We start from the raw sequence: 108,287 nt of genomic DNA, 5'->3' as shown, positions 1-108,287 counted from the left end.
AGATTTCCTGCCTGAGATAACTACTTGTTCCTGATGCAAATGCATATTCTTCGATATATGAAGAATATATATTGGTGGACGAGAAGCTCAATATGAGCCGGCAATGTGCTCTTGTGGCCCAGAAGGCCAACCGCATCCTGGGCTGCATCAAGAGGAGCGTGGCCAGCAGGTCGAGAACGGTGATTTTCCCCCTCTACTCTGCCCTCGTGAGACCTCACCTGGAGTACTGCGTCCAGTTCTGGAGCCCCCAACATAAGAAGGACATGGACCAGTTGGAGAGGGTCCAGAGGAGGGCCATGAAGATGATAAGAGGGCTGGAGCACCTTTCCTATGAGGACAGGCTGAAAGAGTTGGGGCTGTTCAGCCTGGAGAAGAGGAGGCTCCGGGGTGACCTTATAGCGGTCTTCCAGTACCTCAAGGGGGCCTACAAGAAAGATGGGGAGAGGCTGTTCAGGAGGGTCTGTTGTGATAGGACAAGGGGTAATGGTTTTAAAATAGAGGGAGGTAGATTCACATTGGATATTAGGAAAAAATTTTTTACCATGAGAGTTGTAGAACACTAGAACAGGTTGCCCAGAGAGGTGGTGGATGCTCCATCCCTGGAGACGTTCAAGGCCCGGCTGGATGAGGCCCTGAGCAACCTGATCTAGTTGGAGATATCCCTGTTCCTTGCAGGGGGGTTGGACTAGATGACCTTTGAAGGTCCCTTCCAGCCCTAACCATTCTATGATTCTATGATTCTATATTGTAAAATTACATTCAAGCTACTAAACTGGAATTTCAAACCATTTGTAGATATACCAAAAATAAGATAAGGACAACATTTGGTGCTGTTTTTTTAACATTATAGATAACTAATTCTATCCTCAACTTCTTTACTCATAAGAATCATTTGACTGCAACTTTTCAGGACAATCATTTACAGTTTTAGTATTTTTAACCTCTCTTCGTTATTATGTATTTCTAATATGTTATCAGGACAAAAGTATAAGTGTGCATTGTCACTGTCTTCTTATTTTCTGGGTGGAGAACCACAAGCAGAAGCCTTGGAAATCACACATTAGCACAATGTTCAAGTTAAACCATGTCCAAATAACTTTGACTGCCATGCACTTCAAAGCCCTGGCAAGTCATCACGCAGTATTATTCCAAGGTTTGCTTGATTTCCATAGTGGTGAATCACGACCATAAAAGAAGCTGTGTGAATGTTGGCGTTTTTTTTCTCCACACAGGAAACAATAAAACATTAATAAAATATAAGGTCAAGAGAGAACTATAGAACTGTTCTTCAGTGAGATCTAAGTGGCCAATTGTTTCCACCTGGGACACCCAGTCAAAACATTTGTTAGTAGAGGCACTCACTGTGACTCACATGCTAAAATTCTAGGTACAGATTTAACCCACTCCTAACTCTCCGACAAATTCTAACAAGCAAGAGAAACCCTTTATGTCACCAACTCTGCTGAGGTTTGGTATAACTCATTCCACAGTGTTCTGTCTTCTCTTGGGCTGATTATTTAGGGGGAAAAAAAAAAAAAAGTATGGCAAAATCCTTGTCACTTTGCTCACAGAAAACTCAATATTTTGTAAAATTAGACATCGAAGCTAATGAAGGAAGTATTAATATCTATAATGAATTTGCATTACCACAAATTCTGACATAGAGATTATGAAATCTTGGTCTTTTCTTTTGAAAGGTGTTTCAAGGACTGTCACCAGATTCATACCAGAAGATAAGATCTGCATCTCCTCAAACAAAATTACTCATCTGTCCAAATTTTTTCTTTAAACTGCATGGAAAAAAAGACAACTGCTTGCAAAATCTAGTTTTGTAGAATACTTTTCCAGAAATATTTCCTCTACAGCATTTCACTTTTTTACTTACAGATATAAAACCAATTTTTGTTCCAACTATATAAAGGAAAGCCTTGATTTCAGTGTCAGATAGCTTAGTCGTGTTACTAATGCTCAGAATAGTACAGGATGTATTTAATTTTTTTTCTTTATGAATATCTATTTGAGAATACATTTGAATTAAAGGCTTGAATCTTAAGGGAGAAAAATGAGGAAAAACAAAGTGGAGTGAAATATCTTTAGTTTAGATATCTTTTGGAAGTCATGCTCATTTACAAAACACACCTTCCCTTCAGGATGGCAAAGTCAACATCTGAGATCTTTCACTGAATTACCACTTTTGTATACCAAAAGGATGGAGCAACAGTAGTCACTGTGTACTAACTTAAAAAGAAAAAAAAAATCTCTTAAAGGACAGTCAGATATGAAAACTTAAGGAAATTTAAGATTTTTGTGCAACCTTAATATCACCTTCTTTATTCAGTCTATTCAGTAATCTAACGAAAGAATAATTCATCTCAAGGCTGCATTGAAGTTTATAACAATAAAACAAAACCTTTCCTTTGGAATACTTGTATCTGTTTCTTAATATTTTAATTAGCAAGTATTTATGAAGGACATTAAAGCTTCCTTATGCCAGTCACAAACTCTATAACATAAGTCTCACAATGCAATGGTAAAAACACCACCAGCAATTTAATTATATGCATGAAATCTTTTGGTATTTTGTTAGATAGTGTAGCAGAATGCCTGTAATTCCACACCGCAAAATGCTTGAAATTAACCAAAAAACCCTGTAAGATGGGTTTTTTCAATTAGTTATGAAAATTATTAAAAGAAAATCATAAGCAACAACTGCGAACAATTACTATGTAGTTCCAAAACAATCTACATAAATTACAGCAACAAATGAGTTGATTTTAAAAAGTTATATAACCTAAGGTTTATTTTCAGGAATTACATTTCTTAGATCAGTATCTTTCTAATCTGTTGACGTTAACTGTAAATTATCACTTATCTAAACTTAATGGTAAGACACAAGAATTATAATTCTTTCAGAATACTATTTAGTTATCAGAAATAAGAATGCTAGGTAGATGCAAGCTGAACTGGGCTTACATGTTAGCTGTTTTCACATCTGGGGAAATGTCTTTTAGCCTGACAAAAGTACCTGCAATGGCGGTAATACAAATACAGGTACATTTGGCTTTCTTTAGCCTCACTGCCCACACATCAGGAACTCCTTCCAACAAACCTGGCACTTTCAGGCCGCCAGTGCTGCAATCTGCAGCTGTGAGCCCACCGCTGTGCAGATCACCACCTTTTCTACTCTTTCTGCACAGTGGGACAAGGCTTAACTCAGCAATGCTTCCGGGACTGCTGCAGACAGGCTTGTGTCGTACCTGCGGCTAACCTGGGGTTTCAGAACCTCACATTTATTCTGAAAAAACCCTGCAGCAATCTAGACTATTCAATTATTTCTTCCTGCCACTCATGGCCCACCGATTTTGCGTCTTGGCTCAGGAGAGATCACATGGACTTCTGTCAGAACTGAACTGAAGAGATCAGTTTATTTTTTTAAAGGATCAATATCATTGCTGTCAAGCTCTGGAATAATTCAGGAAATTTCACTAGCAGAGGCATAAAAGAATAAGAACAAGTTATGAAAACCAAGTGACAGAATAAACAAGAAGCTTTTCTGTTAGGAAAAAAAATCCATTCACAAAATAGTTACAAGCGAAAAAGCATCGAGAAAGCACGTGTGTTAATGTGTTTCATAAACACACTAGAGTCTCATTCTCCTGTGTCGCACATCAAGTGTTGCTGACACAATCATTTCAGAATTTGGTTTTATTTTGTTTTGTTTTAAAGTGACGGCAACAATTATGGTATTCCTCTTGTTTCTGAAGCATGTCTATGCTGTTTTTTTAAGTGACAGATGCTTTCCTATTCCAAGAGGCTCAGAATCACTTATTTCCTTTAAATTACTTCATCTATTTTAATATACATTAGGACTCAGACATCCTGTGGGTGACGGATTACTCAACCTCCTTATCTGAAAGGATTTAATATTTCTTCCCCTTTAGTTACACCTTATTTCTTCAGAGACAGTTCTGGTTTTTGATATCTGCAAACCACCAGTCAGCTATCAAATTTATCCAAAAGATAATACAGCAGTAACGCAGAGTTAGACAAAATGGAAAAGGTTACTGTTTTTCATTTTTTTCAATTATATAAAGTATTTCAAAACTGTACATTACATATAGGACAAGAATCTGCTCTCAGTGGACAAAGCTTTACGTGAATTTTCCTTCCATGCAAACCTACTAATCCCATTCTAATTTCTAGGAGAGCATTAAGCAAGCCTTGAATTAAAACTCTTAGTCAATACTGATAATTGTATGAATACAGATATTGCCTCGCAGATTTTAGCACCTGTATTACCTTACTTTCTTGTTATTCTTCATATCTTAAGCTGATAATATGTTAGCATCACTCATTAATTGGTAAGAATTTAGGCATGGAAAACTAGTTTTAAACCCAAGATCTGAGTTCTAACAAAGAATATTATTATTCCCTCTCTTCTTGGGAAGGAATCTGAGGAGGTGATAGCAATTCAGAGACACTAGATTGTCCTAAGTATAGACTGTCTCTGAAAAGAAAGATCTGAAAAGATTAAGATGTCCACCTTAGGGTATCAATTCCTATTCTATGCAGCCAGTGTATATCACTTGACCTACATGTGCAGCTGTACACCATCTACCGGTAACTACAATTCACGTTGCAGATGAACATGCATTTGGTTCCCTGGAGAAAACCATTATTTGATGACTTTAAATTATTATGCTGCAAAAACACCAGGAAATAGATTTTCTGAAATATCAGTTACATACATGAAAATACTGTAATTTGGTTTTAAGTACAGTCTTACAGCTTGTGCAAAGAATAAGGCCTGGATGGTCAAAAAAAATTTAGTGTAGTTGGATACTGAAGTCTAAAGCTCTGCTGATCCTTTTAATCACCTGACATCTGTAGGAACCTAAAGTTATCACCAGGAGAAAAATCCTTCTGCATTTAAACATTTTTCAACAGAACTCAAGCTGAACACCTATGGATCAAAGGCAAATAAATAAATAAAAATCGACCCAAGCTTTATGAATCATGTCCCCGGAGGGACAAGATGGTATCTCCAACACATAAGGTCAGCAACCTGGATGAATTCTAGATTGCTCTTTCCCTATGCCTTGTCAGCATACGATGCTTAGAAGTCTGTGTCACAGAGAGATGAGAATAACCACGCTGATAGCTCTGACCAGCGCAGAAAGACAGCTGTCAGAGGCCTCCTTTGGAAAATCCTAAGCTTTTATTCTGAATTAGCAATAGCTAATGACAGCTTTCAAGATACTTTTCATAGTGACTAATGGAACAACAATGCCTCCGTTGACCTCTGTGGAACCATGAGTGATTACTAAAAGGTAATTTTTTTGGAGAAAGACAGATGGGGGTGGGGGGGCGTGTAGAGAAAAAGAGAAATAATTAAATCATAGATATAATTTACTCATTCAACTGTCGGTCTATTCAATAGACTGGAGTTTTACAGTTTCAGCTCTTGTCTAGATTAATAATATTGATATTTAAAGATCATAAAAATGTAAAAGTAAAGCTGTAACATTTCAAATAAAAGATTTCCCATTTCCAGTGGACATATATCTGTATGAAGTGTGTTTGCTGTTGACAGGAGCTGATGAGAGCCAAATGGATTCAGCATTAATTTACAATTGTTTCAAACATACATAATACAGAATATTATGTTCTCAGATGAGAACAGAAAAGCTCCTGAGAAAATACAGCTATGCTCAACAATTTCCACTAAGTTGTTTTTTGGCACCAAAAAGATTCCTATGACCCAATTTCCACCTGCTTATTTGCTTTATATACCATCCAAACTAAAGTACCGAATGGGAAACTGCTAAGCAAAAGGCAACAAAACATGAGTTTTTTAACAGTTTGCCATGTGTATGACATTATTTCTCCACTTAACTTACGGAAAAAAACCCAACAAACTTACAGGTTAGGAAAGTGATGGAGACTGCGTACATTACTGTTCTTAAGGGAACTGCAAGCTAGGACACTGACCTGATTCTTGTTTTGACAATTTGTAGCAGCAAACAAATGATCACAAAAATTTATTATAGTTAGTATATAAATCCCAAGATTTATATATCCCTGCTTGTGGGTTTCACTTAATTAGGAATACAAGAGTCAACAATCCAATAACAGGTAACGTAGACATAAATATTGAATTCAGAGTCCTAGATAAACAAACAGATGGCTTCCTAATGGTTTGACTTATTGAAATAAAACTTTGCTTAAGCTTGTCAGGGGAAGATTGTTTAACTGAAATCCTATTTAATAATTTCTAAGTGTATATGTGCGAAATAGTTCAAGCTAATGCACGGTAACTTAGTAAATCTCATGCTGCAGATGGGACACGATATTGGCAAGCGAACAACGGCAAAGTCGTAACATTTCAAACCGAAAAATTTCCCCAGGAGGTAAAACTCATGTCTTTAAATTCTGCTGAGAAACACACTCAGCAGCACACACTTGTGTATGGCCTTTCAAAAGCTTTACCTCAGTCTCTCACCCTCCTAAGAAATGTCAGTAATTAAATCCATTCAAGCCACTTAAATTGCACCTGTTTGCACAGGGCTTGAACTCAAACTTGTTGTCTGAAGTTGATGTAGTTTCCAAATATCTCACTAAATACCGTTATTAACCCCATCATTTTGAAGATCTTTTGGTTTACATAGGCCTTTGCAAAAGTAAAATTAACCTCAACTCTAAATACATTTCATTTGTATGTTTTGTATACTGTCTTTTCATTAAAATGCATTTAATAAAAAGCATTTATTTACTTAGTATGTGGGAACTCCACAAAGATGCAATTCAGAATTTTCAAATGGAAGTCAAAGAAATTAAAGTATGTTTTGGGGACATAAGTATCATAACCAGCATTCACTTGTAGTAAAAATTTGCATGAAGGTCAAACCAATGAATCTTTGGAAACCTTGGACTTAATGTCCTCATTAGGTCATCCTAAAATAAAAAGTAACTTTTTACATCATTTGGTTCCTCTGCAAGTGAAGATGATATTTTCTTAATGTCTGTTTATTGATTACATATTTTGATGCTTTAATAATTGTTAAGAATCAGACTGACAAGGAAAATTTACTTTGTACTTAAAAATTACTTAAAAGAGATGGTTTACATACACTCTTCCCGCTTGCTACCTTAAATCAAAGTGACAGTTCGCTATTTAAAATCACTCCAATGTTTTAACTGCACTTAATATTTTGATGTATAGCTTTATCATAAGGGACTTCATGTATAACATTCTGAATTCACAGCAGTAAATTATCAATCAAAAGGTAAACCTCTGTTGCATATGTCCACCCATAAAATCAAAATAATTTAGTGTTTTCATGGGTCAAAGGTTAGTCTGATAGTTTTTATTGCAATGAGAATAGCTCACCTGAGATGTAGCTTTTCCTTTACAGAAGATGAACAATTCCTACAATACAGTTTGCAGCATTTTCTTATTCCCTGATCTTGGAAAGCATCTCAATCCCATTTATGTGACATACACTAAAGAAACTAACTAAAGATTACTTTTTAAAAAAAAAAAAAAAGTATTTCTAGGTGTTTTTACTTTATATTAACAAATCTCCTCTTTGTATATTTAAGCAGAAATAGCTTCAAACTGAAGCAAGCGTGTTAGGTGGTGGTTCAGTACTAAATTCTATTCGTCTTCCTTGATCACACTTGTCTTTTCTATCCCCCCACCCCTTTCTTTATCTCCAAGGCTTCACAAAGTGTTAAAGTTTCTTCCCATCCACACTCCATTTCTGGCAATGTCTTTTGTCCCATTCATAGAATCATAAGACTGTTTGAGTTGGAAGGGATCTTAAAGATCTAGTTCCAACCCCCCTGCCATGGGCAGGGACACCTTCCTCTAGATCAGGCTGCTCAAAGCCTCATCCAACCTGGCCTTGAATTTTGTCACACAAGGATCCAACAGCACAGCCCTAGGACAAAAAATATTTCTTTAGAAGGTCCTGTGATAGTAAAGTTACATGCACGTCCAACCTCTGTCAGGTTTCAGTGAGTACAAAGAACAAAATCTGAAACTTGAAGCAACTGAGTCCCTTTGTTCACAGCAGTACAAATCGTATTTCTATACGTTCAAGAACATTCTATGCCAATACACAGCTGAGTGTAACCAGATATTGGAGCAGCTGAAGTCCTCCATGAGGGACCAGAGCCGGGAAACTTGAGGCTGTTCTTAACTGTCTGCAGACGGCCTGATCTGCTGCTTCTTCCAGGTCAAGTGGCCTATAGCAAACATCCACTATAATGTCACCTTTATCTGTCCTCTCTTTAAACCTAAACCATAAGCTCTCAGTTGGCTCCTCATCCATCCCCAGGCAGAGCTCCGTGCACTCCAGCAGCTCTCTCACATAAATCATAGAATCATAGAATGGTTTGGGTTGGAAGGGACCTCAAAGATCACCTAGTTCCAACCCCCATAAAAGGCCACTCCTCTGTCTTATCTTCCCATCCTGTCTTTCCTAAAGATCCTGTATCCCTCCACTGCAACACTCTAGTCATGGGAGCCAACCCACCACATCATCATTCCAATATTTTGTTATTCCTTCTTTAGAATGAAACAATGACATCTAGAGAAGGCAAAGATGTTCCTTGAAAAACGTAATACTAACAGTATATTATGGATAAAGCAATGCCTGGTTGACTTTCTTATTTTTCCACCTTTTTTTTTTCTGTAGCTTCACTTACGTTTATGACATTCCTGACTTCCCAGCAGTTCTTCCTTAGCAGACAGATGACTAAAGGTGCCTCTCCACTTTCATAATCTGTTACAAATTATCTTTCTATGCATTTACAGTGATTTACACTGGCTGCAAAATATAGAAGAGAAAGAACCAGCACTATCTGTTTCCTTATGTTATATTCTTCCCATGCTACCAGTGTAGAAGAGCACATACCATCTGGCTTCTCTTGTTCTTTAGCAAGAATCTATCATGGTATCTCAGAAGGTATCAAACTTTCAAGACATTCGTATTTCCCATTGACATATTAGAGATGCAGACGCACTACTTCCAAGTTAAAAAAAGTAATTAATTCAGAGATAGAATTAAAATCCTTGAATGTGACATGTCACAGACTTGAGCTTTTTACAACAGCTACCATTTCTGATTAATTCCCACTTGGGCACTTTGGGTAAGACTCCTCTCAAACAGATTGTCATCTAAAGGTAAGACCAGTTTGTTGTGACCATTGCTTTTGCTCTGCAGCTGATGGGAAAAGAGCTGGGTGGCTCCAGAAGACTATTCATTCTCATCAGACAAACCCTGTGTTAGCATGAGACAAACCATCCTCCAGAAGGTTTTGTTCCTATTGAAACCTGATGTGTAGCTTCAACTAGATGAAGATTTAGTTAGATGTTTCAGCGAAATTAGCCCTTCCCCTGTGTTTGGAATATGAGTACTTCAGCCTTTTATGGAGAAGTAGATGTTTAAGTGCTTCTCATCCTTAGAAACAGCAGACAAATCGATGCAGAAAGAAAATGTTCAGCAACTCATTTTGCCAATTTAAATGTTTGAGAGAAATACAAACTTTGCCCATCGCAAAGCTTACCCATGCCTAACACCTGCTACACTGGCTCCTGGGGAGCTGAGGGAGGGATCACAAATTTGTAACCTCTCTCTCATGGACATAAATAATAGATGTTACTTCTGCCTTCAAGACAAGAGAAATAATGTGAAAACTAACAACTGTTCACCTTTTAAATTGAGATCACTGTGTACACAAAGGTTCTACAAGCTTTTAAACAGAAGCTTTAATTATACTATGTCTGTTCATAGAGGTGATTTTCTGTTGCAGCAATTTAAGACTGCAATTTGGAAAAAAAGTCAGTTGAAAGTCAGGAAACTATAAATGCTAAAGGTAGTCGGCACAAAAATCCCTCTTTTACAATACACAGTCAACATCTATATCATAGCAAAATATTTTTAAAGTTTACATTGTAAATTGAAAAAGAAAAGTATAAGCAACTTATGTACGTTCAATTTGGCTAAATTATTTTAGACCAAATTAAGTTCAAGTAATGACTTGTTGGACGTGTTTCTATTTCAGAGTCAAATACTGCAGTTTGCAGGCAATGCCTATAATACATGAAGAATAATATCCTGTGCAAATTAAAAATATTTTTTTCGAGTTTGCTACCTTTCTTTCTGAGCCCCAGAGACTTTTTCTCCTGACTCAAAGAACTCTCTCTCTCTGCATAAATAATGTATTTTATGAGTTTCTATAACTATGTGGTTTCTAAACTCCAGACACTTTCAAGCTACTTTTACAAGCCTTCTCCTAGAGATAGCTGGTTCACCAACAATAATCTCAGTTGGTGGAATGTATGTGACCTTTAAAAAAAAAATAATCTTTACATATAAGTCCAAGTAAGTCTGAATAAAGCACAAGAGAAAACATTGTACTGGAATAAAACAGAACACAGACTTTGTTGAAACTTGAAGAAAAATTAATCTTGAAAGTGAAATTAATGTTGAAATTTTCCTTCAAAAAAACCCCACACCTATAAGCATATAAAAAAAGCCTAAATGAAATTTGAAAATAAAAAAAAAAAAAAGTTGAAGCACGGTATTTCACAGTGAAGACAGATCCTGGAATGACTTCAGAAAGACAAATGAGGTAGAATATCTTTAAGTGCATACAGTCATATCTGTCAAATGAACTTGAAAAAACATACTTGATTTTGTCAAACACTTATTAATAGATGGAAAACTAGTTAATTCCCCTTCCATTGCTTTTATGGACAAAGTTCACAACATTATGAGTAAATACTCATTAAATTCATACAAGTAATGGTTCTTTTCATATGTAATAATGCCTCACATAAAACCACAATATACTCCTGGATCTGAACCTAGTTCTGCCTCAGGGTACTATCAGATACATAACTATTACCTCCATATTAGATGGAGAAACTAGAGACACAGACAGGTTAAAGTGAGTTTCTCAATGTCACACTAAGAACTTGTGACTAAGCTGATGGTGACAAAAATTAGATTATACAGTGCTGTCCTACCAGGAAAAAAAGAATTATCTGTCTCATAAATAACAGAGCAGCTCAAAAATGTTTTTCCACTTTGCCAACATTGTGGATAAACGTTGGCAGTGTAAATGTGTGGAATTTGGCGTAGAGCCTCTTTCCTTACAATGTGTCATTCATCCTCATTTTTAGCATTTCAGTGGCTGTTCCTTTTAGGTGGCTGTCAAAGAGAAGAAAAGCAGAACAAAACAAGACAAGAGAATGCACTAAAGAGACATAAAAGTTAAGCGGAGCACCCTCTTCTAGCTTCCTACCAGTAACATCGCTCTACAAGATCAATCAGGGAAAGCGCTGGAGTCGGCCCATCCCCAGAATCTATCACAACCTTAACGTTTTTGGGTTTATTTTGTTGGGAAGACTTGAAGTTCTCTGTGATGTGTTTTATGGTAAACTGAAAGAAGAGAAGTGCCGGTAAAATTGCCAGGGCAATTACTCTTTATAGAGCTAGCAAAAGTAGGAAATACTGCACTGTTTCCCCTCATAATGCCCTAAATCTTCACGAGTTCACTAAAGAACTATCCTCAACTAAAAATTTCAGCTGCTTAAACTCTGAGACTTGCATCTGTAACTCCCAATCAGCTCAGTGCTACAAACAAAGTCTTTCAGAGCATGAAAGGTGCAAAACAGTTGCAGACACGTGAGAGTGAGCTGGATCCCAGTGAAGTGCATGAACTGGCATGTCTGAATACGATTAAGTGCCAAGTAGTTTTACAGTGATTTAAACAGGGCTCAAACTTCAGGAAATGAAGGGGGAGCGGGAGACTGTGCTTTTGAATATGGTACAATATTATTTAATCACTAAGCCATTACTTTCTTCTAATGAAATATAAGTAAAGCACTCAAGATTTTCAACTCAACTATGTAAATTCTGCAGTTATTCTTCTGTTTGGATATTTGGAATTTTATATCGGTTGTTAAGCTCCTCCTTTGGTTTTATTATTAAACAGATACCATGTATCTATGATTATGGATGTTTTAACTTATTTATATTACCCATTTTTTCCATTCCAGTTTCCAGTACTTATTTCAGTTACCTAAAAGCCAGTCAGAGCATGCTAAAAGGGATCCACCCCCTCAGAGGGATCAGTGGCATAGTTCAGATTTTCTTTTAAGATTGTTCACTCTGATTTGTATTCCACATAAAAAATTCTGGAACATGGCAGCACTCACTCAGTTTGTTATCTACAGTGATAACTCTGTTCTACCTGCACTACAGAATTTGAAAATTCAGCGTGATGGTTTTTTTCAATTCTTTTTCAATGTGGACAGATCTTAGTAAGGCTCTTCTAACCTAAGGAGCAAATATCTATGTCAGTTAGGTTCAGAATATACAGAGCAAGAGCAGCAATGGAAAAAATGTAAAAGCTAATGCAAGAGTCCAGCAAATTTTTCCCATCTACTAAAAGTCTTTGTAATTACATCTCACTAAACATTTTTACCTCTTGTTTTTCTAGGTTAGACTATATTAAACTTGGAAAACAATTCACTTCTCCTTAGACAAAACTTGAAAATCATCTGACCATTTTGCCAGACACAATTCTAAATCTATCTGAAATGCAAATACATTTTAGCACTAAAAAATAAAATAAAAAAAACCAAGTTTCCTGAACATGAGTTAGCTAGCAATTAAGTTTCTCAGAATACTAGATGAGTGTTAGCTTCCTGCTATTTTTTCCCAGAAGTTTCTACAGTTGGACTGCTAGCAAATATAACTTCAATCAGATTTATAGGCCAAAAAGATCATTTACTCTGTTCTGTTTCCCACAGTACTGAGATGCCAATGCTTGGCCTTACTCTTCCTGTTGATATCATACACCCATTTGATTGCAGTCATCAAATACTTACATCTAGAACTAGACAACAGAGTTTCCTATTTTATTTTTAGGCTGTGCCTTGCAATACAATCAAGCATCCCCCCCCCAAAAAAAAACCAACCAAAACCAGAATGGAATAGAAATTGAATATTCTCTTCTGAGATGACTGCTAAGACAAACATGTCTTGTTATAGTGATGCCTCTCTCTCCAAAATCTGGTAACATCCTCAGTAATTATCTTTAAACTAAAAATTAAACAGAAAACTGAAAAATTTAGAGTACATATAAAATCTTCCAGCTGTCTCAAAGAAACATACAGATAGTAAACCTAGCAGGAATGCTTGATAAGAAAATATTGCTGACTTTTACAAATTGAAATTAAATTATTAAGTGAGGTGCCAGGTTCTTATTAACAATGTACAAAGAAGCAAGGAAAGGAATTTGAATAATATAAACCATTTCATTCTTTCATTTTCCAATGTTTATTTGACTAAATGTTTGCATATTGTTTGTTAGCATAAAAACATGTAGATAGTTTGTAAAGATTTCTGATATAAATAGCACACTATTAGCATTAAACAAAAGAGCTATGGGAAATCACTAGTAACCACGCAGCCTCTGAGACTGGTACACACATGTAACCAGTTACAGAACATGTGAGTGACTCTGTATTAATTGCCCCTAACAAGGACAAGACACCTAAACAGAAGGTATGATTCTGTTCTGTGTGCAACATCTTTATCCTGCGATTCAACTGAGTATTCAATACTTAAAGGCAGTATTAATACAGTTGCATGTTACACAATAAAACATGAAAACACTTTTATCCTTTTTCCTTAATGTAGTGTCACATTTAAATTTCCACTCGTCATTTCTTCGTCAAAGGGCATCACTGAATGCTGCCAACACGAGGCTATTTGCACAAGTCTTTTCAGTTCTATTTAAAAAATACTAAACGTGCAGACGTACTCAAAACTCTAACAACTAATTAACTGCTCATCTTTACTGATATCCTTTGTCCATTTCTTTTAGGTTCAGGATTTTTTTCAGGTTTTGGGTTAGCCCTTCAGCCTCCAAGGAAAAAAACTCCTCTGTTTTTCTCTAGCTTTTTACAATGTTTGACAACGTACAGTTCTTCAGGCTGTTATACGAGCAGTTTGCCAGTGTCTCCAGCCGTGGCTTGCAGGAATTCCTTTGCATTCGTGGTAGCACGACTGAACAGCCACACATCGGTTCCACCGTTCTTTGCAGTCTGTTAAACAGTCACCATGCCAGATTATTAATTTTATGTTCCATTTCATGTAAATATTCTGCATGGGTAAATGGAGTGCTCTATCCATTAATACACTGAGATTTCACAGATTGCCTGAGTCATGAAACAGTCTGTGAGAGGTAGAGAGACTGCAATTTCAAAACACAGCGATAATTTCGGTTCTTGCAGGGGGAAATAGGCTGAAATCTATTTGCTAAAATGAGTAATGGAGATCTAAATACTGATTACAGTTCTCAAATCTACCTTAGACTGTATGTCTACATTTGAAATCTTACTCTATGTTCAATTGACTGGAGTATTTTTATCCTAGTAATTTACTCCTAAAAATAAAGGAAATATACACACAAGTAAAACTATACATAGTTACAACATTAAACATTTCTCAAAGAGTTCTGAATGCAATAGTACAGCTGTGCTTGTGTGTATGTTTTTCAGGAAAGTATTCAAGGAACTAGAAAGTGTTGGATTTGTTTAAATTGAGTGAGCATTTTAGTAAATAGAAATAGTTGATAATTTGGTAGCCATAGTTAAATTCAGTGTGCATTAACTTAAACTGTTGAAGTTTGCATGGGGAGGAAAGCAGGGAACTACCTTTACTTAAAAAACTGGAATTCAGAACATATCACGACTCTGTCCCATCTGAACTCCTGTAGAAGCAAAACACAGAACATTCTGAATTCCTTATTTAAACTGAGAAAATATCTACTCTAGATTGAAAAGCATCTACTGATAGAAAATCTTCTGTTCCACTAAAATACACTGGCATGAGTGCATGTTTTGGCAAGACAGAGTAAGAAAGTCTGCTTTTTAAGACACTGGAACACATATATAAAATCCTCTAGCTCTTGCTCATAACACACGTACCCTAAGATTATGTATCATATACACAAAAAGAAACCAGACAAGTTCTCCTCTAAAAACACAGACCTGAGTTTGTGCATTCATCAAGTCCTTGAAAACTGTCAGACTGTAACCAGGAATCCTCTCATAACACCGCATCCTTTTTTTGCCATGAAAAACAGTGCACTTTCCTCAGAGAAGTGCTACCTTCTACTGTTACTTATTAGACTTATTTTATATGTTGGAGTAGTAATATTAGAAGCATCTCTTTTACAGATTCTTTCCAAGGTGAAAAAATAGCTCCACCTTGCTAACCTTAGAGAGAGGCTAGTATGGAAATACATTAAATTGAACATCATTCTATTCTTTAGTCTTTTTATAAACTTAGTTTCTTCAAGTTTTTACAGTTGCTATTGTAAGTTTTTAAGACAAGCTACATCAAATTTAGATTTTAGTACGAGCTAGTACTCATACTCAATCAGCATATTACTACTGTCAGCACAAGTGTTTAAAAATATCTTTCAGAGCAGTTGTAAGGAAAATAAGTATTCGTTAATACTGTCAGCTTAAAATACTGTTTCGCATTTAGTTTATACTTAGTTTAATTCTTCTAGCACTTTCCTCCAAAGAAGAGCAAGGCATAAAAAGACTAAAGGGTACTAAACAAGTGATTCTGCCACTAAATCTCCATTTTACTTCAGGCAAATCCTTTATCAGACTATTACTCAACTAACAGTCTGCAAATGCAGTGGTCCTTTCTGTACACTCGGCTTTGAACAACTGGCCTATGTTTACATGTACATAGAGTTTACAGACTAATAGATTTCTAAGCTGAAGGCCTTTGAATGGGAGCACGATAATACCATTTGGTGTTTTGTATCTAATACCATTTGTATCTAATGTACTACACACACACCACATTAGCATAGGCTGGCTGGTTGGTTGGTTGGTTGAGGAGAGAGGAGTGGGGGAGGCTTACACTATCGTCTACAGACAAAACCTCCTGGACAGGACTGTTTTGCTGACACATGAGGAGATGATGCACAGGAAGAAAGGTTATTCTGTTCAAAACTATTGAGTACTTACCCTAAATTTCAAGTTAGACATGTATTAGATGATAAATTAGATGTTAAATTCCTATTCTTGGACACAAATCAAACCAAAGTTGTGAGTCTCAAATATTCCTCCTTGCCTAATTGCAAATAAACATTATAAATGATTATTAAGATGCTATAAGTACTTTAGAACACCTTAGAGTTGCACCCTCTAAGAGACTGAAGAATTTACTTCAATTAAGAAACCTGATTAAAGTGCTGAAAGTAGCGATCTGTTTTAGGAGAATGGAATATTAAACATTTCAAGCAACACCTCATTTACCTTCTGAAGTTTACCCATAACAAAACTTCCCATTAACTTCTTCACAGACTAATCATTTAGTACCACCATAACCATTCCTTAATCTGTTTTAGCAACAACAATTACTTAAAAAACCCAGGCTAGTATGGTACCATCTAGCAGAAAGTGTGATTAGTCTACATGCAAGGGACGCCAGTAACATTAAGGTGAAATTCTCTGGTAAATCATCTTGTTAAAACACTGCATTATTAGTTGAAAACAACATACTTATCACAGGACCAGACAATTGAGCAATTGTATTGTTACTATAATACAGTTCTACGGTATTGTAGTAAGAAATTTGTATCAATTACTGGTAGCTTCTCAGCAGAACATTAAAAATACAGTAACTGAAACTAAATCCGGCATATGAGAGAATTAAAACTGAAGGTTGAAGTGTGGACTTTTTCCAAACAAAATGGAGGGCCAATTTTAAATTATGGTGGAATTGTTAGCAAACTTATATCAGTTATTTATTGCAATTGCAGCAAGCAAATTCCCCTAACGCAAGAATTTTAAATGACAGACTTACAGACATGCATACTGCACATGCTCGGAGCAGAATTATTTTTGAAGAGTGAGCAGCAGCCCACAAAGTCATCTAGCTCCCAACTTACAAAAAAAAAAAAGAAAAAACAAAAAACAAAAAAATATAACTGACTATATGCATGAACTAAACATGTTCAGTCTTCCTTGAACACTCTAAGCTTAAAATCACATTTGAAAAAGGTTAAGATATTCAAGGTAAAAGTTAAAATATATATATACGTACACATGTATGAACACTTACACTCATTACTGAGAGAAAATTATTCACAGGCTTTAGAATCAAACAAAATAGTCATTCTTATCACGGTAACAGTGAAAAGTTTTTTAAAGCTTATATAAGGAATTGTTAACTTCAAAGGCTGAATTTGAAGTAATCAGGTTTAACACAATTGTACTTTCAGTCATTTGATGGGTTGTAAACAGATCATAAGTTAGGATGCAACTGGCTTGGCAACAGCCACCACCTCCAGGTTTTCATGTTCAACCGCATACTAATACCAACCACGTCATATTGGGGCACTCTGGTAATAAACCAGAAAATTGCTTTCAAGCACTTGCAGACTATCAACTGCTCATGTACAAATACAACTATCAGGCATTTTTAAGAAATTTACATAAAGGCACGGAAATTTAGCTTTTCACAGTTTGGCTGAATGTTTCCTGTACTGCATTTACGAATAGGTGTGTTCCATATGAGCCCGTCTTGAGCTGGGGCTGACCGGTGATCTGCTACAGTGCTCATGGAAGCACATGGCTGCCGATAATTATTCTGCTGGAAAAAAACATTTTCATGCATACCCGTCAAAGCAAAATGAACACCTTAAGTATGAGTATATTGACCCTATAAATTCCATCCTAACCCACAATCTATTGCTTCTCATTCAGTGAAACTGCAGCAGTATTTCTGTAAAGTGCATGCACAGAGAACGTTAGTTTAGTGTAAGCTTAAAGCTACAACAGTACAATACAGACAAGTAAGTGTTTATTCATTTACTAAATGTACTGTGGAGTAACTGAGGAATCTTCAACATATACATCTGGTCAGCTGGCAATAGTCTAAACACTTCGGAAGCCAAGAACTTTTGATTATCAGGAATCTTCTTGTGTGTGCTCTGAAGCTCAATTGTAGAGGACGGTTTTGTCTGCATTATGTTTGCCATGATTTAAAGACAGAGAACACATCCAGGGTACCAGACGTTTTCTGGGCACCATGACAGAACTCAAAGGTTTAAATAAAGAAAGAAAGGGTTATAAAACATAGTTGTTTTTTTCCCAGAATTGCCAGAAATTTTAGCTTTCTACCTCTTTTGGTTTCTCTACTGGATGGATAGTTAAATTTAGTCCTCCATCTAGATCACCTGAAGCCTTCAGCTTTTTGCTCCAAACCGTATGCTCAAAACTGAGACCAAGAACAGGCTGTTGCACTCCCAGCAATCTTAATTTCACTTGGGATAGCTCCTTCTCCCTTAGTCTTCATTGTCTCTTACCTGTCCCCATTCAAATCCAGGCTACACAGACACTCACTGTCTTCCCTTTTACTCTACACTACACAGTTACCTTTCTCTCCATATTTCCTGCCTACCAGCAGCTTCCTGTACTCTGTGCTGTCAATCCTGTGCATCCTGACACAAGTTAATACATCTCACCTATAAACGCTTGAGATGGATTTGAGAATTATCCCTTCAAATACAGTTTTAACTTGCTTTCAAATGCAAACAATGAAGCGCCCAATCGCTGTCAGTAAACACTCCAAGTCAAGTTTCAGTTCCAGCCAAATAAACCACTCTCACTCCTCAGGGAGGCGGGATTTCAGCACACCCACCTCACCTGCCTGCTGAGACAGCCTTCCCCCGCGTCTCCACACCATCTCTTCCTATCGCCTCATGTTCAGGCCTACACTCCCAGGCTCTCGTCTGTTCTCCTCAGTGCTGCTCACAAAATCCCCTCATTTTCTCAAGGAAACTCCTCATTTTCTTTAACCCCTACTTCCAGCACTTCCCTCTGCTGTTGCTTCCAACCAACATCCTGCTCAGCATCTCCCCTGCTCCGCTCGCAGCCCCTCTCAGCCAGCGGTGAGGCACGGGCCGCCCCCGCCCTCACCACACGGAGCTGAGGAATCCCTCCCTCCCCGCGACTGAGGGCGGGCTGACGCCCGCGGGGTTGCGGGCTTACACGGCTGGGAGGCAGAAAGAACAACCCCCAAGTGGCTGCAGCCCCCGGCCCCCCACGCCTCCGCCTCAGCCCGGCCCCGGCCCGCTCCGCTGGGGGCAGCGGCGTCGCCGCCTCCCGCCCGGCGCGGAGGGAGGGGATGGCCGCGCCGCCGCGCCCGCCCCTCTCCGCCCGCCCAGCCCCAGGGGGCACACGGGGGCCGCCGCGCCGGGGCTTGTCGGGCCCGACCGGGCGCAGTTGCGCAGGCACCGAAACAGACGCAGCCGCTGCTCCTCCGAATAAATACAAAGCAAAACCGGAACAGATCTGTGGGTTTGCCCATCGTCCCCTGGGGGGTGAAGGGAATGAAGGGGAAAAGAGGAAAAAAAAAAAAAAGTAATTCAATCAAAGTATTACACAGATGCACCTGACTTTTCAGCAGGGCAAAACATAGCCTCCCAGCAACTTCCCAGCTATCCCAGCCCCATAACGGAGCAGCTGGACTGATGCCTCTGGAGCCAGCAGTGCACAGAAGCCAGGACTCCCCATAGCCATGGCAATAGAGATGACAGCTTGGTTTTTCAAAAACAAATGCTGCAAAGATCTAAGTTCTATGCACGTATTTCAGATGTACACTAGGAAACGAATGTGGATTTAATTTAAGAAGCTACATTCTTTCCCTTCCAGCATTAATGATTTAATTTAAAACGAAGGGAAGTGTACCATCCCCACGGAATAATGAGGTCTGATGCAGTATCAATGGGGTGAGCTCCTACTTAGGACACCACCTGTCACTGACTCCCAACTGTTCTTCACCCAAACTTAGTTTTAGAAATACAGCTCTGCATCCAGTCACATTATATTAGCTTATCTAGGTGTTAACTGGTAAAATCAAACACATATAAGGACTAGAAAATGGAAGAGCACTATTTTCTTAAGAGATATTAATTACAGGTGAAGATAAATAACATCCTGCTCCTCAAAATGACAATTTCAGAGGGGAGGAGGATATCTGTTAACCTCTATAGTTTAGAGAAGGATATATATAGCCTACTCTGAAGAAAGAATATTTTAAGGGATTGTATTGTAACATAATTAAGACTTGTATTTTCCCTGCAGGTATGTAAGTGTTGCTGTTTGAGAGCGAAATCAGTACCATAAAGATCCTAATGGCCTCAGGGTAAAGACTCCAGATGGATTATCCGCAACAGCCCAGGCCTCTACAGCTCTTACGCAGACTTCCTTGACTCTTAACCTATACTTCTGACAATCTCTTTAAATGCTTTTGTGTCCTTTTCACATCGTGACTTTAAGCTCCTTCCCAAATCATGTTATGCCAGCTCTTTACAACATGTAGTTAATAACACCCCCACCACCATTTGGCTAGAACACCATGTAAGTTACCTGAATCATCTCCAGAAGAGCTGAATATTTCATTCACATTTCCTTTAAGTGTTGCATATATTCTAAGAACTAAATTTGCAGTTTCTTTGTGGGCTTGGATACTCAAGATAAAAGTGATTTAAGTATTTACTCCTAAGGTCATGAGTCTCAGAAAAGAAAAGTCTCTGGATCCTTGAGAGCAGAAGAGTTCAGTTAGTAATTTCCCCTTGCATCACTAATAACACTGTCTTCTTTCCCACACTTGAGTGTGAGAATGTGATGATATGGCTGCTATGAAAAAAGAAACAACTTAATTATATTACTTCTAGTAGTATTCCAAGGTTAGAAATAAAACATTTCACATTTAATGTCTTTAAATTACTTTCCTCTTTGGAATGCAGTTCAAGATTGTTCTCTCAATCATTTAAAAATCTCACAAATTTTGACGTACCTTCAAACACCTTATTGCATTGTTGAAATGAACAGTGGTTCTCACTCTAATGTAAATGCAATCCAATGAAGCCTTCTTAATATTCCACTCTTCCACAGCAATGGTTTTGAACTCACTGATTTGTAGAACTCTCTTCCCCCGCTCCAAGTGAAATGTATTGCCATTTAAATCTTATGACAACAGATTATGGTTGGTTACGGTTACATTTCACAAATATCTTGAAAGTAGTCCATGGACCAAAAGGATCTACTAATCATAGGCTGACAAAAAAAAAGTTACATTATGAAGAAAAAACAAGCATTCAATAAAAACATTTCAGAAGCTAATAAATAAAACCAAACCAGTTCCTAAGAAAATGTCTTTAATTTTCATTTTATGGAAATACATATTTTGTTTTTATTTCCATGATACAAAAATGTTAAATATCAAACATTTTCTGAAATCTACCAATGCAGATCTTTTTTTCAACAAATAAAGGGCCGGTGCAGTTATCGGGTTTGTCACAGATACCAAAAAACATTTTTACAAAAACCCCACAAGCTGGGGAAGGAGGAGGGAAACATCAGGAGTTAAGAGTGAAAACAGCAATAGATGTGAAAACAAAGAAAAACTAACTCCCACCAGGAAATTAGTGTTTGAGAAACTTATAAGTTACAGTTTTTTGAAAAGATAAGGTACATGTACATTTGGTATTTAGATGAATACTGGCTGCACAGGGAGTGAGGGGGGTAGAGAATTTCCAGATAAAGTACCTGGTAGAAAGCAATATGTGCAACTGCAGTTCTACCTGTTCCAAGAATGCTGACAGCATGCTGATATTGCCTGAAAAAATAGCTAAAGAAAGGAGATTTGTGGTAACTCCCCCCAAGCACAGGAAACAGCCTAGCACAAAGTCATCGAGTGCCAGTTCTTTTTGTACATTTCATAGCCAGCATGCCAAAGTAGGTGACCAAAATACATTTAGTCTTGCTTCTTAAGTCTAACATCATTTACGACAGCAAGGATTTCACATGATCAACAACGAATCGTGTACTAGTTAATATCCACACAAGTAAAATTGACAGTGATTGTTCAATGAACAGTTTAAAATAATTAAACTGATTTTCGGGACACATACTGCTTTGTTAACACCACTTTATTTAAATAAAGTATGGCTTCTGAGAGGTGTATGCTTGCAACTGCTTTCAACCAATTCCACTTGTTAAGGCAGTTGTTTCCTACCATGTTTCCGGGACTTCAAAAATTCCAGTGGAACTACTTGTGAGGCTTCCTAAAAGACAGTTATGGAACAATATGTAAGGACTTCAATATGCAAACACTGAAAGGAATAAAAATTAAATCAAGAATCTTTTGATTCTTTCGGAGCATACAAAGACGTATCTTCTCCTCTAGAGTGAGGCTCATTACTGGTAAGTCAATATTTACGAAGGGAAACCAAGAGACTGTTTATGAGTAGGCAAAAAAAAAAAGGATAAAAAGTTCATGTCAAGTTTCTTACTCAAATGGTAAATATTACATTGTGCAATTAATCAGTATTGCTAATCCAAGTAATTTTGTCTTTGCAATAACTAGGATGATAAAGACAAATAATACTATCTTCCCAAATGTACTTGCAGTTATTCTTAAGGCAGTTAAGACAGTGGAGAATATTTCCAGCTCAAATTAATTGGAGAAGAAAGATGAATTGCACTAATACTGATAATGTATATTTCCATAACGCTAGAAAGAGCATGAATTTCAGACTTGGAATTAAAGCAGACAGTCTTGTCATTTTGCAGATGATTGCACAGCCCCATTGCCCTATTGAACTACACAAAGAAAGCAATTTCCAAGCTCAGCTTTTGAATCGGCTAACAAAGATTTTACTCTACCAAACCAGAAGAAAGGATGCTTGGTATACAATACCACTTTCTGCATAAAAGTAGCTAGAGAAGATACTGAAATGAAGTTTTAACTATTAATATTCGAATATACCTCAACATAGGCAGTGCTCCAGATGACCAATAATTAAAGATGACCTAATTTTTTAAGATCGTAATTTCTTGCAGAAAAGAGTTAAGACTAACAAAAGCTGAAATAGAATCAACAACAAACAGATGAATAAAAATAAAATCTTTTGAGGTTTAAATTCATGTGACCTAAGGTTATTTAATCACCTTTTTTTTTTTTGGACAGGTTGCAATAACTCACAAAACATAGCAAAAATATTAGGTGAAACAGTCATCTAGATTGTCACCTGCCTGTGTTCAGTCAGACATACAGTTAAAAGTACTTTGGCTAAAAAATATGTATGTACTAAAGTCCACAAAATACCTCTTACATCAACCCTAGGTGAAAAGTCTTCAACCAAGTAAAGAACAGTAAAGGCTATCTAGGGTTACAAACACCACACAGAACATTGCATATACTAATGTATACATCAAAACAGTTTTTAGAAGAAAGAAAAAAGATTATTTGGGTTTATAATTTATATTAACACTATTGACTTTTCAAGAATTACACTGTGAGTTCTGAACAAGATTAAAAAAAAGAAAATTTATAAAATACATAACAGAAGAAAGAAAAAACAATTGTCATTTGGGCAAATCCACAATTTGACACTTTTACAAGAAAAAAAAAAAAGTCTTCTACTTTTCAAAATCTGCATCTCCTGAAAGTACGATTTCTCAAGCTTCAAGAACTAGCAGCCCATGAAATGTGAATGATCTGCTCACAGTTCAGTAAGCTTTTCAAATAAGCAAAGGCTTACTCAGAGCATATGGTAGACTGCAAAAACCGTTAAGGGTGACTGCGATCCACCCGTCCAAAATGTTTGGAAGGAATTTTAAATACACTCACTTTTCATCACTGTCTTGCCAAGTATTATCAGAAGAAAAAAAACCACAGTTAAGTGACTCATAAATGCAAAGCATCCAGAAAGCTAAAGGGCCTTCCTAAGTTTAAGAGCCCAGTAGATCAGCACCTGTCTGGCAGCCTACTCCTCCACTGAGTTGCCTCAGAAAGTCAACCTGTTGTCAGGAAATGTTCTAGAGAGGAAAGGGTGTCAGCAGAGTTGCACCCTAGTTATTTATACCAGGGGATATAAAACAACAGTCTGACTGAGTCAAACTGCACTCAACCTAAAACAGCATTTTGGCAAGCAGTGTGCCAGGAGTGGTGAGGGGCAGACAGGTGGACTGTCAAAGTTTTGGCGTAATTGTAGATGTACATAATATTCTGACCAGACTGAGAAATGTACTTTTCTCAACTTACAGAAATATCTTATCTCACAAGCAACTGTAAATAAGGGATGTTAGTGTGATATTATAGATTTAGATTAGACATTAGGAGAAATTTGGTGAGGCACTGGCACAGGTTGCCCAGAGAAGCTGTGGCTGCCCCATCCCTGGAAGTGTTCCAGGCCAGGTTGGATGGGGCTTTGGGCAACCTGGTGTAGTGGAGGGTGTCCCTGCCCACGGCAGGGGGGTTGGAACTAGATGATCTTTGAGGTCCCTTCCAAACCTAACCATTCCATGATTCTATGATTATTGGGATATACAGTCTTCAGGCACTGATTAGAAGGGCACATATATTAGCTTTCAGAGCAGCAGTTAGGTTTATTAAAAGGAAACTCATTTGCAAGCAAGAGGGGTTGTCTAATGGCACACATCTGGCAGGTCAAGCTATGTGCATTCAATTATGCTATAACTTCATCCAGTCAAGCTTAAGGGAAAATGTCTACATGAAGTTAACCTAACATTTCATGATAAAAGTATTGGATTAACAGGGAAATCTACTCTAGAATCCTACTTCCAGAATTCCATCATTGTAGGATGCAATCTTCAGTTTAAATAACTTAATGCAAAATTACAGACAACAGTGACTTATTGCATTACGTTCATAAAAGTTCAGAAAATTTAAGATATTCAGGTCTAGGGTAGTTCCAAACAGAACAGAAAACCACGCGTGAGAACATTGTGCTTACCTGCTGGAACTTTTTCTATCTTGATCTTTCTGAACTTTTTGGTTCTCTTCTGACCATCTGGAAGGGACTCTGCACAGGAGTCTGTCTGATATTCTGGATCTTGTCCTTCTTCCTCTTCCATATCATCAGAACCAGTTTCTTCCTGAATAGGACTCATGCTTCTCTTTCCCACTGTGCTGGTACCTGTAAAACTGAAATGTAGAAGATACATGCTTATGAACAAGTCAAGAATAAATATTACATAGGTACTATTTGTTGCACACCTATTAAATGCTTACAAAGGTAGTCAACTGTAGTAAATGGCGTACCATGAAATGACATTACCTGGAAGATATGCCTTAACTATACAGTTCCATCAATTTGGTATCTAATCCAATGTTATGTAGATGATGGTATTAATTCTTTCTATAGATGTCTCAGGTTTATCTGCTATTCTGAGGAGATCACTCAAATGTAATTAAAACTGTTCACTATCCCTGCTTAATTTTAATTTTTATTCTCCTACTTATGAAAGCTCTTGTAAAGAATTCTCAATACACACTACATTATATATGGGTGTTAAGCCCCAAATACACATCTTGATAATGAAGGATTCTACATGCTAACTTCATCCTCTCTCCTGGAACTATATGCAGGTTTAAAAGCATTTCTATTATATAAACATAGAGAAAACCATCGAGCTCCATACAATAAATTTTAAATCAGGCCTCAAAGTGAAGAGTCCTACCATCCAATGGGCTGGTAAAATAAAAAGCACAAAAAATTGCACACTCATTTCATAAGCAGTGTTTGAATGAAGGCTGACTAATACAGTATGAAGATGAACTTAGAGCTCCATTTCATTCAGCATACACTGAAATAACATTGCATAGATTTTCATTCAACTGGAATGTTGTTAATTTTCCTTGATTATCCTAATAAAATCAAATTAGCATGAGTATAGGAAAGAATGCATTAGCAAAGGGGCTCATTATAAAAATAGTTCCCATTACAAACTTCTAGGTAACTGAATATCAGCTACTGAAATGTCTATTTTAATGCTCTTTTAGAACAACCAATTAAAAAAAAAGGTAGTTTTAGACTTACAAACCTTTAGTTTCATTAAGAACTACAAAAAATGTCTGTATGCATCTAAGTCCTATTCTTTTATTTAAATAAAAATTAATATCGAGTTACAGAACAAAGCTTTACAAGCTATTTTATTTTTTGTTTCCAATTAATAATAGCAAGGAATTATGGTGTTTCAAGGAGGTTTCAGCCGAAGAACTGGTAAATTTGGCTGTATAGTTTTGCTTTGAAATGGAATTTCTTCAGCTAAACATTTTGCAATTTAAAACAGACTCTTTCTGGAATGTCCAAAAGCAATAAACAAACATGAAACATATGAAAACGCCTCATGCTCTTACTTCCACTTTAGGGGCACAAACACCATTTACTTTGATGAATATCTGGCTTTTCCTCCAGACATTCACACACAGGTGGCCTTCTTGCACAATCTCTTAAAAATCATCATTTCAAGTCACACCACAAGAAAAAGATGCAAGCCAAAATGCTGGATAGAACTGTTTATCCTACAGACACACTTAAATATTGTAAAACAGGTGAAAACTAGGTTTGGAAACAAAAAGGTCTAATGAAGAAAGAACATTTAGAAAATGAAAAACTACTATATATTTTTTTAAAACATTGTTTAGAAAAGTTTGTAAGACTTCTGCTTTTAAGAAAAATATTCTGGAAAATACATAAGAAAGAAAAACTCAGGAACCGTAAACTACGATCCCAGGATTTCTTAGACATATTACGAGTACTTGGCTCTTAGAAAGGAACTTGCACTCACTGTAGGAAGAAGTTCCCTTTTTGAAAGGTCTTATGGCTGAATTTAATTATTTAAACTTAGACTCTTGAGAAGTTATTGCAAATAAAGGGAAACAATTTCTTGACCTTCAGTGTATGTTCAGCTGTGTACCAAAGTACAAAATAAAAATTTATTTTAGGCATTATGTTGTTCCTGCAGATACCTTAAAGGGGGAAAAAAAAACCCAAGGCAGAACAAAATCCAAAATATATTTTATAAATCAAGAACTGTTGACTTCTTGCTTTCTCCCCAAATACTAATTTTATTCTACATTCATTTACTGAGTGCATGGATTCTAGATGGCAAGGGGTTGATTTTTTTGCGTCTTATTCTTCTTTGACCTAAAATAAGATTCAAGGACTACAGCAACATTATTTATTCACTTAGCAATAGCAGCAAATCAGTATGGTTGTATATACAAGTCACAACACTACTCAGAGCAAAGTTCAGCTTTCTGATTATACCAGCTATTTTGCAACATGGCCATATTTCTGTCTCAATTTCCTTACTCTGTTGAGAAACAACTAAATAAAGTTGAAGAACCAGACAAACCAATAGCTATCAGCAATTGTCCAATTCAGCTATACTTTAGGATCCTCAACTGTTTGGATACCTGAACCATTTAGAGACAGAGATTTACATAATCCATTAACAAAGGTAGCACTTAGGTTTCAAAAAATATCTTTAAATAGGTTCTGAAATTTCTTTTATATATTGCAATAGAGATTGTTCTCATTTTTAAAATAAAATTACTAGCCAAGTTTGGTGTTTTACGGTTTGTGTCTTTTTTTGTGGGTTTTTGTGGCTGTGGTTTTGGGTTGGTTTTTTTGGGTGGGAGGAGGAGGCGCAGGGTGGGAAAGCCCAAACCAAACCACCACAAGGAAAGCCTATCATACCTTGCCAGCTGGCAGATCTACTCAGTGAACACAAGACAGCTTTCACATTAGTCAGAGACGACGGTAGGTGGGGTTCCGAGGCTCTGCAGTGACGGCAGTTTCCACTAGTCTCTCTTCCCCAACCTCTCCCTTCTGTTCACCAATTTTAATGCCAGCCACAGGCAAACCTGATGAGGATTAATGCCACTGGAGGAAGGTGGTAGAAACAGAAAATCTAGATTTTATTGTCAATTTCTAATCCTGATCCACAAAGAATACCGTATTTTTGTTAGATTCCAGCATGTTAGTACTAAACACAATTTGATGAATTAACAGGATGTGGGGGACTTCTATATCACTCTACTGCCAGAAAGAGCATGGACTCCACCTGATTAAACTGCCCATGAACGTTGTAATGTCATTTCAGCTACTAAATAGCAGCAATCCAACTAGTACTGTGGTAATTGGAAGAATTAGCAAGGCAAAAGGTGGGAAAACAATTATGATGATGTAGCATTTAACATTTTCTGGTTTGAAAAAACACGTCCTACTTTTTAAAAGACCACTTCCATCACAACAGAAGATCTTGAATTGGCCTGGATATATACAGACCTTCAACTTCAAGTAAATTTCATTTAAATGAAAACATAAACCCTGTGTTCTCTTGCCACTTTGCACAACATTGAGGAGAGAAGTAGTTACTGACTCATCATAAAACCCAGTTATTTCAGTTAAGAGCAGATGAAATCTCCCAAAATGACACTAGAATACTGGAATACTCATAATTTGCTTGGAATATTTATTATCCATTTCTTTAATGACTCAGACTTTCTCAATTCTTATCCTTATTTATTAATAAACCTCTATAAACATTCATTGCTGTAAAAAAATTGAATCATCAGCAGAAATACATGAAAATTTGAAAAATGAGATAAACTATCTTCAGCACAATAAAGGCATTCAAGGAAGTGGTGCTGCAAACAGCACTCTGACTTGACAGAAGATGCAGCACTCTTGGTTTTAGCTAGAAAATTTCTAAGCCAAAATGACATTTCACTGTTCTGTACTTCATACTAGTATAAGTCTTTTGCCATTGGCCTTATTTTCTTTTACTCATTCCCAGATGATGGTTAGAAAAATTAGAATAAGTAACTACAAGTAGAGCAGGATATCTAGTTTTTACATAGAATTTTGATTTTTCGTCCTATGGTTTAACACCATTTTGCTATGGAAAGCATCTTAAATCCATGCATTTAACAGTCATGGCAGAGCTGGCAGGCAGTTATTTGCCAAGCACGACATAGCTGGTACTGTATAATCCACAAGAGACCATGACCCATCCGTTCCGAAAGTGTGTTCTGAATAGCCAACGGCTTTGGAGAAGGAGATCTTATTAACTACTTGAAGTTTTGTCAAATGCATCAGTTTTTCCTATGCTTCTCCATCTGACATCAATAATCAGGCATAATTCCATTAAAATAAATTTTGATATCTAACAGTAGTAATAAGCTATATGCATGTGATATATGTTAATTGTAAGTGATTTCACCTTGTGACTGCTTTTAATACTATTATACTATATTTTCTGAAGAGCATTTCCTCTATAATATGGGACTACAGGGTTTTTTAGTAGGATAGGAATTAAAGAACCTTTGTTACATACTTATCAACCTGTCAATTTAAGACAAAAGTTCTTTACAAGAAATACCCAACAACTTCATTACTGACTGAAAAAAGCAGCCAGGATATATTGTCATTATAGAGGGGAACAGCTATTCTGCAGCTGTGCTCCCTGGCAGAAACTGATGAAGCAAGCTTATTAAATAATAAATAAATAAAGGATGTAGTAACATGAAGCTGTTATAAGAGTTCAGCTGCTAGATACATCACAGTATGGAGTGCTCAACTATATTTGATTCAAATTAATCTGGACAAATACAGATATACATGCGCACATGTATATATATTTGTCCTGATTGCTTTACAGAAACATTTGTTACATTTGTTATAATTTGTATATTTGTTTAATAATAAATGAAACATAAATAAATATTTTTGAGATATAGTTGTCCAGAAACAAAAGGAAAACGTTCATCTCGAGTGAACTGAAAGATCACAAGGTTTGCAGTTCCATGTTATACCTAACCAGACTACCCTTAAGAGGACACATTTACAGTAGCTGACAAGAGAACACAATCTAACTAGTAACAAATAAAATTAAAATTAAGAGAGCCATTTAAAAGACCTGCATGAAAGGGAATTTGGGACAGAACCAATTAACTTTATTAATGGATTAATGAGAGAACAAAAAATTCATGTAACCGATGACAAAAGTTTTATCAACACAATAAAGGCTGCTCTCCAAGGCTATCAAAGCATTGATCATCTAAAACCAAGGCTGCTTCTTGTGGAATTTTACATCACTAGAAAAAATAGATTAAAATTTTTCAAGGAGATTAAGTGCTTAGGCACACAACTCATTGTGATATATCGTAATTTTAAAGAAAGAATTCACTGAAAATTTTATTCAGCAATTTTCCAAATTATATATTTGTGGTGGTCCTCAAACTTCCCTGCAAGACAATAACAAATCAGCTTTCCACATTTACTGTTTTCCAAAGTATATGTTAAAAGAACAAGTTGTCTATGGTTCAAACCATAAGCTGTCACTGTTATCATCTGTCTAGAATCTGAGAGATACCCAAAACCCAACATTCATTGAGGAGAAATACTTCCTCTAGTAGAAATAAAACTAGGACTTAGTATTTCTTTGCAGTAGACTCAAGATGTGGTAAGTATTTTCAGACTATTTAATACAGACTTAATTATAGACCTGAACCTTAGCCACATGTATACTAGTGCCAGGACAATCTTTAGAGCTCCTCATCTCTTCACAGCAAGTTTTCCCAAGTACAATAGCTCAATTAAAGTAAGTTCATTTGATATGGATTTTATTACCAGGTTCCTCCATATGGTTTTTAGGGATCAAACATGTCTCTAGCACATTTAGGATTCCCACCATGACAAAAGCCATGAAAATTTGAAAGCTAGCCAAAATACACACCTGCATTTAATTCTGCAAAGTAGGCAAACCATAAGCTCAAGTAAGTGAGAAGAATGGAACAAGTTTAGTTTATTTGTTAGATGACAGATAACATTACAGGAAGATACAATGAGAGCTAGAACTTAACACAGCATTCCCAAGAAAGATAAAGCAGAAAGACAACGCAGAAAGACCTCGGTGTTTGATTTATAACCATCTCACTTGGTCTAACCAGAAAAAGAAAAAAAACAAACCACAAAAAAACCCTAAGGCACCACCTTACAGAAATGTCACTTATGCACTCCACTAAAACTTATTTTTATATACAATTGATAGAATCAGGGGTGGGGGGGAGAAAGAATGGCAATAACTTGATAGGTTAATTATATATTAACACTGAAAGACCCTTCCCATTCACAGCTACACAGATGACTGAGAAAGAAGCCTCCTCTTACCATCATATCCAAAAATCTGTCATTAATACAAGAGGGTAAAAATGGAACAAGAAATACACATAGCAAGATACTGTACCAGAATCAAAATCAGCATCTCCCGTCTTAATTTTGTCCTTCAATAATGAACTAAAACCCTTTTCAAATTTTACTCCAAAAACTTAAAACCATGCAAGTATCATCATTTGCCTTCCTTTTTCCGAAGCATAAAGACAATTTCATCAAGACTGCTCAAGATGGTATACCCTTCTCTGTGGCAGTATTATCGTCATGGAAATTCATGCAGAAACCAAGACAGCTTTTACAAGGGTGCAAGACAACAGCTAGGTTTCCAGATGACACAAGCCATTCAGAGGTGTCAAACTAATAAAGAAAATAATTTTTTATTTTGGTTATAAGAAACAGTCCTGCTACATCAAGCTCAGAAGCTGTGATTTGACCTGACCTCAAGATCCCAATATTTTAAAAATGTATCTAATCACGTCTGTGACCAAATTCCCTCTGCTCCTATAGTCTTGTGACAGCTGATGTACCACTACTATTTATACTGCGAAGAAACATGTACAGGAAAATAAGTCACCTGTTGGTTAAGAACTACCTGAAAATTGCTAGACTTCTAATAAAAATGCAATAAAAGTACACAAGTTGGCAATGCAGTAGAAGTCTCACCTGTTAACACAGTAGTATCGACTCTGGGAAACGTAAGGTGTGCATTGAGTTTTTAACCGCTTTCTCTCCATCTCCTTCCAACTATCTTCTGTACATTTCCTCTTTGCCTGTTTTTCTTCGTGTTTTTTCTCAACATATTCTGCGTATGTCTGGATCCTATAACTTTCAGCATACCTGCTGGTGTTTACAGCTATGGGGAAGAAGAGTGATGTTATATACAAAACACTGTTAAATGACAGCATGCCCTCTCCTGAAATAAGTTATTTCAAAAAGCAGAAGGCAGTGAACTATTTGTTCTGTTCATATAAATGACTTCTAGTTCCATTGTTAGCGATTAAAAAGAAAAGAAAATGCCATAGTTTCCTAAATTCACATGATATGTTTGAATTGGATACTCAAAACTCTTCTCAGAGTCAGACTTCATACAAAAAGAGTTAAATCTACTTAAGACTTCTAAATTAGAAACCATCAATTCTTCAGTCATAACCCTCTTCCAGATTGCTTGTTGGCAAGAAAAGATTTCCTGGATTTTTTCCCTTTTAGTCTCATTACTTAACCCAGCAGGTTTATTTTGCAAGTCTGCCAGGAAAAGACGACATTTGCAAAGCCTTTGCCAAAACTCTGTTTGATTGCTGTGAAACATAAGCTTATTTGAGCTACATTTTTGGTTGCACAAGATATCCGTGGAAGCGGCACTATACTAATATCCAGCTGTTCCATCCTTGTATCTTTCTAATGTTTGGTCTCCATTTAACTAAAAAAGACTTTCAGTTCAAGGTAATTACATTTCTGTCAATGTAAAATTAGAATCACTTCAAAAATACAGAAAAAACTTGCACTGCCTTCACTCAGCAACCAACATTCCTTCAAGTCCCAGCATCTTCACAGCTCTCAGTCTTTAGTCTGCAAGCCAAGCTCTGGCCTAAAGCCATCACTATAACAGATGAATCAGCAAATTAAACTGACTGTCAACTGGTGTCCTCTGCTGTTTTCAGCCTAACTCACTGAAAGGAAGTATTGTAAAGCAACCAGTAAACCAGTTAAAATAAAATAAATAATAATAAAAAAAAACAAACACAAAACCCAAACCAAACAAACAAAAAAACAGATTGTTTTTCATATACTTGGCCTGTGCATTTTAAAATACAAAAATTGTAGTAGAGACCAAAATCCTGATTTTATTCTCTATTTCCAATCTTTTTGTAGAAATTTCAGATGTATGTCCAACTTTCTGATTCCAGTTGAGCATTGTCATCTTGAATACAGGTATTCTGTATTACCTCTAGCCCAAGCACTAGAAATAGCATGCTCCAACATCACAGTTCAGAAAAGGTGAGGAAGATGGGTGGATCTATTTTTTTTTTCTCTTTCAGAATAGATCGTGTATTCTGCATATTGGCTATGCCACTGTGAAATGAATTACCTATAATACCAGTCATGGAATATATATGCTGCTGCTAAGTCTTTCAAACGTACATGAAACTGGGCAACAGCTTTGTATATTTAATTTTAATCCCAAGAATAGATACCAGAAATTATGATTAATATCCTCATGAGACTGTTGCACTAAGCAAAGAGATGTTATGCATACCTCCTTTCACATCCCTCATATTTGTTTTGAACTGTGAAGTTACAGGATCTGTTTGTAAGAATTAGGAGTATATTTATTGCCCATGAAGTTATGGTGCAGGCATCATGAATGAATTAATAATGCTCACTGGAGCTGCTACATGCCAGCCGACATTCCTCAGGGTAAAATTTGTTTAGTTAAACTCAATCATGTTTTGACTTGCTAAAATCAAGCACACAGTTACCATGGATCATCTGATAGTGATTTGTTAAAACACAATAATCATTTCACATTATTTGTTTTGCTATAAACTAAGAGCCAAAGTTATGGCTCTTCCATTCAATTCCCTGACAAACCCAGCCTGTTATTTAAAGGGGGTGGAGAAATCATTCTTATGCAACCTAAAGATAATTTTAAAATAAATCTGTGTAAAAGTCAATATTTTTGAAGATAGACAACTCTGCTTTCTTGAAATAAAGCCTGTATTTTATAGCAACCCATTCATATTATACATACACACACAAATATAAGCACGTACATGCATATGTGTGCATATATATTTAATATAAAAAGTTATATGCTGAATATGTTGTTTCATGCATTGAACAACTGAAATGAAGACATATGGAGAAGTCTAAGGAGCCACACAGATAAATTAATCTTGCATGGTCTTGAACGGAAGAGCAGCTCCCTGTAAAAGTTTAAAATACCTTTTCTCTTGATGCTTTTTTCATAGATTCATAGATTTCTAGGTTGGAAAAGACCTTAGAGATCATCGAGTCCAACCATCCCTAATCCCCATTAAACCATATCCTCAAGTAGCTCATCCACCCTATTCTTAAACACATCCAGGGATGGGGACTCAACCACCTCCCTGGGCAGCTTATTCCAGTGGCTGACAACCCTTTCAGAGAAGAAATACTTCCTAACATCCAACCTGAATCTCCCCTGACTAAGCTTATGCCCATTTCCTCTTGTTCTATCACCCATCACTAATGTAAAGAGCCCTTCCCCTAACTCCCCACCATCTTTTCTCAAGTATTTATAGGCCGTAATCAGGTCTCCCCTCAGCCTCCTCTTCTCCAGGCTAAACAGCCCCAACTCCCTCAGCCGCTCCTCATAAGTTTTATTTTCCAGCCCCTTGACCAGTTTAGTTGCTTTTGATGAGTGCTGTCTATATTGCCAAACAAAGCAAATACATTACAAATATAAATATAAATAAATGAAAATACAATTGCTCTACATCAACAATAGAAGCAATGCATTGCTAGAATGCTTTGTGAATTCTAAACAAAATAGAGAATGCAGGGGGTTTATTTACTTATTTATTTAAATCAAGAGAGAAGACAAATCTTTCTGTGAGAAACCACACGGCTGCATTTCATTGCACTAGTTGCAGCCGTAAAGTTAAGTTTCTGTCTTATGGTAGAATAATAGTAGTTGTACATTATTTTAGGAAAAGCATTTCTAGAGGACGGCATCTTCCCCAGTTACTAGGCACGCTGTTAAACAGGCTGGCTGACACTGAGTGATCCAAGAGTAATGTGTACAAAGATAGTCTTTCACCAAGTCTTTGCTCTCATGCAGAGCAAAATCCTGACAGATGGCCACTAACAATATTAAGTCTCTTAATAAATAGACAAATATGTAAGTGAACTGTGTAGGTAAAAAACCCACAATATGTAAATAAAATAAATACACAGAACTACACAGATTAAGGCTGCAACACTAATCACTCAAGTTTATGAAATACTAAAAATTCACCCGTGAAGCCTCAAAGTGACCTCTGTACAGATGCTACATTAATCTGATCATGGTCTACTTAAAACATGGGACTGCTGCCTCAGTCGCATCCGTAGTGTTCAATTAGTGAGTAGCTAATTCAGTATTTTGTTTTATTCTCATTACTCATTGTATGGTTCCACAGCCTTATTTATTGACTTCTAGGGCTATTCATACTGCATTTAAAAAAATCAGAAGTTTGCATGTGCACTTTTTTCATCATGGCATTGTCCAGTGTGTCAAAGTAAAGCTCAGGAGCTGAAGCAGCAGTGCTAGGTGCAGCAGTAAAAACTCAGCATCTCAAATTTAAGGGTATCTTTTAAATTAATCTAAATGGAACTAAGTTGTCCACTATACAGGGCATTCAGTCAGGGTTGGATTCCTACACATCAAATGTATTAACATATTCCCAGAGAAGCCATAAATCCAAAAGAAACAGTACGTGATCACGTGGTCATGGACTTTTATTAATGCATAAGCATAATTCACCTACATTATGTTAAACATTAGTGAAATGGGCACTGTAATATTAATATTCTTCTTTTTTTAGCCTATATGTAATTTTCAGACCTTTAAGCATACCTGGACAATTCCTGCAGCAAGGCATCACACTGTTACACACACAACTAATTGGCTGATCAGAAATTTTAAATGCACTTCTCCAGCCTCTCACACTAGAATTATGAAAGTTACTGATATTTGCTACTGTTGACTCAATATAAAAAGCATTGGGCACACTGTCTGTTGGCTTCTCTCAGAAAGAGATGCATGAACTTGACAGAATTCTCACTAATTAGCCAACATTTCTGCTGATTTCTGCTCTTATTCTATTCTATCCAGTTTGTCCTTTTCCCAGTTCAGTTTTTTCTGGGTGTGTCTTTATGTCATATTGGTCTTGAGATCTATCATAACCGTAAGCATTCTTCAATATTAAACTCACTGTTTCCTATTTTCTCTAGCAAAGCACTACTCCTATCTCCTCTTTTAAATCTCTTTTAAATCGTTTGTCTCCGCTACCATCAGGCACCAGTTTTCCCCAACTCATTCAAGTATAGAAATACAGCGCAGATTCAATCTCGCAATCTTCGTGCTCTTTACTCTCCCAGTACCTACAGAGAATGAAGTTCAAAACTAGCTGCCTACTTTATTGTTTCTTTGGGAGGAAAGTAGTGATGCTGGGAATAACTGCCCTATGTAGTATATTACAAAAAAGTTAGCTAAACTGTGTTACTTTTGACAGTTAGCAGGCCAGTAGGATTCAAATTAATTTATATTTCAACAGAAACACTTGAATATTCGTTTCCTTAAATCCAGCTTTTAAAGTGTTGGGTTTTTATTTGTGGTGGGTTTGTTGGAGGATTGTTGTGGGTTTTTTTGTTTTGTTGTTTATTTGTCTGTTTTTTGATTGTTTTGGGGTTTTTTAATTCTTTTCATCTGGAATGCTTACACCAACTCATCACCAATCAAATGAACAGCACAGTGGAGTTTTAGGAGAGTAAAACCATTTAATACTGTTGCTGTCAAAACTGATCTAAGACCTCATTAATTTACCACAGTAAGACATCTACATATGACAGACAATTCTTTAAAGCCTTGGCCATCAACCTGCACTAGTAGCAAGACAGCTATTTTGTTGATCTGGATGTATTCAGCATACCCTTCGCTAAAGCTGTTGTTGTGATGAAACCTTACCCTGAAAATAGTTTTCTCCACTTTCAAAAGAAGTATCCTGCCCAGGTCTACTTCTAATAGTGTCAAAAAAATATTTTAATTGTGACTAAAGGAAGTCAAAAATAACTGCTAATTCAGCTACAGAAAGCCTGATTGCCTGCTTTTCATTTTCCATAATAGCTGCACTGTTGCACTGAAACCCTTTTGCACATGCCAAGGTAACTACAGCAGCCTTGCCCAGCATTGCTGAATGAAGTGACACTTCATCAGTGTGCTTCTCGAGATCCTTGTCCTCAAGGAAGGTTAAAGAGAAGAAAAATCCTCATTGCAAACTCTTTACTAAAAAGAAAAAAAAAATAATTTAAGAATTAAATAAAACAAGGTATCAAGATCTCATGAAAGACCCTCTAGGATCATCCTGCCTTGAAGCATGATGAAGGGAAAGTCTTTGTTTGCTCTGATGTCAGGAGGAAATTAAAATTTAATTAGTTTCCTTAACCGTGTGGAAGTCAGTCTAATTGTTTGAAACCTGTAATGCAGTGTGATTTTGGATCCCAGCATCATTTAGAAAATTTCAAAAGCCCTGAAGTTAAAAAAGTATTTACTTAGTCAATGTACTTCTAGAAATATACCTACAGTCAACTGTCTCAGAGATCAGCAGAATGATTTATTCCATCTTTTACTCCTTGATAAGAAAAGCAGCCTCAATATAGCTATTAGGAAGCCTCAAGTCTCTTCGTACCAGTTCTAGCATTCAGTCATAAAATATCTGTGCTTCAACAAGTTTTCAATTATTTAACATGCCTGTTTCCCCCCTTTCCCAAGGGAACTTATCGAACTTCTGCCTATGCATTGCCCCTCAGCTGCCCAAACATTAAACAGGTTGGAAGGTACTGTATTTGAAAAGTGCCAAGTCTCAACATTTTGTTAGAGAACTAAAGTTTTTATCAATTTCCCCAACACAGACCACCTGTTCAAACTACTCTAAGAAAATACAGCTCTTTGAAATCATCTGTATTGCATTTACTAAAATAAAAGAAGCAATTCTTGACTGATCATTTTCACATGCTTAGAAATTTAGATGTCTAAAAATTTTTGTTTAGGAAAAAACACCAACAGATCAACTGAGGTAAAAATATTACTTTAATCTTTGGCACCCATGAAGAAAATCTTAACTTTGTAAAATCCACTTTTGTTCAGAGACACGGACACAGAATTAAGTACAAAATGTTCAAGGGCAAATCGCTATGCTAGGAAAACATTTTTCCAAGTTACAAAATATATCCACTTTGTTAGTTAACTTCATAACTAATTTCACAAGCTGCATACTGACTGCACAGAAACACAAACTCAGCTTGGTGAAGCTGCATTTCCTTTCTCCAAGGAATCTGTGTGCTAGACACTGATGGAGATAAGTAATTTAACAATTTGAAGGATCCATATTCTCTGAATTATATTTGATAACAGCAACAATCTGCACGGTGCTGACCATCTCTGTTTTCTTCTCCTGTGTTAGCCTAAGATAGCAAAAGGTGCCAATACAGATTTTAAAATAGACTTTAAAAAAAGCCTAGTTTACAAAGATTTTTCATCTCTTTTGACATTTGAATCCAGAGCAGGAGCAGTATCAATGTGGTGACAAAGCAGCTGTTGATTTTGCAAAGGAGGATGGCAAGTTAGAGAGTAAGCCAAAATAAGTCTTTGAGTCTCCATTTTGGAGAAAATAGGAAAATGAACAGATGATCTGAAAGAAAATGGTTTTACAGAACAAAGAAAACATGCCAAGTATAAAGCACAGAGGTAGGATCCTTAGACAATGTTCTAAACTCAAAATACTTCTCTTGACAAAGAACACAGATGACAGCATAGTCCACCGAGACATTTCACACTATGCACGTGTATGCAGATTGCTACAAAGGATTTTAACTTTAAGTGCAGTTATTTAATTACTGAAAGAATTCAAGCCACTTAACCTTTGCACCCTATTTAAATACCTCAGTAATTGAAACAAAAGCTGTGAAATGCATTAACTCATTTAAACAAAAAATCCAAATCAAATGAAAAGGTAGTCAAAATTTCAAATATTATATTAAGAAAAAAACCTATTATCTTCAAACTTATAGGGTAGAGGTATTTTTCTGTTTTGCTTTTTTAACTGGTGAGAAGAAATACAGCTGCATGTGCCTGAAAGCAAGACTACAATCAGTCCTCTTAATTCTGCATTACTAATGCTGAAAGTTGTAAAATAGCTATCTATATTATGATTTATACCAGAGGTTCCACTGTAAAACCATGACTAGAATATATCAACCAGCAATTCATTTTCTAGTTATAGTCAAGATTCCTTAACTACACAAGTAGAAATTCACCACATCTCACTCCCTGCATTTGCTAGTACAGAAATGCCTTTAAATCAACACTGGAGAATTTTAATTTCCAGGAGTACTATTCAAGCGTTCAGATCTGTTAATCTACAAATTAGACGTGTAAAATGTACAGAACATTTCCATCCTAGTCAGATAGAAGGTCTCACTGTCTATTATTACTCAAAGCACAGAGAGCTCAGATCTAAAAGACTTTTCAGAAAGAAACAGAACCCAGAGTCTGGCTACACTGCTGATTTCATCTAACAGCTTGTTACCAAATGGGAGAATCCCATGCCTTGCTCCTTAGCCCCTGCTCCAAGCCACCCGGTCCCGTGCCCTCCTTTACAGCATTTCTGGTGTGTATTGACCTGCTGATGAGCCACTTCACCTCACTGAACCAGCAGGAATTTTCCTCTATTTCTTCTGGACACAGAACCAGCAAAAGAAAAGCAGTGAGAGCTCACTGTTGGAGTGGGGAAAGAGTCATCCCCATTATGTAACCAGGAAGGATTACGACCAGCACATACCATTAGCTACGTTTTAATAGCAGCAAATTAGACATTTCAGCTAAGACCGAGCAATTGCAGGAAACACACTCCTGCAAAATCTGATGACATTCCTGACACTTTTTAAGAACTTCAGAACAAGAACTAGTGAACTGAGCTTGGAGACATCCTCATGGCAGTGCTGCCCAAAGACTGTTCAAGATTAACACAGACATTTTCAATTGAAGCACCTATTAATGCTCCACATGTCCGCTGCTTCAAAAAGAGCTATCCAGATAATAAGTTCATCTATCAGATACAGTTTGCTACAGGAATGATCGCACCCCATTCCCAGAAATAACATTTTCACTACTGCATCAAACAAGTGTGTTGATGCTGTCCCCATCTAAAAAGGCAACCCCAATAAAATGAAATCTTTAACCCATTTTGATAACCCTTATTACCCATGAGTACAAAACCTACAGACTAGCTGCACAGATCTTCCTAGTGGAACCATTTCATTCAAGTCCTTACATAGCATACAGGCACATATAACAAATCATCACAATCTTTTAAAAACTATATGCAGTTTCAAGGTAATGTATGTTTTTAAAAATCCAACTTGCGTGAAAATCATGTCGAACACATCTACAAGGTGATTATATCTTACTACAATTATTACAACACTTAGTTTCTCATTTTAAATGCCATTTTGATACAGCACAAGAATTCAAGCCACTCAAAAATTAACATGAGAAATACCAAATTTTTTAATATATATCTGCACATACATACACGTCTCACATGTACGAATCACGTAAGATTCAACACTGCAAATTTAGCATCATAAGCAAAGCCACTGATGCAAAATTTAAAGCAAGCTTTCCTAAAACATCAAAACCTTGTGGATCTCAAGAATCCAAAATTTGATGGGAGGAGGAGAGAGGAAAATCACAAAAAGCTAGAGAAACTTTTTGAGACTACACATAATTCGAATAAAAAGTAAAATAAAAGTAATGGCTGAGATTAGACAGACTGCAGTACAACTCCAGCTTCCTTGGTCTAGGTTAAGGGAACTTCGTGCCTGGCGTACACATCTGGTAAGAATTTCACATTATCCTATTGGTGAGAACACAGTCATATGAAATATAATTTTTCAAAGAATCTGGGCAATACAGTAGATATTACCTGCCATTTCTCCAAATTCAGTGAGAAGAGACTGATAATGCACACAATCTCAAAACACGTGTATATTTTTAAATTTTGCTGGTAAGCATTCATGCTAAGTGCAAGGTTCTATAGTAAACCTTACAAAATGCTAATAAACCATGAAGTCCAGCCCTGTCTGAGAAACAAGTTCAGAAAGATTAATGATTTAAACAAGAATCACTGAAAGGCCGTCACAGTTTCAGCTGCTGCACCTGCTTTAGTCTACTGCTCTCCTGCTGTCTAAATACATTGGTCTACTCACTGCCTAGAGGAAGAAGATATCTTGCACACAGTAAATTCTATACGAGCTCATATATCAGGGCACCAACACATGGAACAACTTAACATTATTTCAATGCTTGCCATTTATGACAAGCAGTTGCTTTTCATACTATTTAAAATTTCTGGTTAAGTGTATTTACTGCATTTTAAAACAGCAGGAAAAACATTCTCAGGAAGATTCTCAAGAACCACCACTGGTCTCAAAATATTGTAGAAGTTGCTCATAATCAGAACACAGATGTTATTAAACTGCGCCTAAGCGTAGGTAAATAGAATTAAGGACAAGCGTTAGCTGCTAAGGGAAGATAAACCAGGTATATATTTGAAGTACGATGGATAAACTTGTCCATTATTTTCATTAACATATAGCTATGTCTAATGTCTTGGCACAGAAATCCAATTTTACTTTCGAGCACTTGAAACATCTAACATTTATAAGACTTTTCCCATGTTTTAGAAATTAACCCACCCTCAAGGAACAACATTTTTTAAGAGTACATTTTAGAAGGCCTATAAAACTCCACAAGTGCAAAAACATCTAAAGAAACCTCCCTTTAAGAGTGCATCTAGGTTCTTTTTAGAACAGCGACCTAGAAAGTCAATGGAAGCTGGCCAGCAACAAAATTCAAAGAAATCATGAATAACAAGGGGTTATCACTGATACTAACTGAGGACTCACAAACTAGTTAACTGCCCAGAATGGTTCAGATACTGACACAGTTGAAACACTGAAATACTTCAGGTTACATCAAGTTATTAAAATAAAATACTGGGTTTACTTTAAAGTTAAGACAAGCTGAAGTCTCTCCCATCTTCCCCACCATTTCCAGACTATTTGTATGATGTCTAGGTCCCTGAACGTAAAGAAGTATTGAAACAGTACTTATTTCATACTAACCTTTCCAGATGAAAAGCCAGCTTTATAAATATATAAAGCTGAACGGCATCCAAAATCAAGCTTACTTAGCAAGCCAAAAGAGCTAGAAGTTGTAGACCAAAAGTTGGTTCTGAAGTTTCTTGTCTTTATCAGTTACAAGAGTGCACACTGCTGTATCTTCTGCCACACACTTAAAAAGCATATGCTCCATGTTCGACAAATGCTGAGACCACATGAAATACAACTTGTCAACAGGAAGTTCTGTCTCCCAGAAGTTCAGCTAAAGGAGTATCAACCATTTAACAAATTCTTATTAATTACCTACCTTGAATACCAAACCTCAACAGAAAATAGACTGTTTATTGTCAACAGATGCTTGTAACTTGCAACTCAGTTTACAGCAGAGCATATTGCCAAAAGTGACAAATTAGAGCCACCTAAAACACCACTTTCATGAACTCATTATTGGCTTTAAAATGACAACATAGCAGTTCAACAGCAACAAGTGACACAGAGAACACAGCCCACCAGAACTCAAAACCAATCTTCCCCCACTAACTGTGCAGGTACAGCTGGCATACACAGACACGGCAGGCACCCGATTATGAAACAGTTCACTGACATTTGTCTCAATGCAGCTTCCACTTCAAGCTGAAGTTTATGTTCTAATTGTAAAGAGGAACACAATTTTATACAAGAACAAGACTTTTCTACTCATACTAAATTAGAGAATGCTGCCAATGCGAGTTGCATGAATAACCAAATAAAGTGAAGATTCTTGGACATTATTATAAGCAGCAGCAAAATGAGAAGGTTAAGGGATTTGCTTCTTGTTTACCGAGGTTTCTACTTTATCTGTTTTAAGCATGCTATATTCAGTTCAAAATTTACAAGCAGCTCCAAAATTGCCTTTGAAAATACTGCCCTTTCCCCTACTTATTTTTTCAGAGAGAAATAAGTGGAAGAAGGAAGAAAGAAGTTTTTTTATACTATGCAAAGATTCATAGGTCCTTCAAGGTAACACTTAAAGAATTAAAAAATTGGAACATGCATTCTCCCTGGCCACATACACACTAATGATTACCATGTGAAATTTGAAAAGCTACCCACTAGTTTAATTCAGCTAATCAGATTTATAGTTTTTAAAAAGAAAAGCATATGAAACAATCTTTTATCAATCACTTTTTGACCAAGTCTTAATGGTTACCATTCATGAAACTACATAACTCAGGAACACTGTTTTAAAGAGCACTGGGGAATGACCAGATACATTTTATTACCTACAAATTCAAAATGCATTCTTATGCATGTTAACATGAGAAATCCAACATATTCCCAGGGTGTAGATGAACAAGGTTTTAGGCCATTTAAAATACCTGAAGCCAAAAGAGTTAGAAGCAACAGAGACAGCATAGAACAGCTTGTACAAAGTGTCACATTTTAAGAGATTTGTTATTTAAAGGTTAAGCATGAGCATGAAAATTAATTATAATTAATTATCTGAAATGTGAAAAACAATTTGAAGGAAAAAAAAAATCTCCTCCAACCTCCCCCCTCCTTTTCATTTTTAGTCAGGTAAATATTCATCTCAAAAAGCAAAACTTTTCAAAGCAGCATGGAAAAAAAAACTCTGTATTTAGGACACAATACCATCACAATTTCAATACAACCCTTAGATACAGTTACACAAAACTAGTTATGTGGACAAATCACATGTCTCAAATTCTGTTTTAATACCTACAAGGCTGAACAAAATAAAAAGGCATTTCGTAAAAGTTTTTAAGAAACAATCCAGATTGATCGACTGGTTAACCTGGGTATGTACATGACGGGATGACTGCATATCAGTCTTTACATGATCTGCTGTTCAGTCCTGTAACGTTACATCAGTTCAGCCAAATATTCTGAATCGCTGCTGCAACTGAAAAAATAAAGACACCTCCCAGATCTGAACTGATTTAAAAAAACCTGGGTAGATCTACAATCAGATAACACTCCATCCAGATTATTACAAAACTGATCCTATTTATATAGCTTTTCCTACAAAGTTCCCTTATTAAAAGGATGTAAAGTAAGTCTGGCAATTTTTACCGTGCTTCTACTCATATATGATGCAAATCTGATCACCTTATGAATACAGGGAAACATCCACACGCTCTTCATGTTCTCAATTCATTTATTTTACATAAATGTTTCTGTTGCACATGTGCTTTGTTAACTACATGTATTAATACCAGCTCAAAGACAGAAACATCTTAAAGAGGTAAGCATAAACATATGTCTGCAGCAACATCTTGCATTGTATCACACTGTTTGACAGTTCTCCAAGGCTCTTTATATAGTCCAGAAGATGCAAGCATATTTATATAAACAGATTAAAAAACAGGCCACATAATCAGTTTTCCTAGGTTCTTCGCTTAAACACAGCTCACTAAATCACAAGTACAAATAGTGAATTTTATTGCTAAAGCAGTTCATTAAAGAATTTAAGATCAGGAAATAGAATAACGGAATTGATTATAAAGTATTTATTATAGGAAAAAGAAATTAAGACATTTAAGTGATTTTACAGTTAAAAAAATCGCACAGCTTTTTGGTAATTAAAGTTGCTATAGTTTATCAGCTTGGTTGGCTGAATGCTTTCAGTACATGAGATTTTACTAACCTCATTTCAAAAAAAAAAAACCTATGAAAGACTATAATCATCTGAGCTTTCAAACAAGTAACTTGTTTCTTAGCACTTAGGCCACAGAACAAGCTTCCCTGTTTGTCAACGCATAAAAAAAAGACACACGCACAGAGCAGTGCCAGGAAGATTCAGTTTAAATATTCTGCAGACATTCAGTTCTTTCCACAGTATGTAGTTGCTGTAACAAAAAATATATTTTTTTTTTTTTAAATATATATAGTGGTGGTGAACGTGTACACCAAGCATTCGGACAATAGGTAAGTAACTCAAGTGATAGCGGTGGGGAAGCTACTGTAGCAGCATTTAGGAAGCCTTTCAGCTTATGAAATGGCATAAAACACATGGGTTTTATTGAAAACAAAGTCTTGCAAGTACCACTCAGAGAAACAAGCAATCAGCTTGAAAAGAGGAAGGAGAAAAAAGCCACGGATACATAAACTTACAATGACCTATAGATATTCTGTACATCAGGACAACTGAACCAAAAAGTACAAAACACATTTTTGTTGTATTTCACAACAAAGACAAATCTTCTTGGAAAGACAAAAAAGTGGAACAATTCCAACCCTTTATTCAACTTCTTTTCAGTCTATACCTCACACATGGAGACCAAACTCTGAATAAAACTAATCGGGTCTGAAATAAAAATCTTCAGACACTTCAAATAAGTTGTTACTTCACAAACATGTCATCTATGATGGCACAGCTCAGAGCACGTTTTTACTTCAGGTAATTTAAATTACAGCTTATTCCCTCCAACCTTGTGATGTACTTGCTGCTGCATGAACAGCATTTCCCTCAGACCTTTGATGGTGTGCTGGTATCACCACTAACTCTAATACATACAGTTTATAAATCCTGAATGCTTCAGAGGTAAGAAGCTAAGATGACACATGCAAGAATTGCTAGCGATGCTTTCCTGAGTTACAGAGCTAGCTAAAATAAGAGCCACATTTATTTTGACATAATTCTTTATCTGGAACTTCTCACTAGAAGTTATATGGTCCTTATATCTATATATAGATGAAAAAAAAATGGCTCTTGCTGCTATGAAGTATTTGATGTAAGGAGGCTGCTGGTAAGCACTCAAAATCCTCTGCAGAGATATTTATGTATGAGGAACTATGATAAACACTCACAGGATGTTAATAAGGAATTAGAGAGACACACTGATTATGCATCCAGAACCTGAAAGCTTCTTTGTTTGAGCTTCACAAGATAGATGATGGTGAACTCAGTAGGGTTTTCTCACTTGTTTTTTTCTTTTTAGAACTTAATCGTGGGAATTCTGGCAGGATAGCTCTTGAGCGCAACAAAATTTCAGCCACTTAATCAAAAGTGCTCCACAGCATTTGATGCAAGCATACCAGATGCAAGCGTACCAGAAGTAAATACAGATGACACTACTATAATGTATCCCAAATAATCATGTATAATAGTCCATTTCCAGTCATTGTTCCCAGCAGTAAGTTTATGGGCCAGTCTTCAAATATATGCCCAAAAGAAATAGAGAAACCACTAAGAGCTTGTGGAACTAAGTACAATCAATCAAAAATCTTAAAAAAAAAAAAAAAAAACAAAAAAAAAACAAACAAAAAACACCCTCACCTCATCCCTCCAAACAACAACAAACAAACAACAAAAAAATAAAAAAAACCCCACCCTTCCTCATAATTGGAAGCAGTATTTTCAGTAAATTCAGAGATGTTGGTATCTTCCTTTGGTTTTTTACCTAATTCTTCACTAATTCTTGATGATTTCTCAAGAGCATTACTTATTGCGTATTTTTCTTACGGTATTAGATAATGTTTTGCTCTATGCTTTCAGTCAGCTTCCTATACTGAAAATGGTTCTTTCTAGAGTACCTTGCACAACTGTAAATACTAAAATATTGCTATCTGTCCTAGTTATGTGAATTAGGAATGTGGGTTCACTAAGAATATTTATGTAGGAACGCACAATTTTTTTTTTTTTTTAAACTAATCCCTCTCCTAAAATCCAAATCAAGAAGCAATATATTAAAAAGCCAATGAACTTTCAAGAAAAAAGTTAAAACATGCATACTTCCTGTAGAACTTATGTCCATGAACTTTTTTCAAAGCTAAGCTCAAAAGTTCAAATAAAAGCTAAAAAATTAAGGTCTGGAGAGATTGCACATTATTAGAAACTGTAGACAGACACATCAGCAGTCCAAACTGTTGGGAGACGATTATTTTGCATGTGTTCCATATTACACCGAAAGGCTTTCCACTGCATTTGTTAGTCGCAAATGTAAACCCAACCAAACGTGTATCAATCTAAAGGATATTTGAAGGCAAAGGCCATAAAAGTCTTCGATAGCTCTGTTTTGAGTAAAGTAACAGTACATAACCTTCATAAATACTGCATCAAGTGAAGAAACTAGCATTACTCTACCTACAGATTCAGGTACTTAGAAGGTCATGGAATGAAACACAAAACTCTCAACCAAGTCCAGTTTGAGCTTGTCTTTGCTGCAACACATGTGCTGGTACTGTAAAAGTTTAGTTACTCCTATAGCATCTGAATCAAGTCAGCAGTTCTGCCATTAGAATCACGGACCCTGTTGGCTCAGAGCATTTTACCGTATTTTTAGCATTTTAGCCAGTTGAAGTCAAGTCTTAATACTGAAGTAAATTCAGAAACGCTTACCTATTTGTACTTGTTCTGGCTGGCTCAATGATACAAATGCTGACGTATCATCAATCCACGAAACCTGAATGTTACCTAGAAAAGGCAAAAGAAATGATTATGACTGTTTTTCTCTTAGGCTCAGTCAGAGATTTCATCTGACATGCCATGACAGCAAATAAGTCAACTAAGAGCAACTTCTCCGGAGATCTTTGTCCAGTGTAAAGGCACAGTGCATACACAGTTGTACATGAGCCTGGAACTGTTCAGAAAACAGTGACTGTTGGGGCTGCATATGCATCCTGTGTACCCTCAGACCCACTAAAGATCAAAAGGAAAGAGACACCTAATACCTTTCTCACTCCCAGAGTACAATCGAAGCCATTTTTTCTGGGAAGTTTCAACTCCATATTAAAACAAAGAACAAATCTTTGGGTTCTAAAACCTATCCATCCTTCAGATCTGCAGCATTTTCCTAAAGATATAGCAGGGGGGGCAGGGAAGACTGTTGACACGAGTGGAGAAGTCTCATTATTGTGATACTCTAAATCTTCAAACTTTCATTAGTTTGGATCCCACTATACACTATTTCCTGGATGTGCAATGAAAACTTAATTTGAGTAAATATGAGGACAAATGTACAAAATCATGGACTTCATTTTGAAGTTGTTGCAGTGGAAGTGACTGGAAAGAAATTCTTCCATTCATCAAGCAGTTAGTCTATTTTCTATATGAATGGCTTAAAGTGTCACATTAGCACTCAAAAGGGTCATAATCAAGCAAAAGTGGAGGAAAGGATTCCCATTCCAGACACAAGGTCTTACTATAGTCTGAATTACATTCCTATCTCCTCTCCTCATCTAAGCGCTCTACTGTTAGAACAATTCAGATATTGAAAATTGGTGCATTTTTTTCAGGCAGACTAGGAAATCAAGTTATATATAACGTTACATCACCATTTAACCTTCAGACATTACAAGGTTAAAAACAAAAATGCAAAATGGCTTAAAATGCATTTTATTTTCAGATGTTTACTCTATTTAAATCTAATTTAGCCTACAGGTTACAAGGTTATAGAAGTTTCTTCTGAAATGCAGTCAGATAACAAACAGATTTTCTAATTATAAAAAAATAAAGCCTAGTTAGATTTAGTTTGCATGCTATACATTTGAGTAGCCACCTATTTAGGACTTGAAGTTATAATCATTTTGATCATTGCCAAAACCGTAATTAATTCAGTATGGTTTCTGACATTAAGAAGAGCCTACAGTGAGAAGTCAAATGTTAGAACTTCTTAAAGACTTTGTAGGGCAAATAAATTCAATTGCTAATAATTCAGTCTTTGAAGAACATCAGTCTTTGCTGCCTATGGGTAAGGGTCTACTGTAGTGAGAACACACTTTTGGCACGACACTTAACATTTCACAACACAGGAAAAACCCCAGCTGATTTATGATCGCAGCTCCAAACTGTGGTGCATTTGGTAGGACCCCAACATCGAGCTTCCTTTAAATATTAGAAATTACTGCACAATTTAACAGTGTTCCAAGTGTATTGACAAGTTATTGCTCTGAATTTCTTTCAGTATCAAGTCCTCTTTTTTTGCATTACTATTCTAAAAAAAAAAAATCATTTGAGACATCTGAGACTATATTTTTCTGTAATTCTTCAACATTAAAGGGCTGTCCAGATTCTGTCCGTTTCCTATATATTTAGTTAAGTAATTCCATATCTACCCTGAACAGACCAAAAGAAAGATCAGAAAGAAAGATTCTCCCGAAAATCTTGCAATTGTGCCCTTAGCATAAAATAACAAAGAGAATCAGTGATGGACTAAAATCTCCTCAAGGAGATTCGCTGCTACTCAAATGGACTTCAGTGCCATGTTTTCAGTAAGTATCAATTAAAAATAAATAAATAAAACCCCAACCTACTGATGGCACATCACTTCAGTATCAGATCCTTATTCATTGCAGTAGATAGGCTGCTGCACTCTAAAAGGTATTTTAGATACTTAAGATTTTCAATACCTGTCAACATACACTGATTTATAGTCAGAATTATACATTTTAAATATATAATTTTAGGAACAAATACAACTTTAAATAGTGGACACTGAACTGCAATCTGAGAAGAACGGCAACAAATGCTTTTTACACAATTCTCCATGCTTAAAAGCTATTATTTTCAGACTATGTCATGTTTCATTCTTATTAAGAAATAAGAATTTAAGAGAGACAAGACTAATAAATTAGATCATTCAGCAATATTGCTAAGCACTCAGTAAATATTGTGCATTTCGAAAGCATGGTGAAAGGGCAATAAAGATCTGAAAAGCAAATGCATCTACACTTGAATTACAATATTTAGCAATCAACAGAGCTGCATGCCAGCTTACTGCAAGGCTAATCCAAATGAGCCATATACAGTAATGTAATAGAATTCCAGCTCTAGAGAAATAAACCAGAAGATTTCTCTCTCTACATTTCTAGAATAGATCAATGTCTTCGATAGTTTGCAGACCATCATTGTTAGCCCATATGACTCCTTGTCTATTTGCTACTACATGCACTGTCTAACAATGTCTCTCGCTAAAAAAAAAAAAATTTAAAAAGTAATGTCAAGTAAAGAATTATCAAGTGAAATAAAACATCTTCACCCAAATAGGGGCAGATAAGACTCTGATCTGCTGCTTCTGAGAGGCACAAAGTAACATGTTTTTTCTATAAATAAATTTGAAAACTCTCCCTGTATAAACACAAACATGCAAACAACATGAAAATTATACTGATGAATTACGTCAGTCAAATAGAATTTCCTTCAGTTTTTATACCACCATGACCAAAGGCATAGAAAGGATTCCATAAAAAGAGACTAAGTAAACTAGGACTCAGCCTTCGAAAGAAAATTCTAGGGAACATGTCTACGGGCAAGGAGAAATTATATCAAAGACATACAAAGAGGATTCAGGATTTCATTATAAAACAATTAAGGGCCATCTAATAAAACACAAAGGAGTTTTAAAACCAAAAGAATTTTTCACATAATGCTTAGTCGCAGTTAGAGAACTGCCATCAGGTGCTGCACATGACAAGAATATGTATAGGATAAAGAATGATTTTAGGCTGACTTACAGAAAGCTGTGAAAGGCTTAACCTAAAAAGACGCAAGTGTGATCTCCAGCTCATAAGTCCCTAAGTTACAGATTGCTGGAAGGCAGGAAAGTTGTTTTACTTTGGCACTGTTCTTACACATTTCCTAAAAAACTGTTAATGGCAATTAGACATTGAATTAAAGTCCAAAGATATTCATTTAAGTAGAGGCAAAGGTTATACACAAAAGCTGTATCCCAGCACACACTATGTTAATACTTTCATATTTCACATCAGCATGACCAAATAAACAAATGCAAGAATTTAAAGAAAGTGAGTGTTTCAAGAGACTGCACAGTACTGCAAGTATTTGTACAGGGAAACTACATTCACCCATGAGACTACGAAAACCGTCTTGCATGAACAGGTGCCCACTTGGTATGCATGCAGTACTGAGACTTCAGAATCAGGAACGCTCCTTCTAGAGTAGCAAACATAAAAGAGTTCCAAGTCTGGCATTGCAGCCCCTTCAGCTGTTTCACTGCTTTCACAGAAGACTACAACTCTCTTTCAATTCATACTAGGCTAAACCAAAATAAAAATATTTTTTCTGTGAAGTCAGATTAATGTTGCTATTCCATTTAACATTCCATTTTTTTAATCCAGGTAAAAGCTTAATTTAAAAACATTTTTGTTTTACTTGTGTAACAAATTGGGATAATTCATGTCTGTCACTGCCACATTTTGGGGGCTTTTGGCAGATTGCTTAACCTCACATTGCACCACTCTCCATCTCTCTGTCCAGCTACAACTGAAAATGCAGGTGTACTCCTAGAATTTTGGAAGGAATAATCTGCAGTTTGGTTTGAGATACCATGGTAGTAAGACCTAAATCAAAATACAGATTAAGTACTACCCAAATACCAGAAGTTTGTAAATCTGGTTTGAAAACATTCAGCTCTAAAATCTGGACAAGTGAGAGAAATGGGAATTTCAAAATTGAATAGTATATTGAGATGTGTAAGTATGACCCCTGGTGGCAGCGATCTGTGCTTGCGTTTCACACCAAAGCTGACGGGGAGGAGTTGATAAAATAAGAAAAATTATATGGCTGATTCTTTAAAAGCCTTTAGAAACCATGTACAAACTGTGTTGTTTCTTACCCCACTAATAGCAACTCTAGAAGAGTCTCAGTAACGTCTTACATTCTCACATTCTAGATTTCCCAATCAGGAATATTAAATCCTATCCAGCATTATACATTATTACATCATGCTGCAGAATAGATCAAAAAGTCAGAAGGAACTGAGTGAATTTTATACAGGTCCAGAGACCCTGCACACAGCCTACCAAGTCACAATTCTAGGTGAAAAGGAGGAGAATGGTTATCATTCTGTAAACTAGCAGGGCAACCCACAGCAAGCACAGGAGTACACTGAAGCACTCCCATCCTTTTACTGGTGATTAAACGTCCTTATGGATACCACAGCAATTATGTCAATGCAGGTTAGGTTCCAGTTTGCCCTGACTCCGTTTGCCACACTACAGATTCTGACTTAAGTCATTAAATGTGGTACACCGTAAGTGACAGGGTGAGAGGAAACAGCCTCAAGTTGCACCAGGGGAGGTTTAGATTGGATACAAGGAAAAATTTCTTCACCAAAAGGGTTTCAAGCATTGGAACAGGCTGCCCAGGGAAGTGTCCGAGTCACCATCCCTGGAGGTATTTAAAACACATGTAGATGTGGTGCTTAGGGACATGGTTTGGTGGTGGCCTTGGCAGTGCTGGGTTAATAGTTTGACTCGATGATCTTAAAGGTCTTTTCCAACCTAGATGATTCTATTGCTTTGAAACATCTTCAGTAGCTGATCGAGTACTAGCTAAACAGACATCTCTTCATTTGCTTGTCTGCAAAAGGGGAAAGGTCCTTTTCACTACAGAGACCCAACTAGTCACTTATCTGCTTAAAAACGCATGTGAAAATATCCACAGTTTCTACAGTGATTATACTCCAGTGGACAAAACCAGTACTGGGCCTTTAAGTAAGACTAGCGGCAGGAAAAAGGGGAAACTATAGTGCCAGGCAGAAAACTTTTAGGAATAGGGAAATTACAAATTCAGTCATACGTGCTCTGCTTAGAGCTGGCAAGACTAATGTAATTGAAAGATTTTATTTTTTTTTTTTTAATGAGAAACTAATCTCCAATAAACACTTTGGTAAACAGCTTCCTTTTTTAAAGTAATTTTCCATTGAAATCCTCATTACAGAATTTGAGGAAGACAAGACATCCATTATACCTTCCACTTATAAGATACTTTCAATAACATATTGTAAGTATTACAAGCAAATATTTCTGGAAAATCATGCAAAAAATTATTTTAATAAGAGAGATAATTTTTGCTTTACATTAATGTTTTAAGAAACGGAAAGAAGTTTGGGGGGGGGGGGGGGGAAAGCTCCAGAAAAATAATTTAAAATTATTTGCAAGCCCAAAAGATCTCTTTTGGAGCATTACTTCACCTAGCAATAAGAAACTAGAAACCAATCTGCAATAAAAATCTTCGAAACAATATCCAACGCAGGACTGTATGAAAGACCATTCTTGTTCTGATTTAGGGAAGCAAAGAATAACCACTGTTTTCTGCTGCAAGAGTTAAGTATTGGGAGATCACTATCAACTAATTAGGTTCTACATTATGTACTAATACTTAGTAGATGAACAACAGGACTACTAGTCCCCAGTTATCTAATAACTTTTTTGTTGTTTCTTCTGACTTGGATGGTGTTCACAATCTTGAAATTAGATTGGCTATTTTCAAGCTCGCTTGCTTGCCCAGACTCACATGCCTAGCTTCTGGCTATAAGCAGACTGCAGGGATGAACCTTATTCCCAAAATCTTGATCTAGCTTTCACACCAATCCTCGTTCCCTTTACCCATCCTCATAAACTCTTACCTCCTCCCAGAAGAGGCTGTAAATAAAAGGACCAAAGATCCACCATATTCAACAAGAATCACACACAAAGATTTCTAAAGAGCAGTTCCTAAGGGAAGACAGTTTCAACACATCATTACAAAGAAAGTCCACAGGACACCATTCAAAAATTACTAAAGGTGATCCATCGTTATCTATACTAGGAGTAAGTCGGCATTCACAGATTAAAAATAACAAACAAAACCAGAGGTACATGCTCATGACAACCAGGAAAAGAAAAAACATAAGGAAGGATAGACTGTATCACTCACCAAAGGCACTGAAAAGCTGGTAAAGGTCACTAGTCTTCCACTCTTTGGGAAAAGTAACATGAAGAACATGATCTCGCTTTGGCTGCACTGTGAAACAAAAGGTATTTATTAAAATAAGAGTAACTACTGATACCTTTAGAATATCCTAAAAAAGTTACCCAATATGGTCATGTAGCTTTTTTTTTCCTTTCTTTTTTTCTAAATAAGAAAACAGACCAACATCTATGAAACTACATCAGGCATCAATAAAATATGCCTGCAATTATGCATGGAATAAACATACTAAATCCTACTAGCTCATCTGTATATAAGAAATTGAAACAGCATTACATGCAGTGGGAACTGCCCACAAATCCAGTCCTTCACATCCTTTGCGCCAAGTGCAAGGGCAGAAGAAAAAAACAACAGCCTCTTCACACTCCAGATCTAGCTTAAGAAAATTCTTAGCAATAACTCAATGTTGCCATTTTTCTGTCAATAAAAAACAACTTACTGCAGAACAACGTTCACTTCAGTTTTCATATAACATTAGGTACAAGCTAGAATATACACAGACAGACTTTTTTTTATTAACAACTACACCAAGAAAAAAACATAGCATAAGAAGGCCAACATCTAAAGAAGTGCAAAAGAAGTCTTTGGTGTACATTGAAAGTTACTGGGAACTTTGTGAATTTGGACGAGAGAATCCAAGTCAAACTGCTGGACAAGTTAAGAGTACAGCAGAAATTATCACTATACATCTGCCTTACTTTTACCCACCTCCCCTACACATCGGGTTTTGGTCATCATCAGAGGCAGGTTACTGAACAAGAGACCTTTGACCTCACCTAGTAAACATCATTTGTGCACAAGAAATAACTGCAATGTACATGCGACTGAAGTTCCTTTCACTAGACACATGAGCCTTTAGAACCTGTGAATTCCCATCATTTTTAAAAGCAGCAAGTGGAATACTATATTTTAAGGTGCAAAGAGATTGAAATATTTTCCTTTTTCATATGAAACTATTTACAAGTCATTAACTGAGCCTCTCCACAAGTATTTGCAGAGATTTACATTTTTATGCATGACACAGAGATACAGGGACTGACTTTCATCTTAGTGAACTACCCTCCTGAATTCTTTCGTGATACAAAACTTTTCCAGTTTCTGATCTCCTTAGCTTTCAACATTAAAACAGGAGAGTTTCTCCAGGTTCATGAAGCGCATGTGTCCACAATCGAACCATCAAACACTTGTTATCGCTATATTCGACTTTCATGTGTACTTGACCCCATTATACAAGGGCAAACCTGTTGGTTTTTTCTGCCACATTTGGTTAAGATGTAACTTTGCACTGTTTACTGATGAAAGCCTTGTGGATTGTTAATTTCATAAATACAGCTAAACATAGCAATTATTAGAACTTAGTTATGACTAGTAATTACAGTAAACGGTAGTGTCCTCAGCCTAGTATGTGCTTAGAGTAGAAAGCATGTATATTTCCAGGTGTATCTCTATTCCAAGTAAGGCTTCATTTTTGCACAAACTTGAGAACTGTAGTTTTCAATAGCTACGGTGTTTCCTGAATAAATAGAACAGATTTTTATGTGCTTTGGCTTTAAGCCTTCCCACCTTGCCCAAAGGGTTAACAGAATTTTCATTCCCAAATAACTTTTTAACATCCTGCGTAAACTCACTAGAACGTAACAGTTAGAGGCTTCTATAACTCAAGCTCCTAACCAAAACATGCCATGGAAATAGAATGGAGATTTCCAAAGGCATCTGTCTTCTAAGGAAGAGAGTGCAGCATGAACTCAATTATAGTATTAAAACAATAAAACAAACAAACAAAATCTTCACAGAAGCACTATTATGCATGTACCAACACTAAAAATAATACAGTCGTAACTCAGCATCTCATAACTGAAATACTGAATGCTTAATGAAGTCAGGGAAAAACAAGTTTCATAAGTTTTATTTTGACTAACTACTTGTTTCGTTCCACCAAAGAACCTAGTTTTTGAGTTGCAAAAAAAATGGAAGATGGAAACATGACCCGGCGATAAGTTGTAACACGGTGTCTAATTAGTTGGTCAGCAGAACCCATGCAGCTCAGAAAAGGGTAAATTTTTCATCTGTCTGATCATATTGGCTGAAATGAAATTGATATTGGAGACAGGTATGCAGGAATATAGCCTCTTGCAATGAAACAGTATGAACTGAAGATGTCATAGCTTCCAGCCACTTGTGATCTGTTTGTTAGTGCTGTAACCTGTTTCACAGAAAACAAGCTGGGTTATCACGAGTTTATCAGAAACTCCCTGCTAACAAATTGCAGGTTTGCATGAGCACCTGAGCATCAGATTGGATGGAGACACAAGTAGCTAAAGGAAGCAATTCCTTTATAAGCACAGAGGGAAGTCTTGTTTCTTAAATCTGCTACTTCAAAAACCAATAAGGATAAAAAATTTAAGCACCAGAATTCATGTTTTTTGGCACCATAGGAGCCAAACAGCAAAACCCCACAAGTAGTCTTAAGGAGCCAATGATGATCAATACATTGCTGTTCAGCCTATTGAACAGCCAGCAATTCAAAAGTTTAAGTATTTGCAATTCAGTAGTAGAGAATTGTAACTAGCAACTCCAGTTTCAGATGTTGTAACAGCCTTTTTGGATTGATTACAAAGTAGAAACTACTCCTTACTCTCCAGTGTTAGTTTATTCTTAAATTCACTTTGAATCCTGTTAAACCTTTACACTTTCTACCTACTCAGGGGAGAAATACTTGATTCATGTTATACTTTGCTGTCAATTTTGTGCAGCAACTTCATTATTTTTGAAGTATTTTTTAACACACAGTAACAAAAGAAGATGATGAATGTCACTTTCATATATTCAATACTATTTGACCTAGCATATGTCACGTATTATTTCTGGAAAAATTGCACAAACTAGCTATAACATTACAGGACAAACAAACTGGCAAACACAATAAAACTCATGACAGTCACCTAGCTAGCTGCACCTCACTTTTTTTTTTTTTTAAATCACAGTCTCCAAGTATATCTACCACAAAAGTGTGGCCTTACTTTTTGCACGGCCTTACTTTTCTGCAAAAATGCCCTCTACAGACAGCAACCAACCAGATAGCTTCCTCAGCTTGCAGTAGCATTCGCATCTCAGAATAGAAATACGAGTTTCTAAAGCAGCCAGCCAAACATGCCATCCTAGATGTATGTTCCGTTTTGAAGCTTGGAAAGTCTCCCTGGTTCAGATTCTGCTGTAACATCTGCATCAGTCTGTTCTACAGGAGTGGCTTTCAGATAAAAGCAACAGACTTTCAGAGGCAGACTCTTTTTTGGCAACTCCTCTTGGCAAGGTATCAAAACAATCCTGTAAGTTGGCTAGCAAGTGGAAGTAGCATCTTTACATCTTAGTAGCTTTGGCATTCTCTCAATGACCCAAAGTAGTTATCCATTCTTCCACTCAAAACCAAACAGTTGGGGAAAGAAGTATGCAACATAATTAGATAACCATTCCAACAGGTCTGCAGAGTCAGAGCTCAGTGATCTGGTCACCTAACTGCATTTAAAAATTAAATGCATTCCCTTAGAGCATACATTTTCCTCTGCAGTAGTTATTTCCATCTTTCTAGAACTTCATTCTATTACTATTAAACTAATAAATAATAATAATACTATCTATCTAGTAATATCTATCAGATATTATTCCACATAATAATAAAACATAATAATTATATCTCATTAATTATACTATTATTTATACTATAGTAAGATATATGATAAATATAATGTAATTATATTATAGGTATTATATTATAATGCACAATATATAATAATAATAGATCTATCTATCTATCTAATAAAGGGTCATCCTCCAGTTTCAGCTTTCTGATACACAGAGTGGAAAATGTCTTCACATCAATATTACTTCCAAACGGGTATAATTTTTAAGACATTCGTGTATCTGACTTCCCAGTATAAAATTAACCTTTCATCTAGTCAAGGACTAGACTGACCTCTAGGGCTTCACATTTTCGTAGGTCAAGACATCAGTGGTAACACTCATCTGAAGTTTTCTCCCTCATAGTGTAACATCCCACAACAGTGAGGACTTTTATATGAGTAAAATCTGTTTTCATTTAAATGTATTAGCAACTTATTACAGCCCCAGGTCTGTAAGCTGAAATAACTTGAAATGTAAAAACATTCAAGTTCTATTTCAAGTATATTTCAAAAACATTTCAAGTAATATTTTTCCATTTACGTAATCATAATCTCATGTGGCAAAATAATTCTGATGTTTTGATTGAAGTTAAGTAAAGGTATTGCTGCACTCAAATTGTGAAGGAAAGTGGTCAAAAGATATTCAGGACCATTTGCTATTCACTAGTTTGCATCCTGTATTTACTGCTAGGGTGAGGGGACAGGGGAAAAGTGTTAAGACCTCACTTTATATGTTACATGGTGTGTAAGAATAGTGACCCAAAATAACCATAAAGCTGTTAAACACTTTTATGTTTAGTTACAATACTTTAATCTGTTCTAGTCAATCCCCTCTATAATGCAGATCTCTGGTCAAAGTTGAAGAACTTACAGTTTTACTATTTCATTCAAAAAAAAAAATCATTTGATCAGTGGCTAATAATCTAAACACAGCTGATGTCCCATGCTTTAGATATATGGTAATTAATCTTTACACTTCCTCCAGGAAATGTGTCAGAACGGTAGTGAGTTTATAATGAAGCAAGCTACTTACAGTCTGGTCCTTCCAAATTGAGATATGGTATGTCCATTACTCTCATAAGAAATAGCCTGAAGCAAAACGGAAAAGCATCATTAGCAAATTTCTGCCTGAAGACCTTTTAATAAGCTTTCCTCTTTATGGTTTTTTAGACATTGCTTCTGAAGAAGAATTAATCATCCCAACTATATCTTAAGCTATATTAAAACAAATAGATCCTCTAATGAAGTCCAATCCATTATCTAACAAGCCAGACTCGAAAAGTTACTTGGCATCATGCAAGTGATTTTACTCATTCAACAAAACAAGAACAAAGAAGCCCCAAACTGTCAATGCTGAAAATAATTAAAGTGGGGAAATGAACATTTAGAAAGTAGCAGCTCTGTGCAGTAAGAGCCAGTTACACTGTATATAGTGCAAAAGCTATCATTCTAAGTACGTATATACTTTCTCATTTTCTGAGCACTGCATTATGCTTTAGACAGAATGGATCTTAAAACCCTAAAACTGCAAACGCCATCATGACACTTCAGTGGAGATAGCCAGGACAATTATTTTGCCCTTTAACACATAATTGAAGAGTTTCTCAAAACATTCAAGAAATGCTTTCAATAAAAGCTCATAATTTAGCTCTTAAAACTATTTCCCTCCAAAATAAGATAAGTATCCTAAAATTCTGTCATAGGTATGGATGCGACATTGCTGTTACAAAACATTTGCTATGGATAGTGTTCACTGGAGAGTTACAATAAATAACTTTTCTATCATAACTTCAAAAAGCTTCTAAAATGCTTATCAGATTACATCCCATCTAATTTCTCTTCCTGAGTCTCAGGGAAGACATGATATAATGTGCACTGTGTCCCCTGAGCACTGCAGAACTTAAAAGGAATTTTATCAATAAAAATTAGAAACATCAGCATAAATTAACTTCAGAAACTTTAACAATTCCAGCATAGCACTGAGTAACGAAGATATTTTACAAAGCAGAGTTTCTTCTCATGTTTAGCCTTAGTCCCACACTCCTATAGCCTTGGCTTCATTGTAGTGATCTGTCGAAACAGGACAGGAGTGACAGCTCGAGAACCAAGCTAGCTTCAGAACACAGCTTCCACAAGGAAACAGAGAAAAATGTCCTTACTTTGACATCTCCTAGAGATCCAGGGTAATACTGTCAGGAAATGCAGTGCTATTCCTCAAAAAACAAAAGAAAAAAGCCATCCACCCAAAAAAACAACAGGAGACACAGTGATCAGGCCATAAGGGTATCTTTTATGAGATTAAAAGGAGGGGGAATACGAAGAGAGAGAGTGGGACACATCTTCCAAGAAGGAATAGAAGGGAGGTGACTATATTCAGTCTTTGGTGGAAGATATCAGGGAGGATCATACCACCGCACAGAGCACCTAGCTGGGCAGAAAAGAACATGCAGGTCTGGGATCTGTGCTCTGCTAGTAAGCTGGACTTCACATCTGTCCAAAGATGCTCAGTGTCAATGTCACTGTTAGTAGGAGCCACAGCCGCCTTCAGACTTCAGTGCAGGGGATAAGCACAGCCTAAACACACAGTATCTCAGCTAGTCAGTAAAAGCAGTTTCATCTTCACTGGATGAAGGTTGTCTGTCATCCATTCAGGACAGCAAAAGTTTAAAATCAAAAAAAAAGGCAGATTTGATTTAAGTTGAGCTATCTGAAGAAAAAGCTTTCACAGAATTCTTGGAAACAGTTACTTTTTAAAATATAGTTGTTCAGTTTCCTAGGTAGCAGTTTTCATTAAAATAAAGATGATGTTTACTAAAAATACAACAAAACTTCTGGGAAGAATACTAGTTAAGCTGCCCTCCCTCAGGTTTTATCGTGTTGAGGAAAGCAATACAGTGGCCAACAGCAAGAGCAGACTTCGACCAAAAAACTGCATATACCTGAGATTAATTAAAGATTGGGTTTTGATCCTCCGAGACAAATCTACATTGATTTGTTTTGCCAAAGAACTATGTCTCTAAACAGCACATATACACACAAATGCATGTACTCACTAAAGAGAGAGTACAAATACTGATGTTAATATTAAGTGCACTTGAAGTATGTTACAACAGTAACTGCATGTTGTAGCACTAACTTACATCACATGGGTTACAAACACTGAGTTGCAGCATAATCCATAATTAAGTATCCAAAATTGTGGTTGTAAGATTCCTCAGCTATCTGCAGAAAATCTAAATAAGGTTGTTCTGTATGGCTACATGAACCCTACTTCTTATTAAATCAGCTGGATTCATAAAGTTGTATCTATGACATTGCTTTCCACTACATTAATTCCTAATTATTTAAAAGCTGTACTGACCAAGCTAAAAAGTGTTATTTCCCACACTGTTTAGAGGCTACAGCCAGGTCACACGGTCAGAGGTCTATTCCTCAATATACAAGAATATCCTAGGAACTTCAAGGTATGTTGAGATAGCCACTTGGAAGATAATTGTTTCTGTGTCAGCTCAAGTAAAATAAGGAGAGCAAAGCTATCATCATGCCACTTCACAGCAATGCATAAATAGTCTCAAATCAACATTCTCCCTCTGCACTCAGCTGGGATTAAAGTTTTCACAGCAGTGTGATGAACTGTGTAGAGAAACTGATCCAGCTGAAAAAAGGCATGTTTTTAAACCCTGATCAGTTTACCAACCAGCTTAGCAACTACTGCAGCACGACTGACATTCTTTTGCAAGATGCAATCAATACAGAAAAGCAGAGGGAGAAATTAACTGATTTGCAATACATGCCAAGAACCTAGCTTCCTGGTGAGACATTTTCCACAAATATAGCACAAAACCAAGCTATTTGCACAATTTTTTGTTTCTGATATCCCTTTGTAAGAAAAAAATATTCCTACAATAATTATATTTCTACAGACCATCATGCTATTCAGCTCAATAAAACACGGTGTTTTCTTTATCTACGCCTCTTTCAGCTTCTGCCACCAGCTACATCGCAAGAGAAAAAAAGACAACACTCAAACAACCCAAAGAGATTCAAAATAAAGTTGTCATTAAAAGTTTGGGAAGGGTTTGCAGGTGGGGGCAGGGAGATATGGAAGAAGAGAAGAGACGTTGCTCTAAACAAAACAGGTCAAAAAATTTCAAATCAACGTTAGAGTAAGACAATATAGCATCTGAATTATACACATAAGACTTTAGATATTACAATATAAAAAGTCCTACTATCTCAGCTCGTGGGATTACTCACAGCAGATTGTTCACATGAACATGATTTTTCAAAGATGTTGTATATAGAATGAAGCATAAAGATCACAGAAATGCATCTCCGGAATTCTTGGCTGAATTGTTTATCATGTAACTTACAGCATTATGCTTAGAAGAGCCAAACAACCCTAAGGCAAAGCCTATTTTAATCAGTTCCACTCTTACAAGAAGCTGAAACTAAAGATTTTACCTATGTTCATCATTAACCTATATGCTGGCCACTGCTCTTGAACGGCAAGCCAGGAAGTTCTGTAACTTTGCTGATATAATGAAAGAGGTCAAAGTAACTTCTGGAAAAGGTATTACCTTCCTTTGAAGGCTAAGTTTGTAAAAATCAAAGCTTGATTTTTCAGTTTTAAATTTACTCCCACTATTTACATTAGTGACAAGTCTTTTCAAACAGAAAACATTTCCAAAATCCTATCAGTTGCACCAATCATGTAGAAGTTTAATCTCTAAACTGTACTTAAATATTAACACCTAGTACTCAGAGATCTTGAAATTAAGACTTTATAAGCAACCCAAAGAATCATAAAGTGGTCTGCTTTAAAGAACATTTTCCAGGCTATCTCTCAAACTGAGAACATTGCTTCTAAATAACTGCCTTATAAGCTACTCTGTTCAGTGTCTTTCAGGAAAAACTTTTGTGACAGATAGTACAACTTTCATTTGTTTAGCTTACTGTTTGCATGTTGCAGTTTGTATTTTGCTTGAAGAACATGACTACAGCACAAAGGAAAAGGTTTCCTTGTTCTGACTGCTGCCCACAGGATCAGGTAGAACTTCTGGAGGAAGGAGGAAGATAGTTTTTTTTTTTCTCCCCAGGAGGAAGAGAGGACACTCAGCTAGGGAAAGCTTCTAGACCACAAACTAGAGAAAACTAGGTGTAGCAGGAAGCTAGCTGGCAGCCCAGAGCACACAGGCAAAAAAGCCTCAGAACCAATATACTTACTAGGGACCTTAAGACAATGATGAAAATTGCACAAGCCCTGGATGCTACTTACAGGTGCTGAACAGACTAAGTGCTGGAAATAGAGATCTGGTCTGCAAGGACACACCGAACAGAGCGAAAGACTTGTTCATTTAAATATCTAACAACTCTGGCTTCTGACACATACTTGAATCTTTTTTTGTTTAAAAACAAATAATAAATGGAGCTGTCTTATTCTGGTTTGGTTTTTTTTGCATTACAGTAAAAAAATCTAGCTTTAAAAATACAAGCCTCGGCCTGCTCGCTATAAGGAAAAGGTGAGACAGTCTCATCTCTAAGCTGTGACTAAGGTGAGGTGGCAGATGTTAGTTAGAATATGGCAAAGCCTCTAAGATCATGTGAACTTAAGACATGGCAAGTCTTCCAAGCTTCCATAATTTAAAAATAATGTATAGCTTTTCTGAAACAAGAAGCTACAAGTTCTGAATCATGACAGAATGAATGAACTTTTTTTCTTGTAAATAGTAATTTTCAGTTCTTGCTTAACAAAACAAAAAAACCCCAAGCTGTTGTTCTCCCTACAATTTTTTGTTAACTTTCGCTTTCATTACATTTACGCAGTGCTAACTCTGGAGCCAGAACAGAAACAGCAGGCTTCCTCTCAAAACTCTGAAATGTCACTGTGAGAGAAATAACACATTTGAAGTACACAATTAACTTGGAAAGCTTAAATTTCACATATTATTGTGACAGTTTTAGAAGCTTCCATTTATACTTGTTGCAGATATGTGTCTCTAGAAAGAACTGAAAGCATTTTGGTTACTGAATGAAATGAATAATCCCCTCAATTGGCATGTGTGTGCACTGGTGTTACTGAAAACAACTCTGTGATAAATACTATCTTAAAACAAAATCATGCTAATCAATTCTATCATCATCTTCACATTCAAATCAAGCGGTCCTGTGGGTCCATGTTCAGTTTACAACATGTGCTAGAATATACGGAGTTACCACCTCACAAGTCTCAGTGTCAAGAGAATCACTTAACTGCTATCACTAGTAATTTGGTTTCAGATCAACGAAAGCTGAAAGTCGTTGATCGTGATTATTCCCTCACTTGTGTGGGCCCACCTGAAGCTAAACTAATTAGTTTTGCCAACTCCTATATGATAGGGTTTGAAAGAATAGAATTTCTCCTGAATTTCAATAAACAGACTAAAGCACTAATAGCTTTTTAATTTCAACTCCTTTCTCTTTATGTGACAGGTTATACTAGCTTTAGAAGCTTCGTAAGGTAAAATCTACAGATCAAATATGCAAAGAATCAAATCTGTGCATTTCTCAAGTCTGTCTTTAATTTCTTCAAGTAATTTGCATGAAGATCCAATCCAAAAGCAAAATACTGATCATAGCATCATCCCATAAACTACTGATCGTATATGTTTATTATGCCTTCTTAAAAATGGGTTACTTGATAACATTAATAACAATAGCTTTTTGTTATTTTGATTGATATTACAGTAGGGATATTTCGTTTTTCCAGACTGTTTAGCGTACTCAGTTTTAACTATCACCAGGTTCTGACAGTGTCCTACAACATAAAGAACACCTGACCAGTTTTTCTTCAGTTCCACTACTCCTAAAGCTTACTAAATTTTCTAAATTGTAAACATATTCTAATAACACTGGCATGGACAAGGCCATTAAAGCAGTCCAGGTACTCTTCTAAGTGTCCTTTTACAGGTTAGCAGAAAGTAAACCATTCTTTTCAAAAGAAAAGGTGTTTACTATACAAATTCTGGCCTCTGCAGCACTACTAGTGTGAACAAAAAAGCCAGACAAAACAGAAGCGTAAATAAAAATGCAGTTAGCCATTGATTCTGAGTCTGGAGATATGTATTCTAAGGCTAGTGTTTTATTTCCGTGTTTTAGCAGGTCTTTTAACACAACAACTACTTACTTGTTAAAAAAAGGTTCAATGAGTTTTGATCGAGCAGACACGTGGTTTTTCGGAGGACTGAGGAATGAACCTGACGAATGAAGAAGAAATTCACCATGTAATAAGCAGCTATAGACAGCACTAAGGAGAAGGTTTGAAAAAGACTACCTAGATACCTAGGAAATTAGCCATGGAGATGAAGCACAGTCCAGTAATGTAAGCATCATATCCTGCTTCGTGAAGTTGTTCGGAAGCTGTATCATAACTTGGAAACCCTTCTGCACTTTCTGACGAGAAAAAATAAATTGTAAACATGTTATCACAGAAGTTAAAGGCAGCCCTGCATGATTACCCACACACTTAGTTTGTCAGAGCATAACATCATCTGGGTAACTATATGATTTTCAGAATTTCCGAAAATTCAGAAGTTCTGAAATTTCCAAAGTTCTGAAAAAAGTACATTTTTGTTTTGTATTTTTAAATAAGAACAGTCTCCCAGGATAGAAGCTCCTTCCTATTAAAAAGCTATTAATCCACAGAGCTACTTAGCCAAAATGGAGTATTAATTCTAACACAGTGACAGCAGGATTCCTCTCACAGCACATTTTTTTCCCCCAACTGTCTTGCATTTAAAAGAACAGACATTCAGGCTAATTGAACACTCGACTTTTAACCTGTTTGCTAACCATCCGATTGGCCTATGGTCAGATTTTTCAAGGTACTGAAATTATGAAGATAGAACTAAGAGATTAAAGGATGTCTTTATTGAGAACTTTATTGACATCATGCTTGGTGCTTTGGTGAAGACCTTGAGAAGTATCCCTTGAATCACGTCTGAAAGTGGAAACCTTAATAGGCACTTCTCTAAAGAGAAGTATCCGAAAGCGCCCAAGTCTCAGTAAGAGAGAAATATGTACACATCACACTTTCTTCTTTATCATTTAAATTTTTCCCATTCCCAACATGAAAGTTATTTCCCTCTGTAGCTAGCTTCTCAACCTCTAGAAATCTGTCTCATTTTCCTCTAGAAGTTATACTGAGAATAGGACTGGAAGAACAAAATTAACTGTTTAAAAAGCCAAAGTCATGACTCTTACATTAAGGTACAGATTGAAAAGTGAACTCTATAATTCCATTTAATTTATTGCATTCAACCCAGCAAAAGAAGGTAAAACAACGACAAAACATACCCAGGATTTAAAACAGTGATAAAGAAATAGTAGCGTAACTGATATAATGGAAATATGTAAGCATATATACTACTTGTATTTTGTAAGAAGAAACTCGAATCCAAATTTTATATGTAAAATTAGAGTAGCAAAACATCAGGCCTTTTTCCAGATGAACCCTTGTAATATTTATTTAAAGAATAAAGTTGTTTGAGATTCAGCTATATTGGCTGAGCTGAAAAGGACATTTCTTAGTGCTTAACCTAATTTTTGGTTTAATAGATATATATCCAAAAGAAAACATAAATGAATCGCTAATAAAAGTATTCTAGTATTTTTAAACACGCTTTGCTTTGGCAAAACCACATTAATCATTTCTGATTAAATATTAACACTTCTGAGTCAGTTAACTGTCATGGTCATATTTTGCTCAAGGAAAAAAAAAATTGGTAAAGTTATTATTTTATATTACATCAGCAAAAAATAGTACCTGACAACTTCCAAATTATTTTACATCCTGAGAAGTAGTTACAAAGGGTATGCCACTACAAGGCCCGCATGCAACTACTGTACACTCCATAAGCATGGTACTACTTAGGTCTAGGCACCAACAGCTCCTGCTCATTGTCCAACAAGATTGTAGATTAACCATCTTCTTATCTCTCCTGCTACTACAGCTTAAGTACATCTGCTCTGCACATTCAGCAATATAAAAAAGTGTAACTCATCTTGGTTTTGATTAAGCACTGAGACATTCCCTTTCAACATACTCTACTGTTCAGTATCAAACTCCCTTCTCTAAATCAGCAGCTTAAGAAAAATTCCAGAACCTTGAGATTAGTTTGCCTTTTAAATATCCTTTTGTCCACCTCAACGCAAAGAGAGCTCTAGAGGAACTCAACTAATTTCTAGAACACATATGACTAGTCACTACTGTGCGAGTTTTCTTGGTTTTGTTTGTCCAAGTGCTTATTAGAGTGCTCTGGCTTTGATCTGAAGAACAAGAATAACCAAATGAAACAGTTTTAAAACAATTTCAAGTTACTCTTCAAAAACCAATCTAAAAACCAAAATGCCATCATTAGAAGATGATGAAAATGCTGAATACATCCATTTTTCTACTACCTGAAATAAAGTAGAAGGATTCCTACTGACTTCCATTAACAGTTCAAGTACAACTGCACTCAACGTATATGTTGCCTGCGTTTAAAGTCTCTCTCATCAAAACACTAAGTATTAATAGAGGAATTTACAGGAACAAAAATAATCAAAATGCTTTCTTTCTGCTGAAAGAGGAAAACATTTCAGAAGCAAGACCATTTTGATATATCCTTACCAACTTTAGGAGGGCTGAATGGAACCTCTTTTAAACGCTTTTCCAGTTCTGCAAGGGATGTGTTATTAATGATCTCCTGCAAGAAAAGACACCATTAACTGTCAATGCCAAGCACATTTCTCTGGAAACTGAACTCAAATAGACTGCTGCCACCTTGTGTTCCCTAAGGATTTAGACAGAGCCTCATTTCAAACTAATGAAGTCTGTCAAAACAAGTTCTAAAAAGTTAACTTGCCTCACCTACAACACAATGAAACACAAGGATTTATTAATACTTCTCAGAATTCTTGATGATGAATTATGCCAAAGTAATATTTCTATTTGAATATGGTTCCATGCATGGTACACGTGGCAGGGGAAAAGGCAGCACAAACAGCAGGGCAAAACATACTAAATATATCCTAAATATTGATCATAATGGCTGAAGGCATTCGAGGCGAGTACTGAAGTGTGCTTGCTGACTGGACATTCTGGAATAGTTTTGGAAGTGTAAATATTGCTGATTTAAAGTAATACAAAGACAGTGAAAGAGGCCTGACAATCAGAAAGCTGCTCCTACACTTCAGCAGCCGAGTTACGTTACTGAATCTATATATGCATACATAAAATGTCACAAAAAAAGATATGTAGATTATTAATTTCTTCAAACCAAACTTCTTGAATCATCAAATATACTTTGTCAATCCATACAATGGGAAAAATGTGCAGAATCAATAGCAAGAGGAAACCAAAAATCTCACACATTTTAAAGTTGTCTGAAATTTTGGACGACCAAATTTTCTTTGGTCCTACATCAAGACAGCTGTTTACAGTTATCATCAAGTCTGCGGTCTGAAAAGTTATCAAGAACTCAGTATAATGAAAAAGCTCAAATGATGCATTATATTGGCATCCTGAAGCACCATTTCATAACAGCAGCCTAAAAGTCAAGCATTTACTGTAAAAATTACAACTGTATCAAACATAAGACTTATGCAGGATGATTAGTTTTCAGAATACAAAAGCCTCTATTCTTCCTAGTAGTATGCAAGACAAAGCTGAAAATATCTACTAAGTACATTTTAATGAGATTTTCTGTTACGCAGTGCTCTAAAGTCAGAGAGGTATGCAGAAAAATAGATGCTGCTTCATCAGAATGTTTTTTAATTCATTCATTCCAAAGGCACACAGGAAAGCAAGAGAGTACGATCACTTATCTCAATACCTCTTTGGAAGAACAAAACTCATGCTGCAAGAGGTTTTAAGAGAAACCTGTAATTTTTTTCTCCTGCTGACTATCCACTGAACAACAGGCCACAATAGAACGTAATGATCATATTCAAGCATCTTGGTCTAGACAAATCTAAGTCACCATTCACAATATTCTAAAGCCTTGAGTATACAAGCAGCTTTCAGGTACTATTGGTTCATGAATAACACTTCTTTTTTTTTCTTTTTTCCTCCTCCTGGGGAGACATACAGTATTGTCCTAATTTAAAAGACAAAAAACCAGGCTAGTCACGTTTTAAGTAGCAAAAAAGGTACATATTTTGAAATTCAAAGCTGCTAAGTTACCTTAAAACTGCAATAAACACAAAAATCACTTGTACAAAAGCAAAAGTCTGTATTCTAAAAATTTTCTAAGTTAAACAGTTAAAAAGTTTGTATTCTAAAAATTTTGTAATTTTTCTTAACCCCTTATCTAGGGGTTAAGAAAAACTTCCTTTACAAAAAAGGAACATCACGGAAAACACTGTTAGACATTTTTCTCTTAAAAAAAAAGTTTGTTTCAATACACACTTAATGCAAATTTGTGTCTTCAAATCATTTTATAATATTGTATTAATTTACCTTAAAAGGTTGTGTACTTGCCATCAGTTTAGTATCCAACAGCCTAGGAACAAAATAAGAACTAAATAAGTTGAAATGGAATAACATTCACTTTGTCAAATCCTCAAAAATGTTTTGGTGTATTGGCTGGGAAACATCAGCTTCACTTTACTAAAAAATTACTCTCAGATCTTAGAGCAGCCAAAACACTCCTTCGCTTTGTTCAGCATGAAAAAGGGCAGCAACTAAACAATAGCAAGAGATGAAAACAATATGTAGTGAATAAATCTTGATCCCGATGTAGCACAGATTCAAAACATCATGCCAAAAACAAGAGGGTAGCAAAGCTGCATCTTTTGCCAAGAAATAGAACAATAGCACTGCTCTTCTGAAAAAGAGATGCTACAGAGTACTTTAAAAACTATATTTATCTAGCTTGTTCCTAATTCCATTTCCAGTAACAGCTAGGTTACAGGGGTTGGACAAACAACAGCTTGCTAAACCAATATTAAAACAGTTGAAAGTTTCAACTAAGAACTTACCGGGGAAAGACACATGATGTTACTTCCTTGAACTCACTTAGGTCCTAATTTAACATTAAACCAGGAGATAAAATCCAAATAAGTTAACTGTTTATCAGTCTCAGGACGATAGATAGCAATAGCTACAATTATCCTATCAGCTTCTAAAATTGAGAGACAGTGACTGAATTCACATCTCCTAAGAGATGTATTTGTCAGCATTACCATAAACACCACCTGCAGTTACACAGAACTACAAACTAATTATTTCTGATTTGTCTGTGATTCTGTCATAAGAGAAGTGTTCTATCACCTCCAATACCCTATCCTATTATGTAACCTAGACTCTAATTCCAGCTGCATTAACAGTTTTACTTAAATACTCCCAGCATTTAAAGTGTCAATAGAATATAAGCAGTCCAAGTGGACAGTTGAATGCCTACAGGTTTAGATCTTCCAACTCTCAAAACTACAGGCACAACTGACAACTCCTGTGCCAACACCACCCGAACAGGTCCCAAACTTCTCTCTCCCATCTCATTAATCATGTCTTTCCTGTAACATCCACAAGCCCTCGAGGACTGCAAATAACGTAACTATCATATGGGCCATCCTTCCAATGAGACCTTTGGCTTCTTCAGACAATGTCCTCAATGGCAATACATTGGCTTAGATTAACTTAATTGTTAGGCTATTGCAGTCATGAACTGTTAGACTGTCCTACTGCAGTTGTGAAAGGATGCTCCCTCTAATGATTCAGACATTCCATCTCTTCACTCCAATGAACATCATCCTGCTACAAAATTTGTTATCATTCTATTAATTGTACTTTATGAAAAGAAAACATGTATTCCCACTTTGTAAACTACAGGGAGAAAAATGCCACACAATAATGCTAAAGCTCCAAACCAGTATCTTAACAAGTCAGTTAAATTTACCTGCCATTAACCAAGCAGTTTCTGAAGGACTAACAGATATGAGCAGAAACGACAATTAAATTCCAACATTTAATCTGAACATTTTCAAAATGCAGAGGAAAAGAATTCAATCCAACTAAGCTTTCTACATGAAGATTTAAGAAAATAAGGCAGTAGCAAGTGTTCTTTTTAAAATACTTTTCTGTTGTTCTTAATAGACTGTCATATGCTGTCATTCCCAAAAAAGTCTGGAGGTAAGACTAAAGACAAATACATTAAGGGATTTATTTCATCATCTGAATACTCAGAAGATTACTTACATCAGGGAGAGGACAATAGAACTGGTGTATGGTATGCATAACATCCAGTAGCATATTGTGCCCAATTACAAGCTTGCCCTGTGAAAAGAACATTAAATGTTACTCACACTTCCAATCATGGCCGTGGTAAGGGCAGTAAGCAAAAAGCACCCATCCCAGATGCTAGCTGAGGGCAGCTAGGAACAAACACAAATCAAATCTCCCCATCTGCTCTCTGGCTGCCCCACAAGACACCTCCATTGCCTCAGAGCAGCCATTCCTTTTTCCTCTACTCCCAACCACTTATCACAGCCTTCAGCAGCAGCTTGAAATGTTGAGAAGATGCAATAGAACAGCTACTTACAACTTGATTTCCAAATGTAATCTATTTAAGACTGAAGTCAAGTGATTTCTCAGTCCACCACCTTTTAGTTTACAACTTGTACAACAACTCACAATATATTCTTTACAGTTGTAATACATGACAGGTATTAGGGACATGATACGGCTTCTCACAGTGCAGAAATCTTTCATGCCAGATATTGTACAAGCAAGTTTCTTCTTTAAAAATGTACAAGAAGTTTTTTGAACGTTAACTTTGATTCATTTGACATGGCAACGTTTTCTGCTTCCTTGCATCCTCCATTTGCTAGAGAAAACAATATGCATATCTGTTTTTTTCTCCTACACAGCAGGCTCTAACAACTAAAGGAAAATAATTGGGCTGAAGGGGACAGATGTGAAACTATTGCCTATTTCAACTATGTAAGTAGAACAGAACCAGATGACCTTGTCTGATTAAGACTTTAACTGGCAGGAAAAAAACAAAACCTAAAAACCAACAATTTTTTCAGGACAGAGGAAAAAAGCCCTCAAAGCTTAGTTACTTAAGAGAATCTTGTTAAAAGCCCTAAGAAATTAGTATTGTTGACTTTTACAGATAACGAGGTTGTTCATGTCATTAGTTCATGGGGAAGCCACTTTAACTTGTATTTCATCTTATCTTCCAAAATCTAACAGCAAAAGAACTCTTTCTTTGAATTAATTAAATTTTTTTCTTACAACCAAAGGTACATTAAAAATCATGTTAACTTACAGAATTAGCAATGGCATGAATGACTCTGGAAAATCCTACAGCATCATTCAATTCTTCCTGTAAGCAAAGATTCTGACATTAGTGAAATATAAATATGAATATTGTCAAAACTGTACCTGCAAACTGATAGCCACATCAGTTTGGCTCAAACCCTTTCTCAGTCATAACCGAGAACAGACCACAGAGAAAATGTCAATATTTGGTAGATACACGAGGCCAAAGCAGGATGCTGCTGACAGAATTCCAGTTTTATATGTAGCTCTAGTTTACTGTAAAGTAGGATACGTCACAAGCTATTGTGGTGGGTTGACCCTGGCCAGAAGTCAAACACCCACTCTGCCTTTTGCTCATTCCCCTTTCCTGGGAGATAGGGAAGAGAGGAGAAAAAAAAACAATTAAAGGAAGGTGAAAAGATTCATGAATCAATATAATGGCAGTTCAGTAAGAAAAGTAAAAGCTGCATGCACAAGCAAAGCAAAAAGAGGAATTAGTTCACCACTTCCCATCAGCAGGCAGATGTTCAGCCACTTCCTGCAAAGCAGGGCTGCAGCGTGCTTAAAGGCTGATTGAGAAGATGAACACCGTAACCGTGAACATGCCCTCCCAACCTCCTGGGCACCCCCCAGCCTACTTGCTTTTGGGGGAGGGTGAGAGAGAGAGAGGGAGAAAGCCTTGGCACTGCAAGCACTGTTCAGCAGTAGCCAAAACACTTGCATGGTATCAACACTGCTTTAGCCAGAAATGCAAAGCACGGTAACGTATGGGCTGCTACGCTGCTACGAAGAAAGTGAACTTCATCCCAACCAGACCAATACAGCTGCAGTTAGTTCATTGTCAATACAGTATCTTCAATAGTGCTCAACGGCTATTAGACTGCAAACATCTCAAGAAAATATTAAAATTAAGTTACATAAATTCAGCCATATTTTTCACATACATTGTTATAAGATGCCACGGGTTGAATCCTGATTGTTATTTCTGTTATATCGGATTGTATTTTTATGCTAACATTGAGAATGGGGGAGAAACCTTCTTCAAGATTTATATAAACAAAAATAAGAAGAAATATTATAAAACTACAATATGATACAAATATAATATTATATAATGTGAGTTACACATTTTAAAATTACTCACATTGTTTTGGGGGGATCTGACTATAATATCTATTCTAGTTTCACTTAAAGAATTTTTTGTAATCGATTTTTCTTTTTGAGGCCTAGAAAAGTAATTTCTGCCTTGCATTATTTATCTTTTTTCAACCAGAAGTGAAATTTAATAAAAACATTCACTGTTATTTTAGTTCAGCTCTCAATGCCACTAGTCAGAGTGAGTAATACACTATAAGGACTCCTTCAGAAAAATGTACTATAGTGGTAAATTGTCCCTAACTTGCCTTTCAGAAAAAGAGAGACGTCACCTTAGTTGAGGTCTCTGTTAGATATCTCTTTCCCTCTTAAGAGGCATTCTGCATGCAAATATTATTTGCTGCACTTAAGTTGACTTTATCTTGAAACACGTAAGCACAAATCACAATAGTGTGATCAAGAATTCCCACAATTCAAGTCTTACGACTTCTTGAAACTTCCAACAGACTCAGTAAGCAAAAACATCAAGTCCCATAAACAATGATGAGAGTATCTGAATACACCAGACATGATGTTCCAGTTAACTTGTCACTACAGTAGTCAAGTGCAGCATGTTTCTATCAAGAAAAGTCAGATGACATGTTAATTGTACCGGATGTTTTAACTCAGACAACTAAGAGCATGCAAGTTTTGTAACAGAGTACTACTCCAAGGACAGATTGTGAATCCAAACAGTGCCAAGACTTGCCTAGAATTTCTGCAAAACCTTTTGCAATAACTGTTATACAGCACTAATAAATGCAATCAACTGATGTTTCCTCTTACTAGACCATGCTTCTCTGATAGATTCATATAAGGAGGAATTCAATGCTCCAGAATATCAGTTAAGTATTCTACAATTATCCCTTCTTGAAAATTTTGTAGCATGTCTTGCAACTTTTCTTGCTCTATTGCAAAGCCTAAGTTACCTGGTAGAATTTAGAGGATCAATTTCAGGTAACAGTCGCAGCCAAACAGAAGGGAAATACTACCAAACCCTATCACACAATTTTGCATAGCTGATTGAAGTCATAGATTCTCCCCCTCCTTCTTTCACGTAACAAATTAAATGGAGCTTAATTACCTGTTCTTTAGCTTGTTTCTGCTGTTCTCTTCTTTTTCTTTCTTCTTCATTTACCTTACTAACAACAATATATCTCTCCTTCTAAAATCAAAAAGGTATAGTTTGAGGCATGACACCGAGAAGTTCGTATTTAAGAAACATAAGAAACATTAAACTACAGGTTTCTGTAAATTCACATTGTAAAGAAAATTAAGTCATACCTCAGCAGCCGTTACTTGGCAACATGACTTGTTTCTATTGTAAGCACCACTTTATCACCTGCTCCCAAAAGCCTACTTTAGAAAGCTATAATAGATTCATGCACTAAACCCAACTTGTACTAAATCCATTTTTTACTTCTGAGGAAAGGTTATCAGCATTTCCTTGTAAGTAATGGATTTCAAATATATTTTGCAGCAGAGATTTGTGCTAGGAAGTGAGGATACAGCATGTGATGCCACTATTCTTCTCTAAGATCTCTACCGTTCACCAATAGACTTATTTTTCACCAATATTGAACGTCAGATCCACTATATTATTTTAAAATACTCTTTAGTATCCTTTAAAAAAAAAAATATTAAGCCACACAAATACACACTTACACTTCATATGTTGGTCAGATTCAATGTTTAGAAACTAGTTCATTATATTCCCTTTAAAATGTTTTGCATTTTGCATAACAAAGCTTAAGTTAGATCTAATAGCGAGGAGAGTTGGTAAAATTGAAAAATACAATTTCCTTTAAACAGAACAAACATTACAGGCAGTAACATGCCTAGTTACCTTATCTGACTCCAGAGTTTCAACATGGATACCTTTTGGATACCTACAACAAAACAAACAAACAATAAATGTAAGTAATTATTAATTTGACATTTAGCATATTGAAGCTGCAATAGCGATTAGGTAATTTCATTATTCATTACTACTGTAAATCTCAAGTGCAAAAGAACTACTAGAAGTTCCTTTTAAAACTAAAATAATGGAAAACTTGTAGCAATAGGCTAGTTAAATCGGCCTCCTTATGTCATCTAACAGTAACTAGCATTAAAATGTATTTTATTATGCAATTTCCATCCTATTGCTGTGGAACCCATAACTTCTTATGTCAGTAATATTAAGTAAACATCACCTAAATATTTTATCACAACCTAGAATCTCTGTTTTCAAAAACTAAAACACTGGTGAAAAAGCTCTCATTTACTTGCAGCCACAAGACAGCTGCTTTGGTGACTGCATGCCTTTATTATGTCACTTATTCTAGGATTTATAAACAACCCTGAACTTCCTGCTGACAGCAAGCTCTAATAGGAAACATAAACACAAATGTTGTTACGTCTGCTACAGCGTTGCATCACTCTGCTGCAATCACATTTGATTACCCAAGTACTACCATACAGTGCATCCAACCAATAGCAAGGTCAAAGAATATTGTCTTTCACTGCTTAACAAGTAGATATCTCTCTGATCTTCCCATTACAATAAACTAACCACAATATGTAACCACCACAGAACCAGCATGTTTCCTTTGTCCTCTGGCTACTCCTCAAACTAGTACTAGAGAACACATACTATGAGTACTATTGTGTCCTTTCCGTCCTGACTTCACGCGATTCTGAACCTACGCCTCACTTGAAAGCTGTTTCCTGTCACAGACCTTGGATGCATCAAAACACTGCTGCACAACAGAACACTTCAACAGAGAAAAAGACCTGTGAAGAGTTCAGGACACAAGGGCAATCAACCACCTCACTGTTTTCTGCTTTAATTATCTCCATGCTAACTTCACAACTTCGCTTTCTCTCACCAACGTACACACACAGTGTACACAGCTGTATGCACATACAGCAACACAGCTGAACGTTAAAAACAAACACAATTCACGAACACCCTCTTCCATCCACTGAGAGAAAAATGCAAGAATAAGTCTCAGACAAACATAACACTATGTGCTACTGGAAGCTACAGATATTCCAGCAATATATTAAAAAATCCACAAATAAAAATTCTTGAAAATACCTCTCTTTTTTTCCCTATTAGTTCTCAAGCTCACTTCTTCAGATTCCATCTTACAGAGAGCTTTATTTTATCCACCTCCAGTGTAACAGGGTGTCAGATATTGTTGCAACACTGAATTAACTAAATGTACAAAAAGATTTCCACTGTATTTTTCACGTTTTATTAGTGTGGTCAGAACAATGAAAATCTCATCTCTACAGCCTTGCGGTTTCTCCTAAGGCCTTAAAGGACATACTTGCACAAAGATGAGGGATAAAGTAAGCCAAGAAAGAAGAGAACTACTACTAGAATTAGTTTTTTAAGTCATCAGAAATGCTCAGCATCTAACAGAAAACTATAAACATACCAGTACCTACTACAGAACTAGTAGCTTTTCAAGTAAAGCCCACAATCTGTATAAGCACGTGCACTTTCTGTTCATTACAAACCTGCCAAGTCACATTCACTACATAATTCTAGGTTGTGCTGTTCTATTCATAGATTTTAGATAGGAATGATAAAATAAACACTAAGCTTTAAAATGTTCAAATGAATCATCACAAACCAGTTTAAGGCAATTTATCTTCAGAAGATTATAAAAGGCTTCTCTTAAAGGATAAAAAAGTCTAAATTAATCACCTGAGGCTAAGTACATCAGATCTTACCCAGATTTCTTATCAGAAATACTAAAAACATACAGTAAGGCAGTATTACCAGTAACTTACTTCCAGCTCAAGGTCTGATAAATTAATTTCCTCTGAAATCTAAAATCAAAAGACAGTCATGTTACTAATAATCCTCTTACATAAGTGTTTCAAAGTAATAACGTTCAGTTAAAGCCAGTTCCATGTTCACTTGTAGAAGGATTTTTTAAGCATAAGTCAATGCTACCAGAACCTATAGGCTTAGAAGAACGTTACTGAATTCTGATGTTCAGCTGCCGAGTTGTAAAGGCACTTACACCAATTTGTACAGCGATCCACACACCTTCTCATAATCAAATATTCTGTAGTCATGATTACTGACTATAGATGCAGTGATGTTAGCTTACCCGCAGCTTCACAATATTCTAGTATTTCTTTTTTTTTTTAATTATTATTTTTTAAATAACTGTACTCTCTAAACATTTGGACCTCAAAGCTAAAGACACTTTGGGAGGGAGACCCACTAAAAGTTTCAATACACAGTGTCAGCTGACAGCTCAATAGGTTTGAGAAATTTGTTTATAAAATGCATATCCGAGGCTTATGGAGCGCTTCAGCAACAGCTTAAGGAGGCTGATATATGCAAGACACTTCTTGGCTGTATTTATATATATTGTCACTACACGCAGAAGTTATGGCTCACAAAGCAGAGCACGACATCCGTACAAATTACCACATTTTCTCAACCTTCAGAGATTAGTCAAGCGTAGATTTTCCTACAGCTAACCTAAGTAAAGCTCTTCTTCCTTGACACTCCCCTAATTCTACATGGCCAAGATAAATAACTTTTTTAGAACACGTGTAACTTCAGAAACTGACCCTGTACACGGCTCCAGTTCCAAACTTTCACGTTCTTCATTCTTTAATAAGTCTTCTATCTGTTCCCTGGAAAAAACAGATTATTTGCTTCTATATCTACCATTTTCTTTATACGATGTTTACAGCTCTCCCCAAAAGACAAGAAAACATCATAACAGAAAGTTATGAAGAAAAGACAAGAAAACACTTCATAACAGAAAGTTACTTCATAATTATTTCACAACTACTGAACTAATAAAAATAGCTTCAACTTACGAACATGTCATTATTGTTCATGTTTTAGTTTCAACAATATCAGAGCATATCAAAAAAATTTTACTTACACTACTTTCTCAATGAATTTTTTCTGATCTTCAGGAACTGTTACAGGACACTTTGTGGCATTAGGAGAAATGTATGACAGAGATCCTGCACCATTGGACTGAGAACGTTTTTCGTCATACTGTTCCCTTAGCTGTCTTTCTTCTTCCTGATTTAAATATGGAATTCCTACCAAAAAAGAAAAAAATCAAAACATTTAAAAGTTCATGATAATTAGAGGCAAATTCGGGATGTACGATTTAGCCAAGACTTATTACTAACCAAGCATTTGCCAGTGTTACACCCCTGAAGGCTCAACACATCCTCCCCTCTCATTTCTAGACCCCGTTTTTATCTGTGTGTATACAGGCTTCCTTCTACCACACGCCAGACTAGCTGACACCATTGGACTGTTCAGAGCTATATGCCTCATCTGCCCAAGTATGAGTCTGAGGACTGCAGAGCTGTAGATCACAAAAGTGTTTAGCACTCCTCTTCCTTGCTATCTGCTTCGCTTCAATAATAGACTGCAGCAGCAGTCTGATCCATTACACTGCTACTAACTTGTTATTTTTATCTATTTATGTTTAGCCACCAAACAAAAATAAAGAACCAAGCACTTATCTAAACAGGAATTCTATTCTGTGGACTCTATACAATGAATTTTTGGGAAGGGAGCAACTATAAGCAAAACTGTAGATCAGAGAAGAATAATTCTAAGAACTACACGATGTGTTAAGAAAGTATCATGAATGGCTGCTATTTTTCTTTTTGCAGAAAATGAAGAAAGAGGTCATCATAAATTTTGCAGACACTGAAAGAAAGAAAAAACCTAAAAATACTCACCATTGCGAAAAACTTTATTAAAATCAAATCCTTGGTTTGCTAAAAAATCTATACTCGAACTCTGCAATAAAAGAAAATAGCTTTACAGTTGGCAAGAGTATATGTGGCATAAAAAGATCAATTCAGTCATTTTTAACTTTTTAAAAAATTATACTGAATCTAAAGTCAAGCGCAACCAAGTTTGTGACCCTAAAGAAGCCACAGTGAGTTTAGGCTATGCTACTTTTGTTAACTTCTTTTCAACTTCTATAAGGTACAAGAACAATAAATACACAAAAGAGATAAAGATGAAAGAAGCTATATAAAGAGAGGAAACTAAAGAAAGCAAAATGTGGTTAATGAGAACAAATAGATGAGACCAGAAAAATGCTGGCAATAGCTGAGGAAGCAATCAAAGTGAGATAAGCAGAAGGGAATAAAGGATCAAACAGAAAAAGCAAGGGAGTAGGAAATCAGACAAGAAAGGAACAAAACAAAAAATATAGAATTATCTTGCCAGGTTTGGAATGTTATCTCCAATTCCAGAAACTATAGTATGTCATGTGTAACAAGATTTGAAAACTGAAGTCAAAGATATTCCCTTAAAGCTCATTTTCAGAGATTGGTCTTAAATGATGCTTATTTCTTCTATAAGAAAAAAAAAAAAAAAACAAACCCTAGAAACTTATGTTTATCTGCCTTTTAAGCTGTTAAAAGAACCAACCACTTCTCCCTCTACAATGATGTAGAGTTATCCTGGAAATATTTTTTAGAAGTTTGCTGCAGGTGGACCTTAATCAAATGAATTCAAACTTGGTTTTCTACTAACCTGACAGACAAACTTGACATCTGGTGAACTTCTGTTAAAGGGTTTTGGAAAAATATAGAAATTAAATGACTTCATTATATACCTGTGAAAAAGATGAGTTGCTTATTCAATAGAGCTTACCAACATTACTTCATAAATTCCTCAATTAAGAAAACAAGGAATAAGAGAACAACATACTTTTCTTCTGTGTGATCATATTTAAAAGTGCAAAGGCCAAACTGAAAGAGCAAAAAATCCATGGAATGCTGAAAAGAAAAGGAAAACTTTGCATGAGAATAAAAATCGTACACATTTAAAGGTAACTGGGGTGCATCCACAATAAATCTGATTTCTCCCAATTTCAAAATTGAGCAAATCTAAATCTTCTTAACCATTTGTTCTGTTGGTAATTTTGAAGTAAACATATATTAGAGCTTTTCAACTAGTTTTCATCCCCATTTAGTCATCTTACTATTGCCCAAAGACGATTTGTAGCATGCACTTCCATTCCCTGCACAGACAAGAGCCGAGTGAAGTCTCATCTCTCTCCACCTGTTGCTTGCACACAAGAGATGCTGCATGTAAAGCAGCTGTCAGTCTCCTCAACAGTCATTTACATTCCACATAGCCTGGGAGCAGGCTCTGAGGGACACTGGCTGCATATAGTTTTCAAATGCACGTAATAATACATTTAATATTCTTCAAATCCATGCGGCCAACAGTGCAGAACACGACAGAAGTACTAGCACAGTCACCAGGCACTTTATCATCACTTCCTCTAGTATTTCACAATTGTTGGATCAATATTAGAAAGGTTTTTAACATCACTGCAAGTGCACGAGAAAATAAACAAGCGTTGTGGTCTCATTGAAAGACTCATTCCTCCCGAGAGCCAAATACCCGTTTTAAAACATAAAGAACACACAGGATTATTCAATTCTATCACAGGGGAAAAAAAATGGGTGGCAACAGGGGACACAGAGTTAGTCCTTTTTTCTTATTTTTGAGTAAAAAGACCAAAAATATCAGTAATAAAGTTAATTTATTAGCTGGTAAAAATTAAGTTTTAAGAAGGTGACACCAGAGAATTTAGGGCTGGGTTCTGATACACCAGACCTCTTACAACGAGCAACAGAGACTGACTGTGCCTGCAGAGCCTGAATCATCAGCTACTCTGAAGCTCTCCAAGGCTCATATTCATCCAGGTCAACAGAATAGGGCATGCTCTAGCTTCTTGGGTGCTCTTCAGAGAGCATCTACTTTTGTTGTCTCCTTTAGCATTTGGAGTTTTGGGGTTTGGTTGGGTTTTTTTGCTTTTTTTGTTTTGGTTTGTTTTTTTTTTTTTTTAAGCTATAGCCTCCTCCCCAGTTTTTGCCATGTGTTGTCCTAGTTTCTCAGTAAGAGCAGTAATCAGTAATTCTCTCATCCTGCAATGTCTCTTAACAGAATATTAGTAAACAGCATTTATTGATCCCTTGGACACTTCAGGAAACAGCATGTGCTGAGATGTTTAGTATTTCTCTTTTCTGATTCCTTTCTCTTATGGAAAAAAAAAAAAACAAAACAAAACCAAACACCAAACCCACAGCCAAAAACACCACAGTTTTGACCCTCACAACACCATATGTTGTCTCCTGTGGTCATCTGGCTATTTTTCAAGACTCTTTCAACACCCTCCAGCAACTTACTTTTTTTTTTTTTTGTGCTGCAGAGGGGCCGAGGTGGTGGTGGCAGTTGGCATTTGAGTTTTGTTAAGGACACGCTGGCAGGGGAGGTAGTTTGAGAAGGACTCTTGTCCTGATGTAGCTTCTCTGTCACTGAATTTCTGCTACCCAGTCCCCCTTTGAACTGACAAACTTTAGCACTCTCAGCATCCTTTAACAAGCTCTACACATCTACTAATTCTTGCATAAGGAATCATGTCTATCTGTCTGTTCTGACCATGACTTCTGCAAGTTTAATGCAACAGTCTCCAATTCTTGTGTTAGTAGAGGCAATGAAACAAGCAATGCCTGTCTGCTCTATGTAACTCAATCCTACAGGCGTCTGTCATATTTTCCTAATTTATCTCTATTCTGAAGTAAGTTCTAGTCTTTGTTCAGCATTTTCATTTTAGTCAAGGTAAACACTTTACCTTTTTAAGTTTCTGGTACCTTTCTTCTGGAGTGTCAAAGCCATTGGTTAATGTACTAACAGAAGGCCCATCACTGATCCCTGAAAAAGTAGAACATATTTTGCTTTGGGTAAGCTTTTCAAAATTAGCCGCAGCAAAGAAATGCAACAGCTGGGAATTTAAGAAAAACATTTTCACTTAAAGTACATGTTAAGATTGTTTCAGTTGAGAAATATTTTCTACTGCTTAAAAGTATGCATTTTAGCATAAAAGCCACTCAGTTCAACAGTAGTGTTCTAGCAGTAAAGCTCTGTTGCAAAAGCTCTGATTCCTATTGGACAGTAACATGAAAACATTGAACAGTAAAACAATGTAGATGGTAATTAACCTTAATGGGTAATTACAGAACAATTAAGGATCAAAGTCAAACTAAAAACTGGAAGAATGCTGTCTATAGATTTACTGAATGACTTAGTCACCCTAAACAAAACATAAAATTCACTGTAGTTCCATAAGTATCACATCTAATAAAACCTAATCTTGATTACATTTATGTTCCATGGTTGACTCAACCCTATCTCAAAGCTAAAGCATTTATTAAGGCATCTCTCTGATGCCCAGATCCTCTGGGTTTTACAAACATAAGAGTTCTTACTGCTGTCTTTCCCTATCCAAAACACTTGCAAGGCCTCCCTTATTTATCCCAATCTCTTGCTTTCATGACACGTATAAAATCTTCACTTTTTTTTTTTTTCCAGGGCTGCAGCTGAAAATCTAATAATATATTAAAAGATTACTGCAGGGAGGAATTCGAAACAGCACGAGCATGACATGTATCTCTCCTTGACCAAACCTTGCCGTTGCACGTACAGTAACTGGTTTAACAATTCTGAAGCAGCCTTAGCTTCAGCTTTTTCAAGTCAACACCGAGACAAACCACACGAGCGAACTCGGGCACCGGGGACCCCACACAGGTGCTGCCAACAGCTCACAACGACAAAACAGGCGCAACTGTACCTGAAAACTCCCCATCGATGGCCAGGAAGTCCGACTCCTCAATGGCTTCGTAAACTTTGTTTAGGTTATCCTTAAAATCTACGGGTAAAGGAGCAGAACACACCTGAGACCACTAACGGCTTCGCACTGCAGCCCGCCGCCCCTCATGCGGGCAGCGAGCGCGGGGCCGCTGGGGCCCGGGGCCGGTGGGGCCTGCCACCCCGGGCCCGCCCGCCCCACCCTCGGCCTCGGGGCGCGGGCGGAGGCCCGCCCGCCACACCTCCCCCCTCAGGGCTGTCCCCCGGGGGCGCGGGGAGGAGCGGGGACCCCTTCGCTCCTGAAGGAGAGGCGGAGGCCGGACCCCGCCGCCAGCCTGTGGAAGGGAAGCCGGAACACCGGGGCGTCGTCCGCGCCTCCGGCTCGCAGGCTCCTGCGGCAGCCGCGAAGCGCGCCGCGGGCCCGAGGCGCAGGACGGCTGGTCACTCACTGCTTCTGATCACCTCCATTCCGCACCAGCCCGCCCGGCGCTGGGCCCGGCTCGGCACCACCCGCTACCGCGGCGCTTCCGGAAACCGCCCCGCCCGCCCCGCCGCACGTGAGCACCCACGTGAGGGCCGCAGGCGGTGGCGGGGCGGCCGCCATCTTCCTCCTGGGGCGGTACCCGGCGGCGGGCGGGAGCGGATCGCTCAGCGCCGGTGGTTTGCGCCAGCGCGCGGTCACCGGTCCGCCCGGCCTGGGCGGGTGGCTGGGGGGCCACTGCCGGAGCGGCGGCCCGCCCGCCTACGTGTGGGCGGCAGCAGGCCTGCGGCTGCGGGCCGTTAGGCCTGAAGAGCGTCCCTCAGCTGCGGCCGCGTGGCGTAACGGCGGGGGAGGGCGGTCCTGCCCGCCTCTATGGAGCGGAGACGGAGTGCTGGATCCGCTGCTTTTCTGTGAGGTGTTTTGAAATGTCGTAGATGTTGGAAAACGTCTGCCTGTTGGACTGGAAAGGCAGAAGTAGCACCAGCAAGAAAAAAGGGAAGGGAATGTGCTGAGGAGGTGCCAGGAGGATAGTGGAGAACTACTGGTGGTTATGCCTTGATGAGCTGTCCTGAGGAGCTGTTATGCTTGAAGTTTTGTGGAAGAAGCGTTTGTCTTCCTCTTAAAATGATAAACTAACAATTAGGCGCATCGTTGTAGCATAACCGCAAAGAAAGCTCAATGCCCAGCCAGACATTCCTGCACCTGTGCTGCGAAGGAAACGGCTGCCCAAGAGATGAGGTGGTGCACAGGGGCGGAAAGCAGAAGTTGTAGGCAAGGACAACATGCAGGGTATTAGGGCAGTGCTGCGGGCTTTGAGTTCGCACAGCAGATGAAGAATCTTTTCCAGAATTCCAGCATAATCAAAACAAATGGAAAATTCTCCACAATTTGGAAGGTAATTTCTGCGTAGAGTTACACAGGACTGAGCAGAGAGAGCTTGTAAAGATTCTTCAAGATTAAGTTTTTGCCTCTTCAGTATAAGCAATTTATCCTACACACACTCCCAGCAAATCATCTATATGATTAAATGGTGGTCAGTAAGAGGTTAGCTAAAATAGTAATAGAGATTTTTCTATTTTGCAGTAAACTGACTGAAGCCTAAAATTTTCATCTTACTCCTCTATTTTTTATGAAATGCTCCTGCAGTTTCTGGTTAAAGTGCTCATAGCACTTTAAAGTGTTTGATGGCTGGTTTAGAAACCTGACATTTTTCCCCAAGCAGCTGATAAATCCAGAAACTCTTTGCGTCATTCACCTACAAAATAAAACTAAAACTGCAAGTAGAAATGTAAGGTGCTGCAATAAAGTGCAGTTACTTAATAGGAGTTGAAGTATTATGTTACAGACGAGACGTTTTCTACTTCAAAATGTATGTAGTATTATGTATTTAGAAAGAAAATTTGAAACACTTAATCTTTTAGAAGTTTAATTTTTTTTTTTTTTAAAAAAGTTGCTTTTAACTAGGAAGGAGAAAAAGTATAAAGAACTTGAATAGCAGGATTAAACCAGCACAGTGATAGTTATCATTGACTGGTGATAGTAGCTCAAAAAATATTTGTGGTGCAATAATCTACATTACAAGTTAATACAATTTTACCTTGGATATAGTATTGTACGCTCTTTTTTTTCTGCTATCATCTTGGAAGTGTGCCCTGCATATAGGATATAAAGCAAATTTGTTATGATAATAGCAAAGTGCTGTGCAGAATTAGGACAATTATCCATCTCAACCAATTTCTGTCTAGTTAATAGTAGTCAGAACTACCATTTGATACCAGACATCTTTTCTCCTTGAAGGTGTAATGTCCAAATAATGCCCTCAGATTTACTTTTGTGTTGTTTTTTGTTTTCTTTCTTTTAACTATTAGATTACTGCTGTTTGCATTTGCCACTATCACTACTAGTGTCTCAAACGGCATAACTAGAGCTTGAACAGATGGAGTACTTCGCCTTCCTTTCGCTTTCTTAGAAGGTCTGATTTGGAGAAAAATGTGATTTTTGATGGTGCAGTTGACAGCCCAGGTGCCTCATTCTCTGGCTTTGTTACTCTTTGGGAATAGTCTCCTCTTTACTGTCTTCCTGTATATAATTTATTGCAATCAAAAGGAAATCATGTTATATTTTAAGAAGAATTTAGAACTCTCATTATATTTATTCAAGTTTTAATCCCCATTATTGTGTAGTTTTCTTTAATTAGTTTTCTGCTTGGAATTGCGTATGTCAATAAATGTTTTAGAGGGCGTACATCTTCACTTTTGTTTAGTGTCAGAAGATAACCTATTTGCCTAATTAATTTAAGTACCTGCATGGTTATTTTCCATGTATATATTAAAGCAACTGCACTTAACGTAGTTTGCAATCAGAGTTCTTCAAATATCTCATTTTTTTTAAATGACACCAGAAAAGATTAGCTGCTTTCCAACTTACTGGGTAGTCTTGGGAGAAAGCAAGACAAACAGCTAGTTACAAGACTACATGGCTATTTTATACACGAAAGTTTTACAAACTAGAACAAAAAGGCTACATTTCCACAACATTGCAACTGCATAAGTCTATTATGTTCTTTATTGAAATAGGACAGAATAATTATAAAGTTAATTATCTTCAGTTTTGGTAACTCAAACGTAATTTGAACTGGACTTGCAGCTTGTATCAAACTGGAACAAGAACAAAATCTTTTAAGATAATGGCACTGTGTTGCACAATGAAATAAATACATCTCAACAGTACTTTAAAAAAATCACTCCATTTTCTCTGGACTCTACTCAAAAATACATACAGTAAGGGAACGGACTGATACAAATAATTGTAAATGTGTGCATCTCTAGTGATACTCTCGTGGTAAAAACAGTCTCTGTGAAGCAGCTTGGTGCAGTCTGTGTTACCGCTGCAGTCAAACTGCCATCTAAAAGTCTGGTTTACTTCTGAGATCGGACCTTTAAATGTTACCTGTGAAACAAACCTTGGACACGGTTTCTGGGAAGGGAGGTGACCTGGGCGCGTACGCTCAGCGAACGTAGCTCGGTTCTCGCCAACATGGAAGCGCGCGTATTGAGGAAGTGGTGAGTGTAGCCGCGCTCCTGTCCGGTGGCGTTAACCGCTCTGAAATAGGACGCTTCGAGATAAAAAAGGAACGGGCTCTGCTTGTACAGACCGTATCGATAAGCTTGGTGCTGCTGGGTGGCGCTCACCCCTTCCCGCCTCCCGGCCCGCCGCAGCCCCGGGAGCGCGGCTCTCCCCCCGCCGCCGCGGGGCGGGGCAGGCCGCCGGGAGGCAAAGCTTCGCCGCGGCGATGCCCGCCCGCGTTTCCGTGAGGCCACGGGTGAGGGGCGGCGGGAAGAGCCGCGGGAGCTGCGCGCCCCTCGCAGCCCCCGGCGGAGCAGCGGCGCTGGGGCCGGGCGCGCCCCGCGGGCGGCGGGGGGTCCGCTGCGCGCCGGGCGGGGGCGGCGGGGCAGGCCGGGCAGCCGCGGAGGGCTTCGCCTGCGCCCGCTGCCAGGGGCTGCCGGGGCGAGGGCGCTTCGCTGGGCCCCGCTCCGCTTCTGGGAGCGTGGGAAGGGGCGGGCGGGGGCGTCTCCGCCGGGGCAGGAAACGATCGTCACGGCGCTGCAGGCCCGAACCGCCGGTGCCTGGGTTTTGCGAGCAGCCGAGGGGAGAGGGAGCAGGCTGAAGGAGGAGGCAGGAGAGGAGCCAGTAACCGTTCTGCTTCTCACCCTTCTCTTGGTGCGGAGACTGAGTGGGGAAATATTTTTGCACCTACAGAAATGCTGTTGCCTGGCTCTTCAGGGAGACTAGAAGAACGTTCTTGGATGCAAATCCTTGTTTTTATTTCTCCTCTTGTAATTGATGTTTCAAGTTTGTCTTTTAGAAAGCAAACAGTCTTTGCTTTGCTGGGAAAAGTCATGTTTGTAAGAAGTCTGAGGATCCTAGTTGCACGGCTGGTTGATATTTCTGTACTGCTTGTATTTTTTCTTTTAATTTTCATTCTTTACAAACTGGCCTGCTGACCTCTTTGTCCCTGGCCTGGATGGAAAGATGGTAACTCAGTAGTAAGCAGGAGTCACGTGGTGGAGAGTGTAAGCGTGTTTTAGTTTGGTAGTGCCTGAGGAGAAAATTGTATGGGTTTTGATAGCTTCTGACATACCATGACTGATAAGTGATCTGGATCAGTGTTTTTCTTAAGAAACTAGATACAGCCATCTGAGAGAATACAGCAGGAATGTCAAGCAAATAGGTTTATAATATTTTTTGTAAGCTCGGAACATCTTAAACTCTTAAGATGTTAATACAGAGTTGAGGCCTTTATTGAGATGGCAAGCAGATCAATCCCTTATAATTTTGAAGCGTATGACTTTGTGGATTGAATTTATTATTTTTTTTAACATTGCCCAGCAATGTCTAGCATTGACCTCTGTTAGTAATGTTTTATTCCATATGGTTGGAAAGAATAGCGATTGAGTAAATTAGATCATTATGTTATACTGGTGTTTTATTTTTGTATTCTCTGATATTTTCTAATGATAATTCTTTTGCTTGGTGTCTTTTACTAAAACCTTGATTAAAGATACTGTCAAAAGTCATCTGAATCATAGTGAGGTTTTTTTTGTTTCACTTTCATGTGTTATCTAACACAGGAAAAGAAAATGTAGGGAGGTTGAGCCAGCTCTTTACATCCAGAAGCTGGTTTTGATTGTAGTTTGCAACGAATATGTTGTTGAAAAAGTAGATCATGTTTCATTTTGGAGAGAGCTAAGTTAGTTACGAAGTTTAAAACCTTCAGAGTGACAAAAGAATTACAATGATAAATTATACTGCTTGCAATTCTAAACTTCTATAGTAACTTTTTTCTTAATGAAATTTATCTTGTTACTTTGCAGAAGTAATGCCTTACCTAATTTGAAGATCTAAGAGAGCTTTCTGTTTGCACAAGGCACAAGAGAAAATGGAAGAAGATGCGATTTTACAACGTGAAACACAGAGGGCAGAAGTTGAAACACATGCTACTCCTGAGATCGGTCGGCGGATATCAGTTAGTGAGTTCCTCTGCCACTGCTGCTATGACATTCTGGTCAATCCCACCACCCTGAACTGTGGGCATAGTTTCTGTAGACATTGCCTAGCCTTGTGGTGGGTATCGTCCAAGAAGAATGAATGCCCCGAATGCAGGGAAAAATGGGAAGGCTTCCCCAAAGTCAACATTGTTCTCAGGTGAGTGTACTATGCCATTTTTTGATTTCTAAACCCACCATAATTGTTGTCTGGTTTCTTGAGTTTGCTGCATTAGTAATCTGAGCTGTCTCAAAGACGTTTAAAGCCTGAAGTCTTTCATGTTCTGCACTTGCATGTTTTTCTGCATGGAACTAAGCAGTGGGTTGGTTGGGTTTGTTTTGGTTTGGTTTTTTCCCCTTCTGAATTTTTTTGGGATGGAGAGGAGGGATTCTTTTTAGGGTTGAGACACTTGCATCTTTTAATACAGCTGGTGGTTTCCTAATAATTCTAAGTTAGAATAACTTCTGATAATTGGTGATTATTTCTATAATATGAATTATTTATAGGAAGAAATGTGATTTTATCACAGAACAAAGCTAGAAATATCAATTTGCTGTCTTGAATTACCCACAAGTTCTTGTGGTAATACTTTATCTTAGGTTAATATCATTTTAATAAATAGATGATAGGATGGATAGTAGGTTTTTGGGGTTTTTTTTTTGCTTAGCATTTTTGAATAATCAAGGCTTGCCAGTAGCACAAACAATACTAATTTTATATGTGAAATACAGATTATTTATTTTAATGTGATAATTTAACTTTCTCTATCTTTAGAAGTTAAGGAAAATTGTTTGGAAGCAATTGGTTTCAGTTTAACTTTGCTATTAATAACTAATGTTTTCTTGCTTTCAAAGATGACAGTCTTTAGTAGAGGCTGGAAAACAAAAATCTAAAACTTAGTCCCTTTTCTGAATGTTAAGCCTCAACAGTTATAGTACAATGACAAATATTTTTCCCATTAGGGATGTTATTGAAAAGCTATTTTCTGATGCCATTGAACAAAGAAAAGAAGATATTCAACAAAACAGTGATGTAACACGCAGCTTAGCAACCTTCCAAAAATATGGGAATGACCAGATTCCTACAGTTCCGAACACAGGAAGAATTAATCCTCGAGGAGGAGGGTTTTTCTCAGGCGTTCTGACAGCTTTAACTTGTGTAGCAGTAAGTTTCATCTGGTTGGTTTTCCATATTTACTTCATTAAGCATGCAATCAAATATACTTAAATTACATGCACATGAAAAAGATCATCTGCGTAGAAGAGACTTGAGCCGAGTGGAGTAAATAAGGTGGCATTCAGAATTGTCTGTCAGGAACTACAATTGCAATATACAGCAAACAGACAAATTGGGTAAAACTTAAAGATATTTTCTTACAACCTGAAGATTCTAGGGTCCATAAATGGAAAATTCTACTTGTCAAGCCTCTTAATGAGTGTTTATTTGTATCATTAATATATTTGCTTTGCATGTAAAGGATCTCTTTTCTTTTTCTTTTTTTTTTTCTTTTTATTTTAAAAATCTACCTATAGGTAGTTCTACTTGGATATCACTGGAGTAACAGAGAATTTGAAGAAGATCTTCTTGTCTACAAGCCTGTTGCTAAATGGACTGCAGAAGAAGTGAGACTTTGGCTAGAGCAGCTGGGCCCATGGGCTTCACATTATAAAGAAAGATTTTTACTGGAGAAAGTGAATGGAAGGTGAGAGGCCTAATTGTCAAGAACAGCTATCATTTGATTGGACTACTGGATAGCTTTCATTAGGGATGGTATATTGTGAAACAACTGTACTTCATTCCATAGATTGTGAGAATATTCCGTTGATGTATCAGAATAAAATGCAGGGAAAGTTTTTAAGACTTAGTAGTAGATAACTAAGCAAGCCAACTGAAAATTTTCTAATATGCTGATAATGCAGACCGAAATTATACTGAAATTAAAATTTTACTAATTTATTATCCACCCCCCCACCTTTTCCTTCTTGTGAAAACATGTGTGTGTTATGTGCATTGTTGCACTCCACCCAAGAGCTCTAGGTCCAATGTGAGGAGACCAGACCAGAAGAAATGTGACGTACTGAAAAACTGTATCCAGTGATAGCCAGCAAGCTGATAAATTTGTATGCTGAAAGCAGGCAAGAGAAAACTTGAAGGATATTTAAAACCCAGGCTCTGAAATGCAGTTGATTCAGAACGCTTGAAAAGGAAATTAATCCAGAAAGTGATACCTTCTATCAGTAGCTTATTGCTTCAGTGCGTAATTGTTAATTTGTTAGTCATATCTTTTTGGTGAAGAGGCACTGTTTACCTTCTTAATTCTTCTGCTTTTGTAGACTTCTTATAACACTGACAGAGGAGGATTTCATGAAAGAGCCTTACAGTATAGAGAACAGTAACCATAGAAAAGCTATTATGGTGGAACTGGAACGTGTGAAAACTTTAGGTGTTAAACCACCACAGAACCTTTGGGAATATAAGGTAAATTTTATAAAAAATCTGTCATGTATATTAAGTATTTTTAAAATAGTATCTTTAAAAGAAAATTCTCTTAAAGCTAGGAAGAGTGTTAAGGTAGTAGAATTACCCTTGTAAAAACAGCTCAGTTTAATGAACTGTTGTATTTGAAAAATAATCCTTTGAAAAGTGATTGTCAGAAGAATCTAAGAACTGGCATGTTGCTTTCATTTTTTTTTTCATTGTTTGGAACTTGGTAATTTGATACCTTTCAGGCAGTAAATCCGGGAAAATCACTCTTTCTTCTGTATGCACTGAAGAGTTCTCCGAGACTCAGCATGTTATACCTATATTTGTTTGATTATGCAGAAGCTTTCCTACCTTTCATCCACACAATCTGCCCTACTCAAGAAGACAAGTATGAAGATATTGTCACAAAACTACTAGTAAGTGTTCAAAACATTAAATACACTACTGCTTTAGTTCTAAGAATTTTAAGACTAGCAGCATAGAAGCACATGATGTAATTACTATTTCATCTCTTTACAACTTTTTTTTTTAAAAAAGTCCTAAAAGTAAATGGTTTCTTGATTTTTATTGTATGTGATTACTAGTGTTGTGATCATAATCTTTAATAAGATTGATATAAGGCTTTTAAGACTCTAAATCTGTGAAACTGATTTTTTTTTAAATTCCTGTGACTATAGAAGGGCTGTTTGCTCAAAATTCCTGTTTCTTAACAAATGGCATTATCGGGTCTGGTTGGCTGTGATGTTCTAATCTAATCTGATGGAAATTATTTGGTTATGGTGTTATCTACCAGAAAGTATAGTAAAGATAAATTACTGCTTTCAATGTATGAAAAAACAGTTTTTCAACAAAAGAGTAGTAGAAACAAGCCTAATATCGTGTCTGTTTAATAGGAAATTAATTAACAGTCTTTTTATCCTAATTTTACAGGACCTTAAAGATCCTACTAGGAAACAGTGGAGAGAATTCATCGTAAAGTATTTATTTTTGCCATACCAGTTGATAGCTGAATTTGCTTGGGATTGGCTGGATATGCACTACTGGACATCTAGATTTATAATTGTAAATGCCATGTTGCTCTCTGTTCTGGAATTATTCTCCTTTTGGAGGCTCTGGTCAAGAAGAGAATTGAAGTAAGTCTTCCTGATCTTGTTGAAGAGGGTAGGAAGCACATGGCCTTATAAATAGAAAGTGCCACAGTTGCTCACTGAAATGACAATGTCTGACCATGACTCTGAAGTTAGTGAGAACGTGTGAATCTGAATCCGCACATATACTAGTACTCACTCTTGAATGTCTTTATTTCTGAAAATATTTGAAAGGATTTCTTATAGCTGTTTTTTCTGATCAGATGTAGCCAATGCAGTCATGGTAATGAACGAGTTTTTGACCATTGGGTAAATAAACGCTTACCTTGACAGTTGCCTTTTGTGGTAACTGGTATTAGCTGCCAGCTGAGAACTAGATACGTAAGGATTTTGTCATGATATGCTTACAATGTAGTTACTAAAGGATGAGTCCTCTAGATTGTAAATGAGTTTAGTTACACTGATATTATTTCCGATAGGTGATCAAAATTACTTTTTCCAGTTACTGCTCTAGCTTTAAGTCAGGCATATTAATATTACTTCATAATTGGTGTGATCTTTTATTCATAGTTTTTGGAACTTGCATGGGAGAAATTCTTGCTTTGGTGTATCCTGGGTTTTCACTTTCTCTGCCAGCAGCTAGGAGGCAGAACATGTTCAAAAGAGAACAGGGGATGTGGAAATAATCTATGACAAATCTGGAATTTGACCACTGTAACTTGCTGTGCTTTGTGGTCTGAATAAATTGACTTAATGCTTCCTCATGTAAAATCTAGTATTACTGGTTTTTAAGAAAGTTTTTCTGGAGTGCAAAATGATGTTTTACAGGTACCTGAGTAAGTGTAAATAAGTTGAGGATGCAGCACACATTAGCTTTTCTTAGAGTGGGTAAAAGCAAAATGGGAAGCTCCTCTAAGCCTCTCCCTTTCCTTTTTCACAGGACTATTCCGCACAGAATGTGGAGACATTTCTGGAAAGTCTCAACCCAGGGCCTTTTTGTTGCCATTTTTTGGCCTTTTATTCCTCAGTTCATCTGCAATTGTTTGTTTTACTGGGCCTTGTACTTTAACCCAATTATAAACATTGATCTTGTGGTTAAAGAAGTAAGGCATCTGGAGACACAAGTGCAGTAACCGGCATTGGAACTTTTGAGCTGTTTAGCTTCTGAAACTGGACATTTGAAATAAATTTTGCTTTTCTTCTTTATATATGTGGCAATGAAAGTGATGGATTATGTAAATTTAAACATACAAAAAGGCCTTAAGGTAAGTTACTCTTAAACCAGCTGATTCCAACTCTGAGGATGGGCTTTATTATCCAAAAGCAATTTTCTGTTAGAAAAAAAACCCTACATTCTTAATTTAGTCATGTAAAACTTACCAGTCATGTCACTCTATTTTTGATCAAATCAAACTACTCTATTCTGTCTTCAGCATTCTGGTTATTTTTAAGCCTGCCTTAAAATCAGTGTCTTTGAATGACTACAGTAATTTTTTAATATTTTTTTCTTTTTTTTTCTTTTTTTTTTTTTAACTTAGCATTTCATACCATGTGTTCCTCAACTGAAGTTTGCCAAAGGGAAACTCCTCCTGAATAGGCTTGATATTGAAAGTTTTTCAGTGTTTTCAGTCTGCTTTACGTGTAAAGTTGTGACTGTCTTAATAGACAGTCTTATAATACAGTTTGTTCTAAAATTCCCCTTGTTGAAGGCAAAGACTTCTTGAGTTTTCTTGTCTTTTGGAAAATGTGGTGATGGCCATTCAAAAGTTTTATTCATCAGTTGGACTTCATCAATAGCTTCTTTAATGCTCTCCTCTTGAAGTCTGTTGCTAATTCTTAAATTCAGGGTTATCCCTTAAAAGGATTATTTTGGAAAAGCGACCTGACACTGTAATTACATCTTACAGCAATATAATATGTGTGTCTAGATCTGTGAGCGAATATAGACTGGAAAGTTGTTTTGTATATATAGGATTGCTATTTGTTAATGTATGTTTTTTGACTGAAGCAAAAGTTAGATTTTTCAAGAACTTTGTCCCCTTGCTTTCTACATTGTTTCGTTTTTTTTTATTTGTATAATTAGTATGAACTTTAAATTTGCCTATGAATATTTTTTAAGATTAAAGATCTCTTTTTGAAATCTTCATCCTTCCTAAAGAAGTGGTGTTTTTTTTGTGTTTTTTTTTTTTTTTATATTGAAGTACTTGTCATTAGCTTTGACAGGTGTAAATTTGTTCTGTGGCCCTGCAGCTTTATGTGAGTTGAGTGAAAGGAGACATTGAACACTCCTGGTTCTTGAACTGTTAAAATTGGCAGTTATGAAAAAGTGTATTATTCAGCAATTCATGTTATGGATTTCTCTTCCTAAAAGGTTTCAAAAAAACATGAAGTGACCCTAGCTAAAACCAGCTTTGCATCCTTATAAGGTATACGCACTTCTGTACTTTGCGAATTCATGCTGCCCAAGATCAAACACTTACGGGGAAGGCAGTTGGTCTCAGTAACTGCTACTTTTTAAATATCTCTGTCTTGGGGATAGTTTGCATATGCACTTTTAAATCTGGCTCTGAATTTTTAAGGGTAGATGCTGTGCCTACAGGAAACTCCAAGGTGTACATAGAGTAAGGAGTTCAATCCGTATCAAATGAATAACTTCTTAGAAAACTGTATCTAAAAAGTAAATACTAGGAAAAAAAGAATTATATTAGGCAATTTTTAATGTAGGTAGGACTACTTAAGGTGAATGAGATGAGAAAGTTAAAAAGGCTTCCTAGTAAGTGTTTAATATAGATGAGAGGACTCTGTGCTGACACTGTCACTTCATGTATTTCTTCCAGTCAGTTCAAAGTTAACAAATATTAAGGTACATGTTAGTGGAAAAGTTTGTATCTTATAGCTAGCGGAGGAGGGATGAAAAGTTTACAGTGAGTGATATTTATAAATCTGAAAAATCTGTGAATCTGAATATAAACTAAATTAAGTCATTTAATCCTTAAACGAATAAACTCACATTCCTAGTTAGTTCTGTGTAAGCTTTTATTGACTAATGAACTTGCTTTTAGTCCATGCACAGTAGAAGGTAAATAAGAGGATAAATGTTTACTTTGGCCATTCTGGGGAGAAGAGGCTGAGTGGCAGGAAGGAAGATCAAGAAAGGGGAGAATCATTTGTCACTACTGTGACAAAAAAAAAAAAGTAATTTTAGATTTAAATACATACAGAGTTTTCATAAAGACTGATGTTGTATATCTAGTATCTACACAAAGGCTGAATCTCGCCACACATAAAGTCTGGCCACAAAAGGTATTTTGTGTGATAGGGAGCTTTAGAAAAACATTTGGCAGCTTCACGGTCACATTCACATGCCATTTTTTGACATTTGTCTTCCAGTGATTCTGAAAGAAAACACAGTAAGTTTGATGTTAGTCTGAAGTAATGAGAAATATGAAATGTAATACCACGAATTTCTACCTTATGTTCCATATTTGCCATATAAATGGCTCTTATATTTCAATGCAATAGGAACTGTACTGAGTTTTAGTAAGACTTATTTCTTTTGTGTTCTTTAGGCAGAGCTCCATGCAAGGACATCTCAGCAACAGAGAATATACAGCATAGTTTGGTTTAGCAACAGTTAATGATTATCAGTGGAACTATCTTGGCAGGTGAAAATACAATAATTGGATAAAGATTTAAATATTCTTCTTCACCTTTTTTAATAAAGGAACGCTGATAACTGATTCCTCTCTAGAAAGTGGTATGTGACCCTCCCTGCCTGCCCTGTTGCTCTAGTGAAACTTGAGTTTGGGAAAGTATTTTCCATTTCACATATGCTTTAATGTGCTAAAGGATGTAGCATTAAAATTATATATATACAATAAGGGATGTAAAGATGTTCCATGTTCAGCTTAAATCACCCACCTTTTTTGTTAAGGCATTCAGTAAGAAGTTAGGTAAAGTGTGTTTAAGGATGATAAAATCCGTGTCTGGCCATATTTGTTTTGTAATTGTAGTGTAACTTAACAGATTTCTTGGCACGAGCATTTTCTTCTACAGCAATATATTTTGGTTTTATTGTGCCAACCCAGAACTGTGTGTGTTTTTCTTTCTGCAACTGTCTGTAAACTGAAAAATCCTGGATTATATTTTGTCTGTTTAACATTTTGAAAGCTTAGCTGAATCTCTGCTTGAGATTTGTCTACGAGCAGAATAACTGTTCAGCTTTGTGAAAAACTCAAACTGCTCTGAAATGGAAGTGTTCTTTCTGTATATGTATTGATGCTGCAACTAGCTACCCTAAGAACAACTCAGTAGCAAAAGTTGCATAAACAACATGATACGATAAAAAAAAACAAACTGGAACTATTCCTTCTTTTGTTATTGCGCCAGACTTAATCTCCATGGTATGCCGGGGACTTTGTTTCAGCTTTGTTTCTTGATTACACGCCTACTATCTTGGCCAGTATTTTGAGACATAGTCAGCTTCTGGACTGGAACAGGAGCAGAACCTTTACAGCCAAATACAGGGGGACTGTAACTTGGTAGTTAATCAGGGAGCTTGAGAGAGAAGACTTGGTGCTTTGGGAGAAGAGGAGGAAATTAGCAAGTAGAGATTCTGCATGAGGTAGACAGGCAAAGTAAAGGTTGAATGAAAGGGAGGAATGGAAATGTCAAAATCTTTCATTTGATTTCAGGTCAGGCAAATTCTAAATTGAGTTAGGAAATAAGAGGTTTTTTGTGTTTCACTGAATGGCCTATTGTGTTGCCTTTTAAACGATGGTAGTCAGAAACTGACTCATTGTAAACAAGTTTATATTAAGGTCTGTATTTTTGTGGTGCAAGTAATAACCAATTATCAAGCTGATTTGCATTCTAGGTAGTAGCATAAAATTACATGCAAAGTAACTTTGACCTAGCACCTGATTTAAGAAAAAAAAACAACCACCACCAAATAAAACCAAAACTTAACAACAGCAAGAAAAAGCCCTGTAAATTTTTGTGGCTTGTCAGAAGTTATAGTTTCAAAAAGTCTTTGAAGTGTTTTGGAAAATATTTGCTAAAACTTAGCTAGTTGTGAACAAGTAATGGAAAACAAATGCTGCTTTTTCCTCTTCAACGTGTTTTGTTTGGTTCTTTGGTATCTCTTTGTCCTTCTCTCTTACACTATAGCATGACAAGTGTATTACATTCATATTTTGGAGCAATCAAACAAAATTTATCAGGATGTGGTCAGGCATCTGTTGCAACTTGTACACTGATTATGTTTTATATTTTCAAATTAGTATTTTATGGCTTATGGACATGTTACTTCCATAAATAATAAAATATTTGATCAGTATGTTTACCTCCGTGTTTGAAATTTTAAGTTGTAATTGAATTAATTCATAAATTGCAGCCACTAGCAGTGGGTTGTGCAACCAATCAGTGGTAAATATGCCAAAAACTTATCCATCATAAACTTATAAATGGTGTGAAATATTTTCTGCTAAGTATGAAACAGATCCTTTTGAAACAGATGTAATTTTCTCAACTCCTGTTTGTAATTGGTCTCCAGTTGGAGACTTACAGGGAGCAGTATAACATGGGTTCCTTGACATACATAAATGCCGAGTAAAAAGAGGAGGGCGGGTTTGGTGATGTTTTCTGAAAGGGTAATAGAAGCTTGAAGATCAGAATTTTGTTTGCTTATATATGTCAGCAGGTGGGGATTAAGAAGAAGAAACTGCATTCAGTTGGTTGGCATAGCTGTATTTTCTGGAGGCACAGCTTACCCCGGCAAAAAAGTCATGAAAGGAAGGATGGTAAAGTTAATTAGGAAAATGTCTTTCTATGAAGGCAATGAGACAGTCAGTAGAAGTTAAAAAAACAAAACAAACAAAAAACCAACTAACCAAACAAAAAACACACCAACCAAAAACTAGAGCTATTCACTCACCACATACAGCAGCATTGTCTTCGCATTCCCAGTGGTAACTTTCTGTCTTTGGATGACAGCCTGCTTGTTCTGCCTTACCATAGCAGCAGTCATGGTTAAAGCAACACCTGAAAGTAACAGAAATGGGCTTGCCTTAATTCGTGCTGTGGTGATTTGTGGTCACGTAATCTGGACGGGTTTTATCAGCATGTTTCTACATTCTCTGAAATAGTAAAACAGTGAACATATGTGGATGTACAAACAGTTACCTGCTCAGGAACCAAAACAAGGTCATTATTTAATAGATCACCTGGAAAAAATTATTACTCTTCCATGTAATCAATGATGAGGAAAATGTCTGATACACATTGATCTAGTTGAACTTCCTCACAGATAAAAATACAAGGAATCTTGAAAGTATTCTGTTTTAAACACAATGAACTTTTATATGGGTATGCCTCTCTGCTAGCCCCTTCCAAGAAAAAGATTAAATGCCAGACTAGTCTGTCAGATAACAAATGATGTATTTTTTCTGCCAGTTATTGATGCCATTTCAACAGTTACTAATAGAGAAGGGACAAGAAGATCTGTTAGGCTGTAGCATACTATCATAAATGTTGTCTGATAGCAAAATCCTTAGATGGTGGCAGAGCAGCTTAGAGCAGGTGAAAGTTTCAGGAGTAAATAGGCACGGGTGCTACTTAATGCTGTAATATAACTAAAACTGTTTGCTCAGTATGATCAAAAAATTTGGAAAATTGCCCAAAATTATTTCAAAATTGCCTTTGTCATAACTGGGACAAGGAATATATAGACTTTCTGTCACACTGTGGAACTGCAGTACAGGTAAGCATTAATAATGGCATATTTTAATGCTCAACAAAAGAATTACTTTTCAGGTGTAGAGTCTTTGCAAGCCCAAAATAGCAAGCTGGGGAGTTAGCAAGGATCTGGAATTAAATAATTTGTAAGTTTTTGCTGCAAACTAGTAATAGTCTTTTTTTTTTTTTTTTTTTTAACTCGGTGGAAGAACATGATGTATCCACAAGCAATTTGCATTTAGTCATTCAGTTTCCTCCTGGTAGCCTAAACCCATCATATTACAGTCAACCTGTGAGGTGTAGGTGGTGTTTTGGTTGCCTGAGGAATTTGTGTCTGCAATAGAAAAAGGTAATGCTGTGAGCTCTCACTTGCAATTACTGTTTTTTCCTATGCTTATTAAATAATTACTTGGCAATTCCACACAAATCTCCATTTAAAGATCCTGCAGTATGTAACAGTTGAACAGCGCGAGCCCGTGAAGTAGCTCAACACATCCATTTCATGCATGGAAATAAATAAAAAAAATTTAAAAAATTACTTCTAGGGAGTCTTTGTAGCAGTACTAAGGCAAGTAAACCAGGAAATACCGCTTCTTTTGCCATAGTTTAGTCTATCTTTATGTGTTTACAACAATTTTTAGAATTATTTTACTCCTCTTTTAAGAATTTTAAATAGATGCTTAAGGATTTTACATTTTATCTTATGAAAGCAATATATGATTGGCTCCTTTTGAAAGTTTACAAGTGGAAGGCAAACATCTAAGTTGCAATAACTGTTTTTACTTCAGAAGTTCTTACTTCAGATTAAGTATTTCTGTATTTTCACTTAACTTGTTTTCAGGCATAATTCTGAATATAAACAGCCCACAACGTAGCTCAAAACTTTAAGAAGTCAAACTCAATAAGAATGTTTGTCTCTATATTCCATTGGTGCAATTCTTGATTCTGTTCAAATGTAGTAGAGTAAGTGTACTCACTCCTGGCTTGTTCTTAACGTTCTGTAGCTATTAAAACCCAGACCAAAAATAGCTAACCACATTTTGTGAAGCAGCAGCTTCTTGCTAGTGTGAGACTTCTGCAAAGTGGAAAAAATGGCCTACAATGAAAGATGGACAAACTGCAGATTTTCCATCATTATATTTAGGGATAAAAATGACCAGAACTAATAATAGTCCCTTCTTTTTGTATATATTCCCAGTCATTAAGGTAGCGACTACATTATACAAAATTGTCTTTAAAATAGCAGATTACATGTCCAAAAATTTGAAATGTGTAGGCAAAGATTCAAAAAGTTTTAGGTCTATTCACAACTAGAATCTTTATGGAAAAAAAAAAAAAAATCAGATTTGAACTTCCCGTATATTCTACCCTAAATGTATCAGATGCTTGTTTTCCTTTTAATTTACAATATATCTGTCTCATACATCACACCTTTAGACGTCACATACAGTGGGGAAATGTATCATTATAATGATAAACTTGAAAATATAAGACCTTCAGCTACTGTAACCAGAAAATCATCTTGCTGTCAGCTACTGTTTAGTTATACATTAAATTGATGGTAGTCAATGTGCTGAGATTTAGTAATAAATACAAAGGTCTGGTTTTAGAATTATTTTAGTAACAATTTAGAATTCCTTTTATTCAAAAGTTATTTTTTCAGCGGGTTGAATTTTGCATAATTTTCTATGTATTATTTTGAATACTAATAGGATGGATGGCAGTAGAATCAAAAGACTTTTCAATTGCAATTTTTTAATTTATTTATTTTTATACATAGCTTGAATGTTGAATTTTAAAGATTCTCCAAGAAGACTTTAGTTCTTCAACTCTTGGCCAAGCAGCAACAGCAAAGAAACTCATTTCTGCTGTGAATCCAATATTCGTGCAGTGAGAGTTCGAGTTAAAGGCAAGTAAGACTCATGTAGATCTACAGTTACACAATTTTAATGCTTCAGAGTTTCTTAGCTGTCTGAGGTGTGTTTAAACTCAGTTCCCTCACTGATGTTAAATAGGCCTAATTAATTTTTTTTTTTATTCCACTTACTCTGTCATCTGCATGCATTCAGCACTTAATTACTCAGAGAAATACTCTTACCAGTCTACTCTGTCCTTGGGCCATCCTCTTCCTCCCAGACCACAGTAGCATCCATAACGTAGGTAGGCAAAAGGAGATCGTCCTGTAGTACATCTAATGGCTCCAGCTAACTCAAGAATTCCTCTTCGATTTCTAAAATGGGCTTCACAAAAAGTGCCTCTATAAACTGTGAAAAATACACTCTTTAATTATTTTTTTTATTGAATCAAACATACAGCTATAAAACAGTTTTGTTTTTTTAAAAACTTTGATAATGAATCTCAGTACTTGAAAATAATACAGTTTTCTTTTTGACACTTCGGGACCACACTGCTTGACCCAGTCCCTTCTTGCCCCAAGTTATCGTGAGCAGAATAATGAACAACGTTCTGAATAGCTGCAGTGGTTTCCTCCTATCAAGGCAGCATACGATGGCAGACTTCACTCATTTCCAGTCTTAAAACTGGCAAGGGCTAGCGTGTGTTCCGTGGTCTAGGTCCACTAATCTGCTAAGATTAGATGCCTTGAGCATTGCAGTATTTTTCTCCTTACTGTAACAGGCAATTTTGCCTTTGTTGTTATTTTGTGGAATGTAATGCTTTACAGTTGTACAAATATGTCTATGATGGAGTTCTGTTTCTCCCCATTTTTAGACAAAGAAGCCAAATAACTGGCAGGGGTGGTAGGGTGAGTGTAGAGTAGGGAAATGGGAGGGTGCTCGGAGTAATTTTCAGGGAAATTAGAAGGGTTGTGTATTTTTTTTTTTTCTGTTTCATTTTGTTTGGGTTTCGCTGTTGTTAAAGGGATTCTTACTATTAGGTCTCCAGAACAAGATTGTATTTAGGAACTTTATTTTAACTATCCTATGTCAGTACTAAAGCAGTATGTCCAGGGCAGCAGAAAAATGTTGAGACACACCAGATGACTTTTTTTAGGGCTTCCTGTCATCCTTCAGGTTGAGCTAATGCATTAAAGACCCTGAATGGTAGTAGTTAGCATTTCCTTGCAGTGCAGGCTCCAAGCTATTTGCAGCAATTGTTAAGAAGTTGGATGAGCACAAAACAAATTAGTGGAAGGCTGCTGATGAGAGTTGTCTTAGTAATTAAACTAATGATTTATTCTGATATGAGAACAGTTTATGAACTTTAACTCCTAGTGCTGGTTACAGATTGGGAAAGACATTAACCTTTAATAACTGATAATATTTGTGAGAGAGAGAGGCAGCAGAAAAAAATATTTAGACTTTATCATTGAAGGCTTTGGTATTTATTTTCCTAATAGTAACTAGATGATTATACCGTTTATATATATAATGTGTATAATCATATAACCTATTATAATGGACTAACTAATAGACTAATCTATTCTAATAGATTATATGATTAACTATAATCAGTTAATGCAAGATCTGCCAGGAAAATATTGTCCCCAGAACAGTTGAGTAACTTGAAAGGTGTGGGATGCTGGTGACCTCTAGCACTCATATTTTCATGAAACAAAGGGATTGAAACACCTCATGAAGTCACTAAGAAATACAATTGATTTTTATGTAAGAATGGTAAAAAAAGCTTTAGAGAGAATGTTTGTAGCTAATCCTTACAAAAAGAGCTAGGCTTCGTAAAGACAATATTTAATACTTTTCTAACTGGTGACTACTCCTAGATCTTGTTCCCTCCTGTGATCTAGGGAGAGGAGAAGGTGTTGAAACAAGAGTGCTTAAACTTGTATATGCATCTATGGCCACTGATTAAAAGAAATCACATCTTGAGGAGTTAAAGCTTCCTTGGCTGTGTAGTCGCTTGCAGTTTCATTTCAAAACTGTTCCATTGGCACTAACACTTCCTCCTAAGATAGTGAATAGTATCTATTGTGTCATGGCTCCCATTCTAGGATATTATCTGCTGGTTAGCTATATAGCTTTCCTGGTAAAGAAATCCTCTCATGCTTTCCCAGAGGGTCCATAAGGTGTACTGGGTGGTCTCTTTGGAACCTGTAGTTCTAGGTGTCAAAATAACAGTCACATTGTGGAGCTGGCACATGATCATATCCCATTCCATTGCAACTCTGAATATACATTTCAGCTCTGGGTAGCAGAAGCATCCATTTGATTATAACCAGATTTTTATCTTTATGAAGTGTTGAAACTGTTGTCTTCACTGTCAGTACAGGTTCAGTAAACTCCCAGCTGAAAAGAAACTGCAATAAGGCTGCAGCGTTGCAAATGACAACTGCTGATACTCTTAAGTGTTGAGTAAGATTTGGCTAGACTCTTGTAGCTAGCCAGTAATGTCTGAAGGAACCATGTTGAAAGGAAACCAAACCCATACCAATCCTAAGGCTACTTTAGGCACCATAAAAAAGCAGATGGAGAAAGAAAAACCCCAAACAAATCTATGCAGTTGTCTTTTTGTGATTGTAATGACTAAACCAAAGAGATTGAAAGCCATGAGGTGACTTTCTGAAGATTGAAATTAAGTCAACACCAAAGACAGCCTGAGACAAACAGTAAGTAATCACATTATGTTTGTGTTGTGCTTGATTTTAAGACTGTATTTCATGTTGCCCAAATTGGACCCCTGCTATGTTTGGAGAATTTGAACTTCATCATACTGTCTTGGTTTGTTGCCTGTATAAGTTCTTCAGAGTTCCAGTTGTGCTAAATGCTGTACATGATTATGTCTTTGCAAGATGTTTTCCACTACACATTCCTACTTTCCTTTTTTCCTGGTTTTCTGAATAGCTTACAATAATATTTAAAAATCCAGTCCTTTACATTTCCATATGTGTAGAGGAAATAAAAATAATTCTAAAGCCACATGGATTTTTTGTGAAAGGTCATATTTCCCATAGCAATGGGCGCAATGCAAACATAATAATTATTTTTGCATATATATAAAATTATATTTTTATTGAGATGCACAGCTTTGCATAATTGCAATACACAACTACATTAATCGTTAGCACCTAATACAGTCTATGATGTTTAGTGGGCTTTAAAAGAAATTTTAAGCCATTCTTTCAAAGGCTGAGGCTACAGAAACATTTTTTGATGTTAAATATGTGTAAGATTTCCTATAGTGATATTTCTGTTGTACAGTCATAGTGCTCCAGTAGTTCAGAACTTGGATCTTGGGAATAAGCAGACTTTCTGATGCATCTTGCCAAAAGTGGAAAGTTTTGAACTGTATGCATTAGAGAACTTTTGGGGTTTTTTGCACTTGAGTTTTTTTTTTTCGTTCCCTAATCCTTCAGGAAGGCCTCTTCCACCTCATCTTGTTGCCCAGACTACTGATGTGCTATCTCCACAAGCTGCAGTCACATGTAAAATTTTTTGAAAGGATAAATTTGCCTGTTTGGATACTGTGGACCAAGCATTGAGAAACAGGTAAATTGCGTTTCCCTTCTTCCTCACTGCCTACAGACTGGGTGACTGTGATGCCTGACTCAGAGCTATCAGACTGAAGCCAGGCTCTCTGTAATGATTACTCTAGGCTGGCAGAAGCACTGAAACAGTCTTTCATTGCTTTCCTTAATGTTCTTGCCGAGAGTTGTGCCATGCAAAGGATGAAGTCTAGAGGATGATCAAAATGCAGAAGGAATAATAGGGGCATGCTGAGGTCAGGAAGTGGAATTGGGGCAATGAGCTTGGTGGGACCTTAAGTTGGCCCCATTATGCAAGCACCTTACCTTATGGTCTTTAATCATGTGATTGCCTTTTTTTCCCACCCCCAAACCCTGCTTCATCTGTGCACAGAACCTGTTACAAGAATGAATTGAGGCTCTTGTCCTTAGGATCCCTGTATTTGAAAGATTAGGTTTGGTGAATTTGCAAGCTGTGTAGGAAAATATTTTGAAAAGTGCAAGAAGACAAAAGAGAATCTCTAATTAAGGCAGCTGGATGCTATTCTGGAAAACTGGATTTTATTCTTGCAGCTGCCACAGAGGTTCAGCATGAGGTTAGTTTAATCACTGTAAAACAATACTTATTGATGTTTACTTATAGTATGTCCCCTGCCTGCTGAATATCCTGGGGTTGGAATACCAAACTACTGCAATAGTCCGTGAGAGCCAGGCTTTGAGTAGTTGAAGTTCAGTGTAATTTTAAGTAGTCGTAGGTAAAATAAGGTTCTAACATGTCACCAGGGGAACCTAAAATTAGTAATTCTTGTTTCAGCCCACCTACCTATCTGAAAGAGGGATGAATGTACTTATTTCTTTCACACTGAAGTTTCACGGAAGTGTGAAAGAAATAAGTACATTCAGATACTATACTGATGAATACCTTGGAAAACCTATGAGGAAATGGACTGTGAATTGTTACAACTGGTCTTTAATACTGCTTACTAAATAGGACATAGGAGACAAAAAAAAAAATACTTGCAAAGTGAGTAGTTGGCTATGCTCAGGTGTGAGGCAGAGGTCCTTTAATTACATTCTCACATCATAACTTATACATAAAGACTGACTCATTCTTTCAGAACAGCGTTTGTTAGACCATCTCAGTTGTAGCAGTTCGTAGCTTTTGAACTGCTTTGTAGCTTAAGTGCTCTGAGATAGCTCTCTCCAACACCCACAGGAGGAGTGTGGGCAAATGTATTGGCTTTGTAGAAAGCTTGTTGTTACACATGCAACCTGCGGTCTGGTTTTAAATACTGGACTGTTTAACAGACTTGCACATTATTGATGAACTTTAAGAAAGCAAAGTGAGATCCTCCAGCAAAACTCACATGCTGCACTTGTAAGTTTAGAAACAGAGGGGCTGTCCGTGCCGCTTCAGCCTACAGCTGTTATCTGGCATCTTGGTATTTTCCGTTCGCGTGAGTTACACCCACGTTGTGCCCAAGCGCCTTAAACAGCCTTTCAAAGGACTTCTCGTCAAAGGTGAAGGTATTCGCTTGCCACGATCGCTTCTCACAACGCTCTTTCCTCTCCCTCCTGCTCCTGCCTTCCCTCAGACGCAACCAAGCCCCATCCCTCAGGGTACGGAGCGCCCGGAAAAGGGCGAGCGCTTCCAGCAGGCGCAGCCCGGGGAGGCGCAGCTGGACGGGGCCGCTTCCCCCCGGGAAGCACTGGCTCCCCGTGCGCCGCTCCTCTGGCGCCGAAGTCCCGCCTGTCCGGGGCCGAGCCCCGGCACGGGGCCCGCAGCGGCTCTACTCACCGGCGGCCAGCAGCAGCAGCAGCAGGGGCAGCGCCGGGCAGCGGGGTCCCATGGGCAGCGGCGGGCGGGTCTGCGCGGCTCCCGGGGGCGGGCAGGGACGTGGGCTCCTGGCAGAAGCACCTTGCTCCGGGAGCACAGCGTGTAGGTGTGAGCCCGAGCAGCTGCGTGCCGGCTATAAAAAGCTGCTTTCCGCCCCGAGCCAGGTCCCCCGGAGCCAGAGCTGAAGACCATGCTCTGCTGTCCATCTGGCCAGAAGGGAGGAGCTGCCGCTGGAAGATCTGGCGAGAGCTGGGACCTGTCACTCGGGCAGAGAAGTGCCGTGCAGACACAGGGACCCTGTAGTCAGCTTATCTGCTGGTATCTGATGAGGGGGCCACCGCTCCGCTCCTCCAGGACTTTCCTGCTCTGGTAGCTATAATTTCTCTTTGAATTACAGCACTTCCTACGTAATTTAATCTAGATCTGAAGAGTTAAGGTGGCAGCGAACTGTGGCGTAAGTTATTCCAGTGTTTCATTATGAAGTCTGAATTTGCCAAAATTCATCTCTAGATTGCTACTTTTCTTGGAGGACTGAAGAACAACCAACTCCTACACTGGTTATGGATATTTGTAGATTGATGAAAATAACTTCCTAACCTTCCCTCAACCAAACCAGAGTCTTATACTGAGTATTTTTTGTACATTGTGTAATCTTTGCATATTTTTTCCATTCCCTTTCTAACTCTTCTATTATTTTGTGAAAGCTACAACTAGATGCTGTATTGCAATCACAGTTTCATTGACTCTCTCAACACACGGACAATACTGCTTGCTTTTATGTGATTTTTTTCTTGCTCATACGTTCCAAGTATTTAATCAGACCTTTTATCATTGCACTGAAACCAGTGCATTTCCTGTCAGTTGTTCAAGTCATCAGGACCCCTGAAATTCTGGGTATGGATTTTTGCATGTGTGTGTTTTGTTTTTTGACATTGTTGTTTTCCTGGATATGACCCCCACTGGATCCCATTGAGGCCTACACTGCTAGGATAAGGAAGGAGAAATAAAAATGAAGTTGTTTTTCACAGAACTTACCAATAATTTTTTCTTGGTCATGTCCTCTTACTATTGGAAAGCAGATGGTAGTTTTTTGTAGTGAATGGTATTTTCATCAAAGAAATAAAATGTTTTTTCATGTGCATACCGAAGGACGATTCTACTTTTGCATTAAAATGCTCTGACTTCTGCATTATATCATTCCTCTTTCATCAAAAGAGAAGTAGAAAATTATGTGGTCTGATTCCAAAAGACAAAAAGCATGCACAGACAGATTTGGTTTTGTTATGCTCTCATTAATCCACACTCTATGAAATGTTTGTGTTGGCACTGAAGTTTGGGATAAATGGGGAAGCACATCAATTTAATGTAGGATATTGATAGGCCTTTGTACACCTGATACCTCTTTGTGCAACTACAGGCAGAATGCCAGAAATGGTATGTTAGCCCAGTCAAAACTGTGCACAAGCAGAAGGGGATCATGGTATGAACTGACAAACCAGGAGCAAGCAGAGGTTCCAGCTCGAGAGCTTGTATTCTGCAAAGGGATGAAACTTGTTGGAGGTTTGCTGTGTGGGCATGACTTCCTGCTGATCGATACCAAGTAGCTTCTGATACAGTGTGCTATGATATGCTGCCAGCTGGTCTTTCTGTCCCTGTCTTTTGTTATGAACATAGTGGACCACAGCTACCACTGTGTTTCCCAACAGAGATGGACTAGGATACTGGCGCAACAGGATCTGTGGCAACCATAAATGTTGTCAATGACCCTGAGAAGTCTTGGTAATGTACAAGTCATTAACAGAAAACCCATCGATTTGGGATAGATTTAAATTTTTTTTTCTTTATGATTTTGATGCTACTGCCATCAACTGGGTCAAAGCAATTTTCTTATTACTCATGGAGTCACATCGCTAATTACTGTTACTCTGTTTTCATACTGTCACTTATACTGCATTTGTTTACCGACTCTTCCGGTCAATAAGTCACACCTATTAGAACGTTTTAATAGTGTTCAACAGTACTTTAGTAAAACTTCCAGTTGAACAGTAGCCCATCCAGCATACCATTGGATATGACAATGAAAACTGTATCCAGGGGAGCAACATGAATTACATTTCATGTTTGTCCTTTAGGTGACTGACTGATGCAATGTGTTAGTGCACTTGATGCTGGATTATTGCAGATGATGTTCTCCTCTGAAGAGAGGGAAGTAATCTTAAAACCATTGAAAAATCCAGTGAGACTGAAACATTCAGACTACAGCTGCTTCTATTAGAAAGTAGATAAAGACGTGATGTGACAAAAACTATATGAAGTGATGAAGTAAGGAATGCAAGTCAGGAGTTCTATTTCCTACAAGTTGTAGTAAAAGTTCAAAGGAGACCATGTAGTGAAATTGAGGCAGGGCATTTCCTTCTTACAAATTCTTTCTTTTTGTCAACTGGAGCTGTGCAGGGGCAGGAAGAAGCACTTGCTTTTCAAATACACTTTCTCAAACAAGGTTGCATGTGCTCTATGGTGGCTCTAAGTTGTTTTTAAATGTGAGGAATAGATTAATATAATTGAGACACATAGTTGTGTTCTCACAGCATAACAATATTATGGACAATCTTGTTAATTTAGTTTAAAAGCCTGGTTTCTCAGTCTCTGTGATTCTGTATATGCAGGAAGACTG

At 37.0% G+C, this 108,287-nt stretch overlaps 3 protein-coding genes across 12 annotated transcripts; 1 reads left to right on the top strand and 2 right to left on the bottom strand.

The window, feature by feature from the left end:
* Window positions 1-21,265: 21,265 nt before the first annotated feature.
* PARN (poly(A)-specific ribonuclease) lies at window positions 21,266-82,998 on the bottom strand. 4 transcript variants are annotated; one of them, XM_086622095.1, is made up of 24 exons: window positions 82,955-82,998; window positions 82,489-82,566; window positions 81,493-81,572; window positions 79,557-79,624; window positions 79,380-79,461; window positions 78,572-78,632; window positions 77,749-77,914; window positions 77,426-77,491; window positions 76,628-76,666; window positions 74,688-74,730; window positions 73,926-74,006; window positions 71,715-71,771; window positions 70,640-70,717; window positions 69,424-69,467; window positions 68,903-68,945; window positions 67,073-67,148; window positions 64,744-64,854; window positions 64,589-64,658; window positions 58,457-58,512; window positions 53,693-53,779; window positions 47,375-47,449; window positions 31,774-31,963; window positions 24,880-25,070; window positions 21,266-22,185 (listed from the first exon to the last, which is right to left on the bottom strand). In XM_086622095.1, exons 1-24 carry the CDS (start codon window positions 82,971-82,973, stop codon window positions 22,133-22,135), a joined length of 1,914 nt encoding a protein of 637 aa, XP_086478221.1. In that variant the 5' UTR covers window positions 82,974-82,998; the 3' UTR covers window positions 21,266-22,132. The 4 variants fall into 4 exon arrangements, with proteins under 4 accessions (XP_086478221.1, XP_086478222.1, XP_086478223.1 ...); XM_086622096.1 differs by lacking the exon at window positions 64,744-64,854; XM_086622097.1 differs by lacking the exon at window positions 79,557-79,624 and having other exon boundaries at window positions 79,380-79,410; window positions 81,512-81,572.
* A 312-nt stretch (window positions 82,999-83,310) lies between these two features.
* On the top strand, window positions 83,311-94,837 carry BFAR (bifunctional apoptosis regulator). 6 transcript variants are annotated; one of them, XM_086621965.1, is made up of 9 exons: window positions 86,259-86,308; window positions 86,746-86,838; window positions 87,861-88,191; window positions 88,995-89,196; window positions 89,565-89,734; window positions 90,366-90,510; window positions 90,762-90,932; window positions 91,447-91,649; window positions 92,545-94,837. In XM_086621965.1, the coding sequence occupies exons 3-9, from the start codon at window positions 87,926-87,928 to the stop codon at window positions 92,735-92,737; spliced, it is 1,350 nt and encodes a 449-aa protein (XP_086478091.1). In that variant the 5' UTR covers window positions 86,259-86,308; window positions 86,746-86,838; window positions 87,861-87,925; the 3' UTR covers window positions 92,738-94,837. The 6 variants fall into 6 exon arrangements, 5 of the variants coding, with proteins under 5 accessions (XP_086478092.1, XP_086478091.1, XP_086478088.1 ...); XR_015222626.1 differs by lacking the exons at window positions 86,259-86,308; window positions 86,746-86,838 and adding an exon at window positions 83,311-83,881 and having other exon boundaries at window positions 91,447-91,755; window positions 92,545-92,577; XM_086621966.1 differs by lacking the exons at window positions 86,259-86,308; window positions 86,746-86,838 and adding an exon at window positions 83,311-83,881 and having other exon boundaries at window positions 92,545-92,753.
* A 16-nt stretch (window positions 94,838-94,853) lies between these two features.
* Window positions 94,854-105,635, bottom strand: LOC104377667 (phospholipase A2). 2 transcript variants are annotated; one of them, XM_086621968.1, is made up of 4 exons: window positions 105,575-105,635; window positions 100,438-100,603; window positions 97,540-97,646; window positions 94,854-94,999 (listed from the first exon to the last, which is right to left on the bottom strand). In XM_086621968.1, the coding sequence occupies exons 1-4, from the start codon at window positions 105,624-105,626 to the stop codon at window positions 94,854-94,856; spliced, it is 471 nt and encodes a 156-aa protein (XP_086478094.1). In that variant the 5' UTR covers window positions 105,627-105,635. The 2 variants fall into 2 exon arrangements, with proteins under 2 accessions (XP_086478094.1, XP_086478093.1); XM_086621967.1 differs by having other exon boundaries at window positions 100,438-100,617; window positions 105,592-105,626.
* Window positions 105,636-108,287: the final 2,652 nt, after the last annotated feature.

The sequence above is a fragment of the Tauraco erythrolophus genome, chromosome 17, assembly GCF_009769465.1.
Source record: "Tauraco erythrolophus isolate bTauEry1 chromosome 17, bTauEry1.pri, whole genome shotgun sequence".
NCBI lineage: Eukaryota > Metazoa > Chordata > Aves > Musophagiformes > Musophagidae > Tauraco > Tauraco erythrolophus.
The sequence above is the reverse complement of the archived record's forward strand: the minus strand, read 5'-3'. Positions and strand labels throughout refer to the sequence as shown.

What these genes read in the sequence shown, in the direction of transcription:
- PARN (XM_086622095.1), bottom strand. An exon ending in AAATTCATTGAGAAAGTAGT is followed by an intron (nt 77,492 to 77,748) that starts GTAAGTAAAATT and finishes TGTTTTTTCCAG; the next exon opens with GGAACAGATAGAAGACTTAT. An exon ending in ATTCAGCCCTCCTAAAGTTG is followed by an intron (nt 64,855 to 67,072) that starts GTAAGGATATAT and finishes TTTTCTCGTCAG; the next exon opens with AAAGTGCAGAAGGGTTTCCA.
- BFAR (XM_086621962.1), top strand. Translation starts at nt 87,926, where the DNA reads ATGGAAGAAGATGCGATTTTACAACGTGAAACACAGAGGGCAGAAGTT. An exon ending in CAGCTTTAACTTGTGTAGCA is followed by an intron (nt 89,197 to 89,564) that starts GTAAGTTTCATC and finishes ATCTACCTATAG; the next exon opens with GTAGTTCTACTTGGATATCA. An exon ending in ATATTGTCACAAAACTACTA is followed by an intron (nt 90,933 to 91,446) that starts GTAAGTGTTCAA and finishes CTAATTTTACAG; the next exon opens with GACCTTAAAGATCCTACTAG.
- LOC104377667 (XM_086621968.1), bottom strand. Translation starts at nt 105,626, where the DNA reads ATGGGACCCCGCTGCCCGGCGCTGCCCCTGCTGCTGCTGCTGCTGGCC. An exon ending in GCTGCTGCTGCTGGCCGCCG is followed by an intron (nt 100,604 to 105,574) that starts GTGAGTAGAGCC and finishes TATTTTTCACAG; the next exon opens with TTTATAGAGGCACTTTTTGT. An exon ending in AGACAATGCTGCTGTATGTG is followed by an intron (nt 95,000 to 97,539) that starts GTGAGTGAATAG and finishes GTTTTCTTTCAG; the next exon opens with AATCACTGGAAGACAAATGT.